Genomic DNA, 144,179 nt, shown 5'->3' with positions numbered 1-144,179 from the left:
CCATTCCTTCAGGGAGTATACCTAAGAGGTAATTAATTTCTCAGGCTCACAAGACAATTCTACCCAAATATTCTTAATTCACTGAGTTTCTTTTCCTTTTTCCTCACTACTCTGTCAAGGCAGTTCCTACATCATCTCCTCATTTACTGCAAGATATCATCATGCCCAAACTAGCATCTTGAACATGACTCCGAACCACAAATCACAAGAGAATACTTTTATGCCAATAAACCCTCCCTTATCTAACCGCAAGATTTACCTCCCACACATTTCCAATGCCCTCCAGATCTCCTCATGTATTGGTGAGGTGGTTCTTTGGATATGTGTACTACTCCTGGGAGGAGCCTAGGCTGACCCGACCCTAGTTGTTAGTTTGAAGATGGTGTGTACAAAGTAGGGATAAATATTGTGTAGAACAAGCACCCTCTTATGAGGCAACTGCCTGATTAGGGTTTTTTAGGGTCTTCATGACAGAGGCTTTTCTTTTCAAGAAGATGGAAGGAGCTGCTGCTACCAGCTTGGAGGCCTCAGGGAAATCTGACCTGGAAGAACCTCAGACTGTTCCACACAAATGACTCCATCCGAGGACTCAGATCTCATCGTTTCCCTATGGGGGCCCTGACTTCTGTTTAGAAGACTTGTTGAGGCTATGTATTCATCTTTTGTAGCTCCTAGTTAAAAGTAAATCCTGGGTCTGATTTTCATCACTGTTTGCCCTGAGGTTATCAGAGTTAAATATGTAACAATAGCTTGGGTGCTTTCTTTCCTGTGTGCCTTGAATTGTGATTTGGTATTCTGAATTTGCACAATTTTGTGAGTTTTTTAAAGCTCTTAACAGAATTCCTCTAACCCTACAGCTTTTATAATTACAATTGCCTTCCTATGTTAACAAATGATACTGTTGGTGAAGTGGTACGCTTTCCCTACTTAATACTATTGGCCAAATAACAAAACATTATTTGATGGCAAGCAGGAAATTCATTCAATGGACCTAGAATGGAGAAGGGGAGCTCATGCTCTAAAGGCACATTCTCCCCAATTAAGTCTCATGGTTCAGGTTTTAGGGGTTAGGGTAATTAAGGGGCTGATAAGCCAGCTGATATAGAGGTTTTTCAGGGAAGGGATGAGTGGCTTCTCTAAATCAGAATGCCCCCTCTTTTCTTCCCTTAAATGGGTGCAGTATGATCTGTTATGGCACTGGTAGGTGTGGTTTTTGTTTTTATGATTAGATCGTAATGATCCCAGGGTCATCCATAGGGTTAGCAAGGTGTCTGAACTGGATCAAACTGGTTGAAAACTGGGTCGTAGGGGCTTGTTTGGAGCTTGTGGCTTTTGGCATCTGGCCTTAGTTTCTAGTGGCAAGCAGCACCTGTAGGCAGAGCTAGAAAAATGGATTATTGTGGCTTGTTATCGAGCCCCTGGTGACAATACTGGTAACTCAAAAACTCAGTGATTTACCTTCTGAATACACCTCAGTCAAGTGCTGCTATAAACAAGAACTGTTTTTTGTTTGTTTGTTTTTTACCTTTCCACTTGCCACAGGCAATAAGGTTGTTTTTACCATCTGACCAGTTGGTTAATTACCAAGTTCAGAGTCCCATCCTGAGATTATACTTTTCAGGGCAACTACAAACAAGAGTTGTAGCCTGGGTTTGCACCCTGAAAAAGAGCTAGAGTCAAGGGTTTGCATGCAGGCAGATTTCTTAGGGAAGTGATTCCAAGGAACAGGAGTGGGAAACTGAAAACGGGGAAGAAAAATATAATCCAACTGTGGGTTATTGAGCTAAATACTACACTGGGAAACAAGGTTATGATCCCACTAGTGCCTTTAAAGAGGCAAGTAGAATGCACCTGAGAATTAACTGCCTGAGTATATATGTATCAACCAGAGTTTCATCTTGTTGCATTTTAACTCCCTTACATGTCTAGATTTGCACATGAATCAGAATTGCTGAGTGGATTCCAAAACTCATCCTGGTGGAGGTGGAGGCTGTGATGATGACCCAGGGCAGAATGTGAGTTCTCTGCAACTGCTTGCCAAAACAGCTGGGGTTAAGTCAAAAAAATAAAAGGTGGACCAGATGGGACACCAAAAAAGTTTTACATGCTGTTGTAGCAATTCCATCTCGATGGTTTTACACAAGTCTTTCTTTGAAAAATAGTCACAGTGATTCACATCGAAGGGGCTTTTCATTACAGCACTGTTTGTAATATCACATATTATAACCAACTTACATCAGAAGTCTCATTAGTGAGAGAGTGGCCTCAAACATAGTACACAACACTGTACAGTAGATAAAATGAATAATTTTCACATGGAGAGTATGGTATCATGAACATAAAATGGGAAAACAGCAAAAATGTAACTTGTTATATAAAAGCATATATATATCGTAAAATTGCAAAAACCTAAAAGGTAAGGAAAGATACCAACTTCAGGAGATTGTTGAGTGCTAGCAAAATAGAGAAGCAAAGGGGTTGGGGAGGGCTGCATAGTCAGCTGCAACTGTCTGCAAAATTGTATTTATTTTTTCAATATGTTAACTGTTTAACTTGAGATTTCATTATATTTCCACTTCTTTCTAAGTTTAGACTATTTTTTTAATTAAAATGGGTTTCAAAAACAGTTAGTAGTGGGGCACCTGGGTGGCTCAGTCGTTAAGCGTCTGCCTTCCGCTCAGGTCATGATCCCTGGGTCCTGGGATCGAGCCTCACATCGGGCTCCCTGCTCAGCAGGAAGCCTGCTTCTCCCTCTCCCACTCCCCCTGCTTGTGTTCCCTCTCTCGCTGTGTCTCTCTCTGTCAAATAAATAAATAAAATCTTAAAAAAAAACCAAAAAACAAAACAGTTAGTAGAAGGTACTACCCTACAATCCAGCAATTGCACTACTAGGTATTTGCCTAAAAGATACAAAAATACCAATTGAAGGGGCACATGCACCCCGATGTTTATAGCAGCATTATCAGCAATAGCCAAATTATAGAAAGAGCCCACATTTCCATCAGCTGATGAGTGGATAAAGAAATTATGGTATATATATATATATATATATATATACACACACACACACACACACACACACACACAATGAAATATTACTCAGTCACAGAAGTGAACGAAATTGTGCCATTTGCAATGACATGGATGGAGCTAGAGTGTATTATCCTAAGAGAAATATCAGTCAGAGAAAGACAAATACCATATGTGGAATTTAAGAAACAAAACAGATGAACATAGCGAGAAAGAAAAGAGGCAAACCATAAAAAAGACTCTTAAGGATAGAGAACAAACTGAGGGTTGCTGGAGTGGAGGGTGGAAGGGGGATGGGCTAAATGGGTGATGGGTATTAAGGAGAGCACTTGTCATGCTGATCACTGGGTATTGTATATGTGATGAATCACTAAATTCTACTCCTGAAACTAATATTTCACTCTATGTTAACTAGTATTTTAAAAAAACTTGAAACAAATAAATAAACAAATAAATAAATAATAAGAAATTGACACAGTGTGTAGAGGCCATTATCTCAGGTGAATTCTCTCTATGGGGGCAGGTTATAGGTTCAGTAACTTTTTTTTTTTTTTCATTTTGTTTTTAAGAGAGAGGTGAGCATTTTTAAGTTGAGTGTATTTATATATCTATTTTGTTTTAGAATTTAATACAATAGGGGTGCCTTGGTAGCTGAGTCAGTTAAGCATCTGCCTTCAGCTCAGGTCGGGTCATAATCCCAGGGTCCTAGGATCTAGTGCCCTATCATGCTCCCTGCTCAGCACGGAAGTCTGCTGCTCCCTCTCCCTCTGCCTATGCTCTCTCTCTCACACTTTCTCTCAAATAAATAAATAAAATCTTAAAAAAATAAATAAATAAAATTTAATACAATAAATTAAGAAAGAGTACAGAATAAATGATAACATATCAATGTGTAAAAATTGTAAGAAGAAATAAGAAAATAGTACAATTTTTAAATGATGAGAATACATGTACTGGAGAATTAAAAATAAGATCTCAATGATAAATGCATAATATAGTTTCAACTCAGAAATAATCAGATAAAATCAAAATTATATATAAATATATGTTATATAAATATAAAAATGAAATACTGATATTAGCTATTAAACTAATGTTTAAAAATAAAAATACTCATATGTAAATGGAAATATATGTGCACATATATCCAATATTCATATATATGTGAGGATCTAAGTAGGGGTGTGTGTGTGTGTCCTATTATATAGTATCCAATACAAATATTTGCCCCCTTTGATATTTCTTTTTCTAGTTTTATTGAAAAATATTTGACATACATCATTATAATTTAAGGTATATAGCATGATAGTTTCATTTACATATATTGTGAATTAATTACCACTATAGCTTTAGCTAACATATAGCTTCCTCTCATATAGATAGAATAAAAAGAAAAGAAAGAAAAAAAGGAAAAAATACTCTTCTTGTGATGAGAACTCTTATGATTACTCTCTTAACAACTTTCCTGTATATCCTACAGCAGTGTTAGCTACAGTCATCATTTTGTACATTACATCCCTTGTACTTATTTTTCCTATAACTTGAAGTTTATACCTTTTGGCCACCTTTCTCCAATTCACCCTCTTCCACCCTCCATCTCTAATAACCACAAGTCTGATCTCTTTTTCTGTGAGGTTTTTTTTCTTTGATTCCACATGTAAGTGAAATCATATTGTATTTGTCTTTTCTGTCTGGTTTATTTCACTTAGCATAATGCTTTCAATGTCCATCCATGAGGCTGCAGTGGTGGGTTTTCTTCATTTTTTTTTTTTTTTTTTGGAGGCTGGATAATATGCCTTTATATATAACATAGCTTCTTTATCCATTCATCCATAGATGGACACTTAAATTATATCCATGTCTTGGCTATTATAAATAATATTGCTATGGACATGGGGGTGCAGATGCCTTTTCAAGTTAATATTTTTGTTTCCTTTGAATATATTCCCAAAAGTGGAATTCCTGAATCACATGGTAATTCTATTTTAAATTTTTAGAGCATCTCCTATACTGATTTTCATAGTAGCTGTAGTAATTTGTAATTCTACCAATGGTATACAAGGGTTTCCTTTTCTCCACATTCATGCCAGCATTTATCGCTTGTTTTTTTGTTTGTTCATTTGTTCTCGTGTGTGTGATAGCCATTCTACCAGGCATGATTGATATTTCACTGTAGTTCAAATTTACATTTCTCTAATGACTAGTGATGTTGAGCATCTTTTCATGCACTTGTTGGTCTATTATATATCTTCTCTGGAGAAATGTTTATTCAGGTCCTGTGTCCATCTTTTAATTGGGTTGTTTTTCGTTTTGGTTTTGTTTTGCTATTGAATAGTATGAGTTCTTTATGTATTTTGAATATTAACCCCTTATTAGATACATGATTTACAAATATTTTTCCCCATTCCACAGTTGAATTTTCACCGTTTATGGTTTCTTTTCTGTGTAGAAGGTTTTTAGTTTGATGTATCACCACTTGTTCATTTTTTATTTTGTTGCTTGTATTTTAGATGCCACATCCAAAAAAAAAAAAAAAATATTACCAAGACTCATTTCAAGGAGATTTATTCCTATGTTTTCTTCTTGGGGTTTCATAGTTCTAGGTCTTACATTTGAGTCTATAATCCATTTCAAGTTAATTTTTGTGAATAGTGTAGATAGGAGTCCAGTTGTGAATGTCCTTTTGCATGTGAATGTCCAATTACCTCAGCATATTTATTGAAGAGACTGTCTTCTCTCCATTGAATATTCTTGGCTCCTTGTCAAATATTAGTTGCCCATATATTCTTGGGTTTATTTTGGAGTTCTATTCCATCGTTCTATTTGTCTGTTTTATGCCAATATTCCAAAGTTTTGATAACTATAGCTCCATAATATAGCCTGCAGTTAGAAGTGTGATGCCTCCTCCTTTTTTCCCCTCACCATTCTTTTGGCCATTTGGGATCTTTTGTGGTTCCATATAAATTTTAGGATGTTTTTCCTACTTCTGTAAAAAATGTCATTGGAATCTGATAGAAATTGCATTGAATCTATAGATCATTTTAGTAGTATTGACATTTTAACATATTGATTTTTCCAATCCATGGACATGGGATACCTCTCCATTTATTTGTCTCTACGTGGGTTTCTTTCATCACTGTGTTGTAATTTTCAGAGTAGTGATTTTTCATCCCTTCAGTTAAATTTATTCCTAAGTATTTTATTGTTTTTGCTACTATTGTAAATGGGATCAATTTATTTATTTCTTTTTCAGAAAATTTGTTAGTCTGTAGAAACACTACAGATGTCTCTGTGTTGATTTGGTATCCTGCAACTTTATTGAATTCATTTATTAGATCTAACAGTTTTTTGGTCAGTCTTTCTTTTATATAAACTGATATTATCTGTAAATGGAGATAATTTTACTTCTTCCTTTCCAATTCTAATTCCTTTTACTTCTTTTACTTGCCTGATCTTTCTTGCTAAGACTTCTGATACTATGCTGAATAGGAGTGGTGAGTGGACACCATTGTCTTGTTCCTGATCTTCGAGGAAAAACTTTCAAACCTTCACCATTGAGTCAGATATTAGCTGTGGGCTTATTTCATATGGCCTTTATTAAGTTGAGATGTTACTTCTATGCCTCATTTGCTAAGAATTTCTATTATTAATGGAAGTTAAATTTTGTCAAATAATTTTTCTGCATCTATTGAAATGATTATATGATTATTTTCTTTCATTCTGTTAATATGATAGAGCACATTGATTGATTTGCATATGTTGAACCATTCTCACATCCCAGGGGTAAATCCCTTTGATTATGGTGAATGATTGTTTTAATGTGCTGCTGAATCCCCTTTGCAATTATTTTATTGAGAGTTTTTGCATCTATATTCATCAGGGATATTGATCTGTAGTTTTCTTGTAGTGTCCTTTTCTGGTTTTGGTATCAAGACAATGCTGGTCTCATCAAATGAGTTTGGGAGTGTTCCCTCCTGTTCAATTTTTTGGAACAGTGTGAGGACTGGTGTTAATTCTTCTTTAAACTTATGGTAAAATTTGCCAGTGATACCATCTGGTCCTGGGCTTTTCTGTGTAGTGAGATTTTTTTATTACTGATTCCATATCCTTACTACTAAGTGCTTTATGCAGATTTTCTATTTATTCCTGATTCAGTCTTGGTAAGTTGTATGTTTCCAAGAATTTTTCCATTTCTTCTACGTTGTCCAACTTGTTGCTGTATGTATAGTTGTTTATACCAGTGTTAAATTTATAACATAAATTTGGTAAAGTACAGAGAAGCTATTCATATATTCACACAGAAAATCCAGTTTAGAATTTCTCCAAAGAAAAATACCCAAAAATATGTTAAGCATAGTTTTTCTCATTCTTTTATATTTTGTTTAGTTTTTGTTTTTAACAAATGTAAAATATTTACTTTGGTATTTCCTATATCTGATATTTGAAAAAAATGAATGGTTGATATAATAAAATGTACTGCATCATTTGATAGAAATTAGATTTTAAAAATGATTTGATTTAGAATATTTAAGACTGTTGGATATATTCATGATGCAGTTTGTAGCATATGCATAGAATCCAATTAATTTAAAGTATATGTGTTATACTTTATGTGTATATATGTGTGCATACATATATACAAATAGTGTTGTTAGTATACTTGATATGCATGTTTTTTTGAGCAACATTCTTCATTCCATCTCTGGGTTGTCCTAAAACACATCCTATATTTTCATTTTCTTCTTAAGGCTCTTCTCTAAAAATTATTTACAATAAGTATATATAATTCTTCATATTCTGATTTAAAAACACATTTTGTAGAAATATAAAAAATGTACAGCTTTGTTAAATTATATCATATTCTTTTATTGTAAGTAATACATAACAGGCCATAATTTCCTCTTTATGCTTTAGTTCATGCTCATTCCTTCAAATTAGAATATTTGTTACTTGATATTGTAGAACTTCCATATGATTACTATACTTGTAACTTTAATTACTTCAGTACCCTACACCAAACATACTGTGCATCTTTTTTGGTGACTGGTCATTTGGCTCTGAGAGATAGATGCTTCATATTTAAAGGACACATTATACTTTATTAGTAATAGACATTCAGATATAATCCACTGTGAACTCTAGTTGGTTAATCAAGATTTTATGAAGGAAACAAAGGCCATTCTAAGGATTTAAAGCAAAAAGGTATTTAATGCAGGAAGCTAGAGTCTCCCAGAAGCATCATGGTTCACATGGGAAACATAAGACATTCAGTCATCAATTGCAGGATTCTCATGGAAGCCTCCTTGAATGATGTCACCTGCTTGTAGTATCCAGTTATTGACTAGCGTGAGCTTGTCCAGAAGTTTCTAAAAATCTGCAATCTAAAGCTTTTTGGCAACTTCTACCATATAATTATAGTTTCCTTTCTTTTCATTTTCCAAATCACTTATGAATGACTTTCATTAATAGCATCTAACCCACAAAACTGCTTTTAAGGAATTCTGAGAAATGGAATTCCCAGGCTTCTTCCCTCAGGTGTGGGAAGAGGCAGAGCTGAGTTAATAATCAATAATCAGGTACACTTGAGACTAAAGTTCATAAAAGTTAATATTACACTGATTTCATTTCCCAACCATCTGAGAGAAAAGAGAAATATAAAAACAATTCATTTTATTTTGTCTTCTTGGAATTCAATTTGATAGCAACTTCTCTAATATAAGGTTAATTTGGGAGTAAGAACTTAAAATGCAGACAAGAAATGATTTTATGTAAGATAGATACATGTACATAGACTGGCAATAAATAGTAAGGGAACATCAAGAATGAAAAATGGCAGTCTCAGTATATGAAACAGACTTGCCTAAGATTTATTTCATCTAAGTGACCAGTTTGTCCACATGATATGGAATAATTTTCTCTACATAGCCATTTCTTTTTCTGACAATTTTCTCTATTTTCTTTATTTGACTAAAGCCCCATTTTAAAAAATGCCCTTTCTCATTAATTTTTTGAAAATAATATTACTGCAGCTATAACATCATCATAGCCTTAATCTGCAATGGAAGGTACTATCTCAATTAATATCATATGCAATTCCTACAGATTAGTCCAAATTTCCAATAAATGATTGGTTGTATAATTTGTATGTCATCCAGTCTAGCATTCTATTTTATATACCATAGAGTCTAGCATTTTATTCTATTATTCTTGAATATGTGTCCTTTAAGCAATCTCTTAAATGTCTAATAAAATCTATATGGATTATTAATCTATAAAAATTATATCATTTTTATTGATAAAATGTTGTAGACAGAATTGAAGTCTTGATCCCAATCTCTTCCTTCTCTTAACAGAGGCCACATTTATTCTAAAATAAGTATCTGTCAGCCTGGTGCATATATTAATGGTTTTATTATACTTGATTTTTTTTCTACAAGTACTGTAATGATTTTTCCCCAGGTTATTCCTGATGATATAGTTCATTATAGTTTACTCATTTCCCACCACTGTATGATGTCTCATTGTAAAAGTATATAAAAATGTTTCCATTTCCTTATGGGGTATTTAGTTTCTTTCCTTTTCTGTCTCTCTTAAAAAAAATCCATGTATATATATGTGTCTTCTTATTCATGTATATAAGAATTTCTCTAAAGGACCCAAGATCAGAATTTGCTTCAGATACCACTATAGTAGTTTCATCTGTTACCCCTAACTGCCAGATCTGTTGCCATTTTTACCTTTTTCACTTCCTAATACATTTCTACTCATTTTGAGTACATATTTCAAGCATTGCTTAAATAACATTTTCTTAAAAATGGAAAGTCACTTTCTTATGTAACTTGGGCACAGAGGTTAAAATAAGGATCTTTCCATCATGAAGCCTGTGCCAGATGTAATGAAGGAAGTGCAGGGTACTAAAAATGGTGAATACAAAAATAGAAGATAATTGATCTTAGGAGCTGGAAAAGTCTTTTACAAGTAAGGTGAAACCTGAAGGATAAATAGATGCCACCCAGATGAAAGGAAGAATGGTAGAAAATGCTTAATACACAGAGAATATAATAAAAATATTAAATGCTCAAATGTCTGAGCATAGTTCCATGTGACTTGAGTCTGTAAAAGTGTCACGTAAAGAGGTGAAGAGAGAAAACCCAGTTCATTTAGGAACTCAGGTGCCATATTAAAATACTTTTATCTCAAGGGCAATGGAAAGTAGAGTAATGTTCGAATTTTAGAATGACCATTTCAACAGGTAAAGAGATAAAGAATAGCCAAGTAAGACACAAAATAGGAAAAATAAATTTTAAGGAAGTCAGGTAATTTAGACAAGATACTGTGGTGACTCAGGGAAGTAGCAGTGAGGTTCTAGCAATGTAGCTGGATTTGATAGATATTGAAGAGATTGAATTGGCCAGCTTAGATTACAAGAAACAGGAGTTAAGGCAGGAGATCATCCATAAAAATTGTGCAGTATGAGGAAGAAAAGTAACATCCATAATAGAGCTCAAACACACATTTTTAATGGATATATTCAGGACCATATATGGGGTATTTGATACCCAGAATGCATGTGTCATCATTTTTTAATATTCCCCCATCTACAGGCAAAATTATTTTCAGTAATAATCTTATCATCAGGAATAATAAGCAGAGTTCCATGATTCATTCTTTAGTTTCCAAGCAATTAACAATAAAATGAAACTAAAGTTCAAAGACATAATTCAATTTCAGTAAAATACTGCATGTATGAACTAAACTTGGTAATTTACCAAACACAAGTATAGTGTCTTAGATTCCTTCTCTCCTTCACTGTTTTAAGCTGTAGACGCAGATGAAATCTCGATTAGTCTTCTAGACTGACAGAATTGAAGTTACTCAAGGTGCATTTTTTTTTTAACAATCATTGTAATACCTTTGCCAATTTTGAATCTACTGTTTAAAGGCAGGAATGAGGAGTACCATAGAGTTTTGAGACAAAGCAAGCTCCAGATATTCCCAACCATTATGAACTTACTTTCAAAAGAAACATGGATAGATGAGTCACTGTGTGTCAGGAAGCCAGCTGCATAACTTTGAGATCTCCAGATTAATTCAATTTAAATGACAATGTACAATGTCAATGTTTATTAAAGAATAAGTAATGAATTGTGTTAATCTGAAGCAATGTATATATCATATAAAATAGTATATACAAACTGTACATATAAATACAATTGATGTGTATATATATATATATATACACACACACACATAAGTACTGTGATATTTATGTATTATATATTATGTTGATATGCACTTAGAAAGATAAAATACTCAGTTGTTTAAAGGCTAGTGCTAAGTCTGGTAATGCTTTACACCCTGTAACAATATCTAATGGAGTGAAAAACAGCCTATATCATTTTACCTCTACTTCCTAATAACAGCCTATATTGAATCTGTTTACTAGATCAGTGAGTCATTCTTTTCTAAACCTGCTCAAAATCACCTGACAGAGTAGGATAAAAGAGACAGGAGAAAACTGTACAAGAAACAACAAAGGGATTTAGAAGATATTTAACTTCTCAGAAGAATGAAAAGAAAAAAGAGCTATTTTTTTTCACTGAGTGCTTTATAGTGAGAAGCTCTAGATATACTATCATATCTAAACTGTCTTTTTAAAACTGGGGCATTTATAATTAAACAACAGTGAGTTAATTGACTATCAGGCTCAGTTCCATAATCAAGCAAATGGAATTTGATATTGTATTCTATTTAGGACAGAAAAAAATTAATTATCTTCTCTTCTATTTTTTATAACATTTGAAGATTGATTTTCATTAAAGAATTTATCAATAATTGTCATTTAACATAACATAGTACTTAACTAAACTCTTCACTTACGGAGTTGAGGACAAAATTTATAAAGTTCAGGGGAGCCTGGGTGGTGGCTCAGTTCGTTAAGCATCTGACTCTTTTTTTATTTTTAAGATTTTATTTATTTATGAGAGAGAGTGCAAGGGGAGGGTTTGGGGGAGAGGGAGAGAATCTCAAGCAGACTCCCCACTGAGCAGGGAGCCTGACATGGGGCTCAATCTCAGGACCCAGAGATCATGACCTGAGTGTAAATCAAGAATCAGATGCTTAATCAACTGAGCCACCTGGGCACCCCAAGCATCTGACTCTTGATCTCAGCTCAGGTCTCAGTCTCAGGGTAGTGAGTTCAAGCTTCCCATCAAGCTCCGGGCTGGCGTGTAGCCTACTTAAAAAAAAAAAAAAAAAAAAATTATAAGGGTCAAAAATATACCATTTTGAAAATCTCAGGCAATCAAAAGAGTACACATAGAAAAAATTAAGGACATATGTGATAGAATAATAACAAAAATAAAATCAATTTTTAAATTAAATTTTTAATAAAAAACTTTATAACAAATATTGTGACTTCCATCTCCTCCCATCATTTGCAGCTGTATAGGTAGGTTTTATTTGTCAATGAAGCAAAGTTTCTACAAGTCAGATAATCTGGGTTTAAATTTTTCTTCTATAAAACTCTGAGTAGTGTGACCAGATCATTAAACTTCTAGACATCTCAGCGTATGACCTGAGATCTGTATTTCCACTTTATAGGATTGTTTGCATTATAAAATCCACTTCAAATCCACTAGTCTAGCTAGTCTAGCTTCAGCTTTCCAAGACTTTAACTCTGTTTATCCCTCTACCCTTGAGGAATGTAACAGTTCCCCACAGTTGCTTTTGTGACTGATATTTAACCCCCATATATGTTTCTTCTATCCTGCTAATACCTTTAGGAATATTTTCTTTATTACTGTTTCTCAAGTTAAATCATTTTAATTATGTTATCAGTATCCTTCCAGATACTTAATACGTAATGCTTAGTTTTTAAATGCTCCATTTGAGACAAATGTATGTCTTAGAAAACATAAACTAATAAACCAAATTTTGATTGGATATATTTTATTAAAACTCAAGAATTTATTTGATAAATTCACTTAGAATATATATATCATAATTCCACTGAATACTACTTGATTTATCTACCCAATTTTGTTTCTTTTATTAATAATATATTTCCCCTTAAGATATTTGACTTTTTATATGTAACCACCAAAAAATGAAAGCACATGATGTGTTTATGATTAGAAATTCAATATTTTTATCATAAAATATGTATGGAAAATTCAAACAGGAATGCATCTTATGAATTTGAATCTATAACAAATAATATCCGTATGCATTTTGTGAGAAAATTGATGCTTTAAGCAGTTATTCAAATCAAATATAATGTCAAGGAACTGTAACATATATGTACAAAGATAATGAGAGGTATAAAAGATTGTCATTCTCCGTATAAAAGTAGGAAGTACCAATCTTCCCACTGATAATAGTTTTGAAGATCTTTACATGTATTTGAGAGTTTTTTGAAAGGGGAAGCATTTTACATCATATATTGTAAAATAAAGTGATTATAATCTTATATTATTATAAGCAAATCTTATATTTGCTTTTCCACTGTGATGTCAAAAGAGCTATAATTATTGCCAACTCAATTTATAAATGGCTACTTGTAAGAATAAATAATTAACAACAACCCAGGACTAATGAGTTGCGATTACAACATGAGTGATAATCTTCTAGTTTGTCAAATAAAGGAATGCATTTTGGAGACAGAGATAACTATAATAAATAAGTCAATCTGTAGTGTCATTTAACTATGAGTAAATATATTCATCTTTTGATATTTTAAATACATAATGATTTTGCATGTAGCTGCAATTAACTAATTCATTCCTAGTTTGTCCTCTTATAGTGTCATGTTTGTAACACTGCAGTTAAGACTATGTCAGCCCTTTCATTAAAAATCCATATTTGAAGCCATGAAATGTGATAAAAATTATTTTCATAATAATACATGGATTGTAAAAGCTCTTCCTAGGAGGTATTTTAAATAAATTTTCAAGACTGATTTTTTACAGGAAGGGTATATCTAATTATGAGAAGGGTGTATATTGATAAGTGATGGGCTATTGGTAGTTCTAAATTACTTCCTTTCTGCCTTTTAATGAGTATTTCTGGTAAATGAGAAAAATAATAGATGTTATTAAATAGTTTCATTTTTGATTAAAAATAGACAAGGATTACATTAGTTTTATAAATATATTTAAGGCAATAATTGATACACTACTATGCCTTTGAAGGTTGTTTCCAAGTTTTAAAAAGAGATTGATAGGCAGAAAAATATGTATGAAATTATTTGATAACTTTGATCTTTCAAAATCAACTTTAACCAACTTTACTCGTTGTTAATTAACCATATAGATAAATAAAGCTAAGTGATATGCTTCTTACCACACTTTTGTATTTCAACTACTTACATTTTAAACAAGCCAAAAAAATTTAACAGTAATAAATCAACAAATACTAATGTTGAAAAAATATCTTACTTCTTCATGGTCAAATTCAATGTAAGACTACTAGCATAATAGATGTAAAAGTAAAACCATTAAAATATTATTTCAATATAGTAGATGTTTTGTAGATAATAAAAATTTCATATTTGTTTTAAGTAAAGTCTATGGTAAAGTCCACAACCATAAGAATTATATTAAAATTCTAATTTACACTATTTTATTGATTCAATCATTGATATTTTTTTACTAGTCATTCTGAAATTTTATTTTATGAAGAAGATCAGGCTTTATAATAGCAGTTATAAAATCTGGAAATTTTATGAGGCAAATTATCCCTCAAAAATAAATTTTTAAAGAAATTCAGCAAATATAATCTTTGGAATTACTGACTATACCTCTGTTAGGGTTTGTGTTCATAGTAAGATTTCTAAATTCAGTAAGTTTTTTAAAGTATAAAAGTGTGTAAATCATATCCCTTGTTATAAAATACATAAAGCAGATTGCAACTATTTTTAGATACCTAAGTAAATCTTTATAAAAAATATTAAATTACTAATATTTCTGAAAATTTTGTATATGCTTTCCTGACAATATATAAATGTGTGCTAGATATCGAAATATCTCATTCTTTCCTTGATAACTTTTGAAATAGCCAAAATAATATAAAAGATAAAAGTTATATCAAACCTCCAAGGTTTGGAGTAACATTATCCTTAGAAAAGATATTTGAAGGACTGCTACTGTAGTGAAAATATTTGTGTTGAGTTAGAAAAAGGCACAAGAATTGTATTTGGTGATTATTTTTCTGATGAAATGCAAGAAGTGGAAGTAAACTAGTTTAAAGAGTCTGCCCAGTCAAGCTAACTACCTGACTGCGATAGATGCATGCTGAATGTGAGAGGCCTTTGGGGCCAAATAGGAAGCATATTCTAGGTTCCTCCTTTCAAACCAGCTACACTACTTGAGACATTAGAGAGTGCTGGGGAGAGGCTACCCCTTCCAGGCAAGATCAAGTGAAAGACCAGATTAACCTTCCCATCTGAAACAGCTAATAATAAGGAAATATATGTTGGGGGGAAAAATGACCCTCAAGACATTAGATATCAGGCAATAAAAGAGATCCATGGAAGATGGGGAATAAAGAGTGTACTCAAATTGGCTTAGCATATGACTTGGAGAAAGTGCATAGGCTACAGTCTAAGGAGGTAAACACAAGATGAGCCCAGCTATCACCCCAAGCCAAGATTCCAGGGAAGGGAAGGTTAATAGAATTCGTAGGGCAGATTAAGAGAAAAGAATAATGTGGATAAAGAGAGTTGCAGAGATCTGTGCAGGATCAGGCTTGAGTATTCAGGTACTTGGCCATAGCATGTACCTGAGTCTAAGGAAAGAACCAAAGCAGGAGTAGAGGTATCGTGAGTGCCAAGAGCTCACATAGGGCCTGCAAAATGCCTGTTCCCAAAAGCCAGATTGGAAAACCTCATAATTCAGGATACATCAGTTGGAATAGTAAAATCCTTGCCTCAATTATGGGAAAAAAATTAACCTAACATAAACACAGCTCTTCCCGGGCGCCTGGGTGGCTCAGTTGGTTAAGCGACTGCCTTCGGCTCAGGTCATGATCCTGGAGTCCCGGGATCGAGTCCCACATCGGGCTCCCTGCTCAGCAGGGAGTCTGCTTCTCCCTGTGACCCTCTTCCCTCTCATGCTCTCTATCTCTCATTCTCTCTCTCTCAAATAAATAAATAAATAAAATCTTTAAAAAAAAAAAAAAAACACAGCTCTTCCCTCCTGCCTCACCCAAAAGTGTAACAGTTTAAAGAAGAACCTAATAGATTACATTGTTTCCAAATACCCCATGCCCTAGAACAGAGTTTTAAAGGATATTAATGGAAGACAAATAATACAGCACTCCACAAGGTAAAATGTCTGATATCTAATCCGACATTGCCAGACATGCAGAGAAGCAGGGAAATAAAATTCCTAATGAGAAAATCAAACAAAACTGACCCCCAAATGACAGATTACATAATCAGTAGAAAAGACCTTAAAACAGTCAGTATGACTATATTCCATATGTTCAGTTAGCTAGAGCAGGTGTCAGCAAACTTTACTTACTTATTTGTAAAAAGCCACATAGAAAAAAAAAATTAGGTTTTGTGAGACACATAGTTTCTGGTATAACTGTAGTATAAAAACGGCCATTAATAATATGTAAATAATTGGATGTGACTGGTTTCAGTATGAGATTATTCACAAAAAAAAGTCTGAATGTAGCCCATGGACTGTAAATTACTGACTCCTGAGGTAGACGAAATAATTCATATTGCAGAAGATAATACAGAAGAAAATATTACTGAACAAATCAATAGAAACTATTCAAACACAGAGACCAATAGACGCAACAGAATTTACCCAAAATGAAACGTAGATGAAAGAAAGAAACTTTTTTGAAAAGCATTAGTGAACTGGGACAAAGCTTCAAGTAACCAAATAATTGTGTAATTGGAGTCCTCTAAGGAGATGAAAGCAAGAAAGTAACAAAACACTTTTCCTTCAAACACTCTTTCACTCTATCTTCCTATCTTCCCATGGTTTCTTAAGAGAGTTCCAATGTAATTCTTATTTCTGCTCCTCTGTAAAGGAGGTATTCCCCCCAATCCCCCAACCCTGGCATCCTTCAAGATTTTCTACTTGTCTTTTATTTTCTGTCATTTGAATATGTTATGCCTAGTGTAGATATTTTCGTGTTTACCAGTTTGGCGTTCTCTGAATTTCCTGGATCAGTGGTTTGGTATCATTAGTTTTGAAAAATTCTGTCATTATAGCTTCCTTTCTTACTTCTTCTTCCGGTATTTCAACTATGTGCATATCTTTTATAATTGTCTCATTGTTCTTGGCTATTCTGTTCCATTTTTTTTCATTCTTTTTTTTCTCTTGCATTTCGATTATATGTTTCTTGACATTTCTTTAAACTCATTGATTTTTTTTCTTTGGTGCTTTCTATTATATTGATGATTCATTAAAGGTATACTTCATTTCTTTTATGACCTTTTTGATCGCTTCCACTTCCTTTTGATTCTATCTTAAGAGTTTCGATCTCCTTGTTACCTTATCCACATATTCTTGCATGTTGTCCAGTTTCTCCCTTAGAGCCCTTATCATATTAATCATAGTTGTTTTAAATTCATAGTCTAGTAATTCCAACACCTTTGGCATATCTAAGTCTGTTTCTTGTGTTTTCTCTATCTCTTTAAGCTGTGTTTTTTTGTCTTTTAGTATGCTTCATAATTTGTTGTTGTTGTTGAAAGCCTGCTATGGACTAAATTGTGTCAACTCAAAAATCCAATCTTAAAGCCCTAAGCCTCAATGCGACTGTACTTGGAGATGTACACCTACAATGAGGTGATAAGGGTTAAATGAGGTCCTAAGAGCGTGGCCCTAATCTGATTGGGCTGGTGCCCTTATAGAAAGAGGAAAAGACACTGGAATTTCTCGCTTTGCCATGTGAAGAAATGCTTAGACATCTGTCTGCAAACCAGAAAGAAGGCTCTCACCAGAAACCAGATCAGCTGGATTCTTGATCTTGAACCTTCTGGCCTCAAGAATTATGAGAAAATACATTTCTGTTGTTTAAGTTTCCCAGTCTGTGCTATCTTCTTGTGACACCACGAGCTGACAGACAATGCTGGACACGATGTACTGGGTAAAAGTAATCAAATTAAATAGGCCTTTACTGTGAGGTTTTTTTTGTTTATCTGACTAGGACTCAGGCTCTTTTTACTGTTTGCTGTAGCCGCAAATGTCAGAGGTTAAAATGTCTCTCATGTCCTTTCTTTATCTACTGTGTTGTCTTTGGGTCTCCCTAGAGAGTTCTTTTTTAAGTGAGGTCTGAGATATGTAGTACTTTTGGTTGTACTCCCTGTTATAAGAAGGTAAGATTTGGGGAAGCAGAAGGATCCTATAATCCTAGCAATAGTCCTTAATTTTTTCTTGCTTCTGTCCTCCTGGAGTATGACTTTCCCAAGTGTTTTTCAGATTGGTTCCCCTCCTTTAGGTGAGACAGGAAAGCTAGAAGTTAGGGTTTTTTATTTCCCAAAGTCCATTATACTTGCAAAGCCCCTAGACACTAGGAAAATAATTTCCCTTGAGGGAAAGCCATGTTAAGACATATAGAATGCTCTGGACATATTTAAAGATAGCAACTTTTATTCCTCCAGCCACAGGAAGCACAAGGAGATATTTTTTTTTCTTTTTCCTTTCTGATCCTCACTGTTTAAACCTGGTAGGGTTTCTGGAGGTAAAATTCACAAATGCATGGATGCCCCCTTCCTAATTTTAAGAACCACTGAAATGTTTAACTTTCAAACTTATCCACATTGAACCCCCAAACAGTTCTTCAGCTGTTGAAGTTTTGTGAGCAAGGGGCGCCTAGGTGGCTCAGTCGTTGAGTGTCTGCCTTTGGCTCAGGTCATGATCCCGGAGTCCTGGGATGGATCCCTGCATCGGGCTCCCTGCTCAGTGGGAAGCCTGCTTCTCCCTCTCCCACTCCCCCTGCTTGTGTTCCCTCTCTGTGTCTCTCTCTGTCAAATAAATAAAATCTTTAAAAAAAAAAAAGTTTTGTGAGCCATATAGTTTCTGTTGTAACTGTGGTGTGAATAATACATAAATGAACGGCTGTAGCAGGGTTTCCTTACACCAGATGCAGCGAAAGTTTCTGTTCCTAGGCTTGTCCTCCAGCAAGCTGGGATTCTCTCTCTCTCTGTCTCTTTCTCTGATTTTTCAGCGCAGTAGTTTGTCCTGTGACCTCATTACCCGTGGATCTAAGAAGAGTTGCTGCTTTTCAGTTTGTTTAGCTTTTGTTGTTGTGTGAAGACTAGAGTGGTAAATTTCAAGCTCCCTTCATGTTGGACTGGAAAGTGGAAGTCTCAAAATCTGCCAGTGTTTACAGTGCAGTGACCAAATGTTTACAAAATTGATGAAAACTGTAAACTCATGGATCCAAGAAACTTAAACCTCAAGGAAAAGACACATAAAGAAAGCTGCCCAAGGCAAATTGTATTAGTTTGTAAGGACTGCTGTAACAAAGTACGGCAGACATAGTGCCTTCAACAACCATTATTTTCTCACAGTTTTAGAGGTTAGAAATCTGAGATTGAGGTTTAAGTAGGGTTCATTCCTTCCAAGGGCCATAAGGGAAGGATCTGCTTCAGGCTTGAAAAGGCCTGTCTTCTCCTTGTGTTTTCACCTTGTCTTCCCTCTCTACATGTCTGGTTCCCACTTTTGTCTTCTAATAAGGACACCAGTCATATTGGATTAGGGCTTACACAAATGACCTCATTTAATTTAATTACCCCCTTAGAGACCCTATCTCCAAATAAGCTCGTATTCTGAAGTGATATGGGCTAGGACTTCAACATATGAACTTCTGGAGAGGGGGGACACAAGTCAGCCCCTGAAACACATCATAATCTTTTTTTTTTTTTAGAAACCAGAAATAAGGAGAAAGTCTTAAAATCAACCAGATATCAAAAGAACACATTGCATACAAAGGAGCAAGGGTAAAAATAATAGTAGACTTCTTGTCCAGTTTGACACAAGAGGAATATGAAGAGGCCCAAACATCTGGTCAGCTTTGCCTACAGGCATTTATTGATTTCAGGGAACTACATTAGAGGTGGTGGGTGCGATGCTGCATGCTTTCAAGAGACAAAAAGAGAAAAAAAGAAAAAAATCTCTCATAATTTCTCAATATTTAGAAGTCAGATAACTTCAATATTAAAGGTGGCCTTCTTCAATCTTTCAGCCAGTCTTTCTAACAAGAGGTTTGCCAGATTTTAAAGCTGTGGGGTAGAAAGTGAGGGAGTATAAAATGAAGACAAAAGGACTTACTCAAAACCCACACAGGGCAAAACCAAATCTCCCACAGTCTTTAGTCTTTCAATTAAGACTCTGTATTATTTTACTCCTTGACTTTGCAGACTCTCAAGGATGGAGAAGATATACAAGACATACTTCTCCTTGAAGCCACACAAAGGAGTAGAAATTTACAGCAAGAAAGGAAAAAAAGGGGGGTGTGTGTATCTTACCTCTAAGTCTTTGATAAGAAAAGGTTTTATGCCTCCTTGAAAGAGCGTGACACACAGAAATCTTCCAAAGCCCAATAAAACATTTAATTTGCATTGGTGTGCCTGGAAATGTCTTCCAGATCCTTTTGACCCCAACTTATTTGTGTAAGAGTTCCCTGTCAGAAGAATTAGCTCTCAAATTTGTTGGTCAGGAAAAGAATGCAATTAACACTCCAGGGGACCTATATACACAGAACAGCTTTCTCTCTCAAAACAAAGATACACATTTTGTGTTTCGATAAACTTAGATAATTATGAACAGTTTCTGTTTTCTAGCACTTACAATTTTGCTCTGGTTAGATACTAATAGTTTGATTTTTGTAGGTATTAAGATGCCATAAAATAAAAGCTCACTTATACTGAGTCTCAGATTTAATGTAAGGAAGGTCAAGCTGAATATTTATTAATGGGATAAACAGATACTGAAATATATTAAAGGGAGTATAAGTGTAAAATGTAGTAAAACTTAAACAAGTCGGAAAATTCTGACAAAAGCATAAAAGACTTTCCAAAACTTACCTGATAAGCAATCAGTTATTTTTTTCACCTTAATTAAACATTTACTTAATGAACTAAAATAGAGTAACAGAACTGCTGGGGACCAATTTAAAATAAAAGTGAAAGAAATATTAGGCATCTTTGAGAGAAATTATGAATCAAGGAGGAAAAAGAAGAGAGACTTGGACGATGGATCAGATCTATAATGCAAATAATAGGAATTCTAGAAATAAAATAACACATGATGAAAAATAATTGAGAGCAAAAGGATATTCATCTGAGCTAAATAGGGACCTAAGTTGCATACTTTATAGGTCCATTAATTCAGACAAATAAATCTCAAAATGCAAGTCCTGAATTTCACAATTAAAAAAAAAAAAAGCCTTAGGGCGCCTGGGTGGCTCAGATGGTTAAGCGTCTGCCTTCGGCTCAGGTCATGATCCCAGGGTCCTGGGATCGAGTCCCGCATCGGGCTCCTTGCTCAGCGGGGAGTCTGCTTCTCCCTCTCCCTCTGCCTCTCCCCCTGCTTGTTCTCTCTCTGTCTCTCTCACAAATGAATAAATAAAATCTTAAAAAAAAAACCTTAAATATCCCAGAGAAAAGAAAAATGATACGTTTATAATAAAATCATATTGAAATTTGACTTTTTGTTTTCACTCATGTAAATAAATTCTTATATAAAACATGATGAGGTAAAGGCATTGGGACCCTGAAATCTATACCCAGCCATGATATAATTTTCCTGTCATGGCAAGAAGACCAAAAAAAAAAAAGCAGAGCAAAAAAAATTTCAGGCATATAAGAATACCGAGACTATTCCTCTCATATAATATAATGTATTTGAGAAAAATACATATTCTAACATAATTACCTTTAGAGGAGGCATCTTACTAGGGAGTAAGGTTTATTTTTGAAATGTTCCTGACAGATGAAACACATATGTCCTCTCATGCCTAACTATTACCAGAAATATTAATCAGAGTAAGTGTAATACAAAGAGTCAAATTGTCAGATCCAATTCCCAAGGACCATATATATAATACTGAATGATTTAAAGGATACTAATGATTTAAAGAATACAGGGAATTACAAGACACAGAGTAACCATTCTTCCTTGGGGGAATCCAGGACATTGGACAAACCTTTCCAACATTGGCAAACCTTTCCGTGAATCCTTTCTCTCCATAATTAGAATGGCTTCTACATTGGATTTAGTATGCAAAATTCATTCAAACCAATTTACATGGAGACCTTACTTGTAAAGACTGTGCCATTTCACTAATGGAACATACTCATTTTATCTTCCACTATTAATTCACCTTATATGCTCATCCTTCATTATTCATCCAGCTATCATAAACTCCATAAAAATTCTTAAGTTAAAGGAGTTTTGTTGTTTTGTTTTTTACAATAAGTGGCCCAGGTTTAAAACAATTCATAGATAATGAAAATGCATTAGCATTCTTCTTGTAAGCATCATAAGTATTTTTCGAGAGGTCTGGATACTAGTATTACTCTCCAGCTCCTCCTGGTCAAGAAAAAGACCTCCCTTTCCTTACTACTGTAGAATCTTAAACAAGTAATAGGAACAAAGAGAATACACCAAAACTCAAAAAAGACAATAAAAGAAGGAAAAGGAAAAAAGAAAGAAAAATGTAAATGCACAATAGTAAAACCTAAGATATGAACAACCAATTTGTTTATTGTAATGAATCTGAATGGGATGAATTCTCCATGGAAATAGTAACAAAAAGCTGCATATAAGTAGAAAACACTGGGAATCAAGATTATTCAAAGAAAATTTAACTGCATGAATATATAAATATGCATATAAAGTGATAAAATTTATTTTATGTACATTTGAGACAGACAAAAGTCTCAAAAATTTCAGAGAATTGGGAATATCAGCAATAACATACTACTTAAAAAATTATAGTATAGCTAAATTAGAGATAAATATGAAAATATACACATTAAATGTGTTTGGATTATTTTTTATTTGATTTATTTTCTTATAGTTTCAAGTTTTTATTTAAATGCCTGTTAGTTAAGAGCACCTGGGTGGCTCAGTGGGTTGAGCATCTAACTCTTGGTTTTCAGCTCAGGTCATGATCTCATGGTCCTGAGATCGAACCCCCTGTCAGGCTCCATGCTCAGTGTGTGGAGAGTCAGCTTGAAGATTCTCTCCTTCTGCCCTTCCCTGAACTCGCTCTTTCTCTCTCAAATAAATAAATCCTTAAAAAAATAAATATAAATTCTGGTTAGTTAACATACAGTGTAATATTGGCTTCAGGTGTAGGATTTAGTAATTCATGACTTATATACAATACCCAGTGCTCAATACAAGTGCCCTCCTTAATACCCATCTCCCCTCCAGTAACTCTGTTTGTTCTCTGTGGTTAAGAGTTTGTTTTATGGCTTGCCTCTCTTTTTTCCCCCTCCTATGTTCATCTGTTTTGCTTAAGTTCCACATATGACTGAAATCATATATTTGTCTTTCTCTGACAGATTTATTTCACTCAGCATAATACTCTCTAGCTCCATCTGCGTCATTGTGCATGACAAGATTTCATTCTTTTTAATGGCTGAATAATGTTCCATTGTGTATATTTATCCATTCATCATTCAATGGGCATTTGGGCTCTTTCTATAATTTGGCTATTGTTGATAACACTGCTATTATCATCAGGATGTATGAAACCCTTTCAAATAAGTATGTCTGTATCCTTTGAGTAACTACTTAATAGTGCAGTTGCTGGATCATATGGTAGTTCTACTTTTTTGATGTTTTTATTTTTTTATGTTTTATTTTTTAAATTTTATTATGTTAATCATCATGACGTGGATGGAACTAGAGGGTATTATGCTAAGTGAAATAAGTCAATCAGAGAAAGACATGTATCATATGATCTCACTGATATGAGGAATTCTTAATCTCAGGAAATAAACTGAGGGTTGCTGGTGTGGTAGTTCTATTTTTTTAAAGATATAATTTATTTAGTTGACAGAGAGAGATAGCAAGAGCAGGAACACAAGCAGGGGGAGTGGGAGAGGGAGAAGCAGGCTTCCTGCAGAGCAGGGAACCCAAAGGAGGGCTCCATCCCAGGACCCCAGGATCATGACCTAAGCTGAAGGCAGATGCTTAATGATTGAGCCACCCAGGTACCCCATGGTAGTTCTATTTTTAACTTTTTGAGGAACCTCTATACTGTTTTCCAGAGTGATGCACCAGTTTGCATTCCCACCAACAGTGCAAGAGGGTTCCCATTTCTCTGCATCCTAGCCACCATCTGTTGTTTCCTGTGTTGTTAATTTTAGCTACTCCAACAGGCATGAGGTTATATCTCATTGTACTTTTGATTTGTATTTCCCTGATGATAAGTGATGTTGAGATCTTTTCATGTGTGTGTGTTGGCCATCTGGATGTCTTCTTTGGAAACACATCTATTCATGTCTTCTACCCATTTCTTAACTGGATTATTTGTTTGTTGAGTGGTGAGTTTGATAAGTTCATTACATATTTGGGTCCTAACCTTTTATCAGATATGTTTGTTGTAAATATCTTCTTCCATTTGAAGGTTGCCTTTTTGTTTTGTTGGTTGTTTCCTTCACTGTGCAGAAACTTTTTATCTTGATGATGTCCTGACATTTCAATTTTCCTTTTGTTTCCCCTCATATCTAGTAAGAAGTTGCTGTGGCTGACGTCAAAGAGGCTACTGCCTGTGTTCTCCTCTAGGATTTTTATGGTTTTAAGTCTCACATTTAGGTCTTTCATCCATTATTAATTTATTTTTGTGTATGGTAAGAAAGTGGTCCAGGCTCACTCTTCTGCATATAGCTGCCTAGTTCTCCCAACCCCATTTGTTGAAGAGACTGTCTTTTTTCCATTGGATATTCTTTTCTGTTTGTCAAAGATTAGTTGACCATATGGTGTTGTGTCCATTTCTGCGTTTTGTAATCTATGTGTCTGTTTTTGTGCCAGTACCATACTGTCTTGATCACAGCTCTGTAATGTAACTTGAAGTTCATAATTGTGATGCCTCCAGCTTTTCTTTTCTTTTTCTAGATTGCTTTGGCTATTTGGGGTCTTTTGTGATTCCATACAAATTTTAGGATTGTTTGTCTAGCTCTGTGAAAAATGCTGTTGATATTTTGATAGGGATTGCTTTCAATGTGCAGATTGCTTTGTGTAGTATAGACATTTTAACAATATTTGTTCTTGAATTTTTTTAAATGAAGCCCAATATAACTCCAGTATTAGAAAGGAAACCACAATAGAAATTACAATATATTTAGAATAGAATGGTAATGATATTATATATCAAAGCAGGAAGGAAAAAACTGGAGTAGTAATTAGGGATATTGAAGTCTTAAAATATTTTTTATAAATACTATGTTTAAAACAAATGTACAGCCTTGTCTTAGTTCAGGCTATTATAACAAAGTACCATAGAACAGTTGACTAATAAATGAATTTATTTTTCATAGTTCTAGAGGCTGAAAGTCTGTGATCAGGTTTATCAGCATGGTTTAATTCTGGTAAGAACTTTCTTTCTGGTTGTAGACTACCAATTTCTCATGTCTTTAAATGAGAGAGAACAGAGTGGAAGCAAACTTTCTTGCGATTCTTATAAGGCATTAATTCCATTCACAAGAGCTCCACCCTCATAAATTTAACTCATCCTAGTTACCTCCCAAAGCCCTATGTCCTAATACCAATGCATTACAGAATAGGGTTTCAACATATGAATTTGGGTGGGGACACGCTCAGTTAATAACAAACATGTTCTATTAAATAATTCAATAAAATTGTAAAAAAAACAAAGTAATTATAAAGAAGGAATAATAAGAGCAGAAATCATGAAATAGAAAACCAAAAAATAAGAGATTTTAATAGGTTAAGATTAAAACCCTTAAAAAAAATCTATGCAATAGATCTCCAGTAATATATTTAAAGAGAAAAATGAAAAGAAAATAGTATTAGGGAGAAAACGTGGATATGATTTTATTACTTAACAAAGAATAATATTTACACCTTTGCTAATGGAAAACTTGAGGACATATTTTTTTTCTTATTGGATATTTATTTTTAAATAATCATAGATGTTAGATGTAATAATTTATATATATTTGAATATAGTTCCAATCTAGAGTGTAACTGTATGTATATAATAATATATTTTTTCTGTAATGTTTCTTCTTCTGACCACTAACACAAAATAAATAATGAAAGGATAAAAATTCTAATTATTTTAAATTGAAGTTCTTAGTTATGGGTAAAAATATGGGTTGTGAGGATCACTTCTTGTAATATTTCCTTTGTTCATTTTAATGAAAATTAAATTGACAGAATTTTTCTGATATTGTAAAGGTCTGAGAAGAGAAAAAAGAGAGCATAAATTATGTACAATGAAATATATCCATATGTTTTATGAATTTTTATTCTTATGATATATATACTAAGTGATATGGTATACTATACCACAAAGCTGAAGGTTTGGCATTCATTTGTAATTGTTATTTTGTTAATTCTCTTCTGGGTCACATGACAATTTTCAGCATATCTGAAACCTTACAGAATCTGTGTCACTCAGCTGGAGGTCTTATAAATTTGACATACTGCCATTTATCATTAAACATCATGCCATTTTCCAGTCAGTTTTCATGACAGTGTTCGTGTCCCAAACACCTTCAATACATTTTGCATAATGTTATATCTAACATTATATTCAACATTTGAATAACTTCAAGATACGTCAGTTTATATTTTTAGCAATTCTGTCAAAAACCATTCTGTTTTGTTTAATATGATAAATCTTTTAAAACTCAATCTACTCATTGTCTGGAATCACATTATAATGCACTTAAACTTTCTTCCTCCTTCATTTTTACTCTTTAAATTATTTCCTAAGTAGAATGGTTGGTAATAATTTGGAGAACATTAAAGGATTTACATCCCCATATATTGTTTAGGAAAGTCAGGTATCATTGTAAATAGTGTGTAAATGTGTTAGTTGCTTTGATGCCAAGAGAAATTATACAAACTATTTAATACAAATTAAGTATACTTTCTTGTTAGCAAAAGATAATAGCAATATTTTAACTATTTTACTTTAATAAAAATGCCTTGTGTTCTTCACCAAAGTATTTATGGGAGTTTAGTTGTTAATAAGACTAATAAATCTTTCCTTTCTCAATCTATTTACTTTTATCACACTTGCATATTATTTATTTATTTTGAAATTATTATTATTTTGGATTATAGTTGGCATAGAGTTCTATTCGTTTCGGGTATACAATATAGTGATCCAACTCTACATGGTATGCTATGCTTATTAAAAGTGTAGCTGGCATCTGTCACCCTACAATGCTAGTATATTATCATTTACTGTATTCTTTATGCTGTGCCTTTTATTTCCATGACTTACTCATTCCATAATTGAAAACCTGTATCTCCTACTCCCTTTCACCCATTTTGTCCTTTCCTTGACCCCCTTCTCTCTGGTGACCAGTTTGATCTCTGTATTTATGAGTCTGGTTCTACTTTCTGTTTGTTACTCATTTGTTTTGTTTTTCAGATTCCACATATGATTGAGATCATGTGGTATTTATCTTTGTCAGTCTGACTTATTTCACTTAGCATAATAAACTCAAGGTCCATCAATGTTGTAATGGTAAAATGGTAAAATCTCATCTGTTTTTATGACTGCATAATATTTCCTTGTGTGTTTATGTGTGTATACATACACACACATACCACATCATCTTTATCCATTCATCTATCAGTGGACTTCCATATCTTGGCTATTGTAAATAACGTTTTATAAAAATAGGGGTACATATATCTTTTCAAAATTACTGTTTTTGTTTTCTTTGGATAAATACCCAGCTGTGAAATTATCTGATCATATAGTATTTCTATTTTAATTTTTTAAGAAACCTCCATACTCTTTTCCATAGTGGCTGTACCAATTTATATTCCCACCAAGAGTACACAAGCATTGCTTTTTCTCCACATCCTTGCCAAAATCTGGTATTTTTTGTCTTTTTGATTTTAGCCATTCTAACAGGAGTAAGGTGATATCTCATTATGTTTTTTGTGTGATTTTTTTGTTTTTATTTAAATTCAAGGTAGTTAGCATACAGTGTAATATTAGTTTTGGGTGTACTATATAGTGATTCAATACTTCCACACAACAGCTAGTGCTCATCACAGCAAGTGTAGTCCTTAATCACCATCAAACCCATCCCCGCCACTTACCTCCCCTCTGGTAACCATCAGTTTGTTCTCTGTATTTAAGAGTCTTTTTTGGGGGCACCTGGGTGGCTCAGTTGGTTAAGCGACTGCCTTTGGCTCAGGTCAAGATTCTAGAGTCCCAGGATCGAGTCCTGAATTGGGCTCCCTGCTCAGCAGGGAGTCTGCTTCTCCCTCTGACCCTAACCCCTCTCATGTGCTCTCTCTCTCTCTCATTCTCTCTCTCAAATAAATAAATAAAATCCTTAAAAAAAAAAAAAGTCTTTTTTGGCTTGCCTCCTTCTCTCTATTTTCCCTTTGTTCACTTATTTTGTTTCTTAAATTTGATTTGAATCTCCCTGATGATGTTAAAGCATATTTTCATGTGTCTGTTGGCCTTCTGTATTTCTTATTTGGAAAAAATGTCTATTCAGGTCCTCTGCCCATTTTTTAATTGGATATATCCAATAAGGGGTCAATATCCAAAATATATAAAGAAATTGTAAGATTCAACACCAAAAAATAAGCATGATATTAATGTGTGGAAGAATAAACTTCCACTTTTCTGATTATTGGATTAAAGCACTCTTGTCCTTTATTATAACATTCCAAGTGCATTTATGAACTGTAAAGACTCACATGTGGTAGGCCACACCATGTTCTCTTCTAAAATCATTAACTTAGGTATGAATTTGCTAAGTGTCTGCTCTCAAATGTTTGTTAGTTTTACTTGTGGTGGTTAGTTAATCAAATATTTTAAGACCCTCTTATTAAATATTACATAAATTATATTTGGAAAAGAGTGTGTTTCTATAAAATCGTTGAAAAATTTTGAAAAACTCAAAAAAGACTTTCAAATTAGCAACATATGCCGGATATTTAGTGGAAAGATAACAAAAACTATAAGAATTCTATGTACATATCATTTCACAAAGGTTTTTAAGTTCTTGATTGTGTCTCCGGAAATTTTTTTTAAAAGATGAAAATAGCAGGAGATGCAATTTTGACTTTTTTTTCAAGAAATTTGCCAGATAACTCCTATAATGTAAAACATATTTAATGGAATTATTTTCTTAAAAAACCTTGGTGAAAATGTAGTTTTAAATATTTTTAAAAATATATTTGAGTTAAATACACACTTTTAAAACAGTTTATTAACTTATCCGTTGCAGTGTCATCAGACTCCAACAGTATTTGTTGATTTGCAAAGAAATCTAGTTTGGTGAAGTCATATCCATCATTAATTGTGTTCATCATATAAGAACATCTTATGCTTCTATTTTATTAATGTTATCATAAATCTGTCTCCTTGTAAATATACATGTAATACTTAGAAACTCCCACCCTCTTCACATCTGCCTTTATCCTGTAAAAATATGTGGCTTTTTGTTTGTGTCCTAAATCTGTTTGAACAAGGTTTAGCACCACTCTCGCTATGCCACATCATTCCCAAATGGATTTTTAAGCAATACAAATGAAACCACTTATGTGCAGATTCTTCACAGCCTATCTTCATAGGTCAACCAAGTAGAGTACTCAATACAAGGCTTTCAATTAGAGATGAGAAATTAGTCCATAGGGGTGTTATAGGCCAATAATTTCATAAATATTCAAAGGGCAAATAAACAAACAGAAGCATAGGAAAAGGTATGACACGAATAGCACATTTCCCATTCTCCTACACAAGGCCCAACAGAGTCATGCAGGTCTGGATGGAATTGGTTGCTAATTTCCATGGTATAAAAAACATGACTGCTTAAATGCAGTGATTTCCAGGTGGTTTGCTTGCCTTCTTTGCCAGAAATTAATGGGGTTTGGATTTGGTCTTAAATAGACTTGGACAAGTTAGATATATCCTACAAAATTTCTACCATCTGAACTCACACCACAAATTCTCATTTTTTTCTCCATTAAGCAATGGGTTCCTCACACCTCCCTCTAGGTTAGTTTTCTATACCTTTCAGAAGAGAATTGTACAAGTGTAGAGCTCTCTTTAGTATGTGTTCAAATATGTTAACTTGGTTAGGCTATAGAGTTTACTTATATTGGGGGGGAAATTGGAGGGGGAGATGAACCATGAGAGACTATGGACTCTGAGAAACAAACTGAGGGTTCTAGAGGGGAGGGGGGTGGGGGGATAGGTTAGCCTGGTGATGGGTATTAAAGAGGGCACGTACTGCATGGAGCCCTGGGTGTTACACGCAAACAATGAATCATGGAACACTACATCAAAAACTAATGATGTAATGTATGGTGATTAACATAACATTATAATAAAAAAGAGAAAACAAAGCACCCTTCTAATGTAATTACACTGAATGTTATAATTTGTCTTTAATTAATTCTATATTTTAAATATAAGCATGGTTATTATTTAGTGTTGTTCCTCAGTCGAGGAAGTGTCTCTCTTCTAAGGCACAATCATGGTTTCTCTGGCCTTCTAATGACTTGCATATTATTGACTCTCCCACCTCTTTTCTCTGTCTTTAATCTCACCTTAACTTCTACTCATCCTTCTTATTTAGAATTTAAGTATAAGTCTTTCTTTGTTTTGGCTTTTGTTTTTTAAAATCAAACATACTCTTTCAAAACCCATTCTCTGTCTTACTACTATTCTGGCTATTCTCTTAACAGCCTAAATGATCTCCATATTCTGATTCAGTTTCATCATGTGACACTCCTCAATTTACTTGGCCTCTGTTTCTATCAGTACACTGAATGAACCCTCCTCATTAAGGTCAGCAATTACCTCTGTTAATTGAAATTTAAAGATTTATTTCTTATATAACTTGACTTTATATCATTCTATACATTTGATAATTTCTCCAGTTGAAACACTCTCCATCTGTAATTCCCTGAGCTTTCCTTACAACTCACTTTTATGAAGGGCATAACTGTCTAACTCAAAATCCAACCTGATATCCTAAGCCACATTTATATCTGAAATTATTAATCTCACTGCCTACATAGAAATCAGTAAATGAAAGTGAAAAATATCAGTGAAATGGTCTGCTGAAATTAATAATCTGTTTGGCATATATATATGTCTACTGTGCAAACTAGATATTGCATTTTAATTATTTTTTTAAGATTTTATTTATTTATTTGAGAGAGAGAGAATGAGAGCCAGAGAGCATGAGAGGGGGGAGGGTCAGAGGGAGAAGCAGACTCCCCACTGAGCAGGGAGCCCAATGCCGGACTCAATCCTGGGACTCCAGGATCATGACCCGAGCCAAAGGTAGTTGCTCAACCAACTGAGCCACCCAGGCACCAGGCATTTTCATTACTTTTTGGTTAAATATTTCAGTGTCCTTTTAAATATTAATAGAATTCCTTGCATCATGATTTAAAGTAAATCATTAAGATCTGTCAACTTTTTTTTCCTTTGTAGTATTGGGTTTGGAGTGAATTCAGCAGCCCTTAGTCATGAGTATTGCCTTAGAGTCATTTTATTCCTAGTGAGTGGAACTGTGAGCTGACAAACTTGTCCTTACACTTTGCCAGTATTGAAACTGTTACAAAGGGATTATGAGATTTATCCAGGGCCAGAGTGCTAGTCATTGACTAGTTGGCTGAAAATTATGTTGCAGATGTCTGGTTCTTAACCCAGTTGGCTGTGTAACATCCCTAGAGAACATTGGTGCTAAAAGATTCAGCCTGTTTCAATTTACTCTTTTAATTAAAACATAGAACTGGAGAAGAAACAAGTAAAAACGATGAAAACAGAGCTTAAAATATCCTCTAGCTCACCCTCAGTATTCTTTGTTACAATTCTGCAATAAGGCTCCATCAACATATCTCTAAACAACTGCCACTTTTTCTTTTTCATTATGCAACATGCCACATTTACAGGCTCAAAATGATACTTCACATTCCATTTCCTCAACATAGCATCATTAGAAGGAGCACATAATTCCACACCCTGACACCTAGAAAATGCGAGGCATTGTGTTACTTCATAGTACTTTCTCGTTTAGTTAGAGACTGTAGATTAAAGAATCCATCAGCAACTCTTACCAAGCACAAAGTGTTCAGAACCTATCAAATATAGGCAGTGGCTTAATAGTAAAAAAATAAAACTTGTTTTTAAGAGACTGGTGTTAACATATGTTGGTGAAGAGGGAAGGACTAAAAGCACAGTGTGGTCTAAATGATTTATACATGTAAAAACAGATCCCCTCTCTCCACCAAGAACAACTCGTTATGGATTTAAAGGTACTAAAAAAAAATAATAAAATTGGGGAGAATTATTTTAGTTTTCATTATGTATTCATTCATTTAGCACAAACTGGGTCTGTGCTAAGCATTAAAGAAATAGACATGGCTCTTCCCCACAAGTAGCTTATATTCTATAAAGTGGGGCAGACAACATGTATTTACCCTACACAAAAATCAGATACTGATAAGTGGTAAGTATCAGGAAAGAAAAATCCAGGACATTTAGAATTTGCTATTGAATGAGCTTGAGTATGTGACTTGTGAAATTTGGATACACTGCGTTTTTTCCAGTTACTTTTATAACTCTAATGACAATAAACACATATTTAAGAGAAAAAAATAACTGACATAATTAATTCTTGATGAAAATCTAATTAAAATATAATGGCAACAAAATAGTTTATTGCTCTGGCAAACTTATTGTGATCTGGTTAAATATCCATCATAAATACAGGTTTAGATATGATCAGGACCTATAATTAATGTAATTGAATCTATGTAATTGTGCTATGGCTTCGCTGTCTTTCTTGGCTTTGGAGAAATATTCCAAGATAGGTCTACATAGAGAGATGATAAGGTTACATTTACCTGTGTTATTAATACAAGTCATACAAGTATGTTCTTATTTGACAGGAGCATGCATATTTTAAGTGCAAGGTTACCTTCACACAGTATAATGCAGTGTTGATATTATAGATTCTGGAACCAGAACCACTGTACATGAATCTCAGTTTTGCCACTTAACTGAGTTATAGGATACTGGACAAGATATTTAAACTATCTAGCATCAGTTAACTCGTCTATTAAATATAGAAAAACAGTATTTCTTACATGTTTTTGTAAGGATTAATTAACTTGATACATATATGAATTTATTACAACAGTGCCAGCTTCATGTTGAATATTCAATACAAAATATAGTGACGTTGAGGCTTACAATAATACTGATGCTAGAATATTAAGAGACAGTCAAATTTAAACTTACGGTATAACATCAATAAATGCAATTGTGGACTATGATTTTTCATCGTCCTGCATTCATACTTAATCAGTTAATGTCCAATCAGGAGAAAGAAACCACACATTAATTTAAACAGGGGAGTTTAACATAAAGAATTATTAGTTGTAACAGAGGACTAGAGTGAGAAGGGATTGGCTAGTAAGAAGTAGATAACTCTAAATATAGAAACAGTAGATGCTAACCCTAGGGCTGAGCCCAGATACCTGCAGAAGACTCCTGCTTCCCTGAGGCTGAGGTGCCGTCCTTGTTACAGAAGGCACAGGTGAATGGCAGAGAAGTACCTAACCCTACCCTTACCCTTAACCCTAACCCTAACCCGTGGGAGAAACTGCCGTAAGTCTGCCCTCTGGGGTGCCAGAGAAAGCTGTCCTTTGTGGGTGCTGCTGGCTATCATGCACTGAAGGAGCAGGGCATGGGGAAGCTGAGTGTGACTCAGGAGTCTGAGGGACTCTGCCATAAACATCCCTGGTGATGGGAGGAAGGTGGTGAGGAAGGGGCTGCAGCAGAGTGCCCATGAGCAGGCGCTGTAGGAGCTGGGCTGAGAAGAACCTGCAAGCACTAAAAGAGCTGGAGAGATTCTGCTACAAAGTGGAGGGGTCTGGGTGCCTGGAGAAGCTACGAGCTGCTTAGTGTTGCTGGCCCCTGTGTTCTACAGGAATGGGCACTGAAGAGGTACAAGTGCTTGTAGGAGTCCATTGCCTCGTGAGTGAGCAGAACTGAAGTGGGAAGAAAAACTCCTTCCTGAAACTCCTCTTCAGTCCCTTCTACTGATAAAGCTTCTTGTCAGCTGTAACAGGAAAAAATGTGTATGTGTTTGAGGGTCAAGTACCATTTTCACAGAGCAGTCTAACAGGGTCAGTTTGGAGCTGGAAGGCAGTAAAACAGTAAGTGACACATTAGGACAAACAAAAAATTGAGTATGAGAAGTTCATATTTCTATTCTTTGTGCTAATTTATTAAACATACTTCATTCCCATGTGGATTCTAGAAATTCTTATGAATGGGAAAATTTACAAATACTATTTGCATTTATAGTATTGAAAACAAAATCTCTAATTGACAACCAATCCTTAAGAAAATAATGTACTCGTGGGGCGCCTGGGTGGCTCAGTTGTGGAGTATCCATCCGACACTTGATTTTGGCTCAGGTTGTAATCTCAGGGCCCTGAGATGGAGCCCAGCATCTGGCTGTCTCCCTGCTGAGTGGGGAGTCTGCTTGAGATTTTGTCTGCCCTTCCCCACCCCCCACTCACTTGCACGTGCTCTCTCTCAGATAAATAAATACTTTTTAAAATATTTTATTTATTTATTAGAGAGAGAGCATGAGAACAGGGAGTGTCAGAGGGAGAAGCAGACGCCCCGCTGAGCAGGGAGCCTGATGTGGGACTTGATCTTGGGACTCCAGGATCAATAATAAATAAATAATTTTTTATTTATTTATTTATTTATTTATTTATTTATTTATTTAGAAGAGAGTATACTCTTGAGGGGAGCCTCTGCAGTATTGACCAGAGTGACATCATCTATTAGAAATCTATTTGTATTCACATATTTTAAAACTTTTACAGAGATGTTTTACTATTTTAACATAAAAGCAATCCTGTCTCACGTTAGTTTTTCATTATTTCACCCATCAGCACATTCCCTCATTGCTGAAACATTTTAAAATTGGTTTCCAAACTGCCAAGTTCTCTTTTTGTACTGCTTTCTACTCTGTCCTTTTCACTTGCTAATCCCTACAAGTACTATTTGCTCATAGATGTCTTGTCTACCTGTGTTTACTTACTAGCTCCTCAGTTCCATGCCTTCTACCAGAATTGAAGATTCCCATTTATAAGAATAGAGTACAAGCACTATTATTATTATTTTTTAATATACTCAACAGACTGATTTGGGGCAGGAAAGGGAACAACACACACATGGCATCTTCAATCATGCTAGGTACCAAGGAATCCCCACCAACCCTCAAACATAGGGATAGGTGGTGGCCAGAATCAACAGCTTTTCAGTAGAAGTGATAGAGAGTATAATATGGACACATCCAACAAGTCTAAGAATGAAGATAATGCCAACAAATTTTACACCCCAAACAAGAGGCATTAGGCTGAGTAGCCAGTAGGTGAGTAAATCTGAGAAAACTGACAAAATTTAAAATCCTCACAGGTTTCAATAATTAAAAAGTACAAAAGGAACTTCTCTTCCAATTGATAGAAGTTTACCCCCAAACTCTGCAGGGGGGCAGAAATGCTGGGCACAAATTCTGGGACTCCCAGATGTAGAGTGGTTCAAATATGAAGAGAGGTTTAAAGGAGGCCAGGTTCTGAAAGTAGTATAGCAGCAAAATATTTCATAAACAAGAGAACTACTTTAAGGGACAGGTTTATTGAGCTCTGAAAGGTACAAATACAAAAAGATACAAAGGAAGTACTTCTGAATTGACTTACCTGTGAGGAATAGAGATGTGACCACACAAAACGTTTTTTTCAATACCTCATGGTAAAAATACAAAGGGAAAGGCTGGATATCAGTTGTTAGACTGGGGAAGCCAACCTGCTCTATCACTTCACTGTTTGTGGAAAGTTCTTCCTAATAATCTAGGAAAAGTCAACTCTTTTAACCATGAAAAATCAGTAAGAATGATTATCAATTCACCTATATGTATTTTGTAACAAAAGGTGAAAATTAATGAAGTCCAAGAGTTAATTACACACACACACACACACACACACACAGGAAAAATATAGTGTCAGGGCAGATGAGAATAGCAACAATATTTCAAGTGAGTTATAACAAATTAAGAAAATGATAAAGTGATTCCTATGAACAGAATGTGTTAAATGTTTAAAATTAATGGTTAAACTATAGCACAGTGTTACAAGAAAGCTGACAGAACTTAGAAATAAAATAGAAAAAAATCATTTTAAAAAGACTACATTCAAAGGTGTACAGGAGTGAACTGACATAAGAGAAATCAAGGGAATAAAAAATGATGAGCTAAAATAAGGATATAGAAGCCAAAAAAAAAAAAGAGGCAAAAAATTTCTAGAGTTATGGTAAAGGAGATAAACAATAGAACAGTTCTACCAAAATGATTAAATCAATAGAAGAAAAAATATTAAAACTCATTCATTTAAGAAAAATTTCCTGAATGAAAGCTCAAATATACATATTTTAAAAGCATACACATTATATAGTGAAACAAAATCTAAAATATTCAACAGTGAGACATATCTCAGTGAAATTATTGGGTATTCAGAATAATTAAAAAAATATTTTGGACACCCACATAAAAGATCAGGTGCTTTTAAGGGAAAGAAAATCTGATTGGACTCATAATTTTTTTTTTAAGATTTTATTTATTTGACAGGGACAGCAAGAGAGGGAACACAAGCAGGGGGAGAGGGAGAAGCAGGCTTCCAAGCAGGGAGCCCAATGTGGGGCTTAATCTCAGGACCCTGGGATCATGACCTGAGCAGAAGGCAGATGCTTAACTGACTGAGCCACCCAGGTGCCCCATGTGTCCTATTATTTTCAAGTACAAGCTTATTCCTCACCTTTGTGTGCTCCTATGCACATGGGTAACACTTGACATAGTTATTAAACGAAATGAAAATAGTGAGTTTGCATATCAATATTCACTTATTTTTTAAGATTTATTTATTTTAGAGAGAAAGAGTGAGGGTGGGAGGGGAAGAGGGAGAGGAAGACAGAATCTTAAGCAGATTCTGTGCTGAGCATGGATCCCTATGCAGAGCTCAGTCTCATGACCCCGAGATCATGACCTGAGCTGAAACTGAGTCTGATGCTTAACAGACTACACCACACAGGCACCCCTCAATATTCATTTCTAAACCTCATGTTCATGGAGAGGAAGGGGTGGCACCATATTTAATCTCTCTTTTAGGCACATTGCAGAGTGCTTGGCACATAGTTAATGTGTAGCAAATATTGATTAAACAAATAATGGATGAAAAATGGATGAATGTTATAGAAATTCATATATGCTAAATTTTCATTAGGATGATCAAAGAGAATTTTTGCTGAGTTGGCATGTAAACTGAGTCATGAACATGGAGGATTATTCAAGTAGAACAGTACGCCAAATTGCCAAAGATATAAAAAAATCTGAAGTGATACTAGAAAATATCAAGAATATGAAGCTTACCTCTATTTTGGAGTATTTATGCTAAGGACAAGTTAGAGATTTAAAAAAAAAAAATCAAGTAGCCTGCAATTAAATCCAGAAACATCACAAAAATATTCAGAGAAACAGAAATTAATATAAGGACCAATTTGAGATAAATTTAGTTTCCTAGAAATTATATGTAGAGGGAAAAGAACTTAAAAATTTTTAAGGAAACCGTAATAAAATAAATGTTAGAACCATTCTTATTTTGCTAAGTGGCTAAAATAAAGCAATGACATACTATGTAATGATTTTTTTTTTTTTGAATGAGGGTCTTAACCATAAGTTTAAGTTAAATGGTTAAAAAAAAAAGTAATGATATTACTACATTTTATTTTCTATTCAACCTCCCAAACACCATAATACAAAACATGGTTATTAAGTGTTTTCCTGAGCTATACAAAACTCACTTTTCAGGCTAAATAAAAAAAAAAAAATCCATTAAATTCTTTCTTAATTTATAAATTATGCTCATACTTTTCTTTAATTATATCACATAAAAAAGTTGTAGCCCTTAATAGAAAATGCAATATTTTCTATGTATCTTTACCATATGTAAAGATAAAATAAAATAAATGACTTTTTGTGAATGTTTCTTGCATCCAACAACCCTCTTCTTCATGAGATCAAGGATCATGTCTTATTTATCTTGGCATTTCAATCCTTGCTCTAGTGCCTTGCATGCTGATACACTCATACAGTGAAAAATAAGACTGAATAGAATTTATCAAGAATTTATCTTGTTCTATGCAATATACATTGTGTGAATCACCACATATAATTTTAGCAGCAGCTGATGTGATAGGTACTAGTGTCTTCCTGTCTTTTACAGGAGAAACTAAGCCTGAAGGATGAACAGTTAAAAAAGAAAACTCTTCTGAAGTCATGTCACTGGGAAGTAGCTAACCCAAAATTTGAATCTAGGCAGGCTAGCTCTCAAATATGATTCTGTAATTACCAGAGGGTACTTTTTTTCTAGAAATGGAAAACAGGTGGGTAATTAAAAGCATGATTACTTTTGTTTTAAAAATTTGAGGCCAGCAGTTATATATCTTATAAAGGTTTTATATTTTTATTCTGGTGCTAAAGTCAGTGTATGTCACGCATATTTGATTTCAAATTGCTTCAACATTTATTTAGCAGTAATTAAATTTGAGTTTATACTTAATGTAATCTATAAGTAGTACCTGTTGAGAAACAATTCTCCCTGGGTCTTGTGGGGTTTTTCGTTTTTGCTTTTAGTTTTTGATGTAGTGTTCAGTGATTCATTATTTGTGTATAACACCCAGGGCTCAAAGTACTGGCTGCTATTCTTCCAGACTTTTTTGCAAGGATATTTTCATAGTAAATGGCCTTCAAGATAGAAATATTGTCACCTCTGGAACAAAGGAAAGGTACACTAATTTCTAATTAGAAGAGATTTGATTTCTCTAAACACAGAGTTCCTCTGCCATAATATAATCCACTGTATGTGTGCAGTTATCATCTGGGTCTCTTTTGTGTCTCCCCATTAAAATGGGACTTGGGGAAATTACACAAATATGTGGATACTCTGGCTACTGCTATGGATTAACAATAAACTGTCCATTTTTAACACAGGAATCTATCAACATACATAAAACTGTGGCAAGCAAGTTCATTAGCTTGTATATAGTATGAAATCTTAGACCCTTTAAAGTTCCTAACATATATATTGTGTGATTTTTTATTACATATTATTAAATGACTTATTTTTTTAGGAAAGGAATTTGCTGATTTATCTAATATTTTAAAAAAGACCCAAGATTTGAATGATTAGAAGAGTCCATGAAAACCCATCAAAGATTTATATTTATTTTTCAAATAGTTCAAATGCTTAAATATTCAATCTATTCCTTATCATCTTTAATATATATTTGGCTGGTGATGAATATTTTTAAAACCTTAGACCAGCTGTTCACAACAGGAGCCAATCTGTCTCCTGGGGAATATTTAGCAACATCTGGAAACATCTTTGCTACACACTGCTTGAGTTATTTACATTCATTGCTTGTCTCAGCTGAGAGTGGTGTTCGTTACTATTAGCATTTAGTGGATATAGAGACCAGGGATGCTGTTAAACATCCCATAGTGTACAGGACAACCTCCCATAATTAATTATTTGGTCCCAAATGTCAATTATGATAATGTTGAGAACCCAGATATACATATATGCTTCCACATCTGAACTTGAGAGATCTAAGTCAATTTTCTCAATGATAAGAATTAATCTGGATATAAAGTTAGAAAGATATAAGTATCTCTACATTTGTCTATCATATGTGTATAATACAGCATTTCATGAAAATCAAACCATAATGTAAACAACAGCAAATAATCAACAGAAAACCAAAATTTCAATCATTTCCAAATTTTTAGGTTGTACCATATTTAGACATATTAGAGTAATATAGTCAAGCCTTTATTATTATTATTATTACTGATAAGGAGGTATACCCAATAATGTATATACAGAAAACAAACTTTTATTGTGTATGTGGATGGGGGTGGATGGTTATGGTATGGATATTAAAAAGATGGGTATGGCCAAAGACGGGTATTAAAGAGGGCACACACTGCATGGAGCACTGGGTGTTATATGCAAACAATGAATCGTGGAACACTACATCAAAAACTAATGATGTAATGTATGGTGATTAACATAACATAATAAAATTAAAAAAAAAACAAAAAAATGAAAAAAAATAAAAAGATGGGTTTGGACATTATAAAGATGGGTATGGATATGAACATTAAAAAGAAATTATCCTGTATTTGGTTACTTAAGTCTATGCTGTTACTATGGAAAATGCAATACTATATATCTATTTGTTATTATAACAATCTGTCGAGGAAATTCTGTAATTTGTATACATTACTTTTCCAAATTGTAATATTGTATTTGAATATTACCTGGTTTATAGAACAATCCTTAAGCATCCATGACTTTACAAATTATAGTTACAAAATTATAAGTATGACCAGCATATGTGTATGCATATATGTATACATGCATATATACACAACTACTCACATATAATTAGCTAACATACACTGAACATCTGTGTCATGGGTCAAATAAAATTGTCAAAATTGATATAGTATTATCTGATTCACAAGTGAGGACTAACAGTGTCTTCATTCATATCATCCAGTGTTAGAAGAATCCATCTATATACAATTAGAACTTTTATTTTTCAGGGGAAAATTAATGTTGTTTTAAAGACACTAAAAAGAAATACATTGGGCACCTGGGTGGCTCAGTCAGTTAAGCATCTGCCTTCGGCTCAGGTCATGGTCCCAGGGTCCTGGGATGGAGCCCCACATCAGGCTCCCTGCTCAGTGGGGAGTCTGCTTCTCCCTCTCCCTCTGCTGCTCCCCTGCTTGTGTTCCTCCCACCCGCTCGTGCTCTCTCTCTCTCTCTCATGCTCACTCTCTGTTTCAAATACATAAAATCTAGATAGATAGATAGATAGGTAGATAGAAAGAAAGAAAGAAATCCAGTGCAGGAGGAGGAGTTGGGAGGCTGGGGTAGCACAGTCTGGTGGCCTGGGTTGCAAGTGGGCAATGCTGCTTTGGCCTATGTGACTGGTGCTGGCCTCTGTCTGGAGAGGATTCAAGCTAACCATTGAGGACCCTCTTCTCAAAAAGGTTCGACTGAGTGAAGTAGACTTCAAAATTATGGCACAAGATGAGTTAATTCTAAGATGGAAATAATATGAAGTATATGTCCAAGCTTTGGAGAGTAAGTATACAGATCTTAATTCTAATGATGCAACTGGCTTAAGGGAGTCTGAAGAAAAACTAAAGCAGCAACAAGAGTCTGCACACAGGGAAAAATTCGTGTAATGTGACTAGCAACCAAGGAGCAAGAGATACAATTGTATACTACTCAAATCCAGTACCTCAAGCAAGTCCAGCAGCCAAGTGTTACCCAAATGAGATGAACAATGGTAGACGCAACAATCAACTTGTTTTTCCTAAAAATGAAAGGTGAATTGGAACAGACTAAAGACAAACTGGAACAAGCCTGGAATAAACTGTGTACCTGGAAGTTTATGCCTGATAGGTAAACACTCATACTCCCCAGTCAAGACTTCCCTGACCATCCCAGGAAAAATCTGTGGTGAGACAGCCAAGTACTCCTTTCCACAGCAAGACTTAGACTTTTTGAGCCAAAAAAAGCCACATTCTTATACTTTCCAGCTTGGAATTGTTCATATAAAACTTACCAGATGAACCTTGTGTTCGGCTTTTTTCTCTTCCTCTTACCCTTATTTCAGAGGCCTGATGATGTGGGACTATTCCGAAGAAGCGCCACTTCCAAAAATATTCCCTTCTAGAACTTGTAGACACTTGAGAAATCTTTCTGTTTGAAGAAACTAGACAGAGAAAGAGAAGTCTCAAGCCTGGGCACGCTGTGACTTCAGACAGTTTGAAGGAATGAAAACCTAGAAATTTAAAATCATGAATTGAACATGTAAAATTCCAGTAAAATGTGAAAATGGAATATGCATCACTCTTAACCTTGAGCATACTGACTGAGAGTCACTGTATATCAGTTTTGTCAATAAGACTATGGACTTCATGATTGTTGTTGAACTTCTGGTTCTAAACTCAAATGAGCCAAACAGGCAAAGTGTTAATGGCAAAGTGTTGAATGCTTAAACTAAGGAGAATCAAGAGCTTGTAAATCAGCTGTCCCAGGGATGTGTTGCACACCTCGAAGCCGAGTTGGCTTTACAGAAAAAATATAGCCAGGAGCTTAAATGCAGTCAAAATGAACTGAATGTCTTCATCATTCAACTTGACAGAAATAGAAGGTATGCTGAGCACCATTCTAGTTCTTCAGCAGCAACTGAAAGAGACATGCCGGTAGTTGGCTCAGTACCAACAGTCGCAATCTCACACTCCAGCCCCAAGTACCAGCAGGACTACATCTTCTGAGCCTGTATGACAGGCAGAGGCCACAGGTAAAGACTGCAGTTGGCTGGCCAATGGACCGAGTAATGGCAGTTCCCCTAGCAGAGGACATCTGGGTCCAGATTTCACAGAAAGAGGGACATAGCCAGAAATGACTTTCCTTCTTCTCCAGGGAATGGTAATAAAGCTTCCAACAGTTCAGAGGAGAGAACTGGCAGAGGAGGTAGTAGTTATGCAAGCCAGCTCAATTCAGGGTATGAAAGTGTAGACTTTCCACTGGCAGTGAAAACTCTCACACACCACTCAAATGACACAGACTCTAATCATGACCCTCAAGAGGAGAAAACAGTGAATGGGAAAGGTAACTGAACTGGGAGTTCCTGCCATGTTCAGAATGGCTTGGACTCAAGTGTAAATGTGCAGGGTTCAGTTTTGTAGTATATTTTTCAACAAATTGTCATACAGTGCCATTTAATTTGGGGGAGATTCTGCTCAGGAAATAAACACATACTTTTGTCACAATTTACCTTTTTTTGTGGATGTGTTTTTCTTCTTTTCCTTTTTTTTTCTTTCTTTGTTTCAATACCTCTGTCACTTTGGAAATTGTAACAGTTAATTACTTTGTTGTCAAAAGGACATTTTGTGTAGTGTCACGTTACTGTTATATGAGTTAATGTATAGTTATAAATGGAAATCTTTCTTTAAAGCATAACACAATTATCTCTGTAGAAATCTGTGTCTATCTTAGGACCCGTGCTGTGTAAGGGCATTCTTACCCATGCTTGAGTTAGCTGTTAGAGTAGATATAGTTTTATGACTGCCAAGTTTGCCCAGTACTGTAGTTTTATCATACAAATTAGACTTGCTGATGGAGTCCTATAGTAGTTTAGGGGTTAGATACAGTTTTTCCCATCATGCATCTGTGCCTTTTCTCTTTAGGTGACTGAATGTTTAAGAAATTTATGTGTATAGTTACTCAGTTTTTTTTTTAAAGATTTTATTTATTTATTTGAGAGAGAGAGAATGAGAGATAGAGAGCACAAGAGGGAAGAGGGTCAGAGGGAGAAGCAGCCTCCCCGCCGAGCAGGGAGCCCGATGTGGGACTCGATTCCGGAACTCCAGGATCATGACCTGAGCCGAAGGCAGTCGCTCAACCAACTGAGCCACCCAGGCGCCCAGTTACTCAGTTTTTATGAACTGTTGTATCCTGTTAATGCATATTGCTCTGTGACTCCAATATATCTTGCCTATACTGACCAAACCTAAATAAAAATTTGTATTGTAAAAAAGAGAGGGAGGGAGGGAGGGAGGGAGGAAGGAAGGAAGGAAGGAAGGAAGGAAGGAAGGAAGGAAGGAAGGAAGGAATAAAGAAAGAAGGAAGGAAGGAAAGAAAGGAAGAAAGAAATCCAATATAGGGAACAATTAATTTTATTATTGTTTGGATAGTAACTGATTTTGATGGATGAGTGTGATAATAACCTATTTGTGAATAATCTTTGCAAATATAATTAATACTTATGAGATTCCAAAGAGGAAAAATAAATTAACTAGTACATTCACAATTGAGGGACATTATTCACACATATTCAAGACAAAAATTTCATTTTAAATCAAAATTTTAGCCTTCCTTTTACTCAAAATCTATCAATTGTTGAATATATTTTAAATAGAATGTTAAAATGCAACATCTTACTGACTAAAGAAATACCAATTTTAAAGAATTTCTTTCAAATTCTGAGTTATTAAAATACAGATTTACTTACATTTTCATTAGTTGTTATTTTATCATGCAGCCAGAAGTATTTTCTACTCTGTGTGAATGTGGGGGTGGGGGAGGGGGTCCAGGCTTAGTTACAAAAAATTAGTCCAGAGGTACCTGGCTGGCTCAGTTGGTAGAGCATAAAACTCTTGATCTCAGGGTCATGAGTTTGAGCCCCATTCTGGGCATGGAGCCTACCTAAAATGTCAAAAAAATATATAGTCCAAAACTGAAATGAAAGAAGTTGTGAGAGAAGGTTGAGAGAAATTATGAACTAAAATAGTGTTTAAATATACTTTAAATCTACTGAATAGAAAAGAAAAACTTTCCATCTAGTTGTTATGATTAAAGAAAAATATTTTTTAATGGTGATGTAATTGACCTAAAACATTATATTAGTTTCAGGTGTACAATATAATGATTTAATATTTGGAAATATTGCAAAATGATCACCATAATAGGTCTCGTTAACATCCATTGCCATACATAGAGTTTTTTTATGATGAGAACTTTTAAGATCTACTCTTTTAGCAACTTTCAAATACACAGAATAGCTAGAGTCACCATGCTGTACGTAACATCACCATGACTTACTTATTTTATAAGTAGAGAATCAAATTTCTACACCACAAAACATGAATAAGTGAAAACTGAGATTTTTTAAATAACTGAATTTCAAAACAATTAAGAAACTTGAGATATCAAGTCAGGAACAAGGCAGGGATGTCCACTCTCTCCATTGCTACAGGACACAGTACTGGAAGTCCTAGCCTCAGCAATCAGACAATAAAAAGAAGTAAAAGGCATCCAAATCATCAAGGAAGAAATCAAACTTTCACTCTTCAGAGACAACATGATACTCTGTAGAAAACCTGAAAGACACCACCAAAAAATTGCTAGAACAGATTCACAAACTCAGCAAAGTTGCAGGATACAAAAATCAACATAATCTGTTGCATTTCTGTACACCAATAATGAAGCAGCAGAAAGAGAAGTCAAGGAATTGATCCTTTTTACAAATTGCACCAAAAAAAAAAAAAACATAAAATACCTAGGAATAAACCTAACCAAAGAGGTAAAAGATCTGTATGCTGAAAACTATAGGACACTGATGAATTAATTTGAAGAAGGTACAAAGAAATGGATACACATTCCATGCTCATGGATTAGAAAAATAAATGTTGTTAAAATGTTTATAGTACCCAAAGTAGTCCACAGATTCAGTGCCATCCTGATCAAAGTAATACCAGCACTTTTCACAGAGCTAGAACAATCTTAAAATTGTATGGAAACACAAAAGACCCCCAATAGTAAAGGTAATGTTGAAAAAGAAAAGCAAAGTGGGAGGCATCATAATCCTTGACTTCAAGTTAAATTACAAAGCTGTAATGATCAAGACAGTATGGTACAGGCACAAAAATAGACACATTGATCAATGGAACAGAATAGAAAACCCAGGATTTGAACCCATCACTGTTTGGTCAACTAATCTTTGACAAAGCTGGAAAGACTATCCAATGGAAAAAAGAGTCTCTTCAACAAATGGGGCTGGGAGAACTGGATGGTTACATGCAAAAGAATGAAACTGGATCACTTTTTTTGGCCTACATAAAAATAAATTCAAAATGGATGAAAGACCTAAATATGAGATAAAAACATCAAAATCCTAGGGGAGAACACTGGTAGCATCCTCTTTGACCCCCAACTGTAGCAACTTCTTACTTGACACGTCTCCTAAAGCAAAGGAAACAGAAGCACAAATGAACTATTAGGACATCATAAAGATAAAAAAAAAACACTTCTGCACAGTGAAGGAAACAATCAACAAAATTAAAAGGTGACCAACAGAATGAAAGAAGATATATGCAAATGACATATGTGCTAAAAGGTCAGTATCCAAAATCTATAAAGAACTTATCAAAGTCCATTGACAGATGAATGGATAAAGAAGATGTGGTATATATATATATATATATATACACACACACACACACACACACACACACAATGGAATATTATGTAGCCATCAAAAGGAATGACATCTTGCCATTTGCAATGACGTGGATGGAACTGGAGGGTATTATGCTGAGCAAAATAAGTCAATCAGAGAAAGACATGTATCATATGATCTCATTGATATGAGGAATTCTTAATCTCAGGAAACAAACTGAGTGTTGCTGGAGTGGTGGGGGGTGGGAGGGATGGGGTGGCTGGGTGATAGACATTGGGGAGGGTATGTGCTACGGTGAGCGCTGTGAATTGTGTAAGACTAATGAATCACAAACCTGTACCTCTGAAACAAATAATACATTATAAGTTAAAAAAAAAAGAAGAAGATAGCAGGAAGGGAAGAATGAAGGGGGGGAAATCGGAGGGGGAGACAAACCATGAGAGACTATGGACTCTGAGAAACAAACTGAGGGTTCTAGAGGGGAGGGGGGTGGGGAATGGGTTAGCTAATGGACACTAAAGAGGGCACGTACTGAATGGAGCACTGGGTGTTATATGCAAACAATGAATCATGGAACCCTACATCAAAAACTAATGATGTAATGTATGGTGATTAACATAATATAATAAAATAAAATAGAGAACTTATCAAATCTAATATACCGTAGGACAAAACTGCCCCACACCATCATGCGTACACCTCCACTGAGTACTCTCATTATCCTCCCTCCTTTCTATATTGACATAATTGTCTGAAAATAATCAGACAATGCCTATATTGCTTGATGCCATTCTTTTTCTTTTCACCATGTGGTGTTTGATAATCATCAGGATACTCTGCAAGGTTAGAGTTTTCTCCCATCTTCCTTGGGGATTTTCCAGCAGCAGCCTTCTCTCATGTTATTTGGTTACATCTGTACTGCTCTATGCAATCAGTAGAATTGCATCTAAAATATGTATCTCAAACTTTTCAGAAGCATGAGAGAACTGAATGCTGTATTGGATTGTGCTCTGGTAAAACCTGTGTTTTCTACTAAAGAATAACATGGAAATGAATCAGTCAGCCAAACATTAAAGTCGATTTGCCACATGGCTATTGTTAAATGTTTCTCAGAAGATCTCAGTATACCTTCCTGGAATCCTGTGTTTTTCTATAATCAAAATTATTTTTTATCTATTTCAGGTGGTCAGCCACACCCAGCACATAGAACAATGCATTCATTGCCAAACTCACTGCATTTAATGAATGCTTTTTTTAAAAAAAAGATTTTGTTTATTTATTTGACAGAGAGAAACACGGTGAGAGAGGGAACACAAGTAGGAGGAGTGGGAGAGGGAGAAGCAGGCCTCCCACTGAGCGGGGAGCCTGATGCAGGGCTCGATCCCAGGACCCTGGGATCATGACCTGAGCCAAAGGCAGATGCTTAATGACTGAGCCACCCAGGCGCCCCTAATGAATGTTTTGCTTTCCAATGTATTACCCTACTTTCAAGTTATATATTTTAAATATGCATTTTAATAATTCCCAATTTGTGATAAGAAGCAGTGCATTACCTTCATTTAAAGCCCTTTCTTTTAAGGTGATGCAGATAATAAAACCTAAACTACTTTCAACAACCAATCTTGGATACAACTTTCTTTTTCCCTCATTAATGTACATGTTAGGGAGAATACCGTCTGCTGATGAGTTCCAGAAATTCTCCATAAGCAGTTTTCAGAGAAGCTTCCTTAGTCCATGCTACCGTAAATGTTCACAGTGGCTAATGTTGATATTTGCTGGTTCTTTCTCACTGATGCTCCTGAGGAAATTAATAAATATCTTTCATGGAATATATAGCTGTTTTAAAAAAATGGAGCCTTGAGTTGTATCTATTTGAATATGCCAATATTTTTGAAAATACACATTTTGATTTTCACTTGTTTCTTTTTATGTATTTCTAGCCATATAAATTTAAAACAAAAAAATGATAAAGGTGTTAGAATGGAAAATTTTGTCAGTTTCCTTTTCCAGAATATCTCAGGTATTATTTCCTCAGATTTCCATTAGATCTTTCAACATTTATACAGACTTCTAAACTTAAAATTTATTTTTATTTTTTTATCAAAATTCTTTTATCTCTTTGTCCTATCAAAAACTGCATTAAATTTAACTCAACATAAAAAAAAATCCTATGTCTATCAGGCACCATATTTTAGGCCACAGAAATATAAAATATTAATTTAGCACATGTATTTTTAACATTTATCCAAACAATTACAAATAACTATTAAATTATATCTACAATCATGGCAAGTAAAACAATATATTTTAAAATTTGATAGGTTAATAATCAAAGAAACAAACATATTTCATGATCAAATATGATGGAACCCACTGAAACAGGCTTTCTGCTGAGCAGGGAGCCCGACGCGGGACTGGATCCCAAGACCCTGAGATCATGACCTGAGCTGAAGGCAGACGCTTAACCGACAGAGCCACCCAAGGACCCTTATGGAACACATTTTTTTAAGACTGAAATCTTTTATAAAAATTGTGCTGGTTACAGGATTTAAAGACATATATAGAAATGTATTGCTTTATGATTTTGTTTAGTAGAATCATTATAGTAATCATAAGTAGTATATATATATAGTAATCATAAGTAGAATCATTATAATAATAGATTGCATTATAATTGGGTGCTTTACATGTTATTCCCTACACTTTAGAGTTATTCATATGGTGAATGTTTCATAATCTGTAAACAGAGATGGAGGGAGTACACAGATGGAGATGCTTTCTTGGGTAGGGCACATGAACACTAGGTCTGACCGAAAGAGTATGTTATTCACTACATCAGGGCCTAGGGCATTTCCTATAAAATGAGAATGTGTTATCTTCATGACAGGATTATTTTAAAAATAGGTAATGGGCTTTACATAGCACAGGTGATCTACAAATGTTAACTCCTTTGTTTAAACTAATAACTATATACTATTTTAGGGAGCAGTACTCTGTATTGCTGTAGATAACATCACAGGAATGGCCATTAAGTTTTTTTTTTATTTTTTATTGTTATGTTAATCACCATATATTACATCATTAAATTTTGATGTAGTGTTCCATGATTCATTGTTTGTGCATAACACCCAGTGCTCCATGCAGAATGTGCCCTCTTTAATACCCATCACCAGGCTAACCCATGCCCCTACCCTCCTCCCCTCTAGAACCCTCAGTTTGTTTCTCAGAGTCCATCGTCTCTCATGGTGTGTCTCCCCCTCCAACTTAAGCCCCTTCATTCTTCCTCTCCTGCTATCTTCTTCTTTTTCTTTTTTCTTAACATATGTTGCATTATTTGTTTCAGAAGTACAGATCTGTGATTCAACAGTCTTGCACAATTCACAGCGCTCACCATAGCACATAGCCTACCCAATGTCTATCACCCAGCCACCCCATCCCTCCCACCCCCCACCACTCCAGCAACCCTCAGTTTGTTCCTGAGATTAAGAATTCCTCATATCAGTGAGGTCATAGGATACATGTCTTTCTCTGACTGACTTATTTCACTCAGCATAACACCCTCCAGTTCCATCCATGTCGTTGCAAATGGCAAGATCTCATTCCTTTTGATGGCTGCATAATATTCCATTGTGTATATATACCACCTCATCTTTATCCATTCATCTGTCGATGGACATCTTGGCTCTTTCCACAATTTGGCTATTGTGGACATTGCTGCTATAAACAATAGGGTACACGTAGCCCTTCGGGTCCCTACATTTGTATCTTTGTGGTAAATACCCAGTAGTGCAATTGCTGGATCGTATGGTAGCTCTATTTTCAACTGTTTGAGGAACCTCCATACTGTTTTCCAGAGGGGTTGCACCAGCTTGCATTCCCACCAACACTGTAGGAGGGTTCCCCTTTCGCCACATCCCCGCCACAGCTGTCGTTTCCTGACTAATTTTAGCCATTCTGACTGGTGTAAGGTGGTATCTCATTGAGGTTTTAATTTGGATTTCCCTGATGCCAAGCGATGTTGAGCACTTTTTCATGTGTCTGTTGGCCATTTGGAGGTCTTCTTTGGAAAAATGTCTGCTCATATCTTCTGCCCATTTCTTCATTGGATTATTTGTTCTTTGGGTGTTGAGTTTGATAAGTTCTTTATAGATTTTGGATACTAGCCCTTTATCTGATATGTCATTTGCAAATATTTTCTCCCATTCTGTCGGTTGTCTTTTGGTTTTGTGGACTGTTTCTTTTGCTGTGCAAAAGCTTTTTATCTTGATGAAATCCCAATAGTTCATTTTTGCCCTGGCTTCCCTTGCCTTTGGCGATGTTTCTAGGAAGAAGTTGCTGCGACTGAGGTTGAAGAGGTTGCTGCCTGTGATCTCCTTTAGGATTTTGATGGACTCCTGTCTCACGTTTAGGTCTTTCAACCATTTGGAGTCTATTTTTGTGTGTGGTGTAAGGAAATGGTCCAGTTTCATTCCTCTGCATGGGGCTGTCCAATTTTCCCAACATCATTTGTTGAAGAGACTCTCTTTTTGCCATTGGACATTCTGTCCTGCTTTGTCAAAGATAAGTTGACCATAGACTTGAGGGTACATTTCTGGGCTCTCGATTCTGTTCCTTGATCTATGTGTCTGTTTTTGTGCCAGTACCATACTGTCTTGATGATGACAGCTTTGTAATAGAGCTGGAAGTCCGGAATTGTGATGCCGCCAGCTTTGCTTTTCTTTTTCAATATTCCTCTGGCTATTCGGGGTCTCTTCTGGTTCCATACAAATTTTAGGATTATTTGTTCCATTTCTTTGAAAAAAGTGGATTGTATTTTGATGGGGATTGCATTGAATGTGTAGATTGCTCTAGGTAGTATTGACATCTTCACAATGTTGGTTCTCCCAATCCATGAGCATGGAACATTTTTCCATTTCTTTGTGTCTTCTTCAATTTCTTTCCTGAGTATTTTATAGTTTTCTGAGTACAGATCCTTTGTCTCTTTGGTTAAATTTATTCCTAGGTATCTTATGGTTTTGGGTGCAATTGTAATTAGGATTGACTTCTTGATTTGTCTCTCTTCTGTCTTGTTGTTGGTGTATAGGAATGCCACTGATTTCTGTGCATTGATTTTATAGCCTGCTACTTGACTGAATTCCTGTATGAGTTCTAGCAGTTTTGGGATGGAGTCTTTGGGTTTTCCACATACAGTATCATGTCATCTGCAGAGTGAGCGTTTGACTTCCTCTTTGCCGATTTGGATGCCTTTGATTTGTTTTTGTTGTCTGATTGCTGTGGCTAGGACTTCTAATACTATGTTGAATAGCAGTGGTGAGAGTGGACATCCCTGCCGCATTCCTGACAGGGGAAAAGCTCTCAGCTTTTCCCCATTGAGAATGATATTCACTGTAGGGTTTTCATAGATGGCGTTTATGATATTGAGGTATGTACCCTCTAGCCCTATACGCTGAAGAGTTTTGATCAAGAAAGGATGCTGTACTTTGTCAAATGCTTTGTCTGCATCTATTGAGAGGATCATATGATTCTTGTTCTTTCTTTTGTTAATGTATTGTATCATGTTGATTGATTTGCGGATGTTGAACCATCCTTGCAGCCCAGGGATTATTCCCAATTGGTCGTTTTGAATAATCCTTTTAATGTAATGTTGGATCATATTGGCTAGTATTTTGGTGAGAATTTTTGCATCCATATTCATCAAGGATATTGGTCTGTAATTCTCCTTTTGGATGGGGTCTTTGTCTGGTTTTGGGATCAAGGAAATGCTGGCCTCATAAAATGAGTTTGGAAGTTTTCCTTCCATTTCTATTTTTTGGAACAGTTTCAAGAGAATAGGTATTAATTCTTCTTTAAAAGTCTGATAGAATTCCCCTGGGAAGCCATCTGGCCCTGGGCCCTTGTTTGTTGGGAGATTTTTGATGACTGCTTCAATTTCCTTAGGGGCTATAGGTCTGTTCAGGTTTTCTATTTCTTCTTGGTTCAATTTTGGTAGTTGATACATCTCTAGAAATGCACCCATTTCTTCCAGGTTATCTAATTTGCTGGCATAGAGTTGCTCATAATTTGTTCTTATAATTGTTTGTATTTCTTTGGTGTTGGTTGTGATCTCTCCTCTTTCATTCATGATTTTGTTGATTTGGGTCATTTCTCTTTTCTTTTTGATAAGTCTGGCCAGGGGTTTATCAATCTTGTTAATTCTTTCAAAGAACCAGCTCCTTGTTTCGTTGATCTGTTCTACTGTTCTTTTGGTTTCTAGTTCATTGAATTCTGCTCTGATCTTTATTATTTTTCTTCTCCTGCTGGGTTTAGGCTTTATTTGCTGTTCTTTCTCCAGCTCCTTTAGGTGTAGGGTTAGGTTGTGTATTTTAGACCTTTCTTGTTTCTTGAGAAAGTCTTGTATTGCTTTATACTTTCCTGTCAGGACTGCCTTTGCTGTATCCCAAAGATTTTGAACAGTTGTGCTTTCATTTTCATTGGTTTCCATGAATTTTTTTAATTCTTGTTTAATTTCCTGGTTGACTCATTCATTCTTTAGTAGGATGCTCTTTAGCCTCCATGTATTTGAGTTCTTTCCGACTTTCCTCTTGTGATTGAGTTCTAGTTTCAAAGCATTGTGGTCTGAAAATATGCAGGGAATAATCCCAATCTTTTGGTACTGGTTGAGACCTGATTTGTGACCTAGGATGTGATCAATTCTGGAAAATGTTCCATGGGCACTAGAGAAGAATGTGTATTCCGTTGCTTTGGGATGGAATGTTCTGAATATGTCTGTGAAGTCCATTTGGTCCAGTGTGTGTTATTTAAAGTCTTTAATTCCTTGTGATCTTTTGCTTAGATGATCTGTCCATTTCAGTGAGGGGGGTGTTAAAGTCCCCCACTATTATTGTATTGTTGTCAATGTGTTTCTTCGCTTTTGTTATTAATTGCCTTATATAATTGGCTGCTCCCATGTTAGGGGCATAGATATTTACAATTGTTAGATCTTCTTGTTGGATAGACCCTTTATGTAGGATATAGTGTCCTTCCTCATCTCTTATTACAGTCTTTGTTTTAAAATCTAATTTGTCTGATATAAGGATTGCCACCCCAGCTTTCTTTTGGTGTCCATTAACATGGTAAATGGTTTTCCACCCCCTCACTTTCAATGTGGGGGTGTCTTTGGGTCTAAAATGAGTGTCTTGCAGACAGCATATTGATGGGTCTTATTTTTTAATCCAATCTGATAGCCTGTGTCTTTTGATTGGGGCATTTAGCCCATTTACATTCAGGGTAACTATTGAAAGATAGGAATTTAGGGCCATTGTATTGACTGTAAGGTGACTGTTCCTGTATATTGTCTGTGTTCCTTTCTGATCTATCTGCTTTTAGGCTCTCTCTTTGCTTAGAGGACCCCTTCAATATTTCTTGGAGGGCTGGTTTCGTGTTTGCAAATTCCTTTAGTTTTTGTTTGTCCTGGAAGATTTCTATCTCTCCTTCTATTTTCAATGACAGCCTAGCTGGATATAGTATTCTTGGCTGCATATTTTTCTCGTTTAGTGCTCTGAAGATATCTTGCCAGTCCTTTCTGGCCTGCCTGGTCTCTGTGGATAGGTCTGTTGCCAATCTAATATTTCTACCATTGTAGGTTACATATCTCTTCTCCCGAGCTGCTTTCAGGATTTTCTCTTTGTCTCTGAGACTCGTAAGTTTTACTATTAGATGTCAGGGTGTTGACCTATTATTATTGATTTTGAGCAGGGTTCTCTGTGCCTCCTGGATTTTAATACCTGTTTTCTTCTTCAATTAAGGAAGTTCTCTGCTATTATTTTCTCCAATATACCTTCTGCCCCTCTCTCTCTCTTTCTTCTTCTCCTGGGATCCCAATTATTCTAATGTTGTTTCGTCTTATCGTATCATTTATCTCTCAAATTCTGCCCTCGTGTTCCTGTAGTTGTTTATCTCTCTTTTTCTCAGCCTCTTTATTTTCCACCATTTGGTCTTCTATATCACTGATTCTCTCTTCTGCCTCATTTATCCTAGCAGTGCCCCCATTTTTGATTGCACCTCATCAATAGCCTTTTTGATTTCAACTTGGTTAGATTTTAGTTCTTTTATTTCTCCAGAAAGGATTTCTCTAATAACTTCCACGCTTTTTTCAAAGCCAGCTAGTATCTTTAAAGTCATGATTCTGAACTCTACGTCCGACATCGTACTAATGTCCGTATTGAGTAGGTCCCTGGCTGACGGTACTACCTCTTGTTCTTTTTGCTGAGGTGATTTTTTTCATCCTGTCATTTTGTCCAGAGGAGAATAGATGAATGAGAGAACAAAATACTAACAGGTTAACTATGTCCCCAGCAAATATACTCTATACAAATCAGAAAAAACCTGAAACCAGGGGAAAAGAAAGGGAAAGAAAGAAAAAAGAAAGAGGAAAAAAAAAGAAAAAAGAGATAAAAACAAAAACAGAACAATACAAAAAAAGCAGAATATGATCAAATATGATCAGGCTAGTGCATAGATCAGTGCCACACACTAGATTTTGGGCGTATTTTGGTCTGTTAGAAAAAAGTGCCTCCTAAAATTTTTTTTAAAGGAAGAAAGACCTATATGTTCAAAATAAGGGTTAATACCATGAGGGGATGGAAGATGAGTGTAAAGATGAAAATTATAAAAGATTTTATAAAAGGAATTGATAAGATAAGTTGTTTGAAAAAAGAAAGAAGAAGATTTAAAAAAAAAAGAAAAAAGAAAAAAGGGAGAGAATGTGATCAGGCAGGAGACTAGAACAAAGCCATACACTAGTGATTTAGGGCATATTTTGATCTGTTAGAAGAAACTGTATCTCAAAATTTTAAAGAGAGAACTACTTATATATATATGCCAAAAATAAGGGTAACTACTATGAAGGGATAAAATATGACTTAAAAATGAAAAATAAAAAATGTTTTTTTTTAAAGGGATTGATAAGATGTTGGTTGAAAAAGGGAAAAAGAAAAATTTAAAAAAAACAGTTAAAAAAATTAACTTTGATGAACTAATGAATCATGGTAAAAAAAAAAAAGCCATGAATTCTATGTGCAGTATTCCCCTAGCGCTGGAGTTCTCCCGTTTTCCTTGATCGATAAACTTGGTCTTGGCTTGCTGGCTGTTCTGCTGATCTTCTGGGGGAGGGGCCTGTTGCCGTGGTTTCCAAATGTCTTTGCTGGAGGCTGAATTGCCCCGCCCTTGTCGGTCTGGGCTAAGCAAGCTGCTTGGGTTTGCTCTCGGGAGCTTTTGTTCCCTGCAAGCTCTTGGTACAGCTTTGGAGGACCAGGGCGAAAATGGTGGCCTCCCAATCTCCACGCAGAGGAGCTGAGAACTCAGGGCCCCGCTCCTCAGTGCGCCCCCAGAGAAAAGCAGTCACTCCCGTCTCCCTGGTATCCGGCCGCACTCCGTGCTCACCCGGCCTGTGACCAAGCATTTGTATCTCTGGCACCCGACCCCGTGTGGAGTCTCCAAACCCAGCAGATCCCTGTGGTGCACCCGTGCCGCTCCTCCTGGGGGAGGAAAGGGACTCTCCCCAGCTCTGCTGCTTGTTGGGTCCCTGCTGGAGGAGCAGTAGCCCGACTGAGCCGCGGATCACGGTTTATGGCAACCCCGAGCTGAGAGCCCGCGCCTCAGCTCTGCCTCTGTAGCCGGCTTCCCGGCTCCGATACCTGGGAGCTCTGCTGCACTCAGGCACCCCCGGTCTTTCTGTGACCCCGAGGGTCCTGGGACCATACTGTCCCGCGAGGGTTCCACCCCCCGCTTAGCCACTGCAGCGACGTCCCTCAGCGGAGCCTACTTCTAAAAGGTTCGATTGGCTCTATCACTCGCCAGAAGCGGCCGACAGAGGCCCCGTCCCCTGCCATCTATCCTCCCAAATATCGCCTCGGATTCACTTCTCCGCACGTCCTACCTTCCAGAAAGTGGTCGCTTCTCTGTTCAGAGAGTTGTTGCTACTCTCCTCTTCGATCTCCTGTTGAGTTCGTAGGTGTTCAGAATGGTTTGATCCCTATTCAGCTGAATTCCTGAGACCAGACGAAATCTAGGTCTCCTACTCCTCTGCCATCTTGCTCCGCCCCTCAGGAATGGCCATTAAGTTTTACAAGATGGATTTAGCAACTCAGTTTTATAAACAGTATGATTGTTAGGGCTTTACATCCTCTTTAGCAGGAATATGTTATAAAGATATTTTGATTTCCTTCAACCCAATTTTAATCATCAGTCCTGCCTTTTTTCTCCTTCTTCTTATTACTATTTAAATAATAGTTAAACTTGGGGGAGGTCTTTTGTATTAAAATAATAGGTAAATAATAAATTCTCAAATATCCATTTGTTTGAATATACAATGTAATTTTGACTAAATTGTATTTTATTTAATGTTATCCTGAAACATGGAGTTGTGAAATGTACTGTAAACTACAAATCACCCATTTTGCTACAAATAAAATCAATTCCATTCATTTACTGAAATTTTCTACATATAATCAATAAATCAGTAAATAAACATGGATATTAAATTCAAATCTAACATGTTGATAAAGTAAATGGGAAGGTGGTACTAAATATGGAGTTGAATGACACAGAACTACATGATAGCACTAACGATATCTGTTGTTAGAAAGTTTCCATGCAGGGAATTAATCAAATCATTAATAATGGAGACAGAAATTTTAAAAAGGGTGTCAGAACCAAGGCCACCATCTGAATGTGAAACATAATAATCAGTGCTGTCAAATTATCTTCCCATAAGAGTAAATGTAGTATTTTGACATTTGAGAAATGGCTATACCTAATTGGAGGGACTTTGTATATACTTTTATAGAAAGATGAATCCATAGTTGGGTTATAATTTGGGTGACTAAGTAACAATTGTATAAAGAAAATGATGTGGTTTTCACAGAAACCTCAAACTTCTAATGTTCATTTGATTTTGTTATATATTTCAGATTGTCTCCAGAATTACTTGAAGAGGTAGTACGCATGGTCAATTAACACAGGTATTTTCATTCACTTGTCATTTACATTCTTAAAGTGGAACTTTGAAGTTTCAGACTTGAGGATTTAGTCAGAAAGAATCTATTCATTCCTTTGTCCAGGTGCTATGATTACCAAACTATCTCCTATATATCTACTGATTAACCTTGTAACAGGTTACCTTCTGTAATTTTGAACAGAGTGAAACTAATCAACTTCGGTTCTCTAGCCCAATAACCTGGTGACACACTTGGCCTTCATCTGCCAAGTACTATCCACAAAAATAATAGTCATCATTCATCTGGCATCATACTATAAATGAAAATGTAAGTATCCTTCACGATGAATGAGTTTATGCATTGTTTATATTTATATTATAAATATATTATTTACATGTATTATTTTATTTATAAGCATTAGATGGATTTAAGGGAAATCATGAAAAGAATCATAATTTGCTTATCATCTTCCCATACCCTTCAACAAAATTGATAAGTTGAAATGATACCCATTTTTATAATCATTTATTCTTTAGATCTATTCCTTATAATATGCAGTTGAATGAAGACTACTATACTTAATAAATAGTAAAGAATACTATATTTAAATTTTTCATTGAAATTCACATTGTATTAACTCATTTGTATAGTTTCTGCTTTTGAGATAACAGATCATACTGCACTGATATCAGTATAGGACTAGATAGAGGTCATCTGTGAGAATGTGTAGACAATAAGGATTGCACTCTTTTTCTCCACTGTATCAGAGATTAAGATGCTATACTAGTTCATAAAATCCCAACTAAGAAATTACAAGTTAAAAAGTATACTGTGGTGATGTATTTCTGTCTTATTATTAACCAAATGTAGGGTTATTTGATTGTGTTAATTTAAGTAATAGATCTTCCTTTTCAACATGCTAATACAAATTCACACTTTCAAACTGTAATGTTAATTGTAATGGAAATGATGAAATATGTAAGTGTTATCTCCTGCTAAAATTTTATTTTAAAAGTAATATTTACTTTAACAAAATGTAAAAAATTTGGGTCTGGATTTAGATGTATCTGTACAACTAATGTTCAGGATAGGGTTTAAGAGCAAGAGGTCTGTCTATGAATCTCAACTCTACATTTATTGCTGATTTAACTGTGCAAAAAAAAAAAAAAATGAACCAAACAAGATATTTTCAGAGTGTTTGATTGAGTACAGTATATATATATATATATATATATATATATATATATGTATATGTAATAAACAAGTATACTTGAAGGTGCCCATTCTTTAAAAGGACGAATTAGTTAAATAAATTTGCAGATTTAGAGTAATAATTTTTTTAAAAGATTTTTTATTTATTTATTTGACAGACAGAGACATAGAGAGAGAGGGAACACAAGCAGGGGGAGTGGGAGAGGGAGAAGCAGTCTTCCTGCTGAACAGGGAGCCCAATGTGGGGCTTGATCCCAGGACCCCAGGACCATGACCTGAGCCGAAGGCAGGTGCTTAATGACTGAGCCCCCCAGGCGCCCCGATTTACAGTAATAATTTTAAGATAACTAAAATGAATCACTTGTGTTAAATTTTTACATTCTTTTTTCATTGTTTCTGGCTGGGATTTCTCATGACATTGCATGGATAGAGTGGTTGGGGACAGAGGATCCTCTCAAAGACTTCTTTAGTCAAGTATCTGGTTCTGAACTGGGTAGTCTTGAATATCTGGGAGCTGGAGGGGATTGCACTCCTCTGTCCTCTCTATATGCTCTCTCCGACAAGGCAGCTTCAGGGGAGTCAAACATTCTCCAGAGATACTCAGGGCTCCAAAGGCATAAATCCTAATAAAGACCTGAGAGAAACCTGTTTGCCAATGTCCAACTGTGTCACTTCCGCTACTTCCCCTCTTTTAAAAGCAAATCAGTATGCTGGCCCATTTTTGAGAAGTGAGAAGTTAGACTCCAGTTTTTGTGAAAAGAATGTCCAAAAAAGAAATGCTGACGAGTTTTAAAATCACCATTGTGTGCCATCTGCCCACAATTATTTATATTCCTTCCATGCTCACAATAAACTCTCCTCCCCTCAACTGACCAGTGAAATTGTATCTCTTATAGCGTCAGGCATAGGCTCAGATTCTAGGATCTCATCTTTTCAATCAGGTTCAGGTAGAGAGGAGACAGCATGGATGCCATTTCTTGAGTTCAGCAACTTAAGTCCAGTTCTTCATATGAGGAGGGCCTTGATCTAAAGAGGCAGTTATGCTTTCCATCCCCACCACACCAAAGAGGCAACAGTGGGACAGGAATAGGGTAAGCGCTATAGTTTCTTCTGCTTAAGATGAGTATGTGAGGGGAAACAGAAGGCAAATAGGAGTCACTATGGTGGTAGAAGGAACCATTTTTAAAGAATGTCACAGCATAACTTTCATCTGTTTTCAAAAGTATAAACCAGAAATCAGAAATATATATACTATCAGATAAGAAAGAAAATTGAAGATTATTTGGACAACTGTTCCTTAAATTTAGTCCCTGGACTACATGCTTCAGCATAATCCAAGATACTTAAAAATAAAAATATAGATGTCTACATTTCAGCACAATTCTAATGAAACATATTTTTTATTTGGAACCTGGTGATTTCATTTTTTAGCAAGGCCAAGAGGTGATGATTTTGTAAATTACAGAGATACACCAAATAGAGTGAATGCTTACATTTCATGGATTAAAAAATGGAGAAAATTAAAGTTCTAACAAGTGTAAATTCTATATAAAAACAAACAAAATAGCAATATTATGGAACAAAACAGATCATGTTAGTGGGTAATTTTTATATGCAATGGGGTAATTTAAATCTCATTAATTTTTGTTAGTTATTGAACTTGAGATAAAAAGAGCTAAAAGTAAGGAAAAACATTGAACTATATGATTACATAAATGTATTTCAGACAGGAAGCATCACTCTTGATTCTGAACAAATTATATTAGGCTATCACAACTCATTGCTATTTTTAAAAATAAAATAGATTTTAGTGCAAAAATACAAAATGGTTGGGATAATGTCTATAGATGATGGCAGAGAAAACTATGAAATTATTAAAACAGACAAAAATGTCAAAATAACTTATACTTTAAAGTGAGTGCGAGGGCTTCCTGGGTGGCTCAGTTGGTTAAGTGTCTGACTTTTGATTTTGGCTCAGGTCATGAATTCAGGGTTGTGAGATAGAACCCCATGTCAGGCTCCTCGCTGGGTGTGGAGCCTGCTTAAGATTCTCTCTCTCTCTCTCTCTCTCTCTCTCCCTCTCCCTCTGCCCCCCCGATTTGCGTGTGAAAAACAAAAAGTGAATGTGAAAGATATATAGCAACTATACATAAAGAAATGCATTATTTTATATAAAATTCTTAGCTCTTCAGTAGCACCAAAAATACAATGAAAGAAAGGTAGCAATGTAGTGCAGAAATTTTAAAAATTCATTCTCTTTGTTAGGTGCACCTGAGTGGCTCTAGTCGGTTAAGCCTCCACCTCTTGGTTTCGACTCAGGTCATGATCTCAGGGTCCTGTGATCGAGTCTCACATTGGGCTCCATATTCAGAGCAGAGTCTGCTTGTGCCTCTCCCTCCCCCTCTGCTCCTCCCTCACCATCTCTGTGCATACATGCATGCTCTCTCTCAAATAAATAAATAAAATCTTAAAAAAAAAATTTCATCCCATTTGTTCCAAGTACCCAATAAGCCAGGCAATACAGAGAGGAGAAAAATCAGTTTCAGTCTTCCAGAGAAGTAGTATATAAGTCTCATGGATACAATAATAAATATAGTTCATGGACACAAGGAGAAAAATTAGAAAAAAAATCACTTTAATGTGGAATTTATCTGGGAATATAGAAGTTGTATTTGACTTCTGCCAAGTACAGAATACGTAGAACCTAAGGCCACCAATTCTCTCTGATTACAAAGAGTTGGTCTCAATGAATTTCCCAGTTAATAAAAATATACAAAACAAATACAGGTCAACAAACTCATCCGGAAAATTCACAGGAAGAGTAGATTTCTAAGGATGATTTGTAGGACAGCTGTAAGAATATGTGGAATCTTCATTATGACTACAGATAACATGACTTGTAGGTAGAAAGTACAGCAAACCACTGGGAAATGGGCAAGATAAGAAGAATGGCAAAGAAAGGAAAGAATTTAGCATCAATATTTGCAACTTTATATAGAGAAATATAGAACAAAAGCATGTCTGTTGAACAACAAAAATTGGTATGTTAGAAGATAAAAAAGACTTTAAGCATAAGAATCTGATAACCTCAAAGTGTTTGAATTCAAGTGTTTGAATTTGGAATAATAAGGTTAGGTATAGAATGTGTTCAGTCTTGTGAAAGGGAAAAAGAGTATTGCTTTTCTGATATAGTAAGAGCGAAAACCCTAGTATTAATAATAAATAATCAGGAAGCGTAAATGGGTCTTGTCCTAGATTTTATTAGCAAAACCTAGTCCAGGACTGTAGTTAAAACTTAGAGTAGTCACCTGAGTAATTTTACCAAACAATACAGAATAAAATTTTTTCAAGATTCTGAAACCTATTTTTTATCTCTTATTAGCCTGAGTCTCATCATAATGACCTATGAAATTGAGGGTATTCGGTCAAAGCAACATGGTCTGTAGAAACGGTGAACAAGCACTGTCATAAAAGCTGAAAAGTGAGTTTCTTCCACTTGACTTATACATTCATTATGTACCAATCTTTGTCTCAGATATAATTTTTCCTTCGAAAATTTAAATATACAAATTGTTGTAGAGCTGCTGTTGTAAATACCAATCACGTAAGTTTTGCTATTCTACCATTAGGAGAAAACTGAGTTAATTGTTTTCCCAGTATGGACACAGGAAATTCTAACCTTATTTAAAACTGACTGAAATATGAGATTTTCTTCACCACACAATTTAACCATTGCATAGTTTATTTGCAAAGAATATGCAAAAGAAGTTTTAATATCACTAAGAAAAGCTACATAAAAGGAAATGGGTTTTCATCAGGTGAAACATTTCTGTTTAGTATGCTTATCTGTGAAGTATGGAACATGGAAAGGCTAGTCCTGTGAAGCCTGTGGCTGTCAGGATAACAGTAGGCCAGGAGAGAGCTGAAGAACATCCTCCATTTCCTTAACCAACTTCTTAATACATTGGGGATATCTCATTCTCTGGCTGATAATTTCCATTCTATTTAAATAGAACAGATTTTATTCAAGGGTTTCCGTACTAAGTGGTTCCTTTTATAGTTGACACTATCTTGCCTGTTTTCAGTTAAATTTCCTATGCAACAAATCATCCCAAACTCACTAGTGGATTGAAAGACAAGCATGTATTATTTCTCACAATCTTGTGGTTTAGTTGAGTATTTCTATCCATCTGGACCAGATCAACTGTTAAAGAACAGATCACTGAACTAGACAGGATGGTGTTGGTGGCCTCATTCTTCTATTTCTTGGTTGGCCCAGTATCCGCAGGGATGATGGGATTAACGTGGTCATGTCCACATGTCTCTCATCATGATGATAATAGGTGAAGTTGATTTCTTCACCTGGTAAGTGGATTCCAAAAGCAGCAAGTGAACAACTACAAAGAAGTAGTTTACAGTTGTCATTTTGTGTCATGTTTGCTAATTGTCTCATAGCCAAAACAGGTCACAAAATTGGCCCATATCATTTGGAAGGATAGTCCAAAAGGATATAAAATTTATACCCATATTTTATAATTTATCACACTTACTTAAGATGAAAGCTAGAAAATGTGAATGTGGGTTTTTTGTTTGTTTGTTTGTTTGTTTAGAGAGAGAGTGAACAGGGGGAGGGGCAGAGGGAGAGAGAGAGAGAATCTTAAGCAGGCTCCATGCTCAACACAGAGCCCAATGCAGGGCTCAATCTCATGACCCTGAGATCATGATCTGAGCTGAAATCAAGAGTAAGATCCTTAACCGACTTAGCCACACAGGCACCCCGAAAATGTTTTAATAGATCTAATGGGATTTAGTAATTATCTTGAAAAGGTGTATGGATCCTGTCTTAGTTCATTCAGATGCTATAATAAAGTCATTGATGAGTGGCTTATAAACAACAGAAATTTATTTTTCACAGTTCTGGAGTCTTCATTCAGTGTCTGGTGAGAGCCTGCTTCCTGGTTCATAGATGGTTGTCTTTTCACTATATTCTCAGAAGGCAGAAAGGGTTAGGGAGCTCTGTAGAGTATCTTTTATCAGAGTACTAATCCCATTCATGAGGGCTCCACCCTCATGACCAAGGTACCTCTCAAAGGTCCATCTCCAATGTTATCACCTTGGGGGGTAGAATTTGTTTTTTAATTTTTTAAAAAGATTTTATTTATTTATTTGACAGAGAGAGACACAGCGAGAGAGGGAACACAAGCAGGGGGAGTGGGGGAGGGAGAAACAGGCTTCCCACAGAGCAGGGAGCCCGATGCGGGGCTTGATCCCAGAAGCCTGGGATCATGACCTGAGCCGAAGGCAGACACTTAAGGACTGAACCACCCAGGCACCCCAGGGGTAGAATTTTGATGTATGAATTTTGGAGAGACACAAGCATTCAGTCCGTAGCAGATCCCTACCAGTCAAGAAGATCAGAAACATGGCTAGGATGTCATAGAGCATCTCAAAGAGATGCTGAGGAGATTTGGGCTCATGTTAAGTGATACTGCTGAAAGATTTAAGAGGGCATAATTTTCCTTTAGGTTAAGTGGGGAAAAAGTACAGCAAACTACCTGGAAATGGGCCACAAAGAAGAATGGTAAAGAAAGGAAAGGATTTGATATCAGTGTTTGCAGCTTTATATGGAGAAATATAGAACAGCAGTGTGTCTATTGAACATTAGAAACTGAGTAGGTTAGAAGATAACAAAGACCTTAAAGGAATGAAGAAGAGGTGATTGACTTTACACCAAGAATATGTGGACATACAGTTAAGGATTATTGGTTCTTTGAAGAAAGTAAAAGCTGAGTCATTGGAAGTGGATCTACTTGAGACAGTGATTGAAATAAGACTCTAAATTGAACAAAAATGGTATAAGTAGAGTAGATAAAATAATTAAAACATATTTACACTTTCATGCAACTGGGCAATTTTCTCATAACTCAAAGGGTAAAGAAAAACCATCTGTGGTTCAGAAAAATTTTAAGACATTTTTAGAAGGTACTTCAAAACATACTGTCCTCAAAAAATTGTGAGAAACTTTTAAGAACAGAAAAAGATGTAATAAAAGAACATATTTTTTTCATTCAAGAATTTTAAAACTAGCTAATTTGTTGATCTTTTAATGGTCATAAACGTATTTTCAGTTACACAAGGGTCTAACAGTCAAATCATGTGTGAATTAAAAAGATAATTGTTGTGCCTATAAAAAATAAAAATTTTAAATATTTTTAAAAAGATACATGAAGATGTACTATGACAAAGAAAGAGTTAACAAAATTTTCAAGTGTTAATGGGAAAGTCATGATATAAAAGTCAACAATGTTGAAGACATAGAAATGTATAATCATTATACATCTTGTTGAAATATGACTAATTCATAAAATGTAATTCTCAAAATAATGGCATAATGCAAGTATATATGTAGTGGACATTTTTATTAAGGAAGTAGTGAGAGATAAAGAGGGAAACTGAAAAGAATGCCGATCACAAGGTGTAAAAGGATGGACTGTATTACAAGAGTAACAAACTGCTGGAAGCCTTCTAGCAAGGAAGAAACATTATCAGATTTGTATTTTAGAAAGGTAACCCAAGCTGAAATAAAAATCAATGATAGAATAAGATTGGACCTTGAGAGTCCATTTAAGGATCTACTTCAAGAAGCCAGCAGGCACTGAAAATGAAGACAAGAGATCTAAGAGATACTCACAAGATACAGTCAGACCATTCTGTGCTTATTAGAATATATGTTCAAGTATATGGAGGTGTCCCAGGTGCTTCAAAATCAGTGAAGATCCATGAATATTATTGATAAAGTAATCCTGATGCAATGGATCTGCAAATACTTATTATTGCTAAAAGAAAATATACAGAATAGTACTGCCTTAATTTTAATTTTGTTCATAAGACCGTAAGACTTACCAAAGTTCACTTAGTGATAAAATGACCACACAAATGTTCTTGGTGCTTAAGTTAACTGAAGTAGTCTTCCTCTAACTCATATCTGCTGTTTCTTGTGTTTGTAGTTTGTTACTTGGGTGTTTTGCTAGAGCATAAGACTTAATCTAATAACCTCAAAGTGTTTGAATTCATGTGTTTGAATTCAGAATGTTAAAGATAAGGTATAGAATGTGTTCAGTCTTGTGAAAGGGAAAAAGAGGGTTGCTTTTCTGATATAGTAAGAGCGAAAACTCTAGTATCAATAATATATAATCAGGAAGCATAAATGGGTCTTGACCTAGATTTTATTAGCAAAACCTAGTCCAGGAGTTACTATAGTTAAACTATGAGTGGTCACCTGAGTAATTTAACCAAACTATACAGAACAAATTTTTTTTCAAGATTGTGAAATTATTCTATCAAAACTTATTTTTTTTATCTTATTAGTCTCAGTCTCATTATAATCACCTATGAAATGGAGGGTATTTGGTCAGAGCAACATAGTCTGTAGAAATAGTCCACAAACACTGTCATAAAAGCTGAGAAGTGAGTTTCTCCCATTTGACCATACATTATGTTATGGAGCATCTCAAAGAGATGGAGAGATTTGGGCTTGTATTAAGTGATATTGGTGAAAAGTTTAAAGGGCATGGTTTTCCTTTAGGTTAAGTATTGCCAGAAAACAGGATCAATACTCCTATTTTTGTATGGAGGTGGGAGAACTGAAGCAGGGCTAAGGCTAAATTTAGTAAAGAAGCTGGGGAAGATATGTATCTATATAGACATATATATAGATGTGTATTGAGAGAGAAAATCAGTTTTGTGGGCTTCATGGATTGTTTTTGCCCGTGTTTAGACATAATTTATCTTGTTTTAACTCTCTCAATCCTACTTATGAGTAACCTTCTTGGATATTGGTGCTCTGCAAAAATATCTGTGATCATCAGAATACTGTGTCCCATCTCTTAGTGCTAGGCAACTTGCTACTGACATTAGTTGGTTTGTTTTTCCCTCTTTCTCAAGTATAAACAACACCCAAGAAGGGTCTTCAGAATATGAGTGTGTGTGTGTGTGTGTGTGTGTGTGTGTGTGTGTGTGTGTGTGAATTTAAATCTGATGCCACATTGATAAATGGTAAGTATCTTAGCAACTTCTCACTCCAGGGCAAGTCCATGAGTTCGGTTCTCCCTCAAACAATCCAGTCCTGACATTGGAAACAGTTGGTGTCAATGCACCTGTTGTCTTGTGCTATCTGTGTTACAAATTACACCTAATGTAGAATTATAAAATATTAAAATGACAGAAAACCCAGCATATAGAAATATATTTGAGTAACTGTAGCGTCTTGGCTTGAATTGCTTTCCCACTTACCAGAGAAACAAGAAAGAGTTTGCATTTTAACATTTTAATTTTACCACATCATTATTATAATACCTCCCTGTTTCCAAATAATTCCAGCACTGCATATTTTGGCATACAGTTTGTTTTGATGGTATTCTTTCCTTTCATATGCATATACATCTGTGTGAAAATTTCATGGAGAACTTTTTTCAGTAGTTGTGGGTGATCCAGAGACACAGTTACTTTGATCTTATTGTTAATAGTGGCTATCTCCAAGTAATGATTTTACAGAGAGATCTTGAGGGGAGAGTCTCAGAAATGTTACTGAGATGAAGGGAGTGTTTTTTTTTTTTTTTTTAAGATTTTGTTTATTTGACAGAGAGAGCACAAGCAGAAGGGGAGAGAGGGAGAAGCAGGCTCCCTGCTGAGCAAGGAGCCCAATGTGGGACTCGATTCCAGGACCCTGGGATCATGACCCTGAAGGCAGCCGCTTAACCAACTGAGCCACCCAGGCGTCCCAAGATGAAGGAAGTGTTTTATAATATAATGAAACTTAATGTAAACTTACATATATGTAAGCTAGTGAAATAATTCCAAAAGTGAACTACTTCCTTGGGAACAGAAACATAGACTCAGAGGTGAATATAAAAACAAGTTAGAACAGAGTTATCAAGAAGGCAGGACATCCCACCACACATGCAATGGATTTTGAACAAATTACATTTGGATCTCAAAGGAAAAGGTACCGGAGCTGACAACCGGATAATATACCTGAGGTCCCTTGAGGTTGGTGTTGTAAACAACCATCTTTAATGTAATTAATACCCTAGAATTGAGCCAGGACAATATTTTTATTATGACTGACAAACTTTAAATACCTGATTATGGAGAGTATTAATTAACACAGTATTAATTAACATGAGGATGTTCATACCTCATGAGATATCAGCGCCGTCTGATGAAGTTGTAGAAAGTGTTTTGTAATCAACATTAAAGACTATGCAGGATACAATTAGAAATTAAATGTTTCAGATGAAAAACCATACATGTGAAGTGCTTTGTAATCACTATCCTGTGATTCGTAGCAAGTGATTCCTCCACAATGTAATGTGTGTGGAGGCATGCAGAAGATAAGAAAGTAAACCAAGCAAATAATTTTTAAATTCTTTTATCTAATTCATTTAACCAAAGAATTCTTGGGTTGAATAGGTCCTCCAGCTGTCAAAGCATATAAACCCAAGGGCCTATCTCATAGAGTGAAAAGTGATTAGGTTTGGGGCATCTGGCTGATACCATTTGCTACCAAACTGAATATGGTTTTAGGATAGTGCCATGAATTGAAAATAAGGAAACATCACAAGAATAATAGAGTCTAATATAGAAATGAAGACAGTTACTAGACTTTTCCTAATCTCCATGTTAAGAAACACCTACAGCCTTAAACCTTACATTTTCTCTTATGCTGTGGTCTAGTCAGTCAGGAATTACTCAAGTAAATAGGTAGTCAGTAAAATGAAGGGTATCTGGGTCTGTAGGAAACGATCTGCATGTTGTATTATGACCAGAGACTGACAAATATAAAGGTACTACTGTGCCTACCCTCCCACACCCCCAAAAGAAAGGGTTCAGTTGCAGCATGTAGATATGTGGACCCTCAAGTTTTCTAGGAAAGTAACAGGGCATTCCTGTAAGTCTTTACTTCTTTTGAGTAAGGTGTATCGAGAAGTGAATGGGAGCTATGTGTAAAATTCTCCTCTGCATTCCTGTAAATGCGCATAAGGATAGAGAAGACTTCCTAATGGACCCACTCAGTCCTGAGGTGCCTTAGAAATTGGGAAGGCTGGAAACTTAAAGTTTGGGTCTGAGGCTTTACTCATTTCCAGAACTCATCCTCAATCAGGATTAAGGAGCAGGCCGACTCCACCTGTTAAATTGGCACCAGTGAGAAAAAAAACTTAATCGTAAACTGGGACACTGTAAGCTACTGAAAACTCTAACTTGCAGTATTTTGGTACTTAAAATGAACATTATTTTCCAAACTGCTTACATAATGAGATTGTGGTTCTGATCATAGATTTTTTTGAAAGATTTTATTTATTTATTTTTGCGAGAGAGACAGAGAGAGAGAACACAAGCAGGAGTGGGGGGAGAGGGAGAGGGAGAAGCAGACTCCCCGCTGAGTGGGGAGCCCTATGCAGGGCTCCATCCCAGGACCCTGGGATCATGACCTGAACCAAAGGCAGATGCGTAACTGACTGAGCCACCCAGTGTCCCTGATCATGGATTTTTTTCTGTGTGTATGAAGTTAAAGGACATAATCCTTACAAAACATCACAATGACTGTTGTATGACAAATATGCAATCAATATGAGCAATTTATTTTTATTCATAAAAACTGTCAATCCGTATTTTAAGTATTCAGCCTATTATATATGTATACTCTTCTCTTTTATACCATATGTCTCTTGTTGCAACTTAGTGTAGGAAGCTATTTGTGAAAACTTCGGAATCTATAACTGATGTATCCAAGTCTGGTGCTAGGAGTGTGCCATTTCCTGAATTTTCCCACTTTAGACTTTCATATTCTCAGTTAAGAATTATTGCTCACATAGGAAGAGCCCCTGAACCCATGGCTGCAGCACTGTATCTCTAGGGGACAGTAATGTATGATTCCATGAGTCAGTGCTCCTCACTGACTGCCCTATACCTCTCTTAGCAGTACTCTTGACCCATTGACTGAGTGGGATGTCAATATGTGTTAGTATACTTGGGTATCAAGTAAGGAAAGTGAAATTCGTGTTCCCCAAATGAATGGAAGTAGTAAGGACACTAGTTCCTTATTAGAAATAGAGAGAATGTAGGAAAAGAAAGAAATATTTTCTATGTTCTGTTTCTGTATTTTCTCTCTTTTTAGGGGGAAAAGGGGAGAAGCATGAAAGGTGCAAAAATGTCAGGTATGCTCTGTAGTCAGAATAATTATAGCACAGAATGTCTAGGATTGTGAGAAGAAGGAAAGGAGGATTAGACATGACCTGGGACCTATTACCTCAAACCTGAGTTTTCACATAACATGCCCAAATGATTTGAAGATAATTTTGCATGCTATTTTCTGTAACCCAAGTGTGGATGGGTCCATTATTTTTTGTTTGTTCCTTTCAAGAATATAATGAAAATTTAGTTGGTCTACTTCTGAAATATATTTCCCTTTCTTAGCTGTCCTGGCCGAAACGGAACATCTCAGCTGAGACAGGGCAACTGCCACTCAAAGTCATTGGAGATTCTAGATCATAGTTCACTCAAGGGGATAATGACATTTACCTCTGAAGAAAATAAATCCCAGGGATCCTCTAGCTATCATTTCCCTTTAGAAAAATACAAATAAAAAGGAGTGATATGAACGTACAAAAAATTATACACTGAAAGTGGGTGTCCTAGAGCAATCCCTAGAGAAGTATTAAGATTAGAAAGAACAAAGTTGAAATTCTCAACAAAATCAAACGTTTTATTGTGCCATGTAAGGGAAGATAGTTCAAACCTTAGTATCATTCAAAGATGTATCTATGAACACCACTTCAACTCCTGACCTCATTCTTCTTTCCAGGGGTTCACATCTGCATATATTCTCCTTCTCCCCCTCCCTTCATTTCCCCCACCATTTTCTCTCTCGCTCTCCTCACCTTGAAGGCTTTCAGTCTAAAAACATACATCTCCTAGTCTTCGGCAAGTCAACCCCTATTCACAGGAGGAAGTGTTGCTTTGGGATTCCTTTTAGAATTCTCATTCTCACCTGACATCGAAAGTCTTGGCCAAAATGCATTTGCAAAAATGTAAAGGTTCAAGGTGGGTTATGAATGCTAATCACTGAAGTGTTCTATTCCAAAGCTACTTTAATGGAGAATGACACTTCAGGAGCCTATTTTTGAAAGGATATGGGATGAGTGTGTTCAGTGTGAATTTGTTTAATCATCCCCAGTGTCCATTCTAAATCTTGGATTGTACGACAGAAAAAAAAAAAATCCTGCAGAATGTTCTCCAAATTCTAAGAATATGAAAGTCACCAATCAATCTAAAATCTATGAGGTCCAAGTACAAATGAATAGAAAAATATGGTAAAGATGGCTGAACTTCTGCCAAAATAAACCCAAAAGAAGACAAGGGGAAGTCATCATAGATGTTTCAGCATTGGGCAGCATTTTAAAAATCATCTATTCAAAAGCCAGTATCCTACATCCACTTTTCATCCAGTCCCTCACCTATAATAGATGTTTTGTTGTTGTAGAGACCCACATAAAGAGTGGTCTTGACATGTGCCATGTGCTCAGTGGTAAATATGTGTTGAATGAATGAATGAGCAAACAGATTTTATTTCTTAATAGGTTCTCTTGCTGGTCTTTATTTGTCATCCTTTTTTTTTTATTTTAGGGTATGAGCACATTAACTAATGTTTCTTTTTCTATGTTATGTTAATCGCCATATATATATACCACATCTTCTTTATCCATTCATCTGTCAATGGACATCTTGGCTCTTTCCATAGTTTGGCTATTGTGGACATTGCTGCTATAAACATCAGGGTGCACATACCCCTTCAGATCCCTACATTTGTATCTTTGGGGTAAATATCCAATAGTGCAATTGCTGGGTCATATGGTGGCTCTATTTTCAACTTTTTGAGGAACCTCCATACTGTTTTCCAGAGTGGCTGCACCAGCTTGCATTCCCACCAACAGTGTAGTGGAATCAAAAATCTATAGTGGAAGGAGCCTTCTTTTTCCACAAAAGGTAATGGGGATGTTGAATAGAAAAAAATGGTCACCCTTTCTAAGCCAAATAGAATTTTGTAGACCATAAGATTTTGATAATTTAAAAAAATGGTGAAATGGAGCCTGGATTTCTTTCTTAACTCTCTTCTACAATACTTGACTTAAGTTAATGGCTCATATTTTTATCCTTTAAAATTGAATATAAATAAGGCACCTGGGTGGCTCAGTCATTAAGTGTCTGCCTTTGGCTTGGGTCATGATCCCAGGGTCCTGGGATTGAGTCCCGCATCGGGTTCCCTGTTTGGCAGGAAGCCTGCTTCTCCCTCTCCCACTCCCCCTGCTTGTGTTCCTGCTCTCACTATCTCTCTCTCTGTCAAAAAAAATAAATAAAATATTTAAAAAATATTGAATATAAATATATTTCAAAACAATGTCTAATATACAATAAAACTCTACAGATAATGTACAGTGCTTAATTTCATATGTAATTATTAAGCTATGTCTGGTTTCTCAACATTTTTGATAAAAAAGTTTGGAAAGGTACCCAGAGAAATGAAAACATTTGGATTTCTCAGGATGATAACGAGGACTTATTCCTTCTACTATTATTTTTCTATTATCTCTATATTTCTATTCATTTCATTAATGTGGTCACTTTATCATGCAGAATGATTAAAATAAACTTTCTTATAATTCTCCAAAAAAAAAAATGGAGAATGACACTTCAGCCAGCTTCTTTACATGATAGTCTAAGTTAGACCTCTGTCAAAAACATCATTTTCTCTCTGTGGCAACAACGTAATGGCATAATGAAGAAAGCGTAGTGCCTTTATTAGGGAGGATTTGGCCCTGTCCTCTAAGCACAATGGTATCCTATTATTGTGCTAAGGAAATTAGTCTTTGTTCTGTTCTGCCTGTGGCCTGTGCCACAAAGAAACCTCAATAATCAATGTTCTTTTAGTTTACTGAGGAAAGATTAGAGGGTCTGATTCCAGGCTTTCCTTTGAGTGAGAGCCTTGTAGGAGATGTCATTCCTTCCTCCGCAATAGTCTTACTTTTGGCATAATGATAAGAGCAGGCAAAGAAGACTCAGAATTATTTGTGTACTTTTTGAAATTACTCACTCTGATTTCTAAAATCAGTGTGTACAAAGACCCAGTCAGAGTCTTTTTCCCTCTAAGCAACCCTGAAGAAAACCTATTTCTGATTTTATACTTTATCTAGAAGTATATAATGAAATAAAAATGCAATATTAATTATATTATTTCCCCAAATTTAGGAGTTCTATGTCTAATAGACTTTACAACAATCTAAAACATTTATCAAAAGGGAAAAACATCAAACTCTTTAAAATTATGGTTTATTTTCTTTCATTTAGCATTGATTAATGCTATTCATTTCTTTTATTCTCTGTTTGTGTTTGTTCCTCATACTTTGTGTGATGTTTCAGGCTAGACCTATCTGAAATATCATGGATCTATGTGGCAACACATGGTTTTCAAAGCTAAAACTGTATCAATATAAATTATATGATTATATGTGTTATTGTATTCATGAACATGTACATATAACTGTTACTTTGCACTGCCTTGTACAGGAAATTACTTACAGGAAATAATCTAATACTCATATTTAATAACAATGAAACTCAGAATCTTACACGTTTCTCAATGGGGAAAGTATTTCCCAGAAAGATGCGTTTTGGAAACATAACAGAGGTGTTTTCAGTTGTCATAATGACTATGTAAATATTATAGGCAGGAGCTACTGATGTTACATGTTTAAAAAAAACAAAAACAAAAACGTGTGTTGGTACAGTAAATGGAAGAATTTTGTGTCCTCTCCAAAGTTTGAAAGCCTCATCAAGAATCATGAGGTCAAATATGTCTGTAATTGTCTACTGTGATCAACTGATTGCATTTTACATAAGAAGATAATACATTTTTGCACTGTTTTAATATATACTGACTTTTTCCAAGAATACAATATTGGATAAATGCAGACAATGCCTGCTTTCTCTAGAATTTTGACCAAAATTATTTGTCATTTCAGAAAATAGTATGAATGATGACAACATACTTTTTGAAGTATTTGATAATTGATGAAACATACTTGCATTAACTAGCATTTGTAACTTTAGCATTCAAAGATTGCACACAACACACACACACACACACACACACACAACTTATACCAAGTGCAAAATACAAGGAAAAATCTAATCTGTTGAATGTTTGCTTACTCCTAATAAGCACATTTTTAAAGTTTATGACTTCTTTATGATGAATACTAATTTCTGGAAATGATATTACTAGATGGATGAGACTTTCATTTTTTCTCACTCTTTCTGTTTCCTTGTCACTCTACTTGTCCCTTGTGGCAAATCTCATGAAAACTCATCCCTTCCAAAAAGTTGAGACTGATTCTTGGTCATAGTAGAAGTGAAATAGTGGATGTTAACAATATAGTTTTGTTAACTTCGGTTGCTTTTCACAGCATAACTTGTATGTTGTGAGTTTTTATGCTCACTGTCCTCTCTCCGTTATGGATAAGGAGAAAAAAACACCGTGTGTGTGTGTGTGTGTGTGTGTGTGTGTGTGTGTGTGTGTGTAAAACCTTACTTCCAATATTTGTCTTTATTAAATACCTGCAAATTTAATATTTCATTAATCAGAGACATGAAAACTGAAACCACTCTATAATTTTATGTTACTTAGAAAATTTATAAAGCCTTTATAGTATTTGAAAATTTTTAGACAGGTAGAATATCAGAATTCAAAGTAAAAATCTGGCTACTGCCTTCAACAATTGATCATGCTTCCTACTAAAATTACTCAAGTTGCAATAGTATTGAAAGGGTTAACTTGGGGCACCTGGGTGGGCTTAGCCATTTGAGCTTCAGACTCTTGATTTGGGCTCAGGTCAGGATTTCAGGGTCCTGGGATCACAGCCCCTGCTGTGCCTTGGGTTCTGTGCTCAGCTGAGGCATCTGCTTTTCTCTCTGCCCCTCCCCCTGCTTGCATTCACTCTCTCTCTCTAAAATATACATATCTTAAAAAAATAAAGGGTTAACTCTAGTTGTGAGTTGCTAATGAAGCACGAGTTTCCTCTAACATACTTTATTATCAATTTATCCAGTAATTATGAATTATGCATTGTTAAAATACAGCATCCATTATTTTTGTGTGACATATGTTCAGTATATTTTCTTTTTTAATAAATATCTTTATGTTTGTGTGTTTGAAATTTGTGTTTCAAAATGTAATGGGATTCTATCTAACCGTAGTAATTGCAACTTTGCAATATTTTTAATAAGTTTTAATATTGGGTTTTCTAATTCATTTTTATTTTATTTTATATTTTTACTTTTTACTATTTTTCTCCTATACTTTTGGCTATTTATTGATTACTTTATCCTTCCAAGAAAAATCAAGAATTGTCACTTTTGAGAGTATTTCCCCTGATTTGTGGTACATGAATATATTTTTATTCTACAGTTTTTCAAAATGGTTCCAGTAATGAAATAGCATGCAGTAATACATATATGAAGCTACATTAATATCAAACTAAATCTGGCTTTTGGTTTTGTAGTTCTTAATGATATCATTTAAAGAATATATTTTCCTAATTAATAATCACCCAATAATTTCATTGAATCAATTAAAATAAATTAAGCTTTTTACTTAAATAAAAATATATAGGTAATTAAGAAATAAAAGCATTATTTTTGATTTGCAACAATGGAGAATTCTTCAAATGAGTAACACTTTAGCACTGAGCTTTATAAAATATGCTTTATAAAATATATAAAGATGTCATCAAACATTTTGAGAAATTTCAATAGTTATGTTGTTTCAAAAATAATTATAATGGTTAAAATAAATCAAAGGAATAAGAATATTTTGTGACAGGTAAAAAAAAATATTTAAGGAATGTAAGTATCAGTACCCATTAGTTTCACTAGGCTACAAACACATATTCTCTTATATATTGGCTATAGCTTGCTGTCACACTGCAAGGGTGGTATGCATTTGAGTAAATGCAGCAAATATGGTATGGCCAGCAAAATTTAACATATTTACAATATGAAACTTTACAGAAGAGTTTGTGACCCACGACCAAATAAATGAATTAATAATATCTCAAGTATGACAAAGAAGAATGGGACAAAGGACCTGAGTAGACATTTTTCTAATGAAGACATGCAGATGGCCAACAGGTAATGAAAATGCTCAACATAAATAATCACCAGTGAAATGCAAAACCAACCCACAATGATACATAATCTCACACTGTTATGATGTCTATTAACAAAAAAAACAAAAGTTAACAAATGGCGGATGTGGATGTGGAGAAAAGGGAAGTCTTGGGCATTCAGTGTTGGTGGGAATGTAAACTGAGGCAAGCACTATGGAAAACAGTGTGGAGCTTCCCCAAGAAAATAATCTATTCTTTGGAAAAATGTCTATTCAGGTCCTTGCCCAATTTTTAATTGTTTTTTGTTTGTTTGTTGCTCTTGAATTTTATGAACTTCCATGTTTCAGATATTAAGCTCTTACTGGTATGTAGTTTGAAAATATTTTTTTTCCCATTCTTAGGTTGCCTTTTAATTTATTGATGATTTCCTTTCCTTTCCAAACTTTTTAACTCGTAGTTTCACTTGTTGGTTTTTCATTGCCTTTGTTTTTGGTGTCTAATATAAAAAATAATTGCCAAGACCAGTGCCAAGCAGCTTACATGCTATATTTTCTTCCAGGAGGTTTATGGTTTCAGGTCTTACATTCAAGTCTTTAATCAATTTTGAGTTGAATTTTATGTATGTTTTAAAACAATGTTCCAGTATTATCCCTTTGCAAGTGGCTGTCCCAACACAATTTACTGGAGAAACTATCATTTCCCCATTGTACGTTCTTGGCTTCTTTGTCAAAATGTAACTGACCATATGTTTATGGGTTTATTTCTGGGATCCCTATTATGTCCCATTTATCTATGTCTCTGTTTTTATGCCAGTACCATACTCCCTTGATTACTACAGCTTTATAATATAGTTTGAAATCAGGAAGCAGGATACCTCCAGATTTGCTCCTTTTTCTCAAGATTGCTATGACTATCCATGGTTTTATGTAGTTCCATAAGAACTAGGGTCTTTGGCTGTCCTTAGTATTTTATTGTTTTTGATATTATTTTAAATGGGATTGTTTACTTAATTTCTCTCTCTGATAGTTAATTGTATAGAAACACCACTGATTTTTATATATTGATTTTGTATCCTGTAGCTTCACTGAACTGTTTATTCTGTTTTTGATGGAATCTTTAGGGTTTTCTATATATAATATGGAAATACATAAAATTTATATAAAATAATATGTCAATCTGCATGGACAATTATATATACTTCTTCCTTATCTTTTTCATTTTATTTTATTTTATTTTTACCTATTGCTCTAGCTGAGAGTGGGCTTCTCTGATTGTTCCTATCTTAGAAGAAAAGATTCCAGCTTTTCACTGTTGAGTCTGATATTTTCTGTGGGCTTGTCAAATACAGCCTTTATTACACTGAGATACATTTCATCTATATTTAATTTTTGAGAGTTTTTATCATGCATCTGTTGAGAGGATCATAAGATTTTTAGAATTCATTCTATTAATGTGGTATATCACATTTAAAAAAAAAAAAACTTTTTTTTGCCTATGTTGAACTATCTTTGCATCCCAGAAAAGAATCCCATTTGATCATGTTGTATGATTCTTTAATGTATTGTTGAATTTGGTTTGCTAATATTTTGTTGGGGATCTCTGTATTATGTTCATTAGGGATATTGGCTTGTAATTTGTTTTTAGTTAGTGTCTTTGGTTTTAGTGTCAGGGTAATGCTGGCCTCATAAAATGAGTTTACAAGTGTTTCCTTTTCTTTAGTTTTTTTGGAAGAATTAGAAAAGGATTGGTTTTAATTATCTTATAAATATTTGGTAGAATTCACCAGTGAAGTCGTCTGATCCTGGGCTCTTCTTTGAAGGTTTTTGATTGCTCATTCAATCTTGTTGCTAGTAATTGGCCTATTCAGATTTCTATGTCGTCATGATTCAGTCTTAAAGGTCATACATTTCTAGGAACTTACCATTTCTAATTCGTTGGCAAATTATCCATATCAATTTATCAGGATTCTTAATCTTTCTGTGTTATTAGTTGTAATGTTCCTTCTTTCACTTTTTGATTTATTTGAGTCTTCTCCCTTTAGGTCATAGCCTTAAGCAGAGGCTAATTTGAAACTGGATCCTCAGGCAGCAGCTGGTAAAGTATTCAAACCCTTCCCAGGAAAAAAACTGGGAGATTGGTATTCTTGTCTGCAGTCTCTGCATTAAGCAAGGAAGAGGAGGAAGAGTGGCAGGAAGCATTCTCACACTGTTAGCAACTGCTACTTTCTTTGTTATAATGTTATAGTCCTGTGGGACTCAAACACCAGCCCCACTGGTTCTTGGGTATAGCTGATTTGAGGGCTCATCCCTCAGGTGGCAGCTTTAAAAGTAAGGGCACTATGTATGTGGTCCAAATCCTTTGCTCCTCAGAGAAACTGGGAGTTCAGAGTTTCCTCCCAATTGTAAGGTGCTGTGTTGGGGCTGGAGTTTATGGCAAGAGCCTTTTTTACCCATTGCAATGTGTGTATTTTCTCAGTTTCCCCATGTGGAGGAGTCACTCAACTAGTCTGGATTTCTCTCAGAGGGAATCAATTCATGTGCAGCTTTACATTTGGTGCAAACTTGGGAGGACAGAAATTCAGGAGCCTCCTATATCACCATCTTGATTAAGTCCTGGGATTCGTTCTTGGTTCTCTATATCTTTCAACAGTATAACAAACTATTCACTAAGTCCGGAAAATTCAATTTCTATAAATTTCTGCAATTGACCATTACCTCTCCATCATCTCTGTTTATGCATTAATTCTATTCTTCATCATGGGTAACTGGTTTACTCTTTGCCTCATCAGTTTCATTCTTCACACTGTCATCATTGTTGTCTTTGACCTTTAATTAAGTTCTACTTGAAATCATTCAGCAGTTTTTCAAAAATATAAAGATAATATGGAACTTCATTCATAATCTGGATTATGCCTAGCATTTCAGTCTTACTGTCAGTAATGTGTTAATATTTACCTCTTCCTCCAGTTATACCCACAGGACCTTGTTAGGATTAAATTAGATACTATGTCCAATATGCTGTTCAATGTGTAATTTGTGCCATGCATTGTTTTAATTATAGCAATTGAAAAGTAATAAAATATAGGCTATACATTTAGGAACTGTCTCATCCAAGATCTGATCCCAAGTGACTCTTTGTATGTGACTCTGGTGCAGCAAAAATGTTTTTTGTTTGTTTGGTTGGTTGGTTTTGTTTTGTTTTTGTTTTCTGGGGGTTTGTTTGTTTCTGGTCATGAAATGCCACTGAAATATTTTTCTGTAGTTACCAGCTTTAGTCACTTAAGTTACTTGTATTTCCCCACCTTCTATATCCCTTTTTCTTTATGGAACTTTTAACATGGTGGCTTTCTGCATTATATTATTAATTCTGAAATTACAGAGAGATTATTCTAAAAAACCTTTATAGCCTTTTGTAAATCCAACTAATTTATCGAAGTAATTGCTTATTAAATGCTCATTTATTTACTTGTTAATAAATTTCAACTAAATCAGGACATAAGGATACCATTTGCTACAAAGATTCAGCATTGTGCTTGATGCATTTTTGTAAGAGTTCTTGGCTAATTGTTTAATTGATATTGTGAAGAATGATTCAGTGTTTGGTTGGCCTATAAGAGTTAATGAAAGCTCCAAACATTATTAGTATTATTAGGAAATAATGGGAACAAGGAAAAGCATTACTTGGACTTTATACTTATGAAATATCCTATGACATAAGTTTTATAGTTAAGATATTTTTGTCTGGAAACAATATGTTGGGTTAGCTGGCCATGAAAAACCTTTCATCTCTATTTTTAGTAAAAAAAATACCTTGAAAATTGATCTCTGGAGATGCAGAGGTGAGCTAGAAGAAAAATAAAAGAATGTTGGTATCACTATTGCTTGTAGTAGAAATGTCACAGAACAGCTACAACTCTGCTATATAACCTAACCTTTCTATGTACTGGCCATTTATTTCTTTAATTTCTTGACAATAGAATTGTGACTTTTCTTAGTTTAAATTAGAAATGTCTTCTAGACATTTATCTTCATTGTGACCCCCTGTATAAGGTTCAGGGATTTGGCTGTTCTAATACTTAATAGAATCTCTTCCAGTCTTTAAAATATAGTGCCTGTAGATACAGTGGTGTTAAGCATGACATAATCATATCCATTTAAACACATTTCTTTTTTGAAGTTATGCATTGTACACTATAAGAATATGACAAATGGAAATGATAACTCATGGAATGAGTTATTATGTACAATGTTAGTTATGTTTGGTGTGTATATACAATACAAAACAAACAGAAAAAGACCACTCCTTTGTTGAAACATGAATATTTTTTAACAATGAGAATGTTTGTTATTTGTCTGTTTGAGCAAAATTTAAGTGGAATCCACTTTAGGCAACAATCCTGGTCTGTCCTTTTTAAGTACAATCGCAGATCATGCATCTTTTTCCTAGCATCTCTAAACGTAGCTCATGTCTCTGCTCTCTGATCCTCCGGTTGCTAGTTCATTTTACTTGACGCAAACATATTATTCTGCAAGTTGTAGCGAGTAGATATTATGATCTGAATCATTTTACTTTTAGCTTTTAAACAGAAGGACTTATGTCTTACAAAAAGAATTTTGGGTATCAACTAGGCAAAGGGGTGTTTGTGAGGCCAGCTAGTAATAGACTTAAAATTGCACTAGATTTAAAGTAGGTTTGCTGCTGATGTTTCTTTTTTTCTATTCTTTTTTTTTTAAGAGTGATATGGGGGGCAAGGAGTGGTAATAAGGTTAAATATGTTCATTTAAAATTTCCCACTGAGGGCGCCTGGGTGGCTCAGTTGGTTAAGCGACTGCCTTCGGCTCAGGTCATGATCCTGGAGTCCCGGGATCGAGTCCCACATTGGGCTCCCTGCTAAGCAGGGAGTCTGCTTCTCCCTCTGACCCTCCCCCCTCTCATGTGCTCTCTCTCTCTGTCTCATTCTCACTCTCTCAAATAAATAAATAAAATCTTTAAAAAAATAAAAAATAAAATAAAATTTCCCACTGAGTCAAAAGCTCTATGTACTGAGACCCAGATGGTGGGGACAAAATATTTCATCCCCTTAAGCATTGACTTCTAATGCATAAATATATTCCTTTATACTTAATGTTGTTTTGAGAAATACTGAAACATACCATTCTGCCTGCTATTTCCACTACTGGGCTATGAAGTATCCTAGAAGGAGATGTAATGTTGGTCTACACTTTGTTTTCAATATAAGTATAGCTGTATTTCTCCTTTGAGGGAAGTCATAATTCATTTTCTTCTTCAAATCCATGAAGTTTAAATTTGAAAATTACATTGTGATAAATTGCAAGAAAGTTGATATGTTATTTGATTTAGAATAAAGGATTTGTAGTTAAAAGAATTTCTGTCAAATTTTTTCAATGTGCTGGTAAAGTGATAAGTACCTGAAAATTAAAATATTTGTAACCTCTATTTATATTTTTTTATCCTTTTAAGAGGAAAACTCTGTATTATTCTTAATTGGAACATCAGACAGATGCTACATATAAAATTATGTTTGATTTTCCATTATGACTAAAAATACCTACTGGGAATGTAATTCAGAGAAATATAATGCAAAACTTATTTTGCCTCTAAAATTTCTAAATACAACAGCTGTTACATGAGCCTGTATAATAAATCATTAAACAGTTCCATAAATAAACTCAAAAGAAATATAAAACTGTAAGGATATCTTTTAGCATCATTATCTTAGAATATTTACTGTTAGCCATGAAGAACTAAGAAAAAAAATTAATGTTTTGTTGGTGATAAAAGAGTTTTACCAGGCTAGGAAGTTGAAAGGGTAAAAAGTAAGATGTAGTTTTGATAATTATAAGTAAGTGATATAAGTGGGTATAAGTGATATCAGCTGTGTAATAAAATAATTGTCTAAATTACACCATTACATAAATAAATCAATATGTATACGGATGAAAATGAAAACTAGTAAACATATAAATGTTTATATTTCAAGTGAATCAGTTATTTAGTCTTCCAAAAGAGAAATAAATTTCTGAGGAAAAAAGTTAATATTTTACAAATCTAAAATTAGTTTAAATTTAGGTTTGATAGAAAATGTTCTAAATATTAAAAGAAAAATTAAGTAAAATTATCATGTTTACATACTATGAGGGGGAATTATTTTCTGTAAATGTTTACTTTATTTCGTTTGGTCATTGATGTAATTTCTTTCCATATGACTCCACACAGCTGGTTTTGTCTGTTTGTTTTTCCCTGATGTCAAAAGAAATCTGAACTTCCTCTCTCTTTTTGTGGACATGAAAAGAATATTTAGACTGATAAAAGGTACATAAATTTACACATGCTGGTTCTTACAGATAGGACTGTTTATATACACTCATTCACATCCTGATATACCCTCAGGTCCCTCCCGTTCCAAACAGTTGTTTATACTTGAGTTCATCAATAGTGCCTTAAATCCAGGATTGGAGGTAGTTGTAGTTCTCTTGTTAGAAGTCAACATTTCTAATTAGGGTTTTATATCCCACCCATTCCACCTTTCTCTAAATAAAATATGTTATTGTTTTCTTTATTTTCAAATTCTAACGTGTCTCAAGTATGTGTACCTGTCCAATTTGGTGCTGGTAAAAGTAATTTTCACTTAGTGGAACATAATTCTTAAAAAGAGCTTTATTTCCTTTCAATATATTCTCAACTGATTTAATGTGTATACTTTCATAATTTTCATATAAATTAAATTTATTTTCCACTTGAAACTACTTTGTTTTCTTATGTCAGTATGTGTCAGTAGAATGCACTTATCTAAACTAAGTGCCATAAAAAATAAAATTGGGAATATCTAAAAGTGAGTTGATACTTGGAAGAAGAGAAAGATGTGGGTAATTTTCTCATTCTTAAAGCTTTTCACCTTAGGCTTTGACTGGTGCTATATGAAGTATATGAAGCTATATGTGTGTGTGTAATTTATTTTGGTTTCTTAAATCTTATCTATTCTGACCTATCAACTCTTATTGTCCAAATCAACCATCCTTCATTATCTCTTTCATATCTTCAGCATTTTACTTTCTCCAAAGGTATTTTTAACATATTTGTATGGTAAATCTGAGGCATTATATTTATGAGATTGTTTATAAAATGGCCTTATATTTGGTAAATTTGTTTGGATACAAAATTCTAGACACAGTGTTATCTTGTTGAAAATAATGCTGTATTCTTGAAAATACAGCATTCTTTGAATGCTTTGAATTCTTTGAAAATAGATTCTTAAATCTTGTTATTGAAAAATTTAATGTTAAGTTGACCCTGACTCAATTGCAAGTATGACCTCCTTTTGAAAATTTGTTTTATTATGTTCCTATTTCTCTATATTTAAATTTGCTTATTTCCCTATCTTAGTACTGTCTATAGGCTTCTTTATCCTTAAGTTATTCATCCTTCTTACATTCTACAAAACATGTTTTTTTCTGTTTAAGTATTTTTTTTCTGTTCTTTTTAAATTTTCTCTGAGATTTGTGTCATTAGTTTGTGGCAATGAGATGACAGCATTTCTCTCTTACCCTTCATACACAGTATTTCCCTTTCTTCATTTTTATTATATATTTATTATTCTTTGTCCTTTTTTACTACATTTTTGGGAGTGCCTGTTCCTCTAAGCTATCATTTCAGCAATTTTTTCCACAGCTGTATTCATTATATTATTTATCCAGTCTACTCTTTTCTATACTTCGGTAATCACATCCTTAAACATAATATTCCCATGTGGATTCCTCTTACGATTTTTAGTTTATTACATAATGATTCTCATTTCCTGTTTTTTTTTATTTTAGTGTGATTAATAGGTTTATATTCAATTATTTTTCTCTCTCTTATGGTAGCCTGTTTCTGATGGAATTCATAGTCCGGTTTCTTGTTTTCTTTTAAGATAATTTGTTCTCTTCCTGTGTCTTGATATTTTGGCACGTCAGAATCCTATAATGGGATTGTGGTTACTTTTGTACTGAAAAGTATATAGAAGACAGGCTGAATATCCAAATTAGGTTTAAAAAATAAGAGATTGAGTCATCTCTTGTATTGAGATCCCAATCACCATAATTTCATATTTCATTCCATTACACATCTCCTTATTTCAAAGATTCATCCTCTAGCTCTATTCAGCATTCTCCCAAGTGATATGAAGAAGGCTCCTTTTTGACTGCTGTCCACAAGCACTGAGTTTAGAATTTAGATAGGGAAGCTATGGTTTAAAGCCAGTCAACTCCTCCCCCCTACCTGTTTCTTGTCCTCAACCCTGCAGGGTTTCTGCATTGACCTAATTTTACTCCTACGATATCTTGAGCAGTATAGAAGCAGGCACTTACAGTCCTAAAGCAAGAGAAATGGATAAACAAAACTGGAATTTTTTTCTATTTTTTTTTTATCATACTAGAGCCATGATTCCCTGCTGTCACCAAATTCGCATATACCATTTCAAAGCAGCACTTTGTTACCCCAGATACTATCTTACAGTTTAGCCCATGTCTTGACGTATTTTTTCTATAATTCCCTTGATCATGGAAGACGAAGTCAGCAATCTGTGGTTATTTCTGGTATTTTCTAGAAAATACTAATGAAGGCTTTTCTAAAATCCTATCATTTACTTAAAAGCTACTATTAGTAATTCTTTCTTTCTTTCTTTCTTTCTCTTTTCTTTCTTTCTTCCTTTCTTTTCTTTCTTCTTTCTTTTTCTTTCTTTCTTTCTTTCTTTCTTTCTTTCTTTCTTTCTTTCTTTCTTTCTTTTTCTTTCTTTCTTTCTTCTTCCTTCTTTCTTTCTTTCCTTCCTTCCTCCACCCCTTTTCCTTTCTTTCTTTTTCTTTCTTTCTTTCTTCCCTCCCTCCCTCTCTCCTTCCCTCTTTCTTCTATTGTTCCTAGTGCTGAAGGAATCACTAATTTACAAAATAACATGTACATTTTCTATTAACAAAAATATCCATTATAAAAGTAATGAATATATAGATAAATCTCAATTAAAATAATAAAATTCACTTAAAATCACTCAGATATTAACTGACAGCATGCTGTATATTAACTTTTAATATTTTATTATGCATAAAATATAGTTAGGATTATATATATAATTATATATATAAACACATATATTTATAAAAGCAAGCATAACAAATAACATATATTTTCACATATAAATATCAATTAAATTAATTTCAATCCTAAAGAAACAGGTTAAAATGTACACATTAAAACATACTTATTTTTCTTTAAAATTTCAGACCAAATTATATGATATATGTATATTTTAAAATTTTAAATAAAATGTTTCTAATATTCTAAATTTAATATATTTTCCTCCCTTAATGTTCTTTTTTTTTTAAGATTTTATTTATTTGACAGAGAGAGAGACAGTGAGAGAGGGAACACAAGCAGGCGGAGTGGAAGAGGGAGAAGCAGGCTTCCTGCCGACTAGGGAGCCCGATGCAGGGCTCGATCCCAGGACCCTGGGATCATGACATGAGCCGAAGGCAGACGCTTAACGACTGAGCCACCCAGGCACCCCCTCCCTTAATGTTCTTTACAATTTACAAATTTTCTCAAAATTTTTCAAGATAACTTCAGAGAAAATCTGACTGCAGTTAATCTGACTGAAGAAGGGATGAACACTTTGTTTTTTGTAAAACCCAAAGCTTTCTCTGTATGGCTCAATTTTGAAAATGTCAGTATTTGTATGACATTTTAAATTTCATCATCAAGGCCATGTACTTTTTAAAGGTGTTTTTTAAAATAGATCAATTGCAAAATCATATAATTAAACTTTATACAAAAAAAAGAGTGTCCCAGTGATTTAAAGTTAAATCATAACTATGGAGGGGCACCTGGGGGGCTCATTTGTTAAGCATCTGCCCTTGGCTCAGTTCATGATCCCAGGGTCCTGGGATGGAGTCCGCATCAGTCTTCCTGCTTGGCGGGGAGCCTGCTTCTCCCTCTCCCACTCCCCATGCTTGTGTTCTCTGTCTCTCGCTGTCTCTCTCTCTCTTTGTCAAATAAATAGATAAATAAAATCTTAAAAAAATAAATAAATCATAACTATGGAATTTTGTAAAGCATAGAAAGTTTAAACTTCTATTTATGTTCTCTATTCTCCATAGGAAAAAATTGATTTATGGTTAAGTCAATACTTACTATATAATCAAGCTATAAAACATAAAAACTTAAAATTCTATTTAATATCAAATCACATATACAAATTTACCTGATAAATTGTATAATATGTATTTTCTGTCACTTGGCTTCTATAGTTTTCAGGAAAATATTATTTACATAAAACATGTTATATAATTCCATAAATCAAATAATCATGTTGAAATTATCTTTTAACATATAGATGATATCTACATGTTTATTCTTTGATAAACAGCATTCATTAAAATTGCCCTGAGAAAACTGAGATGTGATAAATCAATGACAGATTTAAAAGAACAAAAACAAATAAATGTTTTGTACATTCTAGGATTCTTTACCAATAAGCATTTTTTTTTTAATAAGGACACTAAACTAATGGTCACCAAATAGGTTTACTTTGTGCCACCTGAACACCAGTTAAGGTACAGCATGAAGAGAGATTGCAGTTATATAGTAGGTAGACATAATAAAATTAAAACTTTTTGACCAGAGAATCCATCTTATGACTGTGTTCCCTGGGAGGGGCCAGAGGTCATATCTGTCGAGAGACATGTCTTTCATGTTTCTGCACATCTTATAAGCAAAGGTGTTGGCTGTTTTTGTTTCAAACTACCTTTCTGAGAGTGTATTTATTTGAAAGTGCCTTGGCACATCGAGTTCATCCCTCTGGAGTGAAGGGAGGATTTCCTTGTTTGTATCCTATTATAATAAGTTTGGGTTTACCAAAGTTGGAGTTCTTCAGTCATGACATAAACCCACTGTGTGTGCAGCATCTACCTTAGCCTCTTGTTTCACCACTATATGGTCATACGGGAGGTATTACCACAAACTTAGGGCTTAAGACAACACAAATGTATTATGTCACAGTTTCTATAGGTCAGAAGTTCAAAACTTTATTCAGGCTCTCATTGGACTGAAATCTTAAGCTTTGAGTAGAGCTGTGGTTGTCACCTGGGCCTCAGAGGCCTCTTCCTACCTCGTTACTTGCTGATAGAATTAATTTCCTTGCAACTGTAGGGAGTGTGGTATCTGTTTTGCTGCTACCTGTCTGCAAGGGACTGCTTTTAGCTCCTACAGGCCATTCTGAGGTCCTTGACATGTGACCCCACAGAATATTAGCAAGCATGTTTTCATTGTTTCCGGCCAATCTGGGCATGTCTCTCTGACTTCATCTTCTGCAACCAGGCAAAGATAACCCTCTGCCTTTAGAAGACTCATCTGACTAAGGCAGGCCCACTCAAGATAGTCTCCCTTTGCCATATAGCATAACATAATCACAGGAAAGATATCTCAAAATATTCACAATTTCTTCCAAGACTCAAAGGAAGTTTTCATACAAGGATGAACAGGGTCACTGGGATCATATAAGAGTGATACCTCTTAGGGTGGCCAAGAGGAAATAAGGCAGATGTAAGTTATGTAGCTTGTTGTGCAATGTGTAATAAAGTCAGTTGTCTTTGAGAGAGGAATCTTGTACCTTCTCCCAATACTTTATATTAGTATAAATTGTTTGCTTCAAATTAGGGTGATATCTCAGGCAATTCACGATTTTTGACAATTGTCTTCACCAAAGCAATAGATAGTTGCATTGGCTAGAAAGATGCAAAATATATTTGAGAAACTGATTGTTTATTTCTGCTTTAGGCTAAAGATAATTGTAAGGTGTGCTTTTTGGGATTGAGCAAACTGACATAATGTTACATGGTAGCATGTCACATTCAGATGTAATTATGACCAGTATAAGTATAGGGAGCATGTCCCAGCATTCTCATATTGGTGTCCTGACACGTGAAATGAGAGTAGAAATTATAATAGAAAGACAAAAATGAAAGCTTCTGAATGTGTCCTCCCACCTCAGCCAGGATGGTATGTCAGATGTCTTCCTGAATCCCATCAGGAAATGCTGAGACTGGCAACCCCATCAAAATCTTTAATGTGGGTTCCCTATAATATCCTTGTTTAGACCACTTGTCTGGATCTTAGAAAACTACATGGAACATGGAAAATGATGGCAAACTACTGGAAACTACCAGAAACAAGATTGCCCCCAAACCAACTGTGCTGTCTTGGACCAGTGTCACTGCCACAAGATAAACAGGAAAATATGTTCTTTACTTTGCTCATAAATAATAAAAAGATCGTATCAATTATTTTTATGTGGGAAAGATAGCAGTATAGATTCACTATCTTATTCAAGATTATGTTAACATTTTATTGTTTTGTGAAAATATAGTCTTCAGGGAATGTGGTAGTCTTGAACCTTCCTGAGAACATCATGTTGATCCACCATATTGATGACATTTTGCTATTATGCAACAGGATTTGATAAGCAGGAAGTGTAAGTACTCTGCATACCATAGAAAGACACATGTAAATTAAAGGATTGGAGATAAGTCTTATGTAGATGCAGAGACTTGACAGATCAATGAAATTATTATGGCTCCAGTCATCTTGGTCCTCCTGGACTTTCTGCTTTAAGTTAAAAGTCACATTGCTACAGTCCTTTTAAGGATCAAATATTTGTGTTTCTCCCAAATTCATATGTTGGTAGCCTAATGCCCAATGTGATGATATTAGGAGGGCGAGGCCTTTGAGATGTGATTAAATTATGAAAGGGGTACCCTCATGAATGGTAGTACCTTTATGATGGTGACCCCAGAAATCTTTCTCACCCCCTTTGCCATGTAAGGACACAGCAAGAAGACCACCTATGAACCAGGAAATGGGCCCTCACCTGACACTGACTCTCACAGCACCTTGATCTTGGGCTTCCTGGCCTCCAGAACTGTCAGAAATATACTTCTGTTCTTATAAGCCATATAGTCTATAGCACTTTGTTATAGCACCCTGGATGGACTAAGGTACTCACCAAATCAAAGGGTCATGTAGGTGAAACAGCAACCTATCATAACCCACAAATGGTAAATTTGAGATGGAGGCAAGCATGTACAGTTTTTTATTTCAACTAACTCTTTTGCACCAAAATCTCCTTCCCAAATGGTACCTGGAGCCTCAAGTGGGAGAAGAAAAACAGCTCAGTCTGATTCACAGATGGGTTGACCGAATATGATGTATTAAGTGATAACAGAAGATGAGCTGCTATAACACTACAAACTAAGTGAGGCATGTCTAAGAACACTGGTGAAGGAAATATTCCCAGTGGCAGAAATGTGAGCAGAACACTTGGTCAGTCATTTTTTTTTTTTAAGGTTTTATTTATTTATTTGTTTGTTTGTTTGTTTGTTTGACAGAGAGACAGTGAGAGAGGGAACACAAGCAGAGGGAGTCTGAGATGGAGAAGCAGGCTTCCCGCCAAGCAGGGAGCCCGATGCGGGGCTCCATCCCAAGACCCTGGGATCATGACCTGAGACAAAGGCAGACACTTAACGACTGAGCCACCCAGGCGCCCCCAGTCATTTTTTTATGAAGGTTGAAATGGTCCAAATTAAGAACATTTATAGACTGTCAGTGTGAGAATGGCTTGACTGGTTGGCCAAAGGCCTATAAGGAACAACTTTAGAAGACAAAATGCAAGAGAGTTGTGGGAGAAGGCCTCTGTATAAAACTGCTTAAGCATAAAGTGGCAGATCTTCATATTTCATATTTATGTCCACTGCAGTGCTTCACTACAAAGATTTTTTTGTGCATTTAAACAAGATAATTTTTTTTACGACTGCTAGTCTTTCTCACTGGCTGGTACAATGGTGTATGTCAAAAAAGAAATGCCTGATTTACTATCCTAAGAGTTCCAAAAACCTTACTGTTGACCATGAGACTTATTTTGCCGAATGATATGTAATAATGGATCATGATCATGGAATCAAGTTTTCCTAATCTAGGCCTTCATCTTACAGAAGCTGCAGTTCTAACAGAAAATAGATTGCACGTTTATATTCTAAACTAACACATCAGCTCAGAGAAATCTTCTGATGGGTTTGAGTAATATTCTTGAGGATACAATAATTTCACAGAACTAGTAAGTAATATATTATTTTCAAATACATGAAATCAAAAGACAGAAATATCTCTGGTCTCTCTAACAATCATTTCTAGTGAACCATTTAGAGATTTCCCCCCCCCCCCAAATTCCTGAATCCTTAGGTTTTGCTGAATTAGAGGTCAGGAGTCCTGGTACTAGTAGTGAGAGCTGATGAATTTGCTTCCACTAGGGGGCACAGGCAGATGTTGTAGTTACTATTACCTTGCAGTCTGGGCTCTATTTATGGAACAGCGGACAGAGTTACTTTATTTGCATGGGTCATTGGATCTGATGACCATCAAAAGCTAGATTTGCTGCTACATTTATGGGTGCAGGAAAATGTATGGAACCCCTGAAGCCCACTGCAAGTCGCTTCATTCTTCCATGCCTGATGATGGTGGTAAATGGGCACTTCCAAAAGCCATGGGCCACAAAGGGTAAAACAAGGAGGGGTTTGACTTCTTCAGGATAAAGTTTGTAATCAACCAACCTAGATTTTCTGAAATACTAGCCACAGATAAGGACAATCTATCTTTGGTACTGGAGGAGGCAGAAAATTTTAGCTTTGGAAAAAGTTGCCGCAATAAGGAATGTAGCTTGTTCCAGTAACACTTCCGATTTATGTCTTTTGTAGATAATGCAGACTGTGTTCCTAGACTACTCCAAGATTTGTTACAATTTTGGCTTCTTTCTGGTTTAAATAAGATTTTTTAAAATTGTTTGTTTCAGTCACTTGAACTCAAACTGAATACTAATAGAAAATTCTATATGTAAAAGAGATTGGTCCAGAAAATCTTTTTCAAGTGAAAGAGCAAACAGATGGGACAGTAACACTAGGGAATTCTAATATTTAAGGTTTGTGAAGGGAATGAAGTCCCTACAGAGAATAAAATTGCTGGACCAGAAGGTAGTACAAAACTAATGATGTTGAAGGTATTAAGCCAAAATAAGATTTCAAGTAGGAAGAAGCAGCCAATAATGTCAGTTATCATAAAGAACCAAACAAGATATAGAAATACACTTTTTATGTTTTTTTTTTGATTTGGTAATTACTAGGTATTTGGCTATTAGAGTAGCTTCTTTGATTTTAAAACTCAGTAACACATACTTCCCTTGCATCGATTTTGCTCTTACTCTATTGAGTATATTTTCATATTAGCAATATTATTTTTTATGCCAGCTATTTTCAAGTCGTTTATATTTCCAATAGCTTTTTCTATCCTTTTTGGAAATGTTTATGCTTATTTAAAACTCTTGGTCTTGGTGTTCTATTAACCCATTTATAAAAAAGAGAGAGAGAAAATATACACATACCAATGTGTTAATATCCATATAATAAGATTCCAAAATGAAAGGTAGTAGTAATAGAGAGAAAAATATTTGAAGAAATAGTGATTAGGAATTTTCTCATATTCAAGGAAGATGAGACCTTGTACTTATCTTCAGATAATGAAAAAGCACAATATTAAAAAAAAAACTATATTCACAACCAGCATAGAGGAATTTAAGAACAGAATATGCATCAACTAAAATATGCATATCCTTTTCAACTACACACAAAAATGACAATATACTAAAAAGATGTACTTTTATATGCTAGCAATTCACAACAAAAATAATTAAAACTATTTAAAATTGCATTCAAATACATGAAATACTTGAGGATAAATTTAACGATTTGCATGAGGAATCAAGCTCCTGACTAGAAAATAAAACTGTGTGGTTTTTTGGATCCAACCATAGGCAATTACAAAAGCTTTACCTGGCAGACCTCATGGGGAAGAGCTACCTTCCCCACACCAGATTTGGTGCACAGTCAGTACACTGCAGTATCTAAAGAAAATTACAGTCAAGGAATCATGCTCCCCTAGCTGGCCATCTTCTTAGGCTTAACTACATTCCTAGTCCAGGTGCCCTCTATTTGGAGGTGTCTGTAAGTGAAATCTGAAGACATTTTTTTCTCCATTCTCACTCAGTACTCAGTACTTTCCCACTCGTATTCCTTTCCCTATCCCTTCTCCTGTCCCTAGGTCCATAGAATTGTAAGAGTCTTTTGGGGAGAGGGCACTTTCTCAATAGTGTAATGATCCTCTCCCATCTCCATGTGCTGACCCACTTGAGTCATGTTCCATGAAGGAAAAATGGAACAGGAAGCAGTTGGCATCTTCTCTGTTTTTAGATTCTTGCTTATACTATGGCAGTAAATGATTAAAGTCTTGACTGTCACTTTCATTTCTGGCTTGTTGCTTTGTCTGTCCTGACACCTGCTAACTCAAACTCTCTCTCCATTTCAGCTGAGCTCCTGACAATGTATTTAAGACTTGTACACTAAAAAGTACAAACATTCTTGAGAGAAATTAAAGAAGAAAAAGACGTATTACATTAAAGAATTGGAAAAATCCATGTTTTGAAGATATCAATTCTCCCAACTTAATCTATAGATTAATCTCAGAATCCCAGTCAGATTTTTTTTTAAAACACTGACAAGCAAATTCTAAAATTTATGGAAATACAAAGGATATAAAATAGTCAAAATAATTTGAAATAGATGAGCAAACTTGAAAGATATATAGCTTATTTAGTTACAACATTCAAGAGACTGTGGTATTTAAATAAGGATAGGTATATATATTAATGGAACATTTTACAGAATACAGCTATGCCTACACAGAAATGGTCCAGTGGTTGTTTTTTGTTGTTATTCCAGATTTCTATTTACTTGTCATGTTGAAATGATTAACTTCCAGAAAAGTTGAAAATAGAGCACCAACATGTTCCAAATATCCTTTACCCAGCTTTCCATAAGGTTAACATCTTACATAACCATGGAAAATTTAAAACCAATAAATCAATATTGATAAAATACTATTAACCAAACTATTGACTTTGCTTGGATTTCAGCAGTTTTTCCAAGTTTTTTTTTTCCTGTTCCAGAATGCAAACCAAGATGCTACAATGTATTTAGTTTTCATGCCTTAGTCTCCTGCAGTCTGTGTCTCCGTCTGTTTTTCCTTGTTTTCCATGCATGATCTTGATACTTTTGAAGAGTGCCTTAGTCTCTACTCTCCTGAGAAATCACAGGAAAATGCAATCTTTTAATCTACTTAAGTCATATGTTAGTTCTGCTATTGAATGCTATATATTTTGAAGGTTTTTTTTTTTTTTCTGATAATGACTAAAATAAAGTGAAGTCATTTTGTTAGGTTAAAAGTATTTTGCCAAACATATTATTCCAAGTCTTTGAGAGGTGTTCTTTATCACTTGCCAGGAAGTTATCATTTTAGCATCTCAGGCCAAAGTACAGGATACTAAATCCTTTTCATCCTCACCATCTAATTAACCAACTGCACAGTTACTTTTCTTCCAAAATCTCACATTTCAACTAGAATAAGAGTTAAAACCCCATCCTCTATCCTCAAATCTTCTAATTTTTCACAATATCCTTTGCTCGAATTTTTCATTTTTAAAATGTTTTGATTATATATACACCAAATTTGTATAGTTACATAATTAGCACCTTGTTAATTTCTTTAAGTCATTACTAAATTACTTTCTCTTCAATGAAGTAGTCATTATCCTATTGCTGCATATTTTGGAATAGATAGATACTTTTTTTTTTTCTTATGATTAGTTGAATTTTGCTGGGTCTGGAAAAAATGTAAACATTTATTCTAGTGGCATATATAAAATAGGATGCACTTTTATTTATTTTTTATTTATTTTTAATTTTATTTATTTATTTATTTGAGAGAGAGAGAGCACATGAGAGTTGGGAGGGTCAGAGGGAGAAGCAGACTCCCTGCTGAGCGGGGAGCCTGATGTGGGACTCGATCCTGGGACTCCAGGATCATGACCTGAGCCAAAGGCAGTCGCTTAACCAACTGAGCCAACCCAGGCGCCCTAGGATGCACTTTTAAACAATAACTCAACTACCTTGATTGGCAGAGTATCATGGGAAATTTTACATACCTGATTATAGAAGATTTAAGTTATTTTTAATACTCTGTTTTCTACTGATTTTACTTTCAAATTTTTAAGAAAAGTATGTTCACAAAGTTGACAAAATGGGGTAACAATCACAAGGTTAAAAAGTGTACTCAATTAAACAAATATTCTACTTTGTTCTACAAAGATTACCTTCCCTGAGTTTTGAAATCAATAAACAAAGCTATTGGAATGCTTCATTCATATTTCTGGCATTAAAGCAATACATAATCAAATTAAATGCTCCAATAAATAAGCTCTAATTTATTATTTTATTTGACTGCATATTTAAGAAATACTTGTTGTATTATTAAAGTTGCACCTCCTCATTTTTCTTTTATAACTCATTTTGTAACCCATAAATGTACTGACATAAAAGCAAGTGAAAAGTTTAGGAGAAAAAAAAATTATTTATCCATGCTTGTTACCAAAAACCCAAGTTCAGCTGCCCATCGTTCAAAAAGCCAATACTCAAGAAATGAGTTTTGATTGAAAGGAGTCTCAGCTTTATTTAGGAGGCCAGCCACCTGGGGAGAAGGTGGACTCTTGTCCAACCCCAACGTTTCTGCCTGGCCCAGGGATTTTTAAAGGGATTTAGGGCAGCTAATCAGTTCAGGGAGTGCAATGGTCTGTAACATCTCTGGATTACAAGCAGACTCCGTGCCAGCTACAAACCTTATCATGGTGCTCAGAGGTTGTGCAAGGGGATCTAGGCCCTAAGTGCCCAGGGCTTGTGCAAAAGGGGCTTGGGGTCTGGTTCCTTAGTGCTAGGGGTGGGGTTGTGCATGAGGCTCTGGTTTCTGTTTCATGACATGTAGAAGTTCTCTGTTTTTTGTTTAGGAAAGAATGCATGATCTATAGATATACAAAGAAAGGTTTAACTAATCAATCATGTGGGCTATGGGTGCCTGTTGAAGCTGAAACACTATTAGGTTGGCGGGAGGGGTCAAGGCAAAGCCATGCTCAGTAATATGATTTAGTTTAAATATTTAAATATAAATCTATCTTGTAGCCCTAAATGTGCAATTAGATGTAGAGAGCTATATAACTTATTTTCATAACTACATATTTAAACTTGAATTTATTTGTCAAATTATATTTATACTCGCCTGACTTAGAGTTTCAATTAAGAGTGCTAACTAGTGTACTTTTAAAAATTGAGATGTAATTTAAATACCATAAATTCATACTTTTAAAGTATACAATTCTGTTTGTGTTAGTATATTGACAAAGTTCTGCAACCATCCTGTCACCACTCTCTAACTCCAGAATATTTCATCCCAAAAGTAAAGTACATACCCATTAGTAGCCCCTCCCTCTTTCTCCTTCTCCTATCCTTGGAAATCACTAATGTAATGTTTTTATGGAAATGCTAATTTTGAGTTTACATATAAATGGAATTATACAGTATGTGATTTTTGTGTCTGGTTTTGTCCCTTTACCATAAGTGTTTAAAGATTCCACCATGATGTGGCATATATCAGCACTCCATTTTGAAGTCTAAATACTATTCCAGTGTACAGATACAGTGTATTTTATTTCTCTTTTCATCAGTTGATAGATATTTGGGTTGTTTCCCTTTTTTAGCTGTCAAGAATAATGCTGCCATGAACATTCATGTACAACTTTTCATGTGAACATGTTTTCAGTTTTCTTGTGGATATACTTAGGAGTGGAATTGTTGGGTCCTACGCTAACTCTGTGTTGAACTTTATTGAGGAATTGCACAACTGTTTTCCAAAGCAAATGCAACCTTTTACATGCCCACCAATGTGTATGAGGTTTCCAATTGCTATACTTCCTTACCAACACTTGTTATTGTCTATCCCTTAACTATAGCTATTCAAGTGGCTGTAAATTGTATCTCATTTTGATTTGCATTGCACAGATGACTAAAACTGCTAAAACCCTTTTTATGTGCTTTTTTGCCATTTGTATATCTTTTGTTTTAGCACTAGCTTTCCAATATGTTAGAAGAAATATGGTAGGGCAGGGAGCTAGAATAGCTGAAGAAAGTTAGTTGCAGACTTTTAAAAATCTTTCTTAATCTCAAAATTATTGAGTTTATATTTAGTCAGCCAACAATTGCAATCAATATGAAGAAACAATAATAGCGAAAACAACTAAGAGCTATACGTTTTAAAAACCCATTACTTTCCTTGGTGTCTAGATGAGCACTTGTCCTTGTAAAAAAGATTGAATCACAATGAAAATATTTGAATTATCTAAACTTTAAGAGTCCTTTCAACCAAAGTGATTTTTATTTTCATATTCATTATGTTTATTCTCTCTATATTCATCCCAACAGCTCCATCATAACTGACTTACAAAATGCTATTTCCTTAGATCTGTTTCTTTGTCTTATTGAATACTCAAAAATATATAGCATTCAAATTATTGAATGGTTAAATATCTATATATATAAATTATATAATATATAAAAATTAATATATATTATAAAAATATAAAACTAATTATTAAACCAAAAGCAACTCTGATGAGTCAAAGTTTTACACAGAAGAGGAATAAACTAATTGAACAGTAAGACATGTAATAAATTTTTAAACAAAATTTGTGTTTGAAAATAGTAATGAAACCATCAATAATACTGAAGATAAAAAGTGAAAATGTTATTTATCTATCTTTTCTCTGAGGTTTCAAGAACTTCCATATAAAGTATACTTGGACATATTTTAAATAATCTGTAAAGAATTGAGTACCAGAGCTACAGAAGTTTCATTAACGTTGTTGTTAACCAGCTTTCTTTTGTACTGACTGCAAGAAAGTTAAATGAGAAATTGTCACACATGAGGTATCAGATTAAAAAAAAAAAAGTGAACTTTTTTAGGTACATAGATACCAAGAACAATTCAGAGCTTTTCATTCAGAAGGAAGTTGGAAGCATACCTATCACTTGTGCTATCCACTGTCACCTTTTAATGTATCTAGTTTCTAGGGCTACTCTAAGTTGCTTATACCCCATTGTGCAAGAGTGCCAAAATTGATCAATGATTAGTACTTGCTTTTCATTTTTTTGCACTTGTCACTGCAGAGTTTAGTGATAATTCATTGCTATCTGTATAGTCTACTTTTTATTTATTTATTTATTTTTTTTAAGATTTTATTTATTTATTCATGAGACAGAGGAGGAGAGAGAGAGAGAGGGAGAGAGAGAGAGAGAAGCAGAGGGAGAAGCAGGCTCCCAAGAAACAGGGAGCCCGATGCGGGACTCGATCCCAGGACCCTGGGATCATGACCTGAGCCGAAGGCAGACGCTTAACCATCTGAGCCACCCAGGCGCCCTGTATAGTCTACTTTGTAAGTATTTTACCAATTTATCTTGTATATTGTCTATCACCTGCATTAAAATGTAGTTTTCATGAGGGCAGGGTTTTTTCCTACTTTGATCATAGCTCTATTCTCATTGTTTGTAAATATGCTTGGTGAAGGTAGGTGTTCAACAATTATATGTTGAATAGAATGAGTCATTCTTAGATTGGAATTTAGATATTATTCATATCACCACCCAACTCTTCATTCAACAAATATTCACTCAGTATCTAATATGGGTTAGGTACCGTGATACAGTGTGGAAATACATGAATGAGCTTGTAGTCTTGTCCAAATGTTACCGAAATTTATGGAATTTTGTCACTATGTGTCATACATAAAAATCTTAAATTTTTGCTGTATAATGGAAGATTTTTAAATTGGATTCCATTCTGGATTAATGGGTACTTTTTCTATTTTGCTATAAGTCATATTTCCTGACCCTGAGAAGGTTTATTAAACCACTCAATGGTAAGATAGAGTTCTTCTCCCAGTATTTGAGTGTTTGCTTACCAAGAGTCAGCTGTTCAGGCCACAAAGCTATTTATATCAATTGTAGGTGTTATTGTATTTAAAAATAGTTTTATATCCTATAGACCAATTAAATATGGGTATAAAATAATACAAATTGTTCTTTCTATAGGAAATAGTTTGAAAGTTTCTGAAAGATTGATAAATGGGATAAAATCAAACGTTATTAGATTAGACATGGGTAAGAATTCTTTAAAGCTGGTATAAAAATCTATAGAAAGTGATGCCAGGTAAGTGTACTTCTCACTCTGCTTTAAAAAAAAAAACCTGAAAATTATATATTAAACTAAAGCACATACAAATAGGTAACATGTGTAACATTTTTATGATTCTCTGAAATAAATTTGTTCTATCATATGCAGATTTGGGGGGTATGATAAAATAGAAAAACATGTTAGAGTGTTTAACATGAGTTAAAAACCTTGTGCCATTCATAATCTATAAGAATCAATATCAAAATAGCTAATTTCATGGTCTTCAGTTTTCTAATCTGTAAAATTTGTGATGTTTCATAACATAAAAAACAAAGTAAATGCCAAAACAAGATCACTCAAAACTTAAAGATGATGTTGCAAACATTTAATTCTTAGAAGTTAAAAGTAAATTTCAAATAATGCAAAACATTAATCGCCCTGAGAGTCTTCATCTTTGTGTTTTATGACAAAATTTTCAAACATAGATCAGTTTAATTCAGTTTGCTTTGACCTTGGTGAAATGGTTAAGAATGTATTGGAAAGCCATTCAAGCTGGGTGTTAGGGTACATGTCGTTTCATATAAACTCACTTCCTTTGTTTAATTATGAATACTTTTGATTTTGCTGGTATGATCAAAATCGCCTTTGTTAATGATTTCAGTTAAAAAAAAGATTTCAGTTATTGAATGCATATTGAAGTATTTTGTATTTTTTCTACTAAAGTACTTATAAAAATGGTAGCCTATAGAGAATAATGAAATATTGGAAAATGAAGTGAGTAGTAGGAAATAGTAATCAAATAAGGCAATATTCAAATTTCATAGCAGATTAACAGCACTCCACAGAATCACGTGTCAAACCTGCCAATGTAAGACTACCATTTACTCAGATGGCATTAATAAATTCTGCATATCCACATTTAATTTGTACTATACATGTGATCCATGAATATTCAAACATTATTTTTATATATGTAAATACTTGCAGTGAAACTGAATATTAACTATCCCTAGGTAAAATCTACAACATTCAATATATAATATATAATTAAATTTATGGAGAGGAGTTTTGGAATTTGACTTACTAAGGAGATTGACTTGTATAAAATGTAATTGAAGCGTTGAATATTAAATATACATTTTTTCTTTTTTTTTTAAAGATTTTATTTATTTATTGGACAGAGAGAGACAGCGAGAGCAGGAACACAAGCAGGGGGAGTGGGAGAGGGAGAAGCAGGCTTCCTGCTGAGCAGGGAGCCTGATGTGGGACTCGATCCCAGGACCCTGGGATCATGACCTGAGCCGAAGGCAGATGCTTAATGACTGAGCCACCCAGGCGCCCTACATTTTTTTTTCTAATCACTGTTTCTCACATTCTTGTCAGAATACAACAGAAAATATATGCAGATATATTTATATATCTGCAGATATATATATAACTCAGTGAATCTTGATGGTGTTTTAAGTCATACCACCTCCAACATGATCATATATATTTTAATATTCTTTAAATATGTTTTAAATATTCTTTAGAATGTCTAAAATTTTTTTTAGTAAAATTTGTCTTCTAACAAGATACAGGAAATCCCATGGTAATTTTTCATGGGGTAAAAACACAACACCTTTCACATTTCTATTTATAAACTTAACAATGGATCAATAGGCAGATATTCATTTAAAAAGCTCATGGTAAATACCCATAAATGTCTGCACAAGGGAAATGTCGTGTTTTTATCTCTGTTTCCCTAACCCGTAAGAACTGCTGGAGGAAAAAAGACGATGTAAGTGATAGTATTGCTGAATAAATACTGAATAAATGACTTACACTCAAATGATTAAGGTAAAAATGAGGGAGAAAGGAGAAATGGATAGAAGGAGAAAGTGGAGAGCGAGAAAGTCTTGACACCAAACACAAATTTGACTTAAGATGATGGTAGAAAGTTTGAGATTTTGAATATCTCTTAAGAGAGAATTTAGTTGATCTTTAAAAAATACATTTATCCTCACTTAGAAAAGATTTGAAGTGGTCTTGAATCTCTACTAGCTTTTGATTAAATTTGCAATGATAAAGGACTCCTGTTAGATATCTATCACGGCTCAGTAAGGACAACATTCTTCAGTCCAGACAAGAAAGTAAATGCAGAGCATTAGAAAAAGGTCAATTTAATTATAGATCCTAAGCTATATAAAATATACTTACAAATGGATTATTTAAAAAAGTACTCAGATCAGAGAAAAATATCTGTACAACTTTGAGACTATTATCCACTATTAATTGCCAGGTGAAATTTTATTGAGCTGATCCATCAACTTTTTTTCCACTTTCTGAAACTATTTGTTTTGGTGCTGATTGTTCCTGAAGCTCTTCTTCACTTATTTTCCCTGATATGCTAATATAAACATACTTGTCATTAAATACAACATAATAACAATAGATCTAGAAACACCCTAAGATTACAAAACATTATTGAATTAAATATTTTCATAAAATAAGTGGTAGAGTTTTAATAATATACATTTTTTTTAGCTTTAAGACTACAATTCTTCTTCCTTCCCTTTTATTAGGGACAGGGTTATATAAAAGATGGCATTTAAGATTATGTGCTACATTTTTACAAAAAATCTTATTTTACCATAAATGAAAATGTATATTCTATGAAGGCCAGGAAATCTAGAATAATAAAGAGAAAGAATTTTCAGGATTGATTGATAATTTGTCCCCAGGAGAAAAATAATGGGGAAAAAAATGATTAGGAAAAAAAAACAAGTGTTATTAACAATTTTACTTAAAGTTTATTTATTATTTAAGAATATTTTTAAAGAATTTAAATTTTAAAGAATTATTTAAGAAGTGTTGAAAAAGTCATCTTTATTGGATTCACTGGTCCTAGCATCCTCTTGTCAAAATACAAATTCTCATGGAATACCAGGATAGAAAGAAAAAGATACAAAGAATATTAAAATTTGGGACTATTGCCTCTTTCTTGTGTGTTAAAGATATATTGAATGTCTGTCTGATGAGTAAATATTTAAATTTGTCAATGTTTACATCTTAATGTATAAAATGTTTGGAATATTCTAGTCAAAAAATTAATTAACTTTGATATTGTGTTGAAACTCTTCTATTATTTTGAATTTGATGTTGGGTACATGACTGTATATATTTTCCAAAATCATAAAATTGTATGCTTAAAAGGGTGACTCATACTCTATTTAAATGTCTCAATAAAAATGTATAAATTATAAATTGGTTTTAATATTCATTATAGAGCAGACTCTATATATATAATAGGAAAAATCTCTTGCAATGCAAATAAACTGCATAGAATTATTTTACCATTTAAATAATGACATTATAATTAATTTTTGAGAAATAATTTTTAAAAATACATTTTAATTATTTCTCTTTAAAACACTAATATGTAAGGGGAGCCTGGGTGGTTCAATTGGTTAAGTGTCTAACTCTTGATTTTGGCTCAGGTCATGATCTCAGGGTTGTGAGATTGAGCCCTGCGTCAGGCTCTGCACTGGGTGTGGAACTTGCTGAAGATTGTCTCTCTCCTGGGACGCCTGGGTGGCTCAGTTGGTTAAGTGTCCAACTCTTGGTTTCCGCTCAGGTCATGATCTTGGGGCCCTGGGATCGAGTTCTGCATTCAGCTCTGCATAGAGTCTCCTGGAGATTCTCTCCCTCTCCCTCTGCTCCTCCCCTGCTGGTGCTCTCTCTCTCTCTCTCTCTAAAATACATAAACAAAATCTTAAAAAGAAAAAAAAGATTCTCTCCTCCCTTTGTCCCTCCACCCGCTCAGGCATGCATGCATGCATGCTTGCTCTCTCTCTCTCAAAAAAAGAAAAAAAACACACACACACAAAACACTGTAAGATACATGTTTCAAAGATCAATCTATTGACTTACTATAATGTGAGAATTTGAAATATTTATATAGTAAATAGACTGTATGAATTTTTTTCATTAAATACCAAAATCTGTTTTTTTTTAAGAGACTGAAATATTAAATATCAAGGACTATTTCTTGGCTATAATACTCAGCTAATATTTCTCAGAATTTTACAACATAATTATACTGTTAATTATTGGAATTCTGTAATATAAAAAAAATTTTATTTAGGAATTGTCTCAAACTTATAGAAAAGTACAGTAAAGAGAACTAGATCATAATTTTGAAGTACTCCAGTCCTCCTGTGTTCTAACAGAGTTTGTGTAGGTATATTAGCTTCTTTCCCCTTCGAGCTTCTGGTGGCTCCCAGCAATTCTTGACATTGCCTGGCTTAGCAGCTATATCATTCCAAGGTCTGTCTTTATATTCTCACGGCCTTGTTTTTTGTGTCTTTGTGTTTCCTCTTCTTATAAGAATACCAGTCATTGAATTTGGGGCCCACCCTAGATCCAGTGTGATATTCTCTTGAGATCTTTGCTAATTACATTGTCAAAGACCCTAATGATAAATGAAGTGACATTCTAGGATTCGTTGTGCATATGATTTTTTTGGGGGGTAGGACTGAAATTATTTATCCTTAAATGTTTGATAGAATTCATCAGTGAAATATGAATATCTTTTGGTGTAGTTTTTCTCTAAGACTTTACTTATTATTTTTTTTATAGTAGTTTTAGTTTCATAGGAAAATTTAGAGGGAGGTACAGAGATTTCCCATGCTTTCTACCCCCATACATGCATAGTCTCCTCCATTATCAGCAGCTCCTGCCAGAATGGTACATTTCTTACAACTGATGAATCTACTTTGACACATTTTAATCACCCTAGGTCCATACTTTACATTAGGGTTCATCTTTGGTGTTGTATATGCTGTGGCTTTGGACAAATTTATAATGGCATGTATTCACCACTGTAGTACAGAAAGAATATATTCGTGGTGTTAAAAATCTTCTGTTCCCTATCTATCCATCCCTTCCATCCCTGAAACCCTGACAGTCAATCTTTTTTATTGTTTTCATAGTTTTGCTATTTACAGAATGTCATATAGTTGGAATTCTACAGTATGTAGCCTTTTCAGAGAATTGGCTTCCTTCACTTAGTAATATAAAATTAAGTTTCCAAGGTCCCTGGGCATCCAACTCTTGATTTTGGCTCAGGTCATGATCTCAAGGTTGTAGGATCCAACCCCACATGGCTCTGTGCTCAGTATGAGTCTGCTTGTCTCTCCCCCTCCCCATCTGCCCCTCTGCCAGCACACTTTCTCTCTCTAAAATAAATAAATATATTTTTTTAAATTAAGTTTTCTCCATGTCTTTTCATGGCTTGATAGCTCATTTCTTTTGAGCACAGAATACCATTCCATTGTCTGGTTGTACCATGGTTTATTTATCTACTCACTTACTGCAGGATGTCTTTGTTATTTCCAAGTTTTGGCAATTATAGATAAAGATGCTCTACATATTTACAGGAAACATTTTGTGTGGATACAAGTTCTGGAAAGGTTTTTAATAACAAATTCAATATATGTAATTGTTAAAGAACTAGACATATTCTCTATTTCTCATGAGGCAGTTTTTGTAATTTGTGCTCTTCAGGGAATTCATCCATCTCATCTACCTTTTTACATTTATTGACTATCAATAATAGATAGGAAATCTAAATATCTTAATCTCTTTCCTTATTATTTTATAACTTATTGATACTCCCTAATGTTTATTCAAACTCAATTGACAGATGTTATCTCAAGAAGAATCCTGTTCATGAGCTATAGGACCAAGCAAAGTTTTTTTATTAGAAATGGATATCGATTTTTTATTATGTTCAGTTAGCCAGCATATAGTACATCATTAGTTTTTGAGGTAATGTTCAGTGATTCATTAGTTGTGTTATACACAACTCAGTGCTCATCATAACATGTGCCCTCCTCAATGCCCATTACCCAGTTACCCCATCTCCCTACACCCCTCCCTCTGTAACCCTCAGTTTCCCCAGAGTCCAGAGTCTCTCAAGGTTTGTCTCCCTCTCTGTTTTCTTTCCATTCAGTTTTCCCTTCCCCTGTGGTCCTCCTCACTATTCCCTATGTTACACATATGAGTGAAACCGTATGATAATTGTCTTTCTCTGCTTGACTTACGTCACTTAGCATAATCCCCTCTAGTTCCATCCATGTTGATACAAATTGTAGGTATTAATTTTTATCTAAGACTTTATTAGTTTCTAATATGATGTTATTATCTTTCCATTAATATATCATTAATATTTTTTAAAACCTTGCATTCCTAGATTAATAAAATGAGATGTAGAGCACTGTCTTATTTTGTGTTCTGTAACCAAGTTCTTGTAACATGTAGACGATCTGTGCTCTAAATGTTGAGTATGTTTGCAGCTTAAGGTATATGGTTCTGGTATTTTGGGGAGAAAACATTAACCATTTATTTAATTTTAATGTTTCTAGGATTAATACTTTCTGTTTTTGAGTCAGTTTTTAAGTTGTATTTTTCTAGTAATTTCCTCTTCTCATCGACATTTTTATATGTCAGAAAATATTATACATAATATTCTCTCAGTGTCTGTTTAATCTCCATAGTGCCTGGGATGTCTCCCTTTGAACATTTAATACTCTGTATAAACTCTGACCATTTTTTTATTCAGAATATAGAGATTTTTCTATATCATACTTTTTTCCAGACAATCAGTTTTGTTGATCTGCGTTGGATATTTGATTATACTCTATTATTTCTGTACTTACATTTAATATTTTCTTCCTCCTAATTCTTTATTGTTCTTTTTCATATTTCAAGTTTTGAAAGCTTAGATTGTTTTGTTTTTTCCTTAGTAAACATTTAAGACTATAACTTTTTGTCTAAGAAACATTTATTGCCTCCTACAGGTTTAAAGTTAGTGTTTTTATTGTGATAAAATTCTAAGTATTTTCAAATTTGTCATGATTTATCCTTTAACTCATGATTTTTTAGAACTGATTTTTTAACATAAATATATGTGGCTCTCAAAATTTAAAAAAATCAACTATAAGTGCAATGTGGTGAGAAAATATATTTTGTGTAATACAAACTTTTTTTAATATTTGAAGGCCTGCTTTATGTCCCAGCAAATGCCCACCTACTATAAATGTGCCCTTGAAAATATATACTTAAAAATGGGTATATTCTGTTAATACAGAGTTCTTAATATATTTGTCCATTGGATCAATCTTACTAACTGAATTTCTAAAGTCTTCTATTATCTTTGATTTTTTTTGTCTCCTTGATCTGATAATTATAGTCATAAGTATATTAAAATTCCTCATGACATAGTAGATTAATTCATTTCTTCTTATGTCTATCATTTTTGAGGCTTATTCTTTTAAAACAAAGTTTAATATTTTTATGTTTTTGGTCATTAAAACAGTTTTCATTATATATTTATTACATTTCTTTAAGGAATTTAAGCTTCAATTTTCTTTTTTCTAAATAATATACAGGTTCTACTTTCTTTTAGCTGAATTCTTCTTGGTTGAATCTCTCTATGGACTTTTTTGTGTAACAAAGATTAGAAAATGGACAAGAGGGACACCTGGGTGGCTCAGTTGGTTAAGTGTTGCACTCTTGATTTTGGCTTGGGTCATGAACTCAGGGTCCTGAGATTGAGTCTCATGGCACTGGGCTCTGCAATGGGCACGGAGCCTACTTAAGATTCTCTCTCTCCCTCTGCCCCTCTTCAATATATATATACATATATATATTGTATATATATATATATATATGTGTGTGTATATATATATATATGCATATATATATATATATATATATATATTCAGTTTTAGGATTAGTTTGGAGAGTATAATTTTTGGAGAGAATATCACCAGATAAGATATTCTGCCCCATCTATCTTTTATTTTTGTCATTTCCTGGAAAATGTACATTTCCCCTTCCTCTTAAGAAGGATAGTGATTAGAAAGCTTAAAGTAAAACCATGAAATATAATTAGTGTATTAAATATTTCAGTTTCAGGGGGTTTTTTGTTTGTTTTGCTTTTGAGAGAAAGAGAGAGAGAGTGCTGAACTTGAGCATGACCTGGGGGGAGGGCCAGAGAGGGAGAGGAAGAGAGAGAATCCCAAGCAGGCTCCACACCCAGGGTGGAAGCATCATAGGGCTCCATCTCCTGACCCTGAGATCATGACCTGAGCTGAAATCAAGAGTCAGAGCCTTACCCGAATGAGTTACCCAGGCTCTCCTTGAGGTTTTTCTTTTTTAAACAACAAAATTGTCTGCCTTGTTTTCTTCTCTGATTAGTGCTTCTGCCAAGTCTCAAACATGCTGCATTTTCTTTTGACTTAGACCTTTATTATCAGGAATCATTATATACACACAGCTGGAACAGGTTAAATTTACCATATTAAGTAGAAATTATTAAATGTACTGGTTGCTCAGGCTAATATACTTGAGATAACCTAACACTGTACCATCCCAGTATCTAGGTAGTGGTAATTAAATGATAAATAAAGATTTAATTAATATAATTTTTAAATTAGTGATAGAATATTATCTGTCCAAAAAAGCTGAAATAATATGTTTATAAAAATAGAATGCTTACTTGTAGGTTCAGTAGATTCAGCACATATGGATGAGATGGCATTTACAGCAGGCCATGGTTAGTATGTGGGACATGGAGATAGAAGATAAAATAATTTCAGTTGTAGGTAAAAGGGTGAGCAAACTCACCATAGAGAAGTTGTGGTTCTTTGATAAAAAACTAACAAAATATATTTATGCGAAATATCAATGGTATTAAGATGAGTTTATGTCCTTTCAGTGTATATGGTGGGTACCATATCTTGTGGCCTGCCCCGTGTCAGTCATTCCTCTCGTCCTTGTTAATAGATCATAATTATATTGGTGCAGTGAAGTGACCAGCTGAAAAGCTATTCTACATCCTTCCTTGCACTGGCTGCTGCCATGTAATTAACATCTGTTTAATAGATGTAGAAAAAGCTGTTGAGCAGATCTTTCATAAAAGTTTGTTAAAGGTGGTACAGGAGGGGGTTGACTTAGCCTGCACATATCTCTTGTTCATTGCCTTTTCCTTTCTTTTATCTTATTTCCTGCAATATTAACATTATGAATGGAACTCCTGTAGTATCTTGGAACTGTGCATGAATAAGTGCATAAGTACATGAATAAGAGTCTGGGTTCATAAAAACACTAAAGGGCTTTAGGACTAGCCCTGGACCACCACCTTTGTATTTCTTCTTATGTGATAAAAGTAACCCCCTAATTTTTTCAAGCCATGCTTTTTAAGCCAGGATTCAGATGCAGTTCCTTGCTTATATAATACGAAGGTCAAATTTTATTTTTAATTATAATTTATAAGATACATATCCTTTTGAAAACAAAACTAAAATTAACATTCCCTTGACAAAATATTCCTTTATGTTAGTAATGAAAACTATTTTATCAGATAGTTTAAATACTTAAATATTGGAAATTAAATATTGAAACCATATTTTTTTAAGATACTAGTGAACACATATTACCCCAAATATTTAATGCAGAGTTCTTATACAGTGCTACAAAAGTTTGGTTTGTTTGTGTATTTTTTCATGGGGTAAATCAGCATTAATGAAGTACAGAAATATACATTTTGGGGTTTTCTATTTAACTATGGACATTGTAATAAAATTGTATACATTGAAAGAACTCTATTTTTTTAAGATTTTTATTTATGTGTGTGAGAGAGCGAGCACAAGCAGGGGGAGGAGCAAAAGGGGAGGGAAAGAGAGAAGCAGACTTCCTGCTGAGTGGGGAGCCGGATGGGGGGTGGGGCTGGATGTGGGGGGCAGGGCTGGATGCGGGGGCCTGGATGCTGGGGTTGGATGCGGTGCTTGATCCCAGGACCCTGAGATCATAACCTGAACTGAAGGCAGACGTTTAACCTACTGAGCCACCCAGGCACCCCTGAAAGAACTCTTTAAATAAATACTGGCATAGGAAGGTGAACTGAATTGCATATAACTTACACCTCAACTGAACTGCATAAAGAATCTCATGTGATTCTTTTATTTTTCCTCATGTGATTCTTATGAGGGGTGTAACATTGAGTCATTTATTCACACAAATGGATTGTAGATGCCATAAATATGAAAGTCTATTGAATGAAATACCACTTAATATTCTTTTTATGATAAAGGAAATAGTTGTCAGAACCATCACGTTGAAACAAGTTTTGGAAGTATGATTGTGCCTGTTCTAGCAGTTTGCTATTGTGAATATTTCATAGATTTGTTTTTAAACAAACTAAGCTAATTTAAGGTTGATGATGAACCTGTCAGCTGTGAAATTCTTCCATTTTCTCTGTAAGGATAATATCGGTGTGTATCATTCAATTAAACTTTATCGATAGAGCTGCCTTTACTTATCTTGAAAACTGTTTTTGTTTGCCCCAATTCAGGCCCATATAAAAGCTTTAGCTCGGGGTTGTTGGGATAGTACTATATGCAACTCCTGAAAGGAAACTGAAATCTAGAGAAGTATAATAATATTATCATTATTGGGCGCCTGGGTGGCTCAGATGGTTAAGCTTCTGCCTTCGGCTCAGGTCATGATCCCAGGGTCCTGGGATCGAGTTCCGCATCGGGCTCCCTGCTCCTTGGGAGCCTGCCTCTCCCTCTGCCTCTCTCTCTCTCTCTCTGTCTCTCATGAGTAAATAAATAAAAAGTTTAAAATAATAATAATATTATCATTATTATTTCATGTGTTTCAGTTAGTCATAATACTGCATTATAGCATATGCCTTCTGTAAAATTTACCAGAGATGCTGTATGTGCTAAACCTGCATGAATTCTCAAATGTATTTAATGAAACTCCTGCTACTTTGGCCAGTAACAGATTTTTCTGTAGGATTAAGTGGGTTCCAATGATAGCTGAAAGATTTGTGTTAGTGGGACTGCATAGTCTGGTCAGTTTTTGGTGCATTTATACTTGAATGAGAGTATGCCTGCATGCATTGCTTTTTCTGAGACTTTAGAAAGAAGAAAACCCTCAAACACAAGAACACCATGCATTTTTATCAGCTTGCTTAGAGAAATAGTCTGACACAATTTATTTTCATTTTGTGTCTCTCAAGGTAAAGTACATGCTCCAGGGTAAGAAAAGAAATAGGGAACAGATCTTTCCCTAAATTGATAGACATGACATTTGTGCAAGTAGGTAGATAGAATGATTCACAAAAATGGACTAGGAAGGAAGAAAGGGGAAATGTAAAAGCTGGAACTAATGTTATCAGCTCAATCTGTTATGTGAGCTCACAAGTTAAACATAGTATTGCAGTGTCAGCATTTCTCCAGGAAAGTAGAACGCTATAAATATCCACTGCTTGGAAGCGATATTTGACCTATAAAGAACCACCATCCCAACAGTACTTGCTGCAAAAATTGGATAATGGTTGCTGCAAAGTGGCAGGCTTTCTTTGGAGTCTGGCCTGAACGGAGTTCTGTGTAAAATAGCAATAGAATATGTTGTGAATTTTCAGGTTTTGACTGACATGTTTTGTTCATTATACATTTTCAAGAATTACCAGATTTAGCTCAGTATCCTGAGCACTGTCTTAACAGAAACTGTGATATTTCAATTCCAAACTACACTAAAATTCTAGTTGGATGGTGCAATCCCATAAAACCTATAATCCTAATAGATGGAATGGCACTATTATTTCCTGTTTCAAAGCATGTGTTCTTAGGGTTAATGACTTATAAGTGTTTAAAACACAAGTTAAAGAATATTTAGAAATCATTGGGCTTATCTTTATTTTGGTTTTGTTTGTGGTTTGGGCTGATCAGAGAAATGCTAATGGCACAAATACTCCAGTATTTTCCCTATTGCAGAAAACTATGTTGATTATTTTGATCTAGCAGCACTGTTTTTCACACTTTTCAAAGCAGAACATGAGAGCATTTGCATTAGGCATCAGTCTCAGAGCAACAGATTTATTTAAAGGTTATTTACCATGCTCTTTTCTGAAACAGTTTCTGAAGATTCTCTGTTAGCAACACTGTCTGCTACTATTCTAACATTTGATTTCAATTTATTTAACTTCCATCCAACCTGAAAAAAAGTAATTTTAGTCATGTACTCTTTCACAAATGCCCATCTTCTCTAAAATTTTTGTTCTTTGTTATGCAATATTTTATAATGAAAAATTTTAAATTATTATTTTAAAAATATCATGATTCCTCCATAGTTGTCAAGACAAATAGTTTAATGTCTTGATTTTCTCGATGAAATATTTTTTAATTACTCTTATTTTTTTACCTCCTCATCTGTTTTATCATTGTGACTTTGTTTTACCCTCACAATGTATCTCAAAGGTGACCAGTTGTGAGGACTCCCCCAAAACTTCCTTAGTTATGTCTCCATTATGTCTTGCATCAACTCCAACACCACCCTCTAGCAGATTTCCCTGCTTCACTTCTTTCTCACCTATAATCCACAGCAGTCAAAGGGACCTTTAAAAATCTAGTTGACACTATCAGTCTTGCCTGTAAGCTCTCAGAAAGGTCCATATTACTTAGAGTAAATCCAAACTCCTTTTCCCTAACTGGAAGACCCTGCCTGCCTCCTCAAATTGATTGTACATTATCATTCTCCTACTTCACCAGAATCACATCCCCATTCTCTCTGTTGCATCTTCTTGCCAAATCTCTTCTCAAATCAAATTTTCATTCTCAGAAAACCCTTCACCATTCCTCTATCTAAATTGCCCCCACTAACATACAGGCTTTCAGTTATGGAATGAATAAGTCATGGGGATGAATGGCACAACACAGGGAATATAGTCAATGATATTGTAATAGCATTGTGTGCTGACAGATGGTAGCTACACTTGAGGTGAGCATAGCATAATGTACAGTTGCTGAACCATTAGGCTGTACACCAGAAACTAAAATAACATTGTGTGTCAACTATACTCAAACAGGAAAATTAAAATTAAAAACAGAATTACATTTTTACTATTATAAATAAATGACACCCACTATTATGGGGTGCTCCTGCATACATTATCCGATTTTAATTTCCTCAAATTATATGCTAAAATATCACATAGATTTAGTTATTTTATTATTTGGAATATCTCCTATCCAGTCTGAGAATCTAAGCTTTATTAGAGTAGATCATCAATAAGTTGTTGATCATTTGAACAAGGCAGAAAAAATGTTAGGGAAAGAAGATAAAAATTGCAAGAGAGAGTGAATTAAAAGAGGTTTTCAAACTGCAGATAAGATTTAAAAGAAAAACAAAAGAAATAGTAGTCTCTTTTTCCCCCATGTTCACAATATTCTTGCATTGTTTACTCTAAATGTAATATCATCCCCCCACTGCTATACAAGTCCAAATTGTCATAAATTTTTAAGGTTTAAATAGAATTTTTTGAGTGACACTTTCCAGGATGTCCAGGGCTAAAGTAGTTTCTTTTACATTAAAACACTTGAAACATTTTATCTGTACTTGGTTAATACTACTTAGCATCAGTATAGGATGTAGCTCTGGTCTCTATTTCTATACCCCTACTGTTCTGAACATGATTGCTTCCATATGATGAATTTATTATTAACAAAATAATGGACAGGGATCAAACATGTATTTACTGGAAAATAATTTATGTCCCATGCTTTCCAAATCAGATTCATGATGCATTAACACTTAATTTTGTGTCACTATTCAGGCGATCATAATACATTTTTAAAACTTTCATGTTTATTTGAAAAAGTGGAGATTACATATTTAAATAACACTTAAATATTTAACTATACATATTTTCTTCCATTCCCTTTGTTTGTACACTTGTTTGCCTTTTTTATTTCTTTCTAATTGTTTTTAAATTAAGTGTATAAATTATCCTTGGCCACTATCCAGAATTTCTGAGAGAACAATCTCTCAAGTTTGGCCATAATTTATCAAGAATTTTATTTAGTGAAATGACACTTCCCATGATGTAAAATAGTTTGAATATTTCAATATTAAAGGCAGTGGTTTTGTTTTGTTTTTTTGTATTATTGATCAAGCAAATACAGGTGATTATAGATCTAGATATATCAATACAGATATGTATTTAGATATGCATAGATGTGTATTTGGATATATAGATATAGATATTTACTTAATATGCATAAATGTATATTTAGGTAGATATGCGTTTATATGGATAAATACCTAGATATAGATAAAATTTTTTCCTAATACTTAACAAGGTAGGAGCATGATATGGAAGTTTTCCTTCCTTTTACATATCAGCCTTAAAGTGTTTAAACTCCTTGGTTAGGATTACTAGGAGAATAAATTCAGGACAGATATCAATCTCTGGTTTGTCTGGCTTCAAAACTCTTGATTGTGCCCTTCCATCTCTGGACACTCTCTTTGCCTCCCAAGAAGATAGGCTCTATCTACTTTGAGAATATCATCCATATTTTCCTTCTGTTTCAGGATCCTAGGTACATTAACTCACCAGCATTTCTTATTGTCATCTAGAAAGCACATACATACACCTTAATGATGGCAGTTGGGCAGAGTTCAGTTGCTACAGAAATGACTCATGGGACCAAAATAACAATTTTTTACAAATTTATGATTTATTAAAAGAATATTTTACCATATAGCAACATATTTCTTAAGATAGAATTATAATCATGGTGCCTGGGTGGCTCAGTCATTTGAGTGTCTGACTCTTCGTTTCAGCTTAGGTCATGATCTCACAGTTGTGAGATCAAGCCCCACATTGGGCACTTAGTGTAGAGTCTGCTCGAGGTTTTCCCACTTTCCCTCTCCCAACTCATGCTGTCTCTCTCTCTAAAATAAATAAATAAAATGTTAAAAAGAAAAAAGAAAATTATAATCACATTGAAAGGCTGTCTTTGAACAGCAAGAGTTCAAAGAGTCTGAGTTCAATCTCCAACCATATTGCCTTTGCAGGGGTACCACATTATACTTTCTCTTTTGGGCCAGGGTCAAATATCTCATAGGCGGAACACTATGGAACCAGGGAGTCCAGTATAGCGTATAGGCTCAGACTTCTATCCTGTAGATCACATTGGCTTGATTTTACTTTGTAACTTGCCCCAACCTCAGAGCCCTCTCATCGGTGTCACAGAGACACATGCATATCCTCAATCTCCATTGTCAATAAACTATGCTCACAAACTTAAACTGATCTTTGTACTAATGGTTATAAGTAAACAACTAATGGGTAAGTTGATGCCTTGATGAGAGGCTGATGTCATTCAACCATCCATTATTTCAGTAAAATGGCTCAGGACAATTCCAGATCTACTGGAATTAACTCTTATGGCACAATATATGTTGTAATGATCAGAAAGCATTTCTTTTTTTAAATCAGAAAGCATTTTTAAACACTTTTTAGCTGATACAGTGCAATGCAACTGAGTATGTTAAAGCTTACTCTTTCTGAGAGACCCCAATCTACCAGTTTGTCCCCAGTCCCTAAAACTGACATATCCAATAATCATGAGATTCATATATGTGATTTCTCATTTTAATTTATGTATTTTTATAGAAATTGTCCAGTCTCCAACCTTTTATCAGCCAGTCCTTTCCTTTTTTTATTTTAATATGAAATGTTACTTGTTAACTTCATTACATAGATTAGATTAAAAATGAACTTCTCTATTTAGGAAAAAGGTAAAAGGATTTTTCTACTCCCACTCTCTTCACATTCCCATCCCCATACGGTCCCTGAATATCATCAGGCAAATCCTAAGACTCCTTGAAACACAGCTTGAAAATTAGTGTTCCAACCCAATCCTGTTGTATAGAATATGAAACTGAGACATGTTGAGGCCAACCTTTATTTGAGAAGTGTTGCTTGTTAGTGAGAATGTTGATAAGTATCAGATTTTCTATTTAGCTTCCCACTCTTCTTTTCAAATGGAAGTATCAATAGCTGTCCAATTGGCACATAGATAATATTTTTTTAGAAATAATACTAATTATAGAGCAAAATTGGTGATTATAAGACTGTTAATTTAAGTGGTTAAACATGCTCATATATTTATGTACTCTTTTACTTTGCAGAGCTAATCTCTTTATCAGCAAATATGTTCAGCTTATGGAAAAGTATCATAAGCTTAAATAATTAATGTCTAAATATTTACTACCATATCTGTTGATTATCTACGTGCTAGGCTCATTTAATCATCTCTTCTAAATGCTTCTTAACCTGATGTCTATTTCATTAGTTTTTTTTTTTTTTCTTTCAATAGGGGGACATAAAATAATGGTATTGTCTTAGAGTGGATGATACCTTAGTTTCATGAAATACATATATTTAGAAGGAGTTTCTGATGTCACTTAGGCCAGCATGTTAGTTGTGCTTGAGAGTTCAGTCACAGGTTTAACTTTACCTAAAATTCACTCAGCTTCACTCAAAAAATAATGTTCTCTATGGCTTTTTGCTACACCTAGTCTCTATCCATTCTAATACTATGGAAGAGTGAATTATTGTTCATAGTTATCAGGCCCCTTCTCTGTAGGCACAGAAAGGTTTGCTCTAGTGTAATCCATGCTAATCAACCTGCAGCTATAACTTGCTGCCAGGATGAAACAGTCCTGACCACTGCCATGTGAATTGCCTCAACTCCGATTGAAATCAGATTTGGCCAGATGACTTCCTAGGGCAACAGAATGTGAGAAGTGATATACTTTAAATATCATTACATTCTTTGCCATTGCCTTTTTCCCTCTACCATAACAATTACATGACCCAGCCGAGGGTGGCCCCTTCATCCTGTGTCCAAGACCAAAGACTTTTGGGGCATGTTGGGAACTGACTCAAATCAAATATAAAACAAAAGCAAAAAATAACTTTATGTGTCAGCCACTGAAATTTGGGAGTTGCTTATTTCTACAGAAGAATTTAATGAAAACTGACTAAGATGAATTTATTTATTAAAATATTTATTTTTGTCACTTAGGTAAGACAATTTTAGCATTATGAAATAGAGTTGTTAGCAAGGCAAGCAACCCCCTTCAGGTAGCTTATTTTCTTGAGGGAGAAACAAACAATAAACATGTAAGATAATAAAAGAAAAATATTGTTTCTAAGAGCATTTGGTGTTATTGGCAATACCTAATAATGTGTCTTTGAAACTAAGTCGTTCTAGGTCTTGAATGCAATGATTAGGAAGGTACTTCTAATAGGCATAAATTTGAGCTAAAAATCTGAATAATAAGAAGAAACTACTAATATGAATATCTGAGAGCATAAGCTTCTCAGCAGGGTTTACAGAAAATTCAAAGACTAGAGAGTAGGAATGGAACATATTAGAAAACAACAACAACAAAAAACCAAATAAACATGGCATATGATGAGCTAGGAAGACAGTGGTAGAAATGTATTTGAAGAGGTGGTAGAGGCCAAGTTACATCAGGCTTTGGGCTCAGGAAAGGGTGTGCAGTCTATTCCTAGGTGAGTTCACAATAATCACCCTATACCTGTAGCATGCTTTCAGTACATAATAACAACAGTACCATCCTTAATACATCCTTATATCATTAATTTATTCCATTTAGTTCTTATTTCCCCATCTGTTTCTTTCCTCTCAATTTCATTGTCACCTTTGGTCCTTATCTCTTAGGCTATGCCAAAGATATGGACTTGGGGATTCCTCCTATACTACAGTATACATTGAACCCTCTGAAATATCTCTTTTTGTCACTTAATCTCACCTCCAGGGACCTTCTCTGGTGCCAGCCTCTCTGTGGTTAACTAGCATGCCTGATGAATCCCATCTCCTTCTATGGAGGAAATATAAGTCTTTCTTTTTTTTTTTTCCTTTTTTATTTAAATTCTCAGTCGAATTCAAGTTTTTATTCAGAAAGGTATTCTCTCTTTGGATGGTGGAGAATCAGTATTTAAGTTAGTTTTAGGGTCAGTTATTAAAAAAAAAAAGAGTAAGCATCAACCCTGTCTTCTGCATATGATTACTATAAACTTAAAATATTCTGCCTTTAGCATTTTTTGAAAATGAGAAATCAATTTTCTGTTAGTTTAGGGCATAAAAATAGCTAAAAATAAGATAATAGTTATATCTAATTAATCACAAAAGGATACAAAAAATCTCTTTAGTCAAAAGTACCTGGACTTGGAGTAAAAAATACTGTCTTCATGTGTAGCTTTTAGCAACTTATTTAATAATCCTGAGTATCTACTTACCCTGCATATAATTTTGGTCCTCCAATATTTGTGAACATCATTCAAGAATACATGTTCTAGAAACTAAATTTCAAGGTCAGACAATATTTATGTGGAGAAGCAGGATTAAACTAGAGAATTTTTTCACATGAAGTATATGTTAGTGAAATTAAGACACATTTGATTCTGAGCTGCTTAGAAATAATCTAATTTTCAAGATTATTGTATATATTAATAGAATAACGAGTACAGATAAAAAGTTCAGTACAGCACCTAATAGGCATTAGTGTCATTAAATAATAATACTGCATTGCTCTCTGCCTACTCAAGAATATTTTTTATGGTACTGAATATCCTGGTCTGAGAATTCTTCACATTGGAATTTTATATTTCATGTGAAGATGTAAAGGGATTACATCAATACTGAATTTCAAAATTATTTTGGCTAAAAATATATATGTTGGCTAACAGATCTAATGTGTTAGTCCAAATAATCTTAAATACATTTTCCAAAAATTTTCACTGATTAGGTATAAAATTGGATAGAATTTTCTGTCTAGACCCTGTTCCCAGTGAGGATGTGCTATTCACATTATGGCCTGTTCCCCTGGCTAGATCCTTCCTGCTGGCAGGAAATATAGCACAGCCTGTAGATAACCCCAAATTAGAACTTTCAAATGCTGGCAGGAAATATTCAGTATCTGGCAACTGAGGCTTTTTAGTATTTGCCTCTACCTCTTTTCAGTTTTATTTGCAATATTCCAAATCATTAGATGTCTTTTACTCATATGCTTCTATTTACCCTAAGTAATTCATTTTACCCGAAATATATCTTATCATGTGCAATGATAATTTTCAAGACATAGACATATTTCCTGAAGCTTATAATAAAAAATTATACTCTGAACATGGAAGAATCACTATAAACCAGCATATTGGCAGCCTATGGCCAACTCAGGAAAGCAATCATGGAAGAGGAGCTTGATTCAATTTAGATAAAAGGTGAACTCCTGTCATTATCTATAAAAACGTGTTTCATAGGTACTCCCTCTGGATGGAGGTGGGGTGATAATTAGTAATTTGAGGAAAAGGGTTGCTGTAAACAGGTAAGAAACTAAAATGAAATTCACTTTTGAATCTTGTAGGCAAACCAAGCTTTGATTTTTTATTTTATTTTTAATATCTTTTATTTTTTTAATTGAAGCAAAATTAACATACAGCACTGTATTAGTTTCAGGTGTACAATATAATGATTTAACATTTCTATATATTTCTCAGTGCTCTTCAAGATAGGTATACTCTTAATTACCTTATCTATTTCAATTACTCCCTACCACTCATCTCCCCTGTGGCAACTACCAATTTGTTCTCTGTATTGAAGGGTCTGTTTTTTTGTTTCTCTCTTGTTTTCTTTGTATGTTCATTTGTTTTGTTTCTTAAATTCGACATACAAGGGAAATAATATAGTATTTGTCTTTTCTTACTGACTTATTTCACTTAGCATTATACCCTTTAGGCCCATCTATGTTGTTGTAAATGGCAAGATTTCATTCTTCTTTGTAGCTGAGTAATATTCCACTGTGTGTGTGTGTGTGTGTGTGTGTGTGTGTGTGTGTGTGTGTGTGTGTGTGTACACACCACATCTTCTTTCCATTCATTTATGGATGGACACTTGGGTTGCTTCCATATCTTGGCTATTGTAAATAGTGCTGCAAAAACCACAGGGGTACAAATATCTTCAAAGTAGCATTTTCTTTTTATTTGGATAAATACCCAGTAGCGGAATTAGTGGATCATATGGTAAATCTTTTCTAATTTTTTTGAAGAACCTCCATATTGTTTACCACATTTCTCTAAAGAAAACATATGGATGGCCCACAGATATACGGAAAGATGCTCATCCCAAGGCTTTCACTAGTTCTTATGGGCTAGGGTGGATTCCAGTTAATATATTATTCTACATATTCATCTTTGTGTAAATATATTAATTGGATGCTTTTGAATTTCAGGTATTTCAGAGAAATGGAAAGTATTTTAATATAATATGCCTCTTAATTCTGCCTAACTTTGTAAATGATTCAAATGTGTACTTCTAAATGTATTCTACTAAAATACATAGTCAGATCTGAGTTCAAATTTTGGCTTAAAATAAAAAATAGAGACTAGCCTGAAAATTCTCAGAGCAGACAAAACCAGTTTAGGCATACACATAAAGCTTAATTTAGCTTGTTTTACAAGACTAGGAACTGGTCATCTCTTGTTTGTGCCTCCAGAATTCACAAGTGAAACTTAAATGGTTCCCCCAAACTGACATGAGGTGGTCACAAACGAAGTCCCTGTCATTTAGGAAATTCCTAAAATTATAACCAATCACTGTGAAGAATATAGAGTCAGAATCTCCTCACTATATGCCACTTTAAAACAATATACCCCTGAGCTTCATATGTTTATTTTGAGTGCTCCTGGTTTATGAACTCTTTTGGTGTGTGCACAAAAAAACTTTCAAAAATTACTACTTCCATGATTCACTGGTTTTACTTCTGTTATTTCTGAACTTTTGACAGATTTTATTACTAAGGTATTTCCAAATAAGATCAAATTATCATGTTAATCATAGTTAACCATGAGGTTCAAGTGAGATAATATAAACTAAGGTTTACAGAGCATACCATAAGCATTCAGTAAATTATGGGCTTTTATTTGTAATCAGAATAATCAAAACTAGTTCTAAATAAAACAATTTAAGAACAAAAGAATACATTCAAGCTGAGGTAATATCCCATATAGCTCTTCAGCCTGAACAAGGATCCTATGTGATAGATACTAGGCATATTTCCAATGTGACAGCTAGAAATATTTAATCAATAAAGTTATATTTCTGCTTATAATTTATCCCTAAATGAAGATTGTTAGAGTTGTTTTTATGAAAAAACCTTAATCTGTAGTTTTATAATTTTATATGAGTAAGAGTATATATATATATATATATATATATATATATATATATACAAATGCAATATTAATTTGAAAAATGCACATGAGTATTTGATCAGGAAATAATATAAGGTTTCATCAATGTTTTCTCTAGTCATAGGTTTAGAATGAAACAAAACAGGAAAGGAGATGAGGCAGAATTATATTAAATCACATACTGAGATACTTTTCAATGGTTAAAAGGCATGCAGTTAAAACATGTCCTTAATGGGGCATCTGGGTGGCTCTGTCAGTTAAGCCTCCAACTCTTGATTTCAGCTCAGGTCATGATGTCAGGGTCATTAGTTCAAGCCCTGTCTCAGGCTCCATGCTAGGCATGGAGTCTGCTTAAGTTTCTCTTTCTCCCTCTCCCTCTGCCCCCCTCACACCCCCCCACTCACTCTCTCTCTCTCCAAAAAACAAAACAAACAAACAAACAAAAACATGTTCTTAGTTTTCCCAGATATTCAAGTTATGTGATCAGGTCTGCTCAACACGAGCTTGTGCTTTATATTGATAAATCTTTCTTTCTTTGGTATTTCATTAATTGTGACTTTGACTTTTCATTAATCATGTTATGACAGACAACTCCAATCCATTTTTTTAAAGCTAAATTTTGAAAACAACTCCATTTGAAGGAGAGTTGTAAGTTGCATTTCTCATGACAGTTGGTCATCAAAGGTTTTATTATGCTATTTATCATTCAAACCTGTTATACAAGAAGTAATACATTTTTAAAGACTCTAATAAATTTCCAAAGTTAGAGATCAATAGAATCTAAAAATATTGTACAGATGTTTTAATGCCTGTGAAACTGTAATATACATAACACTGATAATATTCAGAATTATTTTGTGTCACATTGATAAATTATTAATTTGATTTTACATTTATTGCTTGATAGAAAAAATTTGTCTAGAACAGGAAATCAATGACTTAATAGTTATTATTCCTAGGGCATGTCTTAGATATTCAGAATTGATTTAAAATTTAATAGAAAAATATTTCGTGGATATTAGTATAAGTGTTATATACATATGAAAAACACTGTCAAGATACGCAGGGAAGACTGAATTTTGAGAAATATTGCCAAGACAGCTATTAAATATTTTGTGATTATTTTAAAGTATCAGAAGTTATACTACTTGTTTTAGTTATCTAAGATGGTCTCAACAAAAAAGGCCACATTAAATTATCAGTTTAACCACATAATCTTTTAACTGCATTCCTGCTAAGTGCATTAAGTTCACAGTTTGTAAGTCATGTTTTTTGTTGTTTTAATGTAATCTTTATATTATCAATAAATGTTGAATTAATTCTATTCTAATTAGAATATCCTATAGGAAATTCTAATTAAAGATCATTGTAATGATAGTTGACAGCATACTTCTTGTTCTTTGTTTTTAATAAAGTTACTATTTATATAGAACAACACAATTTGCAGTTGCTTATGTATATACTCAGAAGTATTTTCTATTTAAGAACTTTTGGCATTCTTACTGTTTGCATTGGTCAAGGCATGGGAATGATCAACTTTATTTTCTCAGTGTATCAGTCAGGATCCAAAGGAAAACAGATGGCACACACAAATTTTAATAACTCAGAGTTGTTTACAAAAAATAATTTCACAAGTTTGGGTGGCATGTAGGAGAAGCATAATGAATAGTTCTCAAATTTAGGTTAGCATCAGTACAACTATCATCACTTTTGGTGGCAAAAGTTAGAAAGGAGAGAAAGGCTTAGAATTCATAAGATAATTCTGTAAAACACACCACTTTGGGAAGAGTAGTGACGTTTTGTGAAGGGATGCAGCAAGCACAAGTTAGGCTCATATGGTGAGAATCAGGAAACTATATTCCTTGACCTCTCTCTCCTCAATCCCTCCAATCTTTTGCCATGATTCCTCATTGATGAACCCAAAAGGCAGTCATAAGACATGTAAGCTCACTGATGTGATTTTTACAGTTCAGGTAACCTGAAAGAGGATAGAATAGGGACGAGTGGCTCTGGAAGTACACAAAACATATCCAGCATATTTAACCTCATTATATGCAGGTTATCACTGCTTTCTACTTCTGAGTTGTTTGGTGATGGTAATAGGTCTGAAATTGTTTTATATTATGTGACATTATTTGTTATGAAATAGTGTTATGCAAAATGATTTGTACCTAATACAGTGCTGCTGTAATTTGCATGTATTTGTGTTTAAATGTATGTTTATATGTCAATATAATATAGATGTGATGTGTTTGTGACCATATATGATAAAGCAGAGATTAAAAAAAGGAAAAAATCACCTCTCACTGTAGGCACTTTCTCACTGAAGTACCACCTGGGCTTCCGTATTTTCTTTACATAATTACTGGTTTAATTTTTCTTAATGTATATATCTCCTTTAGTAAATTTCAAACATAATACTCGTATTTTTTCTTCTTTACATTTAAGCATATAGACGACCAAATATAGGGTATGTATATTGTGCATTGTTTTTATTTTTGATTTACACAAATACACATGCATACTCACCTAGTGTATGTTTATTCATGTGACGATTTTGATATTCTTATTTATTTCTAATATAAGTACGACCTAATAAATGAATTGGTAATTATTTTTAATGACATTTACTTTTGTTAAATAGTTTGTAGATTAATATAAACACATTTCAATTTCGTTTGCTTTCTAAGTTAATTGGAAGATTGTACAATTAATTTTTAATGGAGGTTTTATGTCAACAATTATTCGTTACTTCTATTTGCACTTTGTTCACAGAAGACTTAATATAATTTACCTAATCCAAATATACCTCCTTATTTCATATAAAATGTTATGATTCTTGTCTCCCCATCAATTGAATCAGGAACCTAGGCAATGTTGGCTTTAACACTAGAAAGCGTAGTAATTTTTAGATTGCTCCTAATAGAGGACAGTATTTTCCTTAGATCACTGCTACTTGCTCCTGGCTTATGATTAGATCATCTCTACCACTTTTCTGACAACTAATTTATCTAGCTGTGAGAAGTAGCTTTACCAAGGAATCAACTATGTTATTTTAAAGTGTAGGCAGGGTAAAAATTTCAGTATTTTTCATCCTTACCAATTCCCAAAATCTAAGTGCTGATGTTTTCAGACAAAGGAAGTACTAAGGGAGGATTTGGAAATATCCATCCCAGGAACTATTTTAGAATAGCATAGAATTACAACTATTTCTGGTGTAGGTATATTCATGCTTGAAAATGTAGCTTCTCATTTTCACTCTCTTTAAAAAAAAAAGATTTTTTGTCAGTTGTTTAGAATTTTTTAAAGTAATAATGAAAGAGGAAGATAATTATAGAGAACTAGTATGTAAACATAAATATAATGAAAACCTAATGAAGAGACAGGCTATTTGCTTGATTAGTGTTAGGATAGTACTGGTAAACTAAATGTCTTTTAGAATAGAGACCACTCAGAATTAAGCATATCATAACCATTAAATAATTTCACACTATTTAACTTTTAGGTATTGATCTCTTGGTGAATTAACCTTGGATCATGTTCAGATTTCTCAGAAGAAAAGTTTTGAAAATAGTTTTGCAATACAATATTATCAGACAGTAGTACTTAAAGCACACTGTGAAACCCAATGTTGAACTTCTTTTTCCACTCTCAAAATAACAAAACAAATAATGTGGAGGCTATGTATGAGTCAGGGTAGGGCATATATGGGATATCTCTGTACGTTCCTTTCAATTTTGCTGTGAACCTAAAACTGTTCTAAAAAATAGTCTCTAAAATTAAAAGAACAGGTAAATATTTATTTAAAAATTTTAAAATATATAATTACAATAAAGATCACAGATTTTTTTCTCATAGGACTAGATAAGAATGGAAATAGCTAGCTGCAAGCCAGGTAGTAGCCTGGAATCTGCTATGCTCTGGGTCTAAAATGGGAAAATGGATGGGAGTCTGATTCTTGAAGTAATAATAATAAAAAAGACTGACAATGCACTGGGTATATAGTATTGCGCAATAAATTTTATATATATATATATATATATATATATATATATATATATATATATATATATACACTTTGAAATTTGATATAATTGTTTATTAATTCCAGGAGATTTTTGTCGTTTTTGTTGTTTTTGCTTCTTTGGGATTCTCATCATAGACAGAAAATATCTATGAACAAAGAAAGTTTTATTTCTTCCTTTCCAATATATATACTTTTTTTCCTTTTCCTCATCCTATTGCATTATCTGGGACTGCCACTATGATGTTGTATAGGGTTAGTGGGAGGACATCCTTGCCTTGTTCTTGATTTTGGCTGGAAATATTGCAATTTCTCACTATTGACTGTGAGATTATTTGTAGTTTTTCATAGATGTTTTTTTATCAAGTTTAGGCATTTAACTTCTATTCCTGGGTTGCTAAGATTTTTTTTTTTTTTAAATCATGATGGATGTTCAGTTTTGTCAAAATCTATTCATTTTGTCTAAATCTATTGATATGACTATGTGATTTTTCTTAATTTAGCTCCTTGATGAGATTGTTTCAATTAATTGATTTTTGAATAATTAACCAGCATTGTATACCTGGAATAAAACCTAGTTGGTCATGTTGCATAATAATTTTCATACATTTCTGGATTCCATGTTTTAGTATTCTGCTTTAGATTTTTTGCATGTATGCTCATGAAAGATACTGGTTTATAGTTTTTCTTTCTAGCATCGTTTCTGGTTTGGGTATTAAGGTAATTCTGGCTTTATAGGATTAGTTAGAGTATTCACTATGCTTCTATTTAATGGAAGAATCTGTAGAGCACTGGTATAATTTCTTCCTTAAATGTGTGGTAGAATTCCCCATCTGGGAACTGGTGCTTTCTGGTTAAGAATGTTAATATTATTAATTCAATTTACTTAATAGAAATGCACCTATTTAGTTGGTAGAGCATGAGACCCTTGATCTCACAGTCATAAGCTGGAGCCGTATGTTGGGCACAGAGACTACAAAAAAAAAAAAGTATTCAGATTGTCTATTTCTTCTTGTGTGACTGGGTAGATTGTGTCTTTCAAAGAATTGGTCCATTTTAGGTAGGTTGTCAAATTTGTGGATACAGAGCTGTTATATTATTATTTTTAAATACCTTCTACAGAGATTATTGGATGTAAAAATTACAATTTTCATTTAAATTCCAGTTGTTTAACATACAGAAAAAAATTATGGACTATTTTCTTTTCATAATATCCTTAAAAATAAAGAATAAAATTATTTTCAAGTCTTTGGAAAGCTAAAGGACCGGGCATAAATTACAATTTTTAATGAAAAAAATACTTTAAATAACACTTGATATGCAACAAAACAAATTTGAACTTTTATTTCACTGCATAATTAGTGGGGAAATGGATGACAAAACTCATGTTGCATATTTGAGATACATATTATATTGCCCATTAAGATCCATAAGAATATCTTCAGATCAACGAATAATAATATTCAAAATATAATATGCTATTTTATTATACTTTTGAAAGTCAGATCACACTTCAAATATTATCAAACCTAGATGATAAAGATTCATGGAGTTGCATAATGGAAAAATTTTTGTTGTAGAATCAGATAGGGACCTCTACTTCAGATCAAGATGGTAAACAAAGTAATAGACTTATCCTTCTGCTTTAAACAGATAGAAGAACAAGAAAAATACAATCAACCATGTATCTCATATATTAGAAAACCAGTACTAAATGCCTATAAATTCCCAGAGAAAGAAAGAAGACATGATGGACTCTAGGATTATAACAGTTTACTGATTAGATGCAGTTTTCAAAAGAAAGAAGTAAAAATTCAGCTAAAAGAGTATCGGAGGGGAAAGAGATTCAAAGTTGGAAATCTCCAGATATCTCAAGAGAGGGCCCCTAGAGTCTTGACCTGAATATTGATCTGTGCATAAGGGCAAAGTGTCTAACATCCAGGAAGAGACCATCAGAAAGGAACAGTACAGAGCTCAGGGAGTTGGGAGTGGTTCATGTTGTCACAAGGTAGATGAGAAAGACATTGAAGTGCACAGGGCATGAGGTAAAACATATAGAGAGGTGTCTCTTTAGTAATAGCTAAATTGGCCCTAGATTATAAACTTTCTTACATCTACACTAAACAAAATTTATAGGGGCTCCTGGGTGGCTAAGTCAGTTAAGCATCTGCCTTCGGCTCAGGTCATGATCCCAGGGTCTTGGGATGGAACCCCGCATCCAGCTCACTGCTCAGCAGGGGGCCTGCTTCTCCCTCTCCCTCTGCTGTTCCCCCTGCTTGTGCTCGCTCTCTCTGTCAAATAAATAAATAAAATCTTTTTAAAAATTTATAAGCCAGCTTGAAAAGTACCCTATGTATTTAAAGTATGTAATGGCATATCCAAGCTTCAATACTACTTAAAGGAATTACAACAAAATTCAGGTAGCAACAATATAAAATTCATAGTCTATCATCTTATCAAAACTTCTAGTCACAAAAAGGAGGGAAATATGGCTGTGATCTAGAGATAAATAAATCTGTAAGAACAAATATACATTAAATTGATGGTGCAATCTGGGAAAGGAAGTCAACAGTTATTGTGAATAGGCCACAAATGTTCAAGAAGGTAGAGGGAACTCGTACTACAATGAGAATAAAACAGATGATATAAAAATGACACACATCGAGCTCCAATATTCTTACTGACTTACTGTCTCTTTGTTTTAATTATTATTGACAAAGTGGTGGTGTGTGCTCTGATTATTTTATAGGCTGTAAGCTTTGCTACATATATATTGATACTCCGTTATTCAGTACATAAATATTTAGGATTTTTTTTAAGATTTTTTATTTATTTGACAGAGACACAGCAAGAGAGGTAACACAAACAGTGTTGTGGGGGCAGTGGGAGAGGGAGAAGCTGGCTTCCTGCGGAGCAGAGAGCCCGATGCAGGGCTCGATCCAAGGACCCTGGGATCACGACCTGAGCTGAAGGCAGACACTTAATGACTGAATCACCCAGGCGCCCCAAATATTTAGGATTTTTATGTCTTACTTAATTTACCACTTTATTATTCGGAAATGACCATTTTCATTTCTTATGACATTCTTTGCTTTGAAATCAGTTATTCTGATATTAATATAGCCACTTCAGTTTCATTGTTTGAATAATGTTAGCAGGTTAATATTTTCCTATCTTTTTATTTGTAATCAATTTTCTTCTTTATATTTAAGTTTTAGTAAGCAACATATACGTGGGCCTAACTCTCTTACCTGATTTGAAAAACATCTACTGTTTGATTGGCTTGTTTGCTATTTACATCTAATGTGAATACTGATATGGCTTGATATATGTCTACAATCTTGATGTGGTTTTCTATTTGTCTCAACTTTTTTTCTTATTTTTTTGTTTTACTTTTTTTTTCTATTGAGTTTAAAACAATTTGCAAGTAAGTTACTGGAACTGATGAGAGAATTTGGAAGGTCAGAAGGATATATTTTCAATATATAAAAACAAAAAATATATATACACACTATTAATGAACAATTGTAAAATAATATAAAAATTTAATGCCTTATAGCATAAGGTATTGATAATATGTATAATTTGTATAATGAGTTATAAGATATAGTATATATTACTATTAGTATAATATAATATTAGTATAAGGTATAGTATAAAGCTTATATAGTAGTATCAAAAACATATCCTTACGATTAATTCTAACTAAATATGTGCAAAATTTCTGGGCTGAAATTACATATTTTTTACATATATATGTAAGGAATTTTAAAAAGCCTATATAGCTGGAAAAAATTCTTACAACTTAGTAATAACATGACAAAGACAATTTTAAAATGGGTAATATGTGTGAACCATCATTTTACTAAAAAGGAAAAAGTACATTTAAAAATCATCATCATTCAAATAATCATTACAAAACACCATTATACATCTATTAGAATTGCTACAATTAAAATAGTAGCCAATACCATTTACTAGAATCCTTCACTTGTTCAGTACTTTTTTTCACACCATATTTTGTCTATAGACATTGTAGTTAGCAAGCCATCACCTTTACAATTTCACCTAAAATTGGCACCTATGATGTAGTTCAAATTTAGAGGGGTTTTTCACATTAAAAATGTAACATAATATTGATATCTAATATGAGGTGAAAGACTGATAAGCTTTAATCACTAGTTTCTATTTATTATTCATCAAGTGATTTAATAAGTACCTGTCAAACACCCACCACACACTAGGCAGTATCCCAGCACTAAGAATACGTCAGTGAATATAATGGACAGAATGACCCTGATCACATCAAGTCTAGGGATTAGTCAGGGACGAGGGACAAGAGTAAAGCATGGATAGGTAAAAGGGAGTGGGGGCTGGGGTCCTCAACAGGGTTTACAGAAAACCTGAGAAGATGGAATTTGAAGGGTGGCCGGAAGGAGAGGGCTTGAGTAGTGCAGATGTTGAAGTCCAGACAGAACTTCGTACTGCTGAAAAATGTCAGTGACAAAGGTGACATTTTATAAGTTAATGGGTATTAAGAAGGGCACGTACTGCATGGGGCACTGGGTGTTCTACGCAAACGATGAATCATGGAACACTACATCAAAAACTAATGATGTGATGTATGGTGATTAACATAACATAATAAAAAAATCATAACAAAAAAATAAATGTAGACCTTGAATACTTGATTTTAACATTAATGTAATTCAGTGTATGCATGCGCTACATTCATATTGCAGATGGGGGGAACTGCTCTCTTTCAACTACCATTTCATCCTGTTAATTATTTCAGTAGATTTGCCGATTTTCATTTTTCTGTGGTAATCATGATCATCGTTATTAATATGAATTTATTCTAAGGGCAACTGGAGCAAAATCTCATGTGGGATGTTTAAATTCTCTCATTTGTAAGTTCAAGTAGATGGTAAAAATGGCCCACTATTCTATTAAACTGCTGTAACCTAAGGCAAGCTGTTCTGAAAATCACTGGGTGGGAATTAACTACCAAAATAAAGGTGAAGACCTGTTAGTCACATTTCACAGGATACACATGAATACATCTTCTTCAAAATTAAGACTAATTTCCCTAACTGCTGAACCAGAAATGGCTAGAAATCTGCCTGATATTCCATTTATAATCTCAGACACAGTAAATTTATGAGTATGTCACTTCATTATGTTTGCTATGTAATGCATGCATTTTTAATACTATATATTGTTTAGAAATTCGTTCTGCTGTAAATTCCTGAGGCTTTATTCTACAAATTTTACATATTAGGACTTATCATGAACTTTTTATGATAAAATAGTCCTCAGAATTTTTAGGTCCCAGCTTCTGTTATACATTTTAATTATATTTAAAATAATATAATTTATATTTATAATACAATAACATATTTCAAATAGTGTATGCTTGATAGGATTTTCAGTTTTTACATATTGCGATATTTTGTAGAAGTGAAGTGAAAATGAACAATTAACTAAAGTAAGCTAACTGAATTTGTTAACGTATTAACCTTTTAATTCTAAATTAAGTATTTACAAGTGCTAGGATAACAGACAAATTTACCCTTTGCATCAGACTCTAACTATGGCTGAGCCCTAAGTTACTAAATGCTTTCTCTTCACTTCTAGGATTTTTGTTTGGGTTATTATAATCATTGTTGGTGCTATTGTTGTTGTTGTTGATGATATGGAGTAGTAGTATTTTGATTCCTTTTAGGCTCTGTTAGAAAGCAGGAAATTCCAGCTGGGCTCACCTACCTTTTTTGGCACTAGAAAAAAGTTAGCATGGAATGCAACATGAAAATGTCAACAATATTTTACCTGAACTATAAAGACATTTGTTTAAATACTTCACGTAATTATCTTCATTTTGACAAGGTCCAAAGTCCCCTTTAACTCTCAAGCATATGTATAATCAAAGAGAAAACCTAATTTTCAAATCTTCTCTTTTTCCTTCCTTTTAAAGAGAATACAATGCTAAAACAACACAAAAGCTGTGCAAAACTAAGAATAAAAAATCAAATAAACAGTTTTTTTCTTAGGAATAGAGGACAGTATAAAATCAATAATTTAACTTATTCCAAAATGAGTAGAGAGAAGAGAGAAAAAGAGAGGAGAGATAAACATGAAAATAAATAATGACTACAATCTGTCTTCAGAGAGGAAAATATTATTTTAAGTATGTTTATTCTTTGGGTAATATGTTCACCTGATACAAAATTCAAAAATTATAAGAGTATGGAATAAAAAGTGTCCCTCCCTGATCCCTAGTCACTCAGTTTCCCTACCTGATGGCCGCCCAAGGTTTTCAGCTTTCAGAAATACCCTATGGATAAATACCTAGTAGTGCAATTGCTACTAGGGTAGTTCTATTTTTAATTTTTTGAGGAACCTCCAGGTTGTTACCCAAAGGATACAAAAATACTGATTGGAAGGTGCAAATACACCCTGATGTTTATAGTGGCATTATCAATATTAGCCAAATTATGGAAAGAGCCCAAATGTCCATCGACTGATGAATGGATAAAGAAAAAGTGTATGTATGCATATATATAACACAATGGAATATTACTCAGCTATCAAAAAGAATGAAATCTTGTCATTTGCAATGATGTGGGTGGAGCTAGAAAGTATTATGCTAAGAGAAATAAGTCAGTCAGAGAAAGACAAATGCCATATGATTTCACTCATATGTGGAATTTAAGAAACAAAACAGGTGAACATAGGGGAAGGGAAAAAAAAAGAGAGAGGGAAGCAAACTGTAAGAGACTTTAACTATAGAGAAAAAACTGAGGGTTGATGGAGGGAGGTGATGGGGAATGGGCTAAATGGGTGATGGGTATTAAGGAGGGTATTTGTTGTGATGAGCCCTGGGTAAGTGATGAATCACTGAATTTACTTCTGAAACCAGTATGACCCTATATATTAACTAACTAGAATTTAAATAAAAAACTTGAGACAAAAAAAAAGAAATGCCCTACCCCTGTACAGTGATGTACACATATATTTTTATTTTCCTATTCGAATGGTAACATGTTGTGCATATTTTAGTTTGTTTTACAATTTATATCTTATAAATCATCCCATATCAATACAGGAAGAACTTGTATTTTAGAAGCATCTATATCTGTTTCTGTATTTTATAGTCTATTTAATATTATATTGTTGATTTTTTGCTTAGTATTTTAAAGAAACTTGCACATATTAAAGAAATCACTCTTTTATTTGTTACATGATTTGGAATCTTTTTTCTAGTTATCATAAACCATTTTCCCAGACAGAATTGCATTACTGTTTGTTTGGTCAAAATTATTAATATATGTTATTTTACTATTTTGCATCTTATATTTAGAAAAGCCTTTTCCATTCCAATAATAATGACAGCAAAAATATCTTGTGAGTTATGTTTGCACATTTAGAGTCTTTTTATACATGTGCCTTTGAAAAATGGAATTAATTTTTTGTTAAGTTTCACTTATATTTTTAGATATATATGAAGTTATCCCCAAACTATCTACTTATAACCTTTCTTATGTCATTATATTTTAAATGTTACTTCTAATGTATAATAAATCTCATATTTACTTGGGTATATTTTCTGACTTTCTACTCTTTTACATTGTTCTTTTCATCTATTTATGTGTTAATTACTACAGTGTAGCTCTTAAATGTATTTTAATTTCTTGAAAAGGTAGGCTTGTACCACCTTATTATTAATTTTTTTGAAAAGCATATTAGCCAATATTGCATTTTAATTTATTCACATAGATTATTTTAAATAAAACTGATTAGTTTTTAAAAGTTGTGGTAATCAGTTTATAGTTTAACATAAGTAGATTTGATATGAGATTGTCTCTCTATTCAAATACCTGGAATCCTTTCCATTATTTTCCACATTTGGAGTGCAGGATCAGTAATGAGACAGGTTTTATATTTTAATATTTTGCTTATTTGGTCTTACACATACTTGTTTTAAGAATTATCATAAATGAGGATTTTTCTCGTTATGTCTTTTAAATGATTTCTGTAGATCTAATGAGACTATTTTAAAATATTATTTACATAACTACTTTGTTTTATATATTTTAATTTTCTTGGATTTTCAAAGTACACAACTTTCAAATAACACAATCAGTATCAAGACCTTTTAGGGAATGTAGGAAAAGACATACTTATCCAGGCTCAAGTGTGACTAAGAACCAATCATCATATGGCTGGGAGTGATACATCTCGTATATAGCATGAGCAGGACCAGAAGTCACAGGAAAGCTGAACTAACAGATATCCAGACCTTCTTGTCTTTGTAATTTTCAGCATTATGAAACAAGGATATATCAATGTAGGCAACACTAAATTTGTTTTTGTATTTTATTATGCAGTCTTGACCTCCGTTTCCGACCTGGGCCAGTTCACCCCTCCTTAGGCAACCTGGTGGTCCCCTGCTCCCGGGAGGTCACCATATTGATGCAGAACTTAGTGCGGACACCGGCTCGGCATAGCGCACTACAGCCCAGAACTCCTGGGCTCAAGCGATCATTCCGCCTCAGCCTCCCGAGTAGCTGGAACTACAGGCTCGCTCTACCGCGCCCGGCTATTATGCAGTCTTGAAAAATTTTCTGGCAATTTAGAATAGACTTGCTTGACATATGATTCTTTTTGATAAAATCCTTATTTTAGAATATATATATTGAATATTTAAAATTAATATGAAATAGGGGCACCTGGGTGGCTCAGTCGGTTGAGTGTCTGCCTTCAGCTCAGGTCATGAATCCAGGTCCTGGGATCCAGATGCGAGTTTTGCTCTCTGCTCAGCAAGCAGTCTGCTTCTCCCTCTGCCCCTCCCCCTGCTCATGCTCTCTTTCTCAAATAAATAAAATCTTTAAAAATTACTATGAAATATATAGAATTGGTATTTAATTAGTGATTACACTTTAAAAAATCCCATTTGAAAGTAATTTTAAAGATTTTATTTATTTATTGGGCGCCTGGGTGGCTCAGTTGGTTAAGCGACTGCCTTCGGCTCAGGTCATGATCCTGGAGTCCCGGGATCGAGTCCCACATCGGGCTCCCTGCTCAGTGGGGAGTCTGCTTCTCCCTCTGACCCTCCCTCCTCTCATGCTCTCTCTCTCTCTCTCATTCTCTCTGTCAAATAAATAAATAAAATCTTTAAAAAAAAAAAAAAGATTTTATTTATTTATTTGACAAAGAGTGAGCAAGCAAGCACACAAGCAGGGGTAGTTGGTAGACAGAGGGAGAGGGAGAAGCAGACTCTCCACTGAGCAGGGAGCCGGATGCAGCACTCGATCCCAGGACCCTGGGGTCATGATCTGAGCCAAAGGCAGATGCTTAACCTACTGAGCCACCCAGGTGCCCCTCAAACGGGATTTTAATATTAATGTAAACTATACTAAGCAGAAAAAACATATTTATAAATTTATATTTAGCTACAGTCAAATGGACATCACTATATATATATACTGTGTTTTGAATTGTTGAAATGATTTAAATAGAAACAAATTTCAGTTTTAAAAAATCATTTCAGCATCCCTCAGTTTGTTTCCTGAGATTAAGAATTCCTCATATCAGATATCTGGGTGGCTCAGTCTGTTAAGTGTCTGCCTTTGGCTCAGATCATGATCCCAGGGTCCTGGGATCGAGTCCCACACTGGGCTCCTTGCTCAGCGGGGAGCCTGCTTCTCCCTCTGCCACTCCCTCTGCTTGTGCCCCCCCCGACAAATAAATAAAATCTTTAAAAAAATATTTCAGATTAATTGGCATTATTGAATAAAGTGAGTGGTTAGACATTTGTAGCATATTTCTTTCCTTCCTTCCTTCCTCTCTTTTTCTTTCTTTCTCTTTCTCTCTTTCTTTCTTGCTTTTCTTTTTCTTTCTTTCTTTCTTTCTTTCTTTCTTTCTTTCTTTCTTTCTTTCTTTCTTTCTTTCTTTCTTTCTTTCTTTCTTTCTTTCTTCTTTCTTCTTTCTTTCTCAACTTAATAGCTAAAAAACTCTTCCAACTCTCACAGTAGAAGCTGGAAATTTCAGATACTTGCTTTCCTCACCACTTTTATGTCTAGAGTACAGGTACCTGATCCTACTTCAGCAGAAGCTTTGAGGGAAAAGCAGGAAGGGACATATTCCATCTGACATGTATGGCAAGAGAGAATATGCCTTCACTCAGTTTCTAGAGGCAGGAGTGATTCTGACTCTAACAATACCTAGTATTATCATTAGGTGATCTTAGCTTCAGGGTCCAACTGTGCGGGGTTATTGTGCAACCACCAACAGTGGTATGTGTGTCAAAACTTCTGCAACACAATCTGAAGGTGGTATTCCTGGCTGTGTCATCTTTAAACCTAAATCTCTGGCTCTCTTGCTGATTCTGTGAACTTTCAAGCATCCTTTAATAAATTACCATGCCTAATAAATTAGCTAGATTCTGTTCCAATCGCTTTTGTTAAAAAGTGGTAAATATCTATACTATAAATAAGTATTTCTTAACCTTCGCACTATTGATATGTCAGACTATATAATTCATTGTTGGGAGCTAGGGAGTGGTTGCCCTCTGCATTATGGGATATTTATCAGCCTTCACCTACTAGTGCCAATAGCATATTCCCATTTGTGCCAACCAAAAATGTCTCAAAGACATTGCCACATTTCTCCTGAGATGGAATTGCCCCCACCTCAACTGACAACCACTACTACAAATATATTGATAGTTAACAGAAAGGAAAATTGGATGATATGATACATACTGGGAGATTTTCTCATTAAATAGATTTGTATTTCAGTAAATATGAAAAGATAATCCTTCAAAATCTTATAATCATGAGGTTAAACTAATTGAAACTACTTATAAAATTTAATATAAAATATATATTTTATTAAAAGAACACAAGTGAGATACATTTTATCTCAGAGTAAAATCTGAAATTCTCCAGTGAGTAGTTCACAGAGCATATTAATGTTCTTTGCTGTTCCTACTATTATTATTAGAGATTTAAAATTAACAATAATAATTGCCAAGAATATTAAATCAATATTTTATATTCTGTTTCTCAATTCTGTGACTTTTGCACAAAATAATTTCTAGTTTATTACCAATTCCTAAATATATAATTGCTATGGCTATATAACAGATTAATAGATTAATTGATTAATAAATTAATACTCTTTGGTGACTTAACCATGCTATATATTTGAACATTTGAATCATTTCCATTTTTTGGTCACTATTATAATAACATGAATACTTCCTTTCACAGTACTTTTTTATACTTTCTAGATTTATTTCCTCAGAATATCCAAAGCAAATTTGCCAGATTAATAAATGTAGAATATTTAAAGCTCTTAAAACAACTTGTGTAAGTATATGTTAGTAGTAGTGTTATTCTAGTTTTGGTCTACAATGTATAGGAATTGCTAGTTTACTATGACCTTAGTATAATCAGATTGCTTTCTATTATTTACAACAGTTGATTCTTTATGTAAATGTTTTTGGCTTAATACCAGAATAAAACAGTATAGTCAAATTACAAGGTTTAGCAGATATTTTAAGAAATTAATAGATTATTATTTGTGGGACCTAAGACATTCAATACTGCTATCTACCTACCTTTCAATACTTTTTCTATGGATAAATTATATATATGGATATATCATATATATTATATAATACATATCTCTCTATCATCTCTCTATTATCTATCTATCTATCTACATACTTACACACACAGTAATATTAATGGTTCTTTGGTTTGCCCCTAAGGTGAAATATGGTACCTCAAGAAATAAAAAAAAAAAACAAACACATAATTTGTTGATTTAGAATTGAAAGATTATGAAATAAAAGAGAAGATTAAACAAGAACAATACACTGATGGTTTTATTAAGAGATCTGTTGAGTAATTTGCCATTTTTTTCTGTGTAGAGTAGGGTCATGAAACTATGGCATTTCACTTTCTGAGAAAATATTTCCCCAAAGGTTGATAAATTACTTTATGGAAAAGCATGAATATGATTAATTTACTCTCACTTGGGGGTTTGGTTCTCAGTCTTACAGTTAAAAATTATATTTATCTGTCCAATTAGAAATTAGTAGACCTCAGTAAAGTGTGCATATAAACAAATTTACATGAGAATGATGAATGGAAAGCAAATTGAATACAAAATAGAAGGATGTATCTTCCTAGTGACTTAAATGTTCATATTTCTTATTGAGGATAGCATCACACTCTAAAATTAGGATATACTGCAACTCTATTAGTAAACAGTTGCTTTTGCATACAGGAGTAGACAAAGTAATTCTTACATATTCTTGTCTCATGTTTGTTTTTTTGTTATTTTTTTTACCCCATGTATAGAGCTAAATGCTTATTTCTCAATTTAAATGAGAAATTTTCTTCTTTAAATATTTTCAATATCACTAATCTCAAATTCAAAGAACCAATAATTAATCAGATCTGGAAATCCCTTATTTTCATGAGTTTTTCCTGTTATTTAATTTATTTTTTTTAGAGATTTAATTTAATGTATTTATTTGACAGAGAGAGACACAGCGAGAGAGGGAACATAAGCAGGGGGAGTGGGAGAGGGAGAAGCAGGCTTCCTGCTGAGCAAGGAGTCTGATGTGGGGCTCGATCCCAGGACCCCAGGACCATGACCCCAGCCGAAGGCAGACACTTAAAAACTGAGCCACCCAGGCGCCCCTATAAGTGTATTTTTAAGTGTACAATTCTGTAGCAAGTGTCAAGTGGCTGAATTTGAATATAAATTGTATAAGTTTATTATGGTTAGAATATGAATATTGGTTTTGGTTATATTAGAGTTAAAGCTAGAAAATACCAAATGAAGTAAGTATAAAGAAGTTTTTACTATCTTTATTCTCATACCCATCCATTAGGTAGCATATTGAGACCAAATGTTCAGGAACTTAAGAAGAGATGTCTTTGCCAATAGAAGTAACGTTTTTGCCAAAATGGCATGAGAATTGTGCGTGTCAGTACATCTTAAAAATTATGATTTTTTTCACACACACACACAAAAGACAAATTGAGAAGTTTGGAACTCGAGCTTTTCTCAAGAGAAGAGAAAAGCTTTGTCTTGAAAACTCTATAGAGTTGCTTTGATTCACAATATATACTTTTGGTAAGAGCACAGACTTACACAAAAACATATGGAATTAAATTCTTCCTCTCTTCTTTATTTACACATATTGTCAAGCCACTTTTTCAATCTATACGACCTTAATTTTGTACTCTATGGAATGATGTCTGACTACTTATATTCTAGGCAAATTTTGTAATTTGAAATATTTTATATGATGCTTTAGGTGTCTTTTATTTGACAGACGATCAGCATTCAAGAATTATCAGTTGTCATTATCACTATTATTTTCATATTAAATAAAGAGGTGACAATGAAGCCTGGAAATAGTCTAGAACACCTATTCCTGATACAGAGAGAAAAGCAAAAACATAGTACAGTGGCATTTGACCAGAATCATTCATATATTTTTATTATGTTTTAATGTAGTTCTTGGAAGAACTGAAAATTAGGCTACTTGCCTTTATCATGCAAAGCAACACTTAGACATCTCTCTGGGTAGTCAAACCCCAATACCATCACCACCAGAAAGGAATTTCTATTTAGGGGGGGTTCTTCTGGAAACTTCACAGGCTCTTATAAATCAAAGACCTTCATGATTTGAAATGCGAACATTTGAGAAAGAATTTTCACTTATCATTATCACTAATTGCTTTTTATGTCAATCTGTATTCATATTCAAGACTCTAATAATCTTGAAATTCATTTTACCTACTTACAGGATAATTGGCGATTTAATTAACAGAGACATTCCTTTTGGTTTGTTGTGGTAAAATATACATAAAATTTACAGTTTGACCATTTTTAAGTATACAGTTTTGTGGCATTAAGCATAGTCCCATCGTCATGCAACCATCAGCATCATTCTTCTCCAGAATTTGTCTTCCCAGTTAAGTGCTAATTCCCTTCAGTCCTCCCGCTACCCCCTGGTGACCATCATTCTACTTTATGTCTCTGTGAATTTGTTACTCTAGGAACCTTATACAAAATCAATCATGCAACTTTGTCCTTTTCTGATTGACTTATTTCACTTAGCTAATATTTTCAATGTTGTAGGATGTGTAAAAATTGCTTTCCCTTTTAAGGCTGAAAAATGTATAGATCACATTTTGTTGATCTGATCATCTGTTGGTACACACTTCGGTTACTTTGAGCATTTGGCTATTGTGAGTAACACTATTATGAGTATGAATATACACATATCTGTTTGAGTCCCTGCCTTCACTTATTTTGGGGATATACCCAGAAGTAGAATTGCTGGATCATATACAGACACACTCTTAATTCATCATCTTTGCAAAATATTTTGTTGATAAAGAACATAGTATATCTCTTCTTTGTACTATGAAAGAGTTTACCATTTCTCTAATGACAACCCAAAGTACTTGACTAGATGGGGGTGGAAGTGTATTTACTTACTTGTTTACTTAGCTAGCTTATTAGTTAGATGGTTAGTAAGTACTACAAAGTACTGTTTCAAAAGAAATTGACAGCAAGATGTTCATACCTTGACTTATGGAGAATATATTTAATTAGGTTATTCTCTTAATTCAGTATTCTTCAGACTAACTTTCTGGGTAAAAGTCACTTACTTTAGATATCTCTTTGACTGATATTAAAAAGATACAACTTTATGTAGCCAATTTGCTATTAGGGAAAAGATCAGAAATGGGTATTTTCCAATAAAGGGGGGTTGGTTGTGTTGGAAAGGAATAACAAAGCATGGCCAACCTATGCAGAAATTGGCAGTCATTTGAAAATATTAAGTTATTTGAAAATCATTCTCTAAAGATTATCTCCATACAGATTGCTTTTGGAAAATGAAAAACACAGATATATGTGAAGAAGAAAATGGCAATAATAAATATATCCATTGGCCCAAAGTAGCCACTATTAACTATTTGGCATATTTCCTTCAGTCATTTTTATATAGATTTAAAGAAATTAAATTTACCCAAGAGAGTTAAAAATATGTACTCTTTGTCCATCATTCAAAAAGTAAAAAGGACACATAAAAATTGTGTAGTGATTTTATTGTTCTATAGTAATCCTTGTTATAGTTCACTGAACCTCTGCAGATAATTTATCTAGACAGATATATTTGTTACAATGTGATTTTACTTTGGATGTTACTTACATCTTAAAAATAATACTATGCTGAATTTTATCTATAAAAAGGAAAAGTGAAATTGAAATAAATTTTTAATTCAAATAAATATATGTTGAAGATGAAGTTAGTTTCTTAGCTATATTATTTAATTTTCTGTAGAAATGACTCCCAGCTATTTAGGTTAAGGACATTAGTAGTCTTATATTTGATCCAATTCTTCTGCCTCCCAATCTCAATTGTTAGTCTTAACTTTACAATGTCTAGTTTGTAGCATTAACATTTCTGTTCTACATCTAACGTTTGCATATGTTTAGATTTATCTTAAATCTTTATTATATTCATACTATTTTTCAGTCCTTTTACTGTTTTTTTTCTGTCTTTGTCAGTTTAACTATAATTGGCTAAATATTTTGGATTTATTTTAATAAATAGGTTTAATAGAAAGTACAGATATAGAACTTACATATGTGGTGATTTAGTGAATAACAAAAGAGGCATTTTAATTGAATTTGGAAAATATAACTTTATTGATGCATTTGAGTAGACATTTTCTTTTTTTTTAAGATTTTATTCATTTATTAGAGAGAGTAAGGGAGAGAGCGAGAGAGCACCAGTGGGGGGAGGGGCAGAGGGAGAAGCAGGCTCCCCACTGAGCAGGAAGCCAGATGCAGGGGCCCATCCAAGAACTATGGGTTCGTGACCTGAGCAGAAGGCAGATGCTTAACCAACTAAGCCACCCAGGCAGCCCTTGAGTAGACAATTTCAAAATAAATTTAGATTCACTCCTTCCCCATATGTCAAGATAAAATCAATATGTTTGGAGAATTTCATTGTAAAAAGAATTTATTTACAGACAAATAATTGGAATGTATATTTTAACCTTGGAGTAAGGAAGATTTTTCCAACAATGACCCCAAAATTAAACTATGATGTAATAAATATAAAATACCTTCACATGCAGAGAAAATGCCATTTGTAAAATTCAAAGATGAATTTAAATATTTATAACTTATATGCCAACAGAATATATGCAGAGATTATAAGAAATTAAAAACTTCTTAGTAAACCAACCAATGCACTATGTTTATTTACTGATCCTAGTTACCATATATCCATCTCTGTGTTGGACTCTTATAGGATTGCACTTTCTTTCCACTTGGATTAAATATGATTTTGTGATGTGCTTTGGACAATAAAATATGTATAGTAGTGATGTGTATCATTTCTGAGCTGAAACTTTTGGCTCAACTGCATCCTCAACTTTATTTCAGTGCTCTTGAAAGTACATGTGAAGATTGAACGTTGGTAAGCCCGTATTCCTTATAGATTATGACCAGCAAAGTTCCTAGTCAACTTGTGATATTTGGCACAGTTAATAAACAAATCTTGATTTCTATAGCTACTTGAATTATAAACCAAGAATTTTTTTTAATTATTAGAGCATAAGCTAGTCCTTCCTGATTGATACACAGTATCTAACAGAAGACTCAACAAAAGACAACCCATCTAAAGTGCATTACATGTATTTTAGAACATCTTGAAATTTTAGAACATCTTGAAATTCCAGCGTATTGTGCAATCTAGTACAAGGATAAATGTACTACCTGTGGAGCAACAGCTAGAAGTAATTCACTCTTGAATAGGAATATATTCATCAATAGGTAAACTGACATCTTTGTGTCTGCCAGTATCACTGAAAAAGGAACCAGAGCGTGGGTCACACTCTAGTTTGAAAGGCAGTATTGAATTGAACAAAGTGAAAGGTCTATTTTAAATTGAAGAGCCAGAACAAGTCATTACATGTGCTACAAAATCCTTGTGATCACTATAACGGGTAATCATGAGATTCCTTTATCCCTTTCCTCAATGTCAGCTATCTGAAAATATCCTGATGTTTTGAGACAAGTAAATCCTCTCTTGAGGACACTTTTCCTCAATTGAATCACTCAAAGAAAATCCTATGTATGTTGTTTCAGAGCAATGGTTAAAATTAAAAATTTCCCTAATCAACCAAGAATCTATGCTAGGAGATAGATTACTGAAGTTTACACTATGTTTTCATGATTAAATCATTGCCAGATCATCAACAACACAAAGGAGCCTATTTCACCCAGTATCCTCCAAATTATTCTTTAATAGCTGAAGAAGCAAGCAGTAAATGTAGCTACTATGTAAGTAAGAGGTGAATATCTAATTTATATTTTCTGCCATATTTTTATTACCTACTTGGAAATAATGACAGATATATATATCTCTATATATGTATATATAGAGAGAGCGAGACTCTGTAATTATGAACACTTCACTGCTTGATTTAATTTTTATATATATTTTAAAACTTCTATGAGTCTTCAAAAGCAAGAAAACATAATCAAAACATACCAGTGAGTCATCTCTGATTTTGACAGTTTTTGATATTTTATCTTGAGATAATTTATATACATATATATCTTTATATATATATATATATATATATATAAAGATATATATATCTTGAGGATATAAATATATATATATCTTGAGGATAATTTTATATAATATATACAATTATATATTATCCATCTTTTGAGGATTCATTCTTTCTTTTTAAATATTGGCAGTTTTATTTCCTTATTTTCTGTTTGCATTAACTACAAGAATTCCTAGGTAAAAATTTGAGACAAGAGAAACTGCTTCTTAATTTACGTTAATTATCTACTCATTTAGGAGGTATTCCTCCTTCATGTATTAAAATCTTACTAAATTTTATCATTCTATTATTATTTTTAATAGTCTGGACTGAAATATATATATTTTTTAATTTTATTTAAATTCAATTAATTAACATATAGTATATTACTAGTTTCAGAGTTAGAATTTAGTGATTCATCAGTTGCATATAACACCCACTCCTCATTACATCAAATGCCCTCGTTAATGCCCATCACCCAGTTACCCCATCCCCCTATGTAGCTCCCCTCCAGCAACCATCACTTTGTTTCTTGTAGTTAAGAAACCCTTATGGTTGGTCTCCCTTTCTGATTTTGCCTGATTTTATTTTTCCCTCCCTTCCCCTATTACCCTGTTTTGTTTCTCAAATTCCACATATGAGTGAAATGATATGATAATTGTCTTTCTCTGATTGACTTATTTTGCTTAGCATAATACCCTCTAGTTCCATCCACATCATTGCAAATGGTAAGATTTCTTTTTTTTCTTATTTTTTTAAAGATTTTATTTATTTGACAGAGAGAGAAACAGTGAGAGAGGGAACACAGTACGAGGAGAGGGAGAGACAGGCTTCCTGCCGAGCAGGGAGCCAGATGCGGGGCTGGATCCCAGGACCCTGGGACCATGACCTGAGCTGAAGGCAGATGGTTAACGACTGAGGCACCCAGCCACCCCAAGATTTCTTTTCTTTTCTTTTTCTTTCTTTCTTTTTTTGTGAAGTATCTTATATTCTTTTCTTTTTAATTTTCTTAATTGTTATGTTAATCACCATACATTACATCATTAGTCTTTGATGTAGTGTTCCATGATTCATTGTTTGTGCAAAACACCCAGTGCTCCACGCAGAATGTGCCCTTTTTAATACCCATCACCAGGTTAACCCATCCCCCCACCCTCCTCCCATCTAGAACCCTCAGTTTGTTTTTCAGAGTCCATCCTCTCTCATGGTGTGTCTCCCCATCCAACTTACTCCCCTTCATTCTTCCCCTCCTGCTATCTTCTTCTTTTTCTTTTTTCTTAACATATGTTGCATTATTTGTTTCAGAAGTACAGATCTCTGATTCAACAGTCTTGCACAATTCACAGTGCTCACCATAGCACATACCCTCCCCAATGTCTATCACCCAGCCACCCCATCCATCCCACCCCCCACCACTCAAGCAACCCTCAGTTTGTTTCCTGAGATTAAGAATTCCTCATATCAGTGAGGTCATATGATACATGTCTTTCTCTGATTGACTTATTTCACTCAGCATAACACCCTCCAGTTCCATCCATGTCATTGCAAATGGCAAGATCTCATTCTTTTTGATGGCTGCATAATATTCCATTGTGTATATATACCACCTCATCTTTAGCCATTCATCTGTTGATGGACATCTTGGCTCTTTCCACAGTTTCGCTATTGTGGACATTGCTGCTATAAACATTGGGGTGCACGTACCCCTTCGGATCCCTACATTTGTATCTTTGGGGTAAATACCCAGAAGTTCAATTGCTGGGTCGTATGGTAGCTCTATTTTCAACTGTTTGAGGAGCCTCCATACTGTTTTCCAGAGGGGTTGCACCAGCTTGCATTCCCACCAACAGTGTAGGAGGGTTCCTCTTTCTCCGCATCCCCGCCAACATCTGTCGTTTCCTGATTGTTAATATTAGTCATTCTGACTGGTGTGAGGTGGTATCTCATTGAGGTTTTAATTTGGATTTCCCTGATGCCAAGCGATGTTGAGCACTTTTTCATGTGTCTGTAGGCCATTTGGATGTCCTCTTTGGAAAAATGTCTGCTCATGTCTTCTGTCCATTTCTTGATTGGATTATTTGTTCTTTGGGTGTTGAGTTTGATAAGTTCTTTATAGATTTTGGATACTAGCCCTTTATGTGATATATCATTTGCAAATATTTTCTCCCATTCTGTCGGTTGTCTTTTGGTTTTGTGGACTGTTTCTTTTGCTGTGCAAAAGCTTTTAATCTTGATGAAGTCCCAATAGTTCATTTTTGCCCTTGCTTCCCTTGCCTTTGGCAATGTTTCTAGGAAGAAGTTGCTGCGGCTGAGGTCGAAGAGGTTGCTGCCTGTGTTCTTTAGGATTTTGATGGACTCCTGTCTCACATTTAGGTCTTTCAACCATTTGGAGTCTATTTTTGTGTGTGGTGTAAGGAAATGGTCCAGTTTCATTCTTCTGCATGTGGCGGTCCAATTTTCCCAACACCATTTGTTGAAGAGACTGTCTTTTTCCATTAGACGTTCTTTCCTGCTTTGTCAGGACGAGTTGACCATAGAGTTGAGGGTCCATTTCTGGGCTCTCTATTCTGTTCCATTGATCTATGTGTCTGTTTTTGTGCCTGTACCATATTATCTTGATGATGACAGCTTTGTAATAGAGCTGGAAGTCTGGAATAGTGATGCCGCCAGCTTTGCATTTCTTTTCAATATTCCTCTGGCTATTCGGGGTCTCTTCTGGTTCCATACAAATTTTAGGATTATTTGTTCCATTTCTTTGAAAAAAGTGGATGGTATTTTGATGGGTCTGCATTGAACGTGTAGATTGCTCTAGGTAGCATTGACATCTTCACAATGTTTGTTCTTCCAATCCATGAGCATGGAACGTTTTTCCATTTCTTTTTGTCTTCTTCAATTTCTTTCCTGAGTATTTTATAGTTTTCTGAGTACAGATCTTTGGCTCTTTGGTTAAATTTATTCCTAGGTAACTTATGGTTTTGGGTGCAATTGTAAATGGGATCGACTCCTTGATTTGTCTCTCTTCTGTCTTGTTGTAGGTGTAGAGTAATACCACTGATTTCTGTGCATTGATTTTATAACCTGGTACTTGACTGAATTCCTGTATGAGTTCTACCAGTTTTGGGGTGGAGTCTTTTGGGTTTCCACATACAGTATCATATCATCTGCAAAGAGTGACAGTTTGACTTCCTCTTTGCTGATTTGGATGCCTTTCATTTGTTTTGGTTGTCTGATTGCTGTGGCTAGGACTTCTAATACTATGTTGAATAGCAGTGGTGATATTGGAGATCCCTGCCACATTCCTGACCTTAGGGGAAAAGCTCTCAGCTTTTCTCCATTGAGAATGATATTTGCTGAAGGTTTTTCATAGATGGCTTTTATGATATT

The 144,179-nt window shown here is 34.3% G+C and overlaps 1 pseudogene; it reads left to right on the top strand.

Annotated features, from left to right (window-relative positions):
* The first annotated feature begins 40,281 nt into the window (after positions 1–40,281).
* Positions 40,282–131,739, top strand: LOC113909301 (annotated as a pseudogene).
* The last annotated feature ends 12,440 nt before the right edge of the window (positions 131,740–144,179 follow it).

This window comes from Zalophus californianus, chromosome 6 (genome assembly GCF_009762305.2).
Source record: "Zalophus californianus isolate mZalCal1 chromosome 6, mZalCal1.pri.v2, whole genome shotgun sequence".
In the NCBI taxonomy this organism is placed as follows: Eukaryota; Metazoa; Chordata; class Mammalia; order Carnivora; family Otariidae; genus Zalophus; species Zalophus californianus.
This window is presented reverse-complemented; position numbering and strand designations above follow the sequence as displayed.